We start from the raw sequence: 124,224 nt of genomic DNA, 5'->3' as shown, positions 1-124,224 counted from the left end.
ACACGGTTCCCTCCCAAAGGTGGTCGACCATTCTACGCGGCTGCGGAAACTATATGGATCTGTTTCATTGGGTACAGACATCTGTTCGGAGGAGTTCAACGTTGTGTTCTGCGCTCAATGCGGGGACCGTTGCTTCATTTGAAACATTGTTTCCCATAGCAATATTTTGGGTGCTGCTCTTTATCTCCCATAAACCATGTGACATTTGAACTACGGCTGCTGATTGCGTACATGAAATATCATGTCTTCCAGTTCTCTCTTTACCAGGAAGTGTGGCTAATCCGAGCTCAGACATTAACGGTAAGGTTCTATGCTGCTTAAATGCGCTGTTGAAAGGTGTTGAAAGATGGCTAAAGTCGTAAACGGCTAGGCAAGCATCCAGGCTCATACGGTCGGTATCCCAGTCTAGATGTCGAAGATAAGCTGGAGCTTCTCATTCACCTGACCACCGAGCAGCAGCTCGCAGCGCAGAAGCAGAAGCAATTAATCGCCTTTCCTCGTTCATCCTTGTGGATCCCAAGCATAATCTTACAGCACCCTATCTCTCTTCCGACGAACGAACACTAAACGTATGCGATCGTAAGCTACCCTTCCGCAGCAGAATGCACTTGTCGGAATGGAACCCTGCGCGGGCTTGTGACCACACGAAGAGAAGATCGTTATCTCACATCACCTAACTGGGGCGTACCGAGAATTTTTTACCTGTTTCAAAATTAGACCTAATTGCTACAAGTTGTACCAAACTGGACTAATTGAAACATGATCTATCCTTCTATGCTCAATGAGGCTCAAAACATGTGCTTGTTATAGTTCCTAATTTGAAGAACCGGTGGACCGGTGGGATATTTCCACCTCAACCTCGGCACAGAGTGACAAGCATTTGGGAGTTTTACATCACTTTTACTAGCACCAGATGCTGCTGATATAACCCTGATATAAAATGGGGCTTCTGCATTGGATGCATACATAAAATGCACCAAAAGGAAACAGTTAACGAGGATAATAATGAGATGTGAACAATAGTGATGAATTCGTGGTGGTCTTTATGTTCTAGATCTGTGCATTTCTAGAACCAAAAAGAGCATCCACCTGTCAAGGGAATTATTTTCCCGCTTTTTTTCTTGAAGCTGAATTAATCCCATTAAAATCAGGAAGTTTACAAAGAAAGGTGAAAACTTTATGGGTCATAAAATTAAGGGAAATGTTTACTGTTCTAGTACATTGCATTTTCTGAGGATTGACAGAAATAAAGATCTTGAGAGGAAGATTCCTCATCATAAGGTTACATTCATCATAAGGTAGCTAACGGTTTTGTGCGCTATGGGAAAACGACATTTTGTTATAATTCCTGGATGAGAGAATGGAAGTGTCTGGAGTAAAAACATTGATTTGTTCGAATTTTTACGCATATACGTCTCGACCGTGCTTACGAGAAAGAAAATAATAGTGTGGACCCTCACATAACGCATTTATTCTATTCCAGTGACACATTTGATATACGAAAAACTTGTTTTGCGGGATGATCTTTTCCATATAATTTGAATGTATGAAATGTTAATTAATTGTTTGCAGGACCGCATAAGAGTGGATGTCTTCTTCTTATATTTGGCGTAACGTACTACTCCGACAAGCCGGCCTATACAGGCTCTCGAGACTTTATTAATTACCACACAGCCGGATAGTCAATCCTTGCTACAGGGAGACGGTTCATTCTAGGTTTGAATCCGTGACGGGCATGTTATTGAGTCGTACGAGTTGACGACTGTACCACGGGAAGTGGGAAAAGTGAAAGGGAAAAATACGAATATAATAATAATCATCAAATTTAAACAAAGTTAGTTTATTTTTTAAATGTTCAGATTTTTTGTTTTGAACAAAAATTCAAACAAAAATTTCATTTATTTTGCGATAAATAAGCGAAAAAGTATATTGGCATATGACAGGGTCTCCACATCGGGCTCGTGTAGCGTAACGTACTGTTAAACTCCCCGTACAAAATGGAACAGTACGGTACGCTAGTTCATGACGTGTAGAGGTCCACTAATGGGCCCCGAAAACGATGGACTAATTCACCACTGCATACAGTCTTACAGCGTACAGTTACGCGGTTATCGACTTACGCGGATTCGGAGCTTCGTGATTTTTTTAATGTAACAGATCAAATGTCAAACCAGTACAATTTGCTTCAATAAATGACCAATGCAATATAAATTGCATTTTGGCTAATAAGTTTAAACCGCTTAAAAGCCAGAAATATCAGATTTTTTTTCTTTAAATCATTTCAAATAAATTATGAAGTGTTTAAAGGTACCAACATCAATCAAAAATACCCAATAATATATTTTAGCTGAAAAACATAAAATTCGACTTACCGACGACCGCGTATCTCGAGAACAGACTGTACAAGTCATTTATTCGTAGATTCACGGCCTATTCTTAATGACGCTTAGGGATATATTCGTAAAATAATGTAAAAATTGTAAAAAAGGGTTTTCATCTGATTATGTTCGGGAAGAATTTATTCTATATGTGTTACATATGTCCTAGCATACCTGCTCAATGTAAACCGATTGTGACCTTAACAAACAAGTGTTTGATGCTGATCATGATAATGTTCTCGATATACGAGATTCAACGCGTTAATACGCGTTGACAGCCACGCTCTTGCGCAGACCGATAATTTCTCGTGCTATTATACGATAAGCGGCGTAGTTCATGTTCTTTCTCGTTGTTGTATTCCTAGTTCATTCGATCTAAAGAGAATTATTGAGTATCAAAGATTCAAAGCAGGAGAGAAAAAAATTCGTCACCCTAATACGGGTGACGTGGCAGTCAACATGTTAAGAGAGGTTTTTGTTGACCATTTAGATTTGCTCGTTATGCGAAAAATTCAATATAAAGGGTGTTGATTATGAGGAGTTCCACTGTACAAGATTCCTTGCTCAAACAAAGATTGAGCTTTGTTATTGCTTATTTGTCTCAATATATTTTATACAATTGTTTACTTATTTGATATATCAATGATTAAAAATACCTCAGCTTCGATCCAGTGATGGTCGGTCAGATCCTATAACTCGTATGTCTGCGGAGTTTAATGCTAGCTCTGATGCATTTGACTTTGAGATATCTTCATAGTAGTTTAAAGCTAGAATCCGGCTCCTGCCATGGCTAATTGAATGCTAGGTACATTACTATTACTATCATTACTGTAACAGTTGCTGCTGTAATGGAAAACATTATTACTGTAACTTGACCTGTACTGTAAATCCTCTTAGGCCTCTTAACAGGCACATACCTGTTGAAGTAAATAAATCACAATTATAATTATCGATACATTAATTGCATATTTACTGCAATTCGTTGAACTTTACTATACATACTATGAATTTTACATTAATGCCGTTTATAGTTTTTCACGTTAAATAATTATGACTATAATTATTCAGTACCAGTTCATAAACACTTACAAGACATTATTCTTAGTGCATTCTTGACCCTGTCGAATCAAGGCATAAGTAGTCATAATCAGATAAAAGTAAAGTGAAGTTAGTATAAAAACAAGCATAACTAATGCGAATTGGATACAGTAATCAGTGTCACAATTAAATATCTTATTTCAATTCCCCTCTGATTGCATTGTGGGCTTCTGATTAATCTTTCTTTACAACTGATAATAGTTACCTGTTACGATTCCCGTTGACTGTATTGATTTTTCTAAAGATTTTGCGCACGTCCAATCAACAGCATCGCATTGATAACGTTCCCCATGCTGCCTTCACTGGCGGCCACACCGTTATGCTAAATTATAACCTTTACATGCGGTTTTGCTGTTATTCTTTCCTGGCAAAGAGAAAAGTAAAGCTTCATTCACAATACGCCAGATACGATAATTCCGCAACCAATCCAATCCACCCTTCCTTCCAGCCCACCGCCATCGTTGCGTAAAAAGCGGCACATGTAATTTTCACCGCTGCAGCAGCACGCGCAAAACGAAACTCCGCAACCTGCCAAGTGACATGTTCGTGTATGTGTGTGTTTTTTTTTTTGCATTTATATGCATTTTCATTAACGATTTCCCGTCACCGAAGCGAACGATTAAGCCATTCGGCGAGTGCGTGGTGCTGCGCTACTCTTGGCGAGGGCTGCGCATTTCGCGCACAATACGCCGCAGGCGAGCGTTTGCCGCGTAAGGACACTGGCCGGGGAACGCGCAACGTACCATCGGCAAACCAGGCTTCTATAGGATCGAGGGAGCAAAAGACGAAGAAATCGAACCTATAGATTAGAGGTGACCCACGTTATGTCGACTTCTTGGACGCAAATGTTCATTTTTCATCGTTTCCTTCTCTGTCGCTGTCATCGATAAACGTTCGCGTCGTCACTGCCGCCCCATTCAATGGGGCGTATTGAATCCTACACACATAAACAGATACACACGCGAACACACACACACAATTGGCAAGAGTCGGATAGCATGCCAATAGACTTGTACTTCCAATTCTCATTTGCTGTGTGTGGCGTTAATGGCAAGTGATGATATAAATTATTGTAATTGATCCCGAAAGCAATTACCGATCGCTCGTAATTATCGTTTCATTCACAGGTTCCCTTTTTCTTTGCGCAACGGCCCGTGTGCCATCTTTCACGCACACTTTCCTTTACACATGGGGCAACACACCACCACATCGCCGCCCCCCCCCCCCCCCCCGCATAATTCCTGCACCCATCCCGATCGGACTAGTTTTCTTTTCTCCTAGAACAAGTTACCTTTTAGCTTCCCGATTTGAATATGCTTTGCTGGTTGTTGTTCGTTGTTGCGAGTTGCTAATGATGATGGTACCGCGTCAGCGCTGGAAAACCGGACGCGCAGCAGCCATGCCATGCACCATGCTATGGCGAAGGAGCCCGACGGCAGCACGCCAAGCAGCATGACGATTGCCGTTCATCATTGTTGCACCTCGTGTCCAGCCCGGTGGCGTACATCGATCGGGGTGTACTTCATTAGTAGCGCCGACGCTACGTGCACAAGAAAGATGGATGGTGCAAAGGAGGATGGGATGGGAGCGGTTCGATCGGTCCTCCGCCAGACATCATAATCCGGGGCGGAGATTCGCCAATTGATACGACCCGGTCTACCTCGTTCCTCGGAACATCACACTACCCCCCCCCCCTCCTTCCTCCCTCCTCCATCACTGGGCTTCGGGTGCTGATTTATGGAACGATCGGTAATCAATCATTTGCTACCGCGAACGAACACCGGCCACTACACCACGGTGATGATTTGTGTGTCACCATCGGCGGCACCAGATCGCTGCACTCTCATCTCTTGCTGCCGCGTGTACGCGTGTGCGTGCGTTTGTGAGTAAACAAATAATTTAACCTACAACCGTATTAATAGTGAGCCCAGGTGAGCTCATTAACATTTCTGTCGTTAATTTAATTACACCCTAATGGTAGTATCCTGTACCGATGGTCACCGTTTTCGCCACCTTCCCCATTCGCTTCCCAAGCGTCCGCTTCCCATCTATATCACACCGTTGGACCCTACCCCGCCCCAGGTGCCTACGAGCCCAAGACAAAGTTTCTCGCGTCAACGCGCCCGGTGTTCCGTTGGGTTGATTGACAAAGTACAGTTGCGCGTCTGCGTAGACGTAGCAATTTGCATAGATTCTGTGGCGACAAATGTGTAGTTGTTTCTTGCTCCTGTAGCCGTTCCCCATACGACATCGTTTCTGCAATCACTCTGCGTCCTCCCAAGACCAAGGCGAGCAGATCGAGGCCGATGGAATATGACAAATGTGGTTGCATTCGCAGTGCATCACTTCGAAGCTGACCTGTTGGAAAGGGTGCAACATAGTACAGACGGATACAGCATAAGAGGTAAAAACCTGTGAAAGCGGGAAGGATTGCGATACATGTTGAATCAACATTTAAGCGTAGTTTCTTTATGTTTTTTTGGGGAATCCATGTGTGTGTGTGTGTGGCATTTTGGTTCCAAGGGGTGAAATCGACGATGAAAACATTTTGCCTCATAATTAAGTACATGATGCATGAGCCTGTTGACAAATTGTGGCGCCTCGTGGAATCTGTAATGTGATCTTTTGTTGACCGTTGGGTAACGGCGCGAACCAAACATGGACCAAAAAGCGAATGGCGAAGACGTGAAGGATTTTGAATGGAATTTCTTTATTTATTTTCTATTTGGAGTTATTAGATTTGGTAAAAGTGAATTACAATGAAGTAACTTTTTTGTATTACCGATTATGTTAAATATTTAACTGGCTTTCCTTAGATATGAGCTTTTATTTATTGTTTGTTATATTAAAACATTCTACTAATCATAAGACACATCTATCTCCTACAATGTAAAACAAGGAATCTCCTAAATATTCGTAACATAAGCTGCGTAGGTTTGGAATTGTTCAAATTTTCATAATAATCAATCATAATCTAATTTCAGAAGCATATGATAAGAAAATCATCTACAAAAGACAGATACCTACAGCTGTCTATTATTGAAAACTAAGTTCCGCTGTACTGAGGTGATTTTTTTAAAATTGTAGTATGAAAATATATGTTATTATTTGCCACTCAAAGGTGTCTTTGCGAGCCGCGTTTAGTTTAATGAGAAATCCCGACTCATGATATTTGTGAAACAGCTCTTTCCACACAATTTGATGCTTTTGTATAAAATTCTGTTCTGATTTTTTATTAGCATTTTCCTTACAACTTCAAACAAATTTGAATAGTCACAGCAAGCCCGAATTTGGCGATCACCGGCGATCAGGCGATCAGAATAAGGATTTAAATCTTTTTTTTTAATTATTGGACGAATCGATCAGGGGATTTAAACAATCTGATGGCTTTAATTAATGATTTATAATAGCTTCGAAGTTAGACATATCTCACCCTAAATGTCCTTTTTGTCGCAGCACTCACTTACAATGAATTACACAATAATTCCTGAAAAGTCTACACATTTCCCATAGCATTTTCAAGGCTGCCGTCCATAATTTAGGCTAACGGGGTAGTAAAAGTAAGGTGACGTTTTTATTCGAGATACCACCATCCAGCAGTATCCTCAACCTTCATAAGTGCTAGTTTTTGTTTATAGTTATAAGAATTCTTCAAAGATGCAGTACATACTTTCCTCGTTGATCGAAATGTGTTAACGGGATCAGCAGTGTTGCCTTGTTTTACTACTTACATGATTTTATTATATACTCAAGCTAACATTTCATATCAGAATTTTTAAATAAATGTTACTAAAAATCTGATAAATACGAAAAAATACATCAATATAACCTAGATATTTATATAAATATCTATGGAATATTTGAGGGTTTCTATGAGACAATTGCAAAACGAAAACAATCGTATAAAAGACGATTTTAAAAAATATATGAAACATTTTTTTCAATAATTTCAATGTTTCCAATTCAGCCCGATAGCTGAACGTTCACCCTTAATCTACCGCAGTGAACTGTTAAATGCTAATTACCTATAGGTCTATTAGTTCCTCAAAATGATTAGACAAAATTTATGCGGCTTTCAAATACAATGTTTGTTTTTCAAACCACAGCAAACTTTACATTTACCGTCTTATCGGCCCATGCACCTCCAGCGGACTGCCGTTTGATGCAAATAGTGTTCATAAATTCACTGCTAAGCGGACCCATTCCTCCGTCCAAAGCTCCATTCCAGGTGATGCCCTGACGCGCATCAACTGACGCTAACGGCAGCTACCCCGTCGCGCTGAAATTAAATGTTTTATCGAACCGCCGGCACTTCAAAATCCGATTCTTTCTACACTGACACACACACACACACACACAAACGAACACCCGGCAGCCTGTGGAACGATTAGCTGACCACCGGGCCCGTTTCGCTTTCCCGTCGGTCTGAAGCTGACGGAAAGGTGACAAAAATCGACTTGGGTGTCAGCAGATTTTGACATCCGATACCACCAACCACGAATTTTTCTGAACCACACACACACACACACAATTATGTATAAACGGACGCTAATCGTGTTGTTGCCTTCCTGTCATAATCATAATAGTCCAAAGTGGCCCGAAAACTCGGAACCATGCCTTGTGCGGCGAGGAAGCGCAACCCATCACGTAAGGCATCATCCCGAGAATCCAATAAAATAAACATATCTACAATGTTCGACCAAAGGTTTCGCCCCGGTACGACCCACTGCTCGATCCCGCCCAGAAGCCCGCTGTGCTTACGGTAGTATCATATTCATAATTTAATGTGTTTGATCGTTACCGATGATGTTTCGAGCCATGTCAAACATTTGCTCCAGCAGCCCACCTAGCTGGCCGTCGGGACAGCAGTGGATCTTCTCTAAGCGGAACTACAGACCAGACTGTCGACAGACGATCATGCAGGCGATCGGCTCACGGGTGGAGACGGTCTACTGTCCGGCAGACACACATGCAATGCACACACGCTCCAAAAATGCGATTAAGAGGGAAGGTAGCAGCTTGCTAATTGATTGAAACAGTGTTCTAGGGAGGCCTATGTGGTCCCATGCTGTTCTCATAAAATACGCATAATTATCGAGCTGCTTTCACGGCACATCCTTATCCAGTTGCGTGCGGTTAACGCATGAGCGTGGACTTCATAGCATAAAACAAGAACCAACCGCACCACACCTGGAGTGACAACGGTGACGCTGGAAATCATTGATTCCTCTCGGGCAATCGAGAGCGCAGCATGCCGTATGACAGTTGAGATCGCACATTTAAGCAGCCGTTTGACACCAACGCATGGCCGTTGCCGTGTACGGACCGCTTGGTTCCTTCGCTGATCCACATTTGCATAATCCGTTGCGATGGTGGCACGCACCTTGTTCAGCACCCGCGCTAAGAGCGAAACGGTGTTACAACACCTTTGGGAAGCTTCCCCACAATGTGTGTATGAGTCAAATTGACCAAATCGTCCAAAAATCGCCCCGTGCCCACGGATGCTGTGATAGAATAAGATGTCTTATGTGTCTGTTCGACATTTAACGGTGTAGCTTCAAAACCACGATCATTAAATACATCATCCGTGTGTGAATGTGTTTGTGCTCATTTGCTCGTAACTCGAAAGCTTCTTCAATTCGCACAACTTACGAAACAGTTCCCCGTCGTTGAAACAAAGCAACATTCCTGATGGTTTGTTGTTTGTTGACATAAATGTTTTGTTTTGTGCTGGAAGATTTTATGCATCTTAATTTTGCCACAGTTCGCACTTCGATGACCATGGATTCATACTATTTCGGGGAGAGAACGGATTTCCCAGCTACAATACGATCAATTGTTACAAACGAAGCAAACCGTAACGCAGCTTGCTAACTAGTTGAAGTAACGCTGGACCCGCCAGCGTGTCGTCCCAAAATCGCCCCCTAAATCAGTGATCCATCCTTTCCGACCATCCTCTAATTTAGTCGTCATTTTGACAGCAATTTTTAGACGCGACGCCCGAAAGTGAAAGCCATCCTGTGCCACCCAGCCACACAGCCCTGTCGATTGTTTCCCCTGGCACGACGAATGCTCACTGTCACAGTCAGCGGCGTTATGGAATTCACTGTCCATGAATAGGTCAGGGCAAAAGGGGCAATACGGTCCAAAGAAAGGTGACAAAAATTATTTCATTAACATCGCGCCTCTACCCTCTTCCACCCGAAGGCTCCCCCAACAACTCTCACACACTCACTGAACATACGCATGTTCCTCTATGCAAACTCTCCAGCACGAGTTTGAGCTCTTAGCACAATGGGGTTGTTTTATCGCTGCCGGTTCGGTATGTGGGTTTCGTTTTCGCGCTCTTTCGACTGTGAAATTCGATACCGGCAGTCGCTCATTCGCGTTAAAATGGCTCGGCATCGATCACGCTCTTCACCTTTGCCACATACCCGTGTCAATGATGCTGGCATCCCTGTCAAGGAGACCAGTGGCAAGAGAGCTAGCGTGTTTCGAGCTCAACTCCAGTAGGTCGGCAAATTGTAATTTTAAGCAACCCGGTTTTGCTTTTCCAATCACAGGAAAACTGATCCTAGAGAGCCGCCAACCACCGGTCGGGGGTCGGGAGAGATGATTAGAAATTCCAAACGTTTGGACATTCGATAACACGACCAACGCATTGACTGTGTATCACTTCAGGCTGCGAAAAAAGCTACCAATACGTTGTCAATAAATTGTGTTCAGCTACTAGATATACAAATTAGCCGTTTTCAACCTCTCACCCCCCTGTTCACGCTACACAGGTAACGGCTTCACATTCAAACAAGAGTCCGGGTTTGGGCATTGTTGGGCGGGTATCGGGTGACTATGTTTCAACCCCTTTTCACGATCGGGTCCTGCTGACTTGATCGAGTAAGGTGTCAAAACATGGTTTATGTGACAAACTGATACATAATTATTCGCTGCGAGGGATTAAAATGTATATTTTCTGTTAAATTAAATTAGTAAAAATATACAGGGCTTTTCTGGGGTTCTCATAATTTGGGGACACTGGGAAGAAAACTCAAGCTTACTGCAGGTGAGCTTTGTGTGATGCGAAGTGGACTCTACGGCACTCTTTTCGAACAGTGATCATTTGGAATCTAATAGGATTTTCTAATTTACATGTCCAAAAGGGAGTGCTAGGTTTACATTAAATTTGCTTCCAATAACAAAGAGTTAAGAAAGTATCTAATACTTAATGAGAACCCCTTGTAAGAAACAAATGAACAAAATTGGCCCAAAGTCTCTATAAAAACAAATGATTTAAAAAAAACCCCTGAAGAAGTACGAAACAATTTTCAATAATATAAAGTCTCAAAACATCTTAAATTCACATTGATTTTGTTATTTTTTGGGACTACCTTGCGTAAGACAAGATTAGTCGACAATCTATGCTCTCGGAACATCTGTTTTAAGTGCCTTGGTAGGATGTTGTTGCTCCACCCGGCCCTGGCAAATCGGTGGCTTATCACTTGTTTATTACGGTCGTTATATTTTATTTCCGTAATCTTCGGACGCTATCGTATAACCAGTTGCACAGTTATCATTTCATTAACTAGGCAAAGGCAAATTGAAACGACGCTTCCCTGCGGTGCTGCGGAAGACGAAGACGCGTGAAAAAGTCACTTGGAAAATGGATTTTTAAATAGGAACTTAATATGATCATAATTTAAAGGACTCATTTTTTACGCGTATGCAAATTCACCGCGATGAGCAAACAAACAATCGTTCTAAAGTCATACGGCTGACTGTGCTCACTGTGGCGCACGTTGTGCATTCCTTCTAAACACTCAGAGATGCTGAGCTTCCGTCAATTGGATGGTACTATGGATGGATTTGGTTTATCGATTATGTTGATAAGCTTTCACTAATGATTTCCATTTCCATTGTAAGCTACACACCGCAAATAATCCGCTATGAAAACGTGTGACATTAGCTTTAACGTTACCGAATGATTGTGGTTGGGTGGTCGCTTTTTGTTTAGTTTTCGATGCGTCATTCAAAAACGCACACTTCAAATCTAAATGCCACCCGAAGAAAGTAGCTCCAATCGAGCTCGATACATTCTGTTCGATAGGTAACAACGACAACAACAACAACGGCAAACTTTGCACACAAAAAAGTCAATTTTTTGTTCCTTGTATTAAAATTATAGCGTCAAAATGAGATCATAGATCAATGGAAATATGCAAAGCGCGCCCGCCAGACCACAGCACATATGTCCACAATTTGTGGGATACTCCCAAGTGCCATAAAACCCACGTACCCCAGTGGTCCGGCCCCGATGGATAACGCTTCAATGTAAGGCAGTAAAAAATTCCCCAGAGAGGTTGGGAGGAAAATTGACAGATTAATAAAAAAAAACGACGACATCAACCGATCACGAGCACGGAGTGCGGTTGTGCGACCGATACCGGCCAAAAGCTCAATCTCGTTCGCGAATGGGGCAGGCACACGCCGCTAAACAAGCGCTTCGTTCCGGGGACGCGTAAAGATCACCCGTCATTATCATCGCCGTGGCTGCGATCATCCAATCATGTTTTGACGATTTCGAGAGTGTGGTGCTTTCCGTTCGAATAAATTCATATCGATACGGCTCGTTCCGATCCTCCACCAATTCCCGTTTCCACCCTGCACACACCGCCAAACGCGATCGATCCATCGGCAAGAGAAAAGCCATCATCGCACAAGAATGTCACATCGATTTCTTGACAACACACCACAACCAACGGCTCACCCCGAATGGGCGATTCGAATCCTACGCAAACCATGTTCGAGCGCTCGAGCCAAGGTAGAACACATCGCCGATCGCTCTCACCTGTGCCTGTGGTCTTTTGTCGCGGCTCGCTATCAGCTGCATGGCGATACAAACGCGATCACACACATGACAAAACATGCGTCGTTACCGAGCGGTGCCGTGAATCGAGCGTCAACCGTGGCCGGCCAGTGTCCTCCAATCGCCGAACATCGACGCGGTGGCGGTTCGCTCTCTGTCCGGTCCATTATTTTATTTTTTCACTTACACGCCTCTATCCTCTCTCTTTCTACACGCGACACGCGGTTCGGTACGCATCGTACAGAAAAAGGAAGGTGAGAAAATGACAAACGAAATCGTAGTCACAGAGAACCCGAGCGAATATCGGTCACATCCTCCTAGAGAGCTACATAGAGTGCTGTTGTTGATTTTTAGGCATCTAAAACCATCCTATTAGGCTGAGAATCCTTTACTACGCATTCACTAAACCGTGATATTAGTGAACAGGATGCTTTAAGTACCTTAACAGGATTCTTTAAGTACCATAGTATGCTTAGAACATAACAAAAGCATACGAGGGTAAACTGATGGTACTAGATGCACGAAATGACAAACAAATGTGATCCGAATTTAATTGGTAATATTGATAAAGTTGTGTTTCTGTTTTGTAAATTAAAAATAAAATAAAAACTTAAACAAAAGATTAATTAATTTGTTTTAGTTGGTTTTCACATTATAATTAAAGATACTTACATACTTTCTAGCACATTGCGTTATATCGCTGAGATCAAAAATCGTATAATTACAATACTGCTTCTTGCAACCCCCATCAGCACAGTAGGTGTGGGATACCGAGTTTCATTCATTGCCTTAGCGCCGATCTTCTCGCCGTAGGATCTTCTCTCGTGACACTTTTCTTCGCCTCTTACTATCAACCACGGTAGATCAGTGCGTCTTCCGTCGAACGGAAGCAGCATCACCGCTGCCAACCACGGCCGTGACAGAGACAGACATGCATGAATGGGAGAGAACATGGATGATGTGCGATAATAACGAAAGATGCCAAGACCATCTCGATCCGCTCTCGCCCAACTGCGTACGCCAGACAGAGCACACAGCATCGCTCACTCGTGACTACACAGTGACCACACAGTCCAGAGATATGGAGAAAAACCCACCGCAGCCTAACAGATGATTCGGATGGGCTTAATCAAACAGTTTATCTAGGTAAACTGACGTTAATGGTTGGACACACGCGCGTATCGCTCCGTGGTGCTTATTTTGTGTCCAGCCTGCTACCGGGATTGCGTACCACTGTTTGAAACTGTTGGGTGTGCGTGTGTGATCATTCTGTACTGTGACGAGCTTGCTCAAGGATATAGTTTGAGCTACAGTGCGCGAAACCGCCAAGTGTATTGCTCGAATCGAGTTTGTCGCTTACTACTTTGTGCCCAAGTCTTTCGTTTCACAACGCTTGCGCCTTGGAAACAATACGTTTTACGGCTACTAGACGAGCTGATAACATGATCATAAACGCAGTGTTAGCGCTCTGATGCGCATGCCGATTGTGTGTATATGTGAATGTGTGTATCTGTGTGTTTTCGTGCCTTTTTATCCTCGCAGCATGGGATTTAGTGACAATTGTAGCAAAATGAGTGATCTGAACCTGCTGCCCAAGAAGCACACCAACTTCAGCATCGAGCGTATCCTGCTCAAACAAACTGCCACCTCACCTTCCGACGGTAGTGGCGCGCCAACCACAATGTCCCACTCACCCCAGCCACAGTTCGAGTTGCTCGAGCAAAAAGTGGACCTGACGGTTAAAACGTGCCTGAAAATAGTTCAATCGGCCACCGACCACCGTACGGCCGCAGGCTCCACTTCCGCCTGCACGGTGACCTCGAAGAATGTTATCCCGCTGGCCACCGCCGGAGACACCGGAACTTCGATCGTGGCCCCTTCCTCCCAAACGCTTCTACTCGCCGGTCCGCACCGGCCACTGAACCGCGTTCTGGACAACCCGTGGTGCTCCCGGGGACCTCTCATGTTCGATCCCAAGCTCATCAGTGGCCCCGGTCCCGCCGCCAGCTTCGGTGGCGGTACTCCCCACAAACCTGCCCATTCATCCCGGGGTGCCGTCGGCGATGCTGCTCTCGGACTGCTCGGACCTGTCACACCGCCGTCACCCTCGTCGGCAGCATCACCGTCGTTGGCGTCGTCGTCGTCGCCGTCGTCGTCACTCATCAAAGCGGAAGTCGAGAGAAAAGTGGTGCTAAGCGCGTATGCTAATAATAGTGTAATTGAACGAAACAGATTATCTATCAATTATCCTTATCCGGTCGGACTGTTCAACGCGTACGCCTCGGCAGCGGCGGTCGCGGCAGCAGCAGCCGCCACCGTATCATCGGTTCACCAGTACCAGCATCATAATCAGCAGCAGCGCATGACCCCGTCATCCCCGCCCGATTCGTTGCTTGCCGCAGGTACAGCTTCGGCATCGATCGGCATCTCGATGCAACAGCAGCAGCAGCAGCAGCAGCAACATAATCAGCTGCATCCCCGTGCGGCAAGTTTGTCCGCGGCTGCCATATTGGCCGGCTCGGGCACGGCTCCACTACACGCTGCCAGTGCTGCACTATTTAACAGTTTCTATCAGCTGCAGAAAAGTGATGAAAACCAGAATAGCATCTTCGATCAGGTTAGTGGAGAGGACGAAGGTGCCTCGGATGGAGGCACAACGGTCACCTCGGGCGATGGCGGCAAGGACTCGAAAACGGATCTGTTCCACGCACATCATCTACACCATCATCATCATCATCTGCATCACCATCATGAGCCGGGCAGTGCGGGTGCCGCCGCCGCCACTGGTACGCTCTGTACGCTCATGTTTCCCGAGTGCTCTTATCAGTGTGCGATTTGTGATAAGATTTTCGGAAACCAAGACACGCTTATGGTAAGTAAAGATCGCTGAATACAACTTTCTATGATTTAATGAGCATAAACGTAGGAGATGTTGTTCAGTTATGCGCCTGTATCACGGGACCGCCTCATGACTCCGTAAATGTATGTAAAGTCTTTTTTTATATATCGAAACGCAGGGATTAAAAGCGCGTCTGAAAGAAATGTTTTAGACGCTTAGCATATTTTTTGTTTTTAATTGGTCTCATGAACTATTGGACGCTACTTAGTATTTGTATTGATTTTCAATGGGAGGATTCCAATGAACCGAGGAAACTAGCCAGAAATATATGGGGAATCGGTGAATAAATCGTAAGATGTAAACCCAAAAATTACGGGAAACAGTCAAAAATCATGGAACATTCTGTATAATAAACTATTGCAATGTTAGTATATAGCAGTTTTTTTTTAAATAATTTCTGTTAAATATCTTTCACCTGATTCTAAGATCGTGAATGATAACGCTAAATACATTTTCGCAGTATTTTTTTTCTAATAAACTGTTATCTATTTTATGTGATCGTAGACACTAGGTTTACAAAAGTGACTGTAGTTTTGAGTTTCAGTATAATCTGAATTTTCATTAATGCTAATCTTACAAACAAAATAATAAAAAAATAACTAAATACTTATTGTGATAAGCTTCTTCTTCTTTTTGGCACAACAACCGCTGCCGGTCAAGAGGCCTGTCTGTACCCACTAATGAAGTGAGCTAGGCTTTCAGTGACTTTTTTTTTATCGTAGCAGGATAGTCAGTCCTACGTATGGATTGTGATAAGCATGATCCTTAATACAAATTTGATCATACATGCCTAGATATTCTGGTACATGTAGCATATACTATTTTGTATACTATACTTATACATACTACATATATTTAAATATTTAAAATAATATCTAAAAGATAAGAAAATAACAAAAGATAAATATTGACCAGTACCTTTCGCTCAAAGCGTTTCAATTTACACATATTTTGAATAAACTGTATGTATTCGTAGCGTAATCGGTACCATCAAAGCCTTTGACAAATTTCTTTAGAATTCTAAATGAAACGTCTTTACAAGCATGCATTCTCATAATTGAAGGTATTTTTTTAAATTATTTGGCAATTATCTTCCAATTTCGATTGTATGTATAATGCAAGAAACAAAACAAACAGTAGAAAATGAAGCGCAGTCCGCTTATAGGAAAATCAGTCTCTGGTTATGGTCCTTTTCCGAAAGCGCACGTTCGGTAAGGTCGCACTTTGCATAAGAACTGATTTCCATCAAACAAACAGTGACGTATCAAACAATGCTATTTATTGATAATCTAATAAAAAGACGTATACCTGCCTATCTTACGCAAAGAGTAGTGAAAGGAGTAGACATTCGCCATTATCCTACACGGGGAGCAAATGCTTCAAGAGTGCCAAACTATATGACTCCAGGAGCAAGAAATTATTTGTTTTCCAGAGGTATCCAGCATTACAATAGTAATGTTGGGTTCAACGAATATAGTTTAAATGTATTGTCAACTCCGGGTGATGATGTTATTTTTCCTTCTTGTCTTTTGTACTTTCAAATGTCATATTTTAAATGTCTCATTTTATATATTTAAAAATGGAATATTTTTAAAATTAACCTACATTCTAAATTCATCAAATTATAAAAATTATATACATATGTTAGTATTTATGACATTTTTTTTTAATAAATAGAATGAGACTAAATTGAATTGAGACACATGTGCGTACAGTAGACTCGGGGTTCGGAGCTTGGTAGATTGATGTTGATAGGGCTAATAACTCGTCATCTTTATGCTCAAACATCTACTCGTATGAATATTTGTAGCTTTATCAAATTATCACAAGATACCTCGAGCATTTCAATCCTTTCTAGGAGTCAGAGGTGGGTCATCATCATCTAAGATTGATAACTAATATGTAATTCTAACCTTCTTATTTCGTGCAACAACAGTCTAGTCGGTATAGTCCTGTCTGTCTGTCTGTAGCATCACTGTCACGACTTGGCTATAATTAGTGACTCATTGGGTAATCTATAGTAGCATACTCAGTCCTACGTATGGGGGGGGGGGGGCACTCGGTTCATACGGGACTTGAACTCATGCCGAGCATGATCAAAAGTCGTGGGTGTTAACGACTGTAACATGGGACCGGCCGTATACTAACATTGTTATCAGATGTGAGATCGTTTAATAATGTGTGCTATAATGTCACACCTCTAAAGTCTGTAAACAGCAAGCTAATCTACTAAAACTACAAACTTTTTCTGGAAATAAATAGAGTGTGCTACAGTCTTTCCACGAGTTACGCGAATAATGCGTTCCGGAGAACTTCGCGTAACTCTGATTTTCACGTAAGTCGAATATCACGTTTTACAGCCAAAATATACTTGATTAATAATGATTTTGATTGAATTTAGTTCATTTATGTTATTTATTACTTATTTGATGCAATTGGTACAGAAAAATCGGTTATTTCTGACTTTTTAGTGATCAAAACTATTGAAAAAATTGCAAATTATTGTCTATTTGGCATGGAGAAATGTAGAAAATTGTACTGTTTTGACATCTGAACTGTCAAAAATAAAAATTTGCGTAACTCAAATTTGCGTAACTCGAGTGTCGCGTAACTCGGTGAAAGACTGTAGTTGAAATAGTAAACTGAAGAATAGTGAAAAATATATTCATAAATTTCATATGAATCATAAAATCAACCGATAATCGTTCAATTGTATGCTCTTAAGACGTACCGAAATGTACAAAACATGATGGGGATACATTTCCTTCCAAAATCGTTCTCGAAGACTATCCGGTACTGTCGGTAATCACCAATTGAACTTTTATTGCCTAGATTAACGCTTAAATATATTTGATGACACATTTTCCAACACCAAAACATGATTTGTCAAGTTTTATTTACCAAGAGTTGACATTTTTCGCATGCGTGCTTATTAATTTGACTGTTAGCGAACCATCAAACATATAACTAAGAAGTACGCTAACTATTTCTCGTATGGCTGTATAGCCCGGCATGTTAAAATTGAGTTTCCTGGACCCAAATAATTTTTCGATGGTTTAAACCAGATGATTTAAAAGATTTATTTGATTTTGAAAGATGGGAGGAACCTATTCGTATACATATGTCTTTTAGTATAACATTTCATACCGTTAAACTCTTTTAACTTAGATTATCGTAATATGGATTGACGGACGAATCATTATGGTTAAATTTCCAGTATGTATCACTAACGTTGTACAGTACACGACAATGAGATGCATTTTAAAACAAAAACGAATTAAAAAAAAAACAAAAACTTCAAACTAGTGTGTTGTTTTTACGACTACGACGATAATACACTGTTTACAACGATTTTGAATAGCATTTTCATAAGGAATCAGTTATCAATTTATCTGACTTGACATTATTTGATAGTAACATACTGATACGTTTGTCTCAATAATGTTTCAGCCATTAAGGCTACAAAAGCTAAACATTTTTGAAACATGGTAAGGGTGAGGATCATAAAGCAGTGATATTGCTCTTGCTTTGTAGTTTTAACTGATCAAATTTTTGCGCACTCTGTTGCAGATCCGCATTCGACAAATATTTGCAATTAGTTTTAATAATAGGAACTATCAATTTTAAGCATTGCTTGGATGATATATTTTATCATCTTCTTTGGCACAACAACCGTTGTCGGTCACTAGTGGATTTGGCCACTTGTGGGGTTGGCTTTCAGTGACTTTTGGATTACCCCCCTTAAGTAGGATAGTCAGTCCTACGTATGTCGGCACAGTCCATTCGAGGCTTGAACCCATGACGGACATGTTGTTGAGCCGTACTGCGAGATCACCCCGGAAGGAAATGACAATCAAAAGAAATGGAAATTTGGGAACACAAACACCAATGAGGACAAGTATCAACACACTTTTTGGAGGCAGCAGCTCAATTAATTGCTTTTCATATTTAATATCATTGGCACAATGCAATATAACAATAAGAACAGTTTTACTAAACATCAAATTTCACTTTGTCTTATTTTTAGAATAAAAAAGATGAGATTTTGTTTAAAAAAAAATGACAATACAGACCTTGTACTAAATTAGATGTTATTCTAGTTCTTCTACTGATAAGAGGCAGTAAACTGAATAACTATTACATTCAGGGCACTGGTTAGTGTGACGTTCTTGTTCACCTTTTTTATGCCTTTTTCCTTTAGTGTCATGAATTTGACAACCGATTTTTCCCCAAACTCTCCTAATTTTCCATTAAACCTCCAAGGACTATGCAAGCTTATAAGCCAATAAAATCAATCAGTAAGAAGCCTTCGATTGCATATTAAAATTAACTACCAAAAGGTAAATTTTATCTTGTCTCTATGCTGTGCTGTCTTTTATACAACAAAAAACCAAACCAAAGTTTACTTTACATAATTAAGACCAAAAAACTTTTAGTATACACAAATTTGTAGTTTAACCCTTTGAAAGTTCCAAAATTTTCAGAAAATGCACAAACCCAATGTGAAATAAAGGCAAGAAGCTAATAAAAGGAAAAAAAATTCGCCACATTTTTGTTTTCTTTTTTTATGACACCTTTTTTGTGAATAACTTCTTTCTTTCATTTTTACTTTGGAGAATACGTTTAAAGCTTGAGTTTCTACATATAGTATGGAGTGTAAACCAGGGCAAGTCTGGCCTGCAAGGTAAATCTATTTGGTCGCGAGATCATTGCATCCCTTCATATTCTAAGATCGAAGGGAATAGAATTTTAAAAGAGTAGTTACATTGTATACATTTTAAACATATATTTTTTCTTAAGGTTTTGATCAATGAGTAGTTGCATTATTTCTTCATCTGACCAATGTACTTAGTGCGTGCTTTATTTGCTTACTTGCTTCAGATACAATATAACTGTTTCGGAGGAAACTGGGATAACGTTTGCATAAAAAGAGCCCTTTTTTCGGCGGACTGTTGGAAAAAAACCTAAGCGAGACAATTTCTTTCCACAAACCTCCTTTGAAAGGTAATTATTTAAGCTTACTTGCAAAAATCAATCTACGACCTTGCAAGCTGCCTGTCGTCAGTTATCCGGAATTTTCATCATGTCGAACAAAATCATGCGTGTGTTATGGTCTACCTTCGATTTTTATAAATTTCGCAAAAAAAATGTTGGAATAGAGCGTTTGCATCACATTTGTCCAGAAAAAAATGATGGGACAAATTGAGGAGGGATATTGGACCAGTTTGTGGACTAGGGTGTCATTGAAATTCCTCCCAAATTCACCTAAAATGGTCGCACTGAGTTTTGGCGTCATTGTTTGCCGCTACTTCCTGACATATTTTTTCATGTTTCCCAGGAAATATTTCACTGTTTGGCCGGTTACATCGACCTCCCGGCCAAGCGAACGCAGCAATGTAGCGACTTGTCCCTTGGATTCCATTTTCAGCAACCGGAACAGGCTTATACGACGTCCACAAACTGCCGCATGGAGTCCGTTTTAGAAGCTAAGGGGTGCCATTCTTTGATTGCACACGCTTCTAAACGAAGTTGCTTCACGTTTTTGGCGATCGCGGTTAGAGTTCGACTGATAGAGATGTCAAATTTTGTCTGCTGACCCATGGGGTACTGTTATTAAAAGTGCAATAAACGTTTCGTTAGTGTGGGTAAAGATAAACCCATGAGAAATCGACACTTTTGGTCCATTTTTTAAATGCAAACGTTTAGCTAGATCGGGCTACTGAGCTACTAAGCTACTAAGTTTCTACTGTAATTGCTGTCCCTGGAACTAGGTGCGGCTTAAAACTCAATCTAGTTCATTTCTTTTTTTATGATTTTTTTAAAAATTATGAAGCTGGTTAATATTGGTTTATTGTGTAACTGGATCGAATTCCTTAAGAAATATTATATTCAAAAATTGTTGACCAAATCAGTTTGGCGCGTTGCCAACAACGGTGATAAATTTGATGAACTTTTGTGGGGAAAAAATCAAACCAAATTACATAATAGTTTTGCAAAATCTTGAATTTATGGCGACCTCATTATCTCATTCGTACCTCGTTCCTAAATGATGTAAGCTTGACATAATCCACTGACACAACACTGTTTGCATACGACGACTGCAGCGACTGAAGAAAAAAGGCAATGAATCTGAAGTATTTTATTCTGAAGTAAACTACGTACTGTAGTCTGAAAACAGTACAAGAGCAAATTTAATGTTTCAATTCGGCCCCCATTGATTGAAAAATTTGTCGACTTCTACTCTACACGGTTCTTAGTAGTGATGGGAAAAATTTAGTTTTCGTTGGAATCGATTCCTACTAGCTCCGAAGTTTTCTTGAAATTTTCCAAAATTTTCGAATAGTAGATCCGGAATCAGTTTCCAGAATTGATTCCAAAATCGGTTCCGGAATCCAAATCGGCTCCGGAAACGGAATCGGCTCCGGAATCGTAAGCGGCTCCGGAATTGGAATCGGCTTCGTAATTGGTTCCGGAATCGGAATTGGCTCTGGAATTGGTTCCGGAATAGGTTCCGGAATCGGAATTGGCTCCGAGATCAGAATCAGCTTCGAAACGAAGTCTGTTTCGGCATCTTCATAAGATTAGGCGTTTGGGTCCAATGATGCTATGTATTGATAGCCGCAAAAAGCGGAACAGGCGGATCTAACGGTAAGCGTACTAGGCGGTCGCCTTAGGCCCCGTCGATTTAGGGGCCTCGTCGAAATCGATAGTCAATAGTATACAGTATGTATAAAAGTTGACAGAGTTGAATAGCTGCTAGGGCCCCGTGACTGGCGAATCATTTGAATGGAGTCGACTCTGAATAAGATTCGATGTCGTGAAACTGCAAGCTCATCGTGTTGTGTTCTAACACTTGTATTTATTTATCACACTAATGAGACGTACAATAATAAATAAATATAAATGACACAATACACTTTAAAATTATACAGTACGGTGGCCGCGCACCAGCCGCACCGAGCGCCCCTGCCGAGAGCTCCTGCTCGATCGGCTCGCTAACACACGGCTGCCCACAACACATCGGAAATTCGTTGCTTAGCCCTGTTATCGGGCCAAATTAAGTGCTAACAAATAACAGAACATGTTTAATTATTTGAATTATCAAAACTATATTAAATAATATGCACGAAATGGTGCTCAACGAATACCGTAATCCACGTTTTCGCTTATTTAGTTTTAGTTAGAGAATAATTCCAGTGTTTTTTTTGGGGCGCATATTCACTGATTACTGTTGAGAATGTTCGATCATGATTTTTTTTTTCTAAATTGACATTAACATTCACCGTACTAATGCAAATATTTCCCGCTTTCCACCCCACTAGACGCACGAAAAGAGCCACAAAACACCCCGCTTCGAGTGTGAAGAGTGTGGTAAAGGATTTTCCCAGCTGCGCAACTACAAGTACCACGTGTCGGTGCACCGCGGAACGAAGGAGTTTGCCGCCAAGTGTCCGGAGTGTGGCAAAATGTTCAACGACAAGGGCTACCTTAGCAGCCATCTGAAGATCCATCGCAATAAAAAGGAATACTCGTGTCCCCACTGTCCCAAGTCGTTCAACCAGCGGGTGGCGTTTAATATGCATGTCCGAATACATACTGGTAAGTTGTGGACGGTTGTGTTACATTTCGAAGGATCGTTTGCAACTCTCGTTTTGTTTCATCCCCTACAGGTGTTAAACCGCACAAGTGCAATGAGTGTGGAAAGCGCTTTTCGCGCAAAATGCTTCTCAAGCAGCACCTGCGCACCCACTCGGGAGAGAAACCTTACCAGGTACGTACTTTTAAAGTCTAACTATAAAATATACCCTATTTATATTAATGTGACGCTCTCCCTCCCTCCCCGATAGTGTTCCGTGTGTGGTAAAAGCTTTGCCGATCGTAGCAATATGACACTGCATCATCGATTGCACTCCGGCATCAAACCGTTCGCGTGCCCCATCTGCCCAAAGGCGTTCACCAAAAAGCATCATCTCAAAACGCACCTCAACTATCACACCGGCTACAAACCGTACAAGTGTCCGCATCCAAACTGCGGCCAAAGCTTTACACAGTCAAGCAACATGAGGACGCACGCCAAGAAATGCCAGTTTAAGCCGCCAGATTCCGAGTTTGTCTGATCGAGATCCTTGCTGCTGCCGCCGCTGCTAGTGCTGGGAGGCAAATCTGTTGATGTGATATTCTCTTTTAACGCAACTATCTTAGTATGAGGATGTAGCCAATTATACATAATTTATTTACCCGTAATAAATATTTTACTGTCGAAACTAAAACTGTTCGTTGGCTGGGAGAACGAAGCGGACTAGTAAATACAAGTAAAAAGCGTTTCGTCGCCGAACGGTATTTATTTCAATTCCAACCCAATCATGGTCAAACCGGTTGTTTTGGTAAACAGAAGTTATGTAAAGCAGCGTAATTTGTTCATAATTAAATCCAGTATTTTCATTCAATGCAGAGCAATTCTTCAGTAGCAAAAATAAATGAGAAAATCATTAGGATGTTCGAAACCGAATTCATTTCAGATTTGACCTATTCCCATACTAATCACGGACTCTTTTAAGCGACACTAAGTACCTCCTCCTTTACCGTTACTTCATCGTCAGAAGAGCCCACCACACATGCGGTCGGAACGGCTTTGGATGTGCTTTGCTTCTTACCCGGCCCCGCCACAGACCAGGCGAACTCGAACGGGTATTGCAACGGTTTAAACTGTTCCGGCATATCGTCATCCACCGTGGTCGCAATGTGGGCTGGTTCGCCCTTCATGTGTATCCGCTCCAAAATGGCAGCATTGTGCGATATCGGATCCAATCCAGTAATGTCAAAGAACAGCTCTTCCTTGCTCTGCACGTCACCGACGCCGCGTTTCGAGAAGAACTAAAATAAACGAAAAGTAAAACGTTCAAACCACTGCTGGCTGCTTCACTGTGGAAAGAAAGGACAAAAACACTTACGGTGCAAATGTTATCGCAATCCCGCATCAGGAATTCTAACGCCCCCGGGTGGCCCGGTTCGACGGATTGCGCCACATCGATGATCCAGCAGTGATTGTCGTGCATGAGAATGTTGTACTCGGACAGATCCGCGTGCACCAGGTGTGCCTCCTTGTACAGCTTATGCATTATCTCTACCACCTCTAGATAGGCCCGGCTCAGCTGCGAATCTGACAGTATCGCTTCCTTCAGCTTCGGCGCCGGTATCATGTTCTCCCCTATAAACTCCATCACCAGCACATTCTTCTTGAGCGCCACCACCTTCGGACACTGGATGCCAACGCGCTGGATCCGGTTCAAGTTCCGCAGCTCCTTCTCGGCCCACATGTTAATGACGGTGCGTGCGTTCTGTTTGGAAAATCGACCCGCAAACCGGAAATCATCCTTAATGTATCGATCGCGCTGCTTAAACTCGTTCAGCGTCGTGCTGAACACCTTGATCGCTACTTCCTTCGGTGGGCTGGGTTCGTCCTCCTTGAGGTTCGGATTGTACGGGTCCGTTTCGGCGTGCAAGATGATCGCTTCCTTGCCGGTCGATATTACACCATCGATCGATTCCAGCAGCTGATTGTTGATCCACTTGTACAGTATCAAGCGGGTCGGCTCGTCCAGACCCATCTCGGCGGTGGCCACGTTTTCCTTCCTGTCCTGTGCCTTGTGCTTCATTTTCGTTGCCTTCTTCGAGTGTGTCTTTAGCTGGTTGAACACCTTGTTCGATAGCTTCATGTCGAAACCGGCCGCATCGCCGGTCGAAAACTCTGGCGGAAAGGACATTACCTTGCACGCGTTGCTCCGGCCACTAATATCGAGGTTATGCTTCGTCAGCATTTCTCCCTGCTCGTTCAGCCGGAATCCAGCACGCGGCAAAAGCTTTTGCTCCTTCTCGTTCGTCTCAAACCGATCCCAGTCCGCCTTCTGGTCGACCGGTATCTCGACCGGTTCCTCGTACAGCAGCTCCTCCGGAATCACGCGATAGTTTTTGTACGACACCTTCACCTTGGAGTCCTTGTTCCGGTGATTTTCCTCGCGCTTGATTTGCTCATCGTACTCGGCATCGAACTGTGCCTGCAGCATTTGCGCTATGATCGCATCGGAATCGTGCTCCTGTTGGTCCGCTTCCTCAATCGCCCGCAGCACATCTTCCGGAATGTCTACCGACTGTTTCCCTGGATCGAGCGCACGCGAACAACCGGCCACCGGTTCTTCAAACGTGTCCACCACAGGGACGGGCACTTTCTTCGACGACGACGACGATGACGACGATGAGGACGAAGATGACGGACCTGGTTCCGACTGCGTTACAGCTGGCGGTGGTTTCGGTGTTTTCACTTCATTTGTCGGGGGACTTTCCTTGGCTAGTAGCTCACGGGCAAACTCCTCTGACATGATCTCCTGCAGATCTACCTCCGCTACGGGTTGAATTTTGGCCCACGGTGAAGACATTCTGTTTGTGTCGGCTTAACTTGCTACACTTTTGTTGAACACGATTCCTAAAGATAGTTCGCACGCGTGAAAAAGCGTGATTCAGCTACGCTTTCGCTAGGTGTAAAAATATGACGAAATAGCCAGACAGAAATGTGGGACCGAGAGGAAAGAAAAACATGCTTGACAATATAAACAAAGCACTGAAGGCACAAAATCTGGCAACACTGTTTTTGCTTAAGCAACGATTACACGGCGCTGTTCGCGGAATGGACAAATATTTATACGTTTTACATTTTGTGATCAGTTATTCATTGATTTTTTTATAAATCTTTGATTCATCACATTCAAGCACGAATTTACTGGAATTTACTGGTGTTATAGATGTATGGGAACTGGGTTATTTCACGGTAAAAAATTGATTTTAAACTGATGGATAAATTGCAATTAAAACGCTGAATCTGTTTCATCCCATCATCGTACGTGGGGACATTTATTAATACCACATTTTTATTAAAAAATCACTCTATCCATCTACATTCATCTCTGACTCAACATCTTGCGTCCATTTAAATCATCTACATTATATTCTATCGGCCTATACACGTTTTTCCAGCCCCAGGAACAAACGTCGCGTTATAATATTACTGACTGTACAATTAAATAAAAGCTATGTTAAAACTTGGAAAAAGAATGTATGAAAATAGTGATTCAAAGGTAAAAATAGTCGTGCGCAGCGTCGGCTCGAAAGCTTCGAAACCTTTGCAGCACGTTTTCCAAATGTATGTTGTTGTATGTCGTGTGGTGGTGGTGGTGGGTGCGCTTATTTCTTCTTTCGATCTTGCGAACATTTCGGACAGAACCACTTCCCTTTCGGTTTCGTCGTCAGACCGACGCACGCAAAGTGGAACCATTCGATGGGACACTGGAAATGGGAGAGAACAAATTGGCCGTGAAAAAGAGGACGTCATTTGTCATTGTTTCATATGTCGCATCATTTGTAATACGTACGTCCGGATTGTCGCATCCAATCATCTCTCCGTATGACACCTGATGGCACAGGCAGTAGGTCGGTTCGTTGGGATCGACTGGCATATCGAGCACGTCGCTTGGATGTGGCGTGGAGTGTCCACCGTCCTGCGCTGCGTCATCGTTCTCCGCACCCTTCTGTAAAGTGCAGTGTACGGGATTAGAAAGAATGTTTGCAGGCCGAACACCATGCGCCAGCATTAACAATCGGAACCAAATGCATGCAAGATGAGATGAACTATTATGACAAACCAGCTTGCGCTCGAGGTGCGCTTTTATGTCAATGATAAAACATAAAATCCATTATAGTCTGCCTTAGGTTGGCACAAACTACTTCACCGACAATGCTACTTAAGAAAGGCACTATGTCTATGCAGGAACTAGGAAAAAAATTAAACCAGTATGTACACACCGAGAGAATTTAAAAGAATAAACAACAATTACAGCAATTGCAACCGAGTCTGAAGCAGATACATTGGAACGTAAATTGTAAGTATTACATAGAATAGAATAATTAAGAAAGTAAAACCAGCAAAGCAAAGAAGAAGAAAAAAACAAATGATCACACACACAAAGTAAAAAAACGTGTGATGCTTTGCATAGGATGCGGGATGAAAGAATGATTTTACCTTATTTTGCCCTTTGCGACCTTCTTTTTCTTGATTTACCTTCTGCTTCTTTGTGTTTTTGCCCTTTCCGTTCGAATTGGCCGCACCGCTGCTGGTTCCACTGTTTGCCACACCCCCGTTGCCAGCCGGTTTGGCCTCATCTTCGGAGGAGTGCGTGCGCTTCTTTTTCACCGTACTCTTGCTATCCTTCACTTTTTTACGGCCCTCTGCAAAAAAAAAGAAGAAATAGAATGAAAGTTTCGACCACCGCACCCACACACCGCGCCCACGGACAAAGGCGCAACTTACTTTTGGTAACGTTTTCCTCCGACTTTTCACGCGCATTCACAGTTTTGTCTTGGATTTCACCCTCAAACCGGGCCAAATCCGAGTCCAAACGACGTATATGCTTGTCCACCAGTTCGTACGTTTGTATCGCCAGCTGTACCTTGTCGTCGCCATACTCCTTCGCTTTGTTGAACAGCTCCTGGATGCCCTGCAACTTTTCCTTCTTCACCTCGTTCGAGATGTTTTCCTTGGAGTTGACTAGCGATTTCAAGTACTCGTCCGCCTTTTCGTCGATCGATTTCATCAGCACCTGGGCCCGCGAGTCCAGATCGCGCATCAGCGTAAAGTTTCGCTTCAGTTCGTTGGGTAGATGTTCTAAACCTGCAAAAGATGGGTAAACGTTGTTACACACCCGAACTGTGTTCCGCACCGATGGTGCTCGCGGTAGGGGATGCAAAGGCTAATGCCGTGTCTGTCGTACCATCTAAATAATGCTCCAAATACAAGGCCGACGTCATTTTTTCACTCTTCACTGGTTCAAACACGCTGCGAAAAGTTGTTTCGATCCACCGCAACGGAGAATATTAACAAAAATCACTTCGAGATACGTCTGTTTTGTGTGTGTTTTCCAAGCTTTTGAGAAGTGTGTGTGATTCTTTTTCTTTGCTTTCGTTCCCAAGTAGCATATTTCGCACTGGCATTGTTTTTTGACATTTCGCACGGATGTTTTTTTGTTCGAGCAGCAGTCGCTTTGCTTTTCGAGCAGTCTGCATTAGGCGGCACTCTGGCACCAATCGAACACGGCATCCGACTCGAACAAACCCACGTAATCATATGGAGGTGCAAGGTGTATTTATTGAGGAGGTGAATTATTAGTGCGTTTGCCGGACGCCATTATTGAGTATTGTTATGTCAAATCGCATACAATTTTCTATATCCCCCTCCAGCCCTTCCCGATTTTAATAACGGAACCCCCAGTATTGTTATGTCAAGTCGTGAAATGTCAATTTGCTCTGAAGCACTTCACCGCATAATATCCATACATCAGAAGAAGAAGAATATCCATACACCTTGATGGAGGTGCACAGTCAGATACAATCTAACAAGCAAGACAAATATCGAGTCGAACATGTCAGTTGATTCTGTCTGTGATATTCGATACCCACCTGTGCTGTGAGTACCTTGACTGTCAAACGCTTCATAGCTACAGTAGCTAGAACTCAATTCGGGACATTTTCAAGTTTGTGTACGTAGTGTAACTCTTTTCTTCATAAAATTGCGTGCAAAACATTTAAAATAGCCATCAATAATGACTGGAATGCTTCACTGTCAATTGTAACACGAAATATACAGATTTGAAACGTATAAAACTATTAAGTATACATAATGCGTGTGTATGCACTGTATATGTTTTGGCATGGACGTTTGTTTACACTTTTCAATATAAAATTTGAATAATTTTTATATTATTATTGATGTGAATTACTAATAAATTATTTATAGAAGCTTCCCCCTCTAGATGCATATTCATTTCATTTTCATTCAGTTCATTTAAACTATGAAAATAATTAATTTTCAAAATGAAAACTTGACCGTATTGCAGTTCATCATGACAGGTCTATAAGATATCGAACAGGACAAAGCACCTTTCAAACAAAGTCGTGTTTGTTTGTCTTGTTCGATTGCTGCTAGAGCGCCACCTTATTCGAAGGTGTGCAGTTTTTGAAATTGAAATTGATTTTACAGTTTAATTATTTTTTCATCTTTTATTTATTAAATAGTTGTTCATCTTTTTTTTTACAACCTGCAAATAAAAAAGCTAAAAAATAAAAACAACGTAAAAATAAACAGAGGAATTGCATCGCACTGCCATCAACAGAAACCCAGACAACGCCTACTTGATTGTTAAAATTGTCTTTACTTTTATTAAAAAAGAAACCAGCTCGGCACATAAAAAGGATTTTTTCCTGCTCCTTTTTTCCTGAATTACTCAGTTTTGGCTAGTTGCTCGTTGCGTGCAGCTTCACGGCTCGTGAATCCGTCGAGCTTGCGGATTATGTACTGGAAGAAAGCTAGAATGGAAAAGGACATCCCGAGTGGAAGGTACGCTGCCTTGATCCAGGCCCACAAACTGTTGTGAAACGAAACCAAACCAACCGAAAAAAATAATAAAAGCGTTTTGATAAGCGAGACCATAATGAAAGCAAGTAGTCTTCATCTTACTCGTATGGGTCGTCCGAAACGGTAAACGGCCCAAGGATAGGAAGATCTCCACAATCCTCAATGATGACCGGTTTCACTGGATAATCGTCCGTATCCGTTCGCACCTGTTCCACCTTGTGGACCACAGCCTGTCCATCAAGAACCTTCCCGAAGATGGTATGCTTACCGTCCAGCCACGGTGCCGGCAGGGTGGTAATATAGAACTGGCACCCATTCGTATTTGGGCCACGGTTCGCCATCGCTATGAAGCCTGAGCACGTGTGGTTGATCTTAAGATTTTCGTCGTCGAAATACTTCCCGTACATGCTGATCGCACCATGGCCATCACCGGACACAACATCACCGCCTGGAAGGTATGTTATTCATTACTTTAGTGTGGATTGGTTTTGCTTTTAGCTACACACACCGCATCATCATCATCAACTCACCTTGTATCATAAACTTCTGGATAACGCGATGGAACCGACTACCCTTGTAGCTGAATCCGTCCACATCCTTCGTACAGAGTTGACGAAAGTTGGCCACCGTTTTTGGGGCTTCCTCACCAAACATTCCGATCGTTATGCGCCCTATTTTCTCGCCATCAATCGATACGTCCATGTACACCTGCGATGTAACGGTAAACGTGGCTGCTTCGATCTACGAAAAATGTATCAACGTTGAATCCACTCAAACCGTTTCGGAATCAACTTTTCTCGCCACATCCGACTTACATCTCCTGGAAGGGATGCATATATTGCAAGCAGTATCCAACAACCGATGCAATGCCGCATTTTGTCCACAATTCACCGGTGTTGTCTGCTGATTGCAAGCTAACTTCCCTAACACGTCGTATCACACAAGCGTCTGGCACATAAATAGGAGCCGCTCAAACAAACGCCATCCTTCGGGACGTTCGCTTTTGACTCGACTTGGTCGGGAGGATACCGTACAAGTGTTCTGGTCGATATTGATTTTATTAGATGTTTGCTGCACTTTTCAAAGCATACCGTAAAACGTAGTACAACCAAGCCAAGCGTGTGGTGCCGATGGTGCACGCACACGTCGCCCATCCAAAAGACAAAAACTTCCCCAAAACGCAACACAAACAACGAATTACATCACCATTGCGTGCGGTGGCTATCACGATCACAAGTTATATCAGCAGCACGTCGCCATTTGATTGGGTGACCGCCGTGGGTTCTTGCAGGTACACCGATACACAGGATCACATTAAATCCGATTGATAGATTATTTTACATTCTCATAAGCTTCGTCGCTCCTAAACTGCAACTCGTGTCATCGTTGTTTTGGATACTTGCCTCTCCACACTACAAAAACCGAGAATCATTTAAATGTATTATTTTTATTTTCCTCAATTATGTTGTAGTCTATATAATTAATTCTTAACCGAATAGAGTTTTTGTTTTACAGCTTTTCTCTTTCTTTGAGTTCGTGTTGCCTTCCTGAATACGGAACCATAACGTTTTACAACGTATTCTCCTTCACTCTCGTGCTCTTAATAAAAGCCTTTTATATACATATATTTACAAAATGTACAGAAAAAGGTACATTCTTCATTTGAATTCATGATGATCACAATAAGTTAAGTAATAATAACAGCATTCATTATTTATTCCTACCTTCTCTTTCGATCGACGTTTTCTGATTTTACTGGGCCGCTTTTCGTTCATTTTTTTCATGTCGTTTTGTAGAAGAACATAAAAAATCAGTTGTAATTGTGTATTCTTCTTTTGTTGTATTTGCTTGTGGTTTTATAGAGTTATTTTTGCGTTATGTTTATTTCGTTTGCTTCCCACTTTACCGTTTATCTAGCGACATCCATTTTCCAAGAAACCAACGTTGCCAACCAATGCAACAAAATACCACGAAAGCGCCGTGGCACACACACATGCGAACTTTTGTAACGTTTGTTTTTGTAATTTCACTATCTAAAGCACCCCCAATTTCGGACCCATATAAACCCAGCTGGCAACAACGGAGGGAATCAATAGTTGAAAGAGAAATAAATGTACACCAAAATTACATGCAATGCACAAAATACCGCAAAGACGTGTCTGTCGTGTTGGGCACATATCCACTGAACCCTAATTAGGAATGTCTTCTTTTAAAAATGTCACTGAAATATTGCAAGTGCCAAAAGTACTTGTTTGTTTGCTTTGATTTCTTCATTGTCGGCGGTTGATCGTATTTTTAACTCTAAAGTTTATGTTTAATTATCTTTTGATTATAATTTTTTTACACATGTCTTCTTTTATGTTTTTTTTTTCTTTATTTTAGCGTATTGTTCATTTTGATACCGACATTATGAGTGATGGATCTACTGTGTGCTGCGCCAGAGGGTTCCCATTATCCAGCAGGTTAGTAATCATGTTCTTAAGACCAAACAAAATGATTGCCCAGCAGTGGGAAAGTGAAACGCTTGATGCGTTGCGCCACCAGCTAAAGATAAAGTTTCTGCTTTTCTTTCAGTTTTCAACAACTCCTCCATCACCTCATGTTTGCTTACAACACATAGTGAATGTGCGCCAGCCCCTCCCTTCATTCACAGTCGCGACATTATTACTTCATTTCAGGTTTTATTTTTGTGGGTTCGAATTTTATTTATCTCGTTTTCGAATAGAGTTTATATGTACAACGAGTGGGGTTCTTTTTCATTATCATACGAATGTACTTACACGTATCGCAAAACAAAAAATTGGGGAAAAATAATTATAACGAGAGTACAAAAGGATACATAGTGATCTTGCGTGAAAGAGTAAAACAATCACACTACACAACAGCGAGACACCTTGTTGCGGCGTGGTGTGAGCAGCAATGACCAACAGGCCACACCGAACGGTTCAGTTGCTCTCCACTGAATCGTGTAACTCTCTTTCTACAAGCTTTAGTCTTCTAAATATTACATATTATCTGAATATTATTAACGCTACGATCAAATCGGTCTTCCCCTGTCGATGCCCGTTACGTGCATTAGTTAGTTAGTGTATGTATGTTTGCTTGTTTGTTTGTTTGTTTTTACATTCTTTTTCGTGCACAGCAACTCACAACACCTCACATTAGAGCATCTCATATCTTTTGCAACGATAACCCCATACTAACACGTATGCGCTAGTCATGCATCACCTATACCTAACCACGAATCATTTGCAATGTATATATTATGTTATTATGTTGCTCTGTACGTGTTTCTTTTTCTTGTTTGTGTGTTTCTGTTCTGTGTGACTTTGTTTTTTTGTGTGTTTGTTTTGTTTTTCGTTTGTTTGTTTTTGTTAACTGCATCTGATCGTACCGCGCGTTTCTATTGTGTTCAAGTTTATACAACACAGCTATCTTAAACCCATACACACATTTTGTGTGAACACTCACGATCGTGTGAAAGATGCAGTAGAACAGAGATGAACACACTAACTACACACGTACCTAGCTCTTCGGCTTACACCCTTTTTACCCTTCCCGCTCTGTCCTATACTATTCAACATACATCCTTCTCTCTTTTCCATCTGTATCTCTCCCACCATTCTAACGATACACAACATCATTATATCCGAACCGTAGACACTAGATTATTTACCAATGCATTTGTTTTCTTTTTTACGTGTTACCTTTTGCCCTACTATACTTTATACAATGCGCATTAAAGTTTATTTGTTTTGCCTTAAATACTACGCTACGCTTACGTCTTCGGATTTCAACCTCAACTAGGTGTGTATGTGTGTATGTTGGGTGTGAGCGTATTTTCTTTTGTCTTAAATTAATTAACATCTTCTTTTCTCTTCTTCTTCTTCATCATCATCGTCATCGTCGTCATCATCATTTTCATGTTTTTCTTCGAATGCTTTTCGCATTAGAAAATTGGGGTTGTCCTCTTCTGTGTTTCGTCGACTTTTTTCCCTGTTCGTCAAGTACATTATTCATGTTATAGTGAATCAAAACTAGTAATCACTCGCTTCCCATTACTAGTGGGTGTGTGTGTAGTTTAAAAAATGATAGACGCATGTCTTGCACATGTTGCAGAATGGTGGAAACAACAATCACCAATTTCACCATATTATGCAATGTCCATTACTGCCATTTCTCAGTGCTTCTTCAGTATTTTCAATGCGGCTGGCAGCACTAACCATAAAGCAAACAGATAACTATCGCTGACAATGGATTTGAAACATGTATGCTGACACTCTTCCTATCTTTCGCACCCTTTAAAACCAAAATTTGCATGAAACAGCCAATCGTTCTACAATCGCATTCTATGCGACTGCGCTCCAATAGAAACAGTTTACTACTCGTTGTAAGTGTTGTTGTATTATGTGTTGTTTTGCTCGAATGATTATGCAGCAAAATGGGACCATGTTCGGATTATCTCCATCGTGCTGCTGCTGCTTTTGCTATGCTTGGATGATATAATTTTACAAAATGCATAGCCCCTCCCCCATGCATTACTCTTTTGAACAGAGGCAATGCACCCAAAGATGAACGTGAACAATGCGCGTTGTGCGGAGAGAGGGTGGTTGCGTTGATTTGTTACTTTGCGTAGAAAAGATTCGCTTTGCTGAACATTGTATTTTTGTTTACTTTTCCATAGTGGTGTCTTGTGGGTGGTTGCATTTACAACGATAGTTTTCACAAATTTGGCGCACTAGGCCGTATGGTGGGAGGTGGTTATATCGGAAGTAATACTTAAGAGATACTATGGATAAATCATCACACATTTCGCACCGAGGGGTTTATCCTTTGGACTGTTTTCTTTTTTTTTTGCAGTTTGTTTAATCTACGTCAATTTTTCCTTTCAACACGACCTACAAATCCTTCATTAAAACCAGTTTAAATGTATTCTTTGTACCAACGGGAGATGGGGGTACATGTGATGTTTTGTAAATATTTCATTTCATGTTGTTCTCACAAACCTATTGTGTTTTTTTTTTGTTTTGTTTCTTTTTTACATTTGGTTATCTTGCTATGTGACAACAATTCAACTTTTCGTCTTACATTCCCTATCATTTTCAGTGTTTTATGATTATACTATTTGCTTGTGTGTTTGTGTTTTTTGTAGTTTTGTAGTTTTTTTTTCTATGTAACATCATCATGCTCAGCTTGTTTTTACACAGTTGCAATCACGATTAGCAGGTACTGGATGTTTGCCACACGGTGCATTAGGTCCGGTGCGATACGAGCCAGATTTTCGTTGGCAAACTCGCAAGATGGGAATATATGCACCACGTATGCCGCCTGCGCACTTCCTGGTGCCGCTATGTTGACGATACCAGCTGCCTGTTTCTGCTGCAGGTAAGTGATGAAGCCAGTTTGCAGATTGTTCTGCTGCTGCAATACGTCCATCCGATCACGGCCACACGGCAATGCTAACAGCATACAGTGTTCGTTGACCATCTGTAAAACAATATTTACAAAAAAGTGTTTTGTTAAATTTTGTTCTCAACGGCTGTCATAAAAAGTATTTTCTTAAAAAAAAGATAAAATAGTGCATACCTGCATCTTCCTAGCTACTCCATCTATCTGCGCCGGTTCCAGCCGCATTCTCTGAGCAATGCGCAACGGAGGCGTCGACCCATCGCTGTTGCTTGGCAACGAGCTACCTGCTACGTTCGGATTGCCATACACGAAGTGCATCTGTACTGCTGCGTGATCATTTTTGAGTGCCAGCAGTCCTTGCCACATCACCGGGTATCGCTGGAGCAGCGCATCAAGCGAATCCTTTTGCACAGGCGGAGGCGTTGGAACAACCGATACCACTGGTGCACTACTGCCGCTGACACTTCCGCCACCCATAGGGGTGACCGGAGGCGTTGCCACTTGTATGTTACGACTTCCTATGGCAACGGTTTGTGGTGTACCCATGGACGGTATCATTCCTCCGGTGTGCGCTGGGAGTGGAGCGGATGCAGCAACCGATGACGATCCATGGCCAAGCGCAACAGGATGTAGCTGATCGGACAACTCATGTTCGACCTCGCTGCGGTAGTAATATCCGCTACCCGGTGGAACAGACGTTACGCGTTCTCCAACCAAACGTTGGCCGGAAGCGGATTGCACTAGAGCCGCAGCGGCGGCTGCCACTTGCTGCTGCTGCTGCTGCTGCTGCTGATCTCTTTCCCGCTGAATGTGCAGCATGGTTGCGGGAGAGGCTGAAGGTGGCGGTGTTGGACTTGGCGTGACTGAGAACGGTGCCCCACTGTAAGCCGACGTGGATAGATTGTGAGGACGGTGAGCTGGCGGTGGTTCCGTGCTCAGTGCTCTCGGTCCTGCACTTCCTCCGTTCGGGCCACCAATGGTTGGTTCGTAGTAGCGCGCGTTCAGTGTCTCTGGGTAGGGGTGCGGTATCCGTGCACTTCCCATGTATATCTGAGCGCCTTGTGGTGAATCTGAAAGTGTGGTTCGAATCATTATACTTCTGCCACGATGTGTGCTGTGAAACCTTCCACTTACCCGTCACACGATCGCCAGGACTTTGCAGACTAAGCGGAACGGCGGTTGGGCGAGGTCCGCTAGCAGGTCGGCGAAGTTCCAACGGTGGACTAGCAGCAACCGTTTCTTCCATCTCGGGCATTTCCCGCATGGGTGACCTGCTGAGAGATAAAACAGAAAGATCGATAGTATCACCATCGTTGATGCTGCAGCGCCACATGCTGAGTTCATTCCCCTGTCTTTGGTTCGAGGCATACCTTGGAATAGGAATGTTGCTACGGTACACGTACTTCACGTAGTCCCTCGGCATACCACCACGGAATCCGCCATCCGGTCCCTGTTGAGTTTTGCACAAGCAGAAGAATGAATTAGTATCAATACCCGAAGGAGCAGATCAAATTAAGCACACATATGAAAAGAAAAGAACGAAAAAAACACATCGTATATTGAGTAAATTATATGATTGAATAACAAAGATCAACAAAACTGATCAACAGAGACAAATGAACCTTCTATTGAAATTTAATTTTAAACAATATTCGGAACGATTGTATCGTACGTGAACCGGTGTTATTGGAGATGTTTGTTGGTGAGCAGGCGGAGGACTCTGTCCTCGGTTGATGAAGCCACTCAAATCACCACGCTGTATACCAAGTATGATACACGCACAGGATGAACAATTACGATTGTCAAAGAAAATACATTGGCAAACAAATTTGTAGCAGCGTCCACAAGGGTGAAATATAGAAATTACGTTATTGACTGAGTGATCGCGATCGTGCGTTTTGGAGGTAAAAAAATAACAAACAGAAAGCCCATTTTTTGCTTCCTGTACAGCACGTGTAGTGTGATGTACTAGAACACTTACCAAGTTTGCAGGATCGTAGATCGTGCCTGGAATAGTTATGTGCCGTTGTATAGTTGCTTGCTGCAGTTGCGGATGAGCTGACTGTCCCTGTGGACTCATAGTAGGCAACGCCACACGTGTACTGCTGGCTCCTGCAATGAAAGAAGGTATACGTTCCATTAGTGAAATGTTTCCATCGTGATTTGATTCACAATCAGAACCAGAACCAGAACAACACGTACCAGTGACAATTGGTTGTTGACCTTGAAGGTGCGATTGCTTCAATGGTGGACTTGCAACTGCGCCCGTCATTATCTGAGGAGCCTGATGTAGCAGCGGAGACAACCCTTTTGAAGGCGGCTGCTGTGTCTGTGGCTGCAACTGCTGAGCTGGCGGTGACGGCGTCGACACATGATGGTTCGACAACTTCGTTAGACCCACTGGCTGCAATGTACCCACTGGACCTGATGGGTTAACTGTTTGCTGCTGCTGCGGTGGCAATCCGGTAGCTGATTGAATTTGCACGATCTTGCCTCCCGCCGTGGGCACCTGATGGATGATGGGACCTTTGCCTGCGATTGTATGCAAACCAACCGCGGATCCTTCGCTTGGTTTGTGATGCTGCAATTGATGTTGTGGTGGTGGTTGTTGCTGTTGGATGCCGGAACTAGTTTGTTGCACAATCTTATGCTGCACGGTCGTGATTGCTCCCTTATGTACGATCGTCGGCTGGCCCGGCTGCTGCACTGCTTGGTAATGTACCGGTAGCCCGGGAGCGCCACCAGCCGCTATCTGTATTGTTTGACCCGTCGTTGGATGCTTGCTGAGTATGTGTTGTTGCACTTGTGATACAATTGGGCCAGCACTGCCCACGTTTGGTCCTTGTTGGCCAGGACCGGCCGCACCAGGTGATTGGATAATTTTACTACCGCTTTGTAGGACAGTGGTGTAACCTACAGGTATTTGCTGCTGGTGCAAAGATGCGGTAGATTCCGTAGCCGTGCCAGCCTTTCCACGATGGATTATTATTTGCTGTGGTACTGCCGGACCTGGTCCACCGGCAGCTTGCACTACATGCTGCATAGGTTTGTGTTGTGTCGGATTTTGAGACGATTGTCCTTGCAGCTGCTTGGCATTAGCAATCACTACTTGTTGTTGTTGATGTTGTTGGTGCTGTTGCTGTTGTTGCTGTTGTTGCTGCTGTTGCTGTTGTTGCTGCTGCTGTTGATGTTGTTGTTGCTGTTGCTGTTGTTGTTGCAAACGAGGCGACATTTGTACAGCTGTAGCCGGATGCATATTAGATGGTATGTTGATTAACAGATTGCCAGTGCCAGTGTGTTGATGCAACTGTATGCTATTACCAACAGCTCCAGGGCCTTGTTGTTGCAGCGTAGCGCCTGTAGCTGGTGGTTTTCCGCTGATGATGTTGGTTTGCTTGGCCATCGCATGAGACTGTGGTTGTCCTGCGATGGCATTATGTATTATGATCTGTTGCTGCTGACCTAATGCTGATGTAGTTATGGGTTGAGTTGTTAGTTTCAATGAGGATGATGTCGTCGTTGGATGCATCGTTTTTCCTCCAATCATTTGACCGGACGGTACAAATGATGAACCCATTTGGTGCTGGGTCGCTAATCCTCCAGATGGTGGCGGTTGTTGATGGCCTGGTTTCGTTACAACCTGTTGATGTTGATGCTGCTGCAGCACTTGTTGTGATCCAAGCACGTGTGATTTTAACGTATGTGGTTTAGAAGCCGTTAGTGGTTGTTGCTGTTGTTGATTCGATGACACAGTTGTGGTTGTCTTGTTGGTTGTTAACAACATGCCTGTAGAAGACGTGACTAATGAAACGGACCCAGGAGTTGATGTTCGACTGAGCGCGATGGGCGATCCACTATTGCTTAGCATTTCCGGTGGTGAAGGAGAAGCTGCATTCGATACGGGACCTGCTGATTTCAGCTGTTCGGCAGCAGCAGCCGCACTCTGGACGGCAGCTGCCGCTATCACCTTCTTCAGTGGCTGCGGAGCATTCGGCATCGGTACGTACTGACCTTCCTTGCTGTGACGCATAACTGCCATCTCTCCCGTAACGGGATCTATCAGAGTCAGCGAATTCGGCTGCGCCAGGTTTCCTATCTCGGCAGGAGCCTTCGCTTCGTCCGTCGGCTTCGATTTCTCCGACTTAGACTTATCGGCCACAGATGCTGTCTCATTAGGACGAGCTACTTGTATGCTGGGTGTTACTGGAGTTGTGGCGGACAGTGTACCGGCCACCTGCTGATCGTCCAATGCTTTTGGCTCACCCTGCACTTTCATGGTAATTGCGTTACCGGCTACGGATGGTGGTACCGTTTGCTGAGGTTTTTCGTCACTGCTATCCGTAGATGTTTCCGATATCTTGCGATCTTTACCTTTACGTGTGCTACGAGGTGATTTGCGCATATCTCCTACTGCGGAAGTGGCTGAAAGTGAAACAAAAAACAGATCAACGTTTACACATTTGAGCATTTTTATCGGAACATTTGAAATCATATAATGAATAGATTCTACACTTACCAGTCAGAGCTGTTGTATTCTGTCGAGTGGTGCGACGTGTCGTGTGACCACCTTGCTGCTGCTGTTGTTGTTCACCAACAGCTACTGCTGATGCAATGATCTGTTGTTGCTGCATAACCACCTGCGGCTGTGTCTGTATCAAGCCTTGGTTGACTGTTCCAATAGCCGATTGTTGCTGCTGTTGCTGACCAATCGGAGTCACTGGTGACTGCTGCTGTGCATTCGGAGCCATACCAACACCTGGTGGTGGTTGCTGCAATTGCTGTTGCATCACACCACCGCCGGCTACCTTTGGCGAGGGACCGTTTCGAATCACATCTTCAATAATGTCATCGATAGTGCTTCGTCCATCTTTCTCCAGAAGTCGCCGAGATTTCCTGGTGTTGGCTGCTGCAGCAACCGCCGCTGCCGAAAGCATGCCGGTTGTATTTGTTGTCAACACATGTTCCTCCTTACCGACGTCCATTGGAATCGGCATAGCATATGCTTCATCGGAAGCTTGCTGCGGTTGTGTAGGCTGCGATTGTTGCTGCTGCTGCTGCTGTACTGGCAGTTGCGGCTGCTGCTGGTGTGACTGCGGCATCAACACATTTGTGGGCATAGTCGACTGGTGTTGGTGGACCAAGGTGGTAGTGGTGGTAGTTGTTGCTATTGATGTTTCGAGGCTTGTCACACTGGCATTGACTGTTGTCGCTCCTGATGGAGACGCTGTAGTGTTAATGGGGCTAGTAGTTGCCGCGCTCGTTGTAGCTATTACTGTTGCTGGAGCACTGCTAGTAACAGCAGTAGGAGTAGCCGTCGTAACTGCGGCTTGATTCTTTATTGTCAGGATTAGCCGTGGGCGCGCACCATCAGCACCGGATAACGATTTATCCGAATTGGACACTTCTTCTCCAGAGTCATCGTGGAACTCGTAGATATCGGAGGAACCACCGCCCATATGCATTCCCACTTTTGAACCACCAACTGATCTGGGCATTCCAGGGACAGGTGGCGGAACTGATGATGCCAATGGTGTCGCTGCAGTTGCTGAGTTTGGCGTGTTTACCAATGCAGCTACTCCACCTCCACGCGCACCACCACGACCACCACGGCCACGTTTAGCTCCAGCAGCTTTTCCACCCCTGGTTCGTGTTTGAATGCCCGCTTCAAGCGATGGTTGGTCTGCATTCGCTTTGTCTCCTGCAGCCAGCGTTGTATGGCTACTTTCCGATGTTTTACGGCCTCCACGACGACCTCCACGCTTGCCCCCTCGTGTGACGTTGTGTTCCTTTTCGACCGGCTCGGTGCTCGCGGTATCATCTGCTTCTTCTTCATCGATGATCGGAGCTGCGGTAGAACTGGCAATGGTGGTGGTGGTGGTGGTGGTATGCAACTCATCAGCTGTTACCGACATCGCCGATACTGTCTCGGATACCACCACCTTACTTGTGTCTGCTCTAACCGCTCCATCAGCACCACGGTCTCTTAGCTCTTCCTTCAGCGCTGCTTTTGATTTTATGCTTTCCTGAGTGCAACCCTTGGCCACCATCTCAATAGTAGAAGCTGCTTTATCGATAGCACTAGCACTGCTAGCAATTGTTTGCGATGACGAGGAATCGTCTTCCGAGCATAATGCATCGACTTTTTTAATCACCGAATCTATGTTGATCTCCTTTGCAGACCAACAATCACTGTCCTCCTTCGAATCTGTTTCCTGGTCATCTACATTCACACTGGCATGTGACGCTGGCGTTGGTTTCTGTTCATCCACTGCTGGGGACTGTTTCGAGATGTTTTCGCTAGATCTCTTCTCTACCAAACCTCTACCCTTTTCAGTGTCAAATTTGTAGCCTGCCATGCTCTTACTTGTAGACTCAGCGGTTGAATCGAGAGGAGTTGCCAACTTTTTGGAAATGCTTTCCGATGTGGCTGGAGCCGCTGGGGTGGTGACTGTTGGTGCGGACTGATGATTTGGATTGGATGTAATTGTGGATATTGCATTATTTCCAGCACCGAACAACGGACCTGCTGTTTTAGCGTCCGACTGTCTCGCCTTGGCAACTATTACATTGGAAGAGCTTTGTTCTCCAAACGAGGTTTGATACGAAGCAATCGACGTAGTTGCAGGCTGTGGCACTTTAGCCGCTGTGACAATCATTGGTAATTGTTGTGGTTTCGACAGCTGAGCATGCGTCACTGATGTTATAGAGATAGGCTGATTCGCCACAATTGTAGCTGCCTTCATCGGTGTCGCTCCCGAATCAGATGGTGCTACGACAACGGTTGGTGGTGTTGTTTTGGGCGACGACGACTCGGTTGGTTTGGTGGTTACATATGTACTTGTGTTGGCGGTACTAGTGCTGGTCGCATTCACTACAATGGTTGATTTATTATGTGTAGATTCCAACCCGGCACTGCTCATCGCTGATGGAGATCCTGGTGCGGCACTGGCAGCAATGATTCTTGTCACGGCTACTGGACTTCCTCCACTGTTGAACTGTGTTTTGATCGGATGTTGTTCGATGGGTTTTGTGGATGATGCACTTAGCGACACTGGTTTCAACTGTGATCCAACCGCAGACATTCGTGATACCGGCGACGTGTGATGATGAGTCAGCTGTTGTGGTTGGTACTGCTGGTGTCCAGCTCCTGGCGCTGTCACCGGTGTTACGGGTTTTTGAGGTAGGAAGCCTCCTTGCCCTCCGCCTGGCGATCCCGAGGATTGGGAGGCACTGGGAGCATGTACCACAATATGACCACCATGGTGAATGATCATCGCTTGAGGGCTGCCACCGGTCTGAATGATGGGACTTAGTTGCGGAGACTGCCTACTAGCGGTATTCACGGATGGTCTTAGTGTGGTAGGCGAGGACGTTCGTGAGAATGGAGAGTGTGGCGCGATGTGAAGTTTTGGCGATTGTACACCACCAGCACTGCCACTGCTATTCAATGCCGCTGTTGTTGCTGACGCAATGCCTCGAGATGGTGTATCAGCTGTTCCTACCGGATGATAGACGATTGCATTTTGTTCTGGTATAGAGATCGAAGGTGGTGTTTGCACGACATATTGATGACGCGTGACAGCTGCTGGTGAAAGCTTTTGCTGATCAGCACCAGTTATAACTGGGGGAAGGTGTTGTTGAGACGGCTGCCCAGTACTGCTTGATCTTGGGCTTTGGCATGTGTTGGTAGTGGATTGCGATGACTTTGCTGCAGGATGACTCGTTGCTGTAGATGGTGATCCTACAGTTGCTGTTGACGATTTGCTTGATGTAGTAGTAGATGTTGTTGTTGTTGTTATTGTTGGAACTACCGTTGTCGCTGATCTGTGATCGCTGCTTACGGCCTTTGATTTCTCATCAGTTACATTAGAAGCAGAGGCTACCTTTGTGCGATGGTCCCGGTGGTCCTTGGCGATCATAGTGGTTGTATGTGTTGTACCGATTTTTGGATTCTGTAGATTTATCGCATTCACCGAAACGCCCACAACAGGAGAGATCTTGGAACTAATTTCGCTCTGTTTGGACGACTCTACCACTGTTACCGACACCGTAGCTGAGCCCACACTGTGTTTGGCTGGATGTTGTGCTGGATTCACATCAGATGTTACTCGCGCCGGCGAATCACTAGCCATAGCTACATTCTTACCAGGCGTATCCGGCATTTCCAATTTACTGCTTGAATCGTCCTTTTTCGCTGCATTTCCATCCGTGTTGCTGATGCTTTCTGTTGCAATCGCCGTTGGGCTTTGGCCTGCTTTGGTAAGCTGCGACCCTTCGATCAACGGTTTGCCGAGCTGGCTCAGATCAACATCGGGTGTTTTGGGTGGATTGTCGAAGCGCAGCAGACTGGACTGTTGATCGTCCTCTAGGTTTGCATCCTCTGTATCCGTGTCAATTTGAAGATCGTGCTCTGACTGCGGCGTATCTGCTTCCTTAATATCCAGCTCTTCCGCGTTAAGGCTCATGATTGCCTTTTTCATCTCTTCGTCGTCTTCCTCCGGTATCTGCGGTGGCTCTTCGACTGCCAACTGCGAGGAAAGCTGCTCCTCCTCTACCGGATCGTTATACATATCGGAGAAATCGGGCGTATTGGATGTGCCGAAGCTTTCGCCCAACAGCGCTGCTACTGCATCTTCGGTTTCTTCCTGCGAGATCACAACGCGAGATTTTTCTTCTACAAGCAGCAGCTTTTCGTCGACTTTCTGCTTGTCTGCGTGCTTTAGTTCGATCTCCTTGCCTTCGATAGCTGGTTCTTTATCAGGTTTGCTAGACTTCTCAGTAAACTCGCCCGATATCGACATCACAGCTTTCTCGTGCAGCTGTTCTTCCAGGCCGTATCCAAACGATGGTGTTGAAAATGGCTGAGTCTTTTCCAACTGCTCTGCCGTCTTCTGTTTGGTGCCACGTAGTGCTGAGTCGTGTTGTGATTTTTGCACACTTGATGCCTCTTCTATTTCATAGGTTGGCGTAGAACAAGCCATCGCTACCTTTTCCCCGGCACGACCTGGCAACGGAATGGACGATTGTACACCTTCCTCTGTGCCCTCTTTACCGGTGGGCTCGCAAGTATTCATTTGTGCTGTTAGCTGCTGCTTGTTGGAAGGCGGCGGACTTTCGTCAAGCAGGCAAGGCAAGCTTGGCGATGGTTTGCTAAGGTTATGCTTCAAATCTTCTTGCTGAGCAGAAATGATATCCAGAGATAGCTTATTGATCGACGGCGTAACAGGTGTTGTCGTTGGTGGTTGCGGTTGCGGATGACTGTTTACATGCTTGCTGTTATTGGCATTGCCCCCATAAGCATCCTGGGCGACACTGCCGCTTGCATCCGTAGATGGCATTACAACAGTGCCGCTGGATGGATTACTGTTGACCGACGAAACATTGGAAGCAGCAGCATTACTTGTAGTAGTAGTAGTAGCAGTTGTTCCCACTGAGCTGTGATGATGTTTGTGTTTCTCTTCCTTCCCACGTTTCTTTTTCTTTTTCTTCTCTTTGCGGCTGTGATCGGTGGCAGAAGCCGATGGCGCTTCCTTCTTCTCTCCATACGACATTTCCATGCTATCGTCTCCATCCGTGTAGCGAAACACGTCCAGCACCTCGACCGACGACCGCTTGCCACTGAGTGAGGCACTGGCAATGGTAGAAGCAGGAGATACATCTTCCACCTTTTGATCGTTGTCGCTCATCAACTGGGCTTCAAGGGCTCTACCAGCTTCGTCCAGATCGACGCTGTTTTCATCTTCCTTCAGCAACACCATAGAAGCGCGCAGTTTCTCGCGATCGCGCCGCTTCTTCTCCTTGCTACGCTTACGCGATTCCCTGTCGTTCAATGGATCGTAAGACGCGGTGCTTAGCGATACCGGTGCGGTAGCATTCTCTTGCTTGCTACTAATGTTTTGCTGATTTTCTCCATTGCCGCCAGTAAAGTCTGTTGGCAGTCTGTCGCCACTTGCTGCACCAGTTTTCTCCTTCTGTTCTGAAAGCTGGGGTTGCATGTCCTCTTCTTTTGATTCGTCCGGCTCCACGGAACCTTGCTTGCCGTGGGACGCCTCCGTCTCCACAGAGGAGTGCTGCGACTCTTCATCCGATATAGGCCCAAAGAGTTCCATATCAAGGAACTTGCTGTTAGCGCTGCCGGAACCATTACCACTTCCACTGTTCGGGACGCCGCTACCACTAGCCGCACTGCCTTCTTTATGACGATTTTTCGACTTTTTAGAACGACTGGAAGAGGACGATGTTGATTTGTCGTGGTCTTCTTTGGATCGATCACGCCGTTTGTCCTTCTTTCCGCCGCTATGCTTTTTCTTGTTGTATGATAACGAATGATGATCTTCGGATGACTGTTTTTTCGATTCTTCATTCAATGACGAAGGGACAGATGTAGCATTGGATGGTTGTTGTACACTGCTACACGACTGAGTACCCGGCGCTACATTACCGCTATTAGCATTATCAGCTCCAACCGCCAGCGTTGCTGAAGCAAGAGCAGCACTTTCATCCGGCTCAGTATCGACACTATGAGGTTCAACGGGTCTCGGTGTAGTAGGTACATCCTTCTCCAACTGGTCGTACGTGCTACTTCCTTCGAGAGTTTTATTGCGCTTTTGTTTTTTCTTATGTTTCTTCTTTGACTCAGTTTGGCTCGTTTCCGATTTGGACGACTTTTCTGGTAGTAGGTCAGCACCATCCGATCCGGAAAGATTGCACAGATGTTGCTGCTGGCGCTCTTTGATGTTGCTGAGAGAAGACTTGTACGAACTCAGATTGTCGGTCGGTTCACGCTTAATCGATGTTATCACCGGCGCCGTTGACATCAACGGTTTGCTGCCGGCAATCGAATTGTGCTGTGGATATTCCGACTTAACCACCGTTTTCACCAAATCATCATCCGAAATATCACTGGCGATAAGGGCAAAGGTCGATGGCTTATGCTCCACGCCGAGCGGAACTGTGGACACTGAATCATTAGGTTTTGCAGAAGAAGACAGCGGTAGGACGGTGGCTGATTTTTTGTCTCCGTCTAATGTACACTCATCCTCACTTTTGACTTCCTGTTTGATCTTTACATCCTCTTGTCTGTCCACCATTCGGCTTTGCTGCTCATTAGTGTCTGTGCTGCCAAACATGCGGCCTATGTTATCGTTGATATGATTATACTCTACGTCGGATATCGTATTGTTTTCTAAGCGACACATGCCAGATCCCTTCGGCTTTGAGCGTTCACGCATCATCGAATCTTCGTCCGTTTCCGTGTCGGACTGTATGCGAGTCGAGCGGGAATTCTTTCGCGATGACTTCTTATCTTCACCCGAGCTGCGACGAAGCTTCTTTTCGTGATAGTCCTTCTGCTGCCGCTGCGCCTCGCGATTTGGCTTATCACGACCCTCACCACCACCAGTACTGCTGAGCATCAAATGTCCTCCACCCTCGCTACTCTCATCGTCGCACAGATCGTTCAGCCGATCGCGATTAAACATCGCCGTGCGGTGCTGATGCGGATGGCGGTGACCTTCGTCGGAATCGGACGCCAACGACGAATCCTTGAAGTTGCGTCGAGATCGCGGAGTCGTGGGTGCATGATCTTCGTCATCCGTCGTTGTCACCATGCCACTCTTATTGTGGTCCTTGTGATTGTACTTGCTGTTGATCGTCGTATCCGAGTGCATTGCATCAGAATCGGAATCGTCGCCCTCTTCCCAGCTCTTAGAACGGTTCTTACCCTCCCGCTTGGCTCTGCACTGTTTCAGCTGCGAAAACTTGGCCTTGATTTTTTTCTCTTCCTCCTGTTTTTGCATGTTTTTGCAGGATCGCGCTTTCACCTTGTCATACATCGATATATTCGGCCCATCGTCGGGAATGTCGAAAATCGAATGCTTCTTCGGCTCGTCCGAATCATCCGTATCGGAGCTGTTCGCTTTGCGGCTGCTATTTGATCGACACTTTTTCTTTTCACGTCCCTCCTCGGCAGAAGATTCCGCCCTGCTGACCGGCTGGGACGATTTGCGATCATCGCGAGCAACTCCGCTGCTTCCGCAGTTTAGCTTGCTGACAGCTAACTTGTAGTCTACTCCATGCAGACCAATTCCAGCACTCCCACCGCTGGAGCTGTGATGACGCTGTTTCGCATACTCCTGCAGCTCCTTGCGTTCCTTTTTGTAGCGAATACGATTCTGTTCTTCTTCGTCACTTGTAGACCGATTCTCACCATAGCTATCTGCAGGAAAGTTTGTACTGAGCGCGTTTTCCTTGTCACGAGAAGGATCACGATTTTTCTTCGACTTGTGCTTATCGTGGTAACGTTCCTTGCGCTTATGGTGATGAGATACGCCGCCACTGCCAGCCATGTTCGATGCACCGGAGCTATTAATAGGTCCACCCACACCTCCTGGTCCGCTGTGAAGATGATCTTCACTCGACAGCATGATCTCTTTACGGCGTTCTTCGAGGAAGTAAGCCTGTTGCTTTTCGATCACGTGATTGTCTACGTGCTTGCCCGAAGAGCTCTTTTCCGCAGAACTTACAGTGCTCTGAGTTGACGAAGTGACGGTAACGCTGCTGCTAGTTCCACCAGATTTCGATGAAACTTTCTCGGAACGATGATTATGACTGCTGCCACTAGCACTTCCATCCGAACGGTTGCTACTCTTGTGGTGATGATATTTGCTACCCTCCCTGCGGCTTCCTTCCTTGCTAGAGTCTCTTCTTTCACTACTTTTCGACCCATTCCCACCACTCGATGACATGTCGGCGTTGGTGCTGCCTTCTTGTGCGCTGGAGCGTATCTTTTTCAGAGATGTCGCTTCCTCCAACGACGATTCTATGCTGTCTTGTGAACTAAGACGCCGCTTCGATGAGCTTCTTACCGGTGATCCACTGCCCGCCGAATTAACACGATCCCGACGATCCTTATCCGATGACCGCTCTCGATGGTGCTGATGATGGAGAGAGGAGTCATCCTGATGATACAGATGTTGATGTTGTTTCTGACTCGAAGATTCTTTTGTTTGCTCAGAATCATTCGAAATCCCACCACTTCCTTTCGTGCTACGACGATCTTTCTCGTGTTCTTTAGCTGAATCTTCACTGCGTTTGTTGTGCTCTTTCCGATCTTTCTCTATGCCGGTTCGATCGCTATCCTTTTCTCGATGATCTAAGTTAGAGCTTCCACCATCTTCTTTCGCCTTTCGCGATTCCTCATCGTTATTGGAGCGTTCTTCACGCTCTTTGTCTCGTCGCTTCAACGATGCACCAGAGGAATGACGGTCCACATTACCGCTACCAGCAGCGGCAGAGGCAGCCTCCTGCTTTAGTCGGTCGAACTCATCGCGATAGCTGCTGTTCAAGGCAGCAGACCCACCTCCGGCAGCAGCTTGTGAGTGCTCACTACCACCAGCCGAAGATGCGACGTGATTTCGCTCATGGTCTTTGTAAGAGTTTTTCCCGTTAGTGCTGATGTTGCCACTGCTGCTGCTACTGTTACTGCTGATACTGTCACTGTGATGGCGATGGTTATGATGGCTACCGCTATTCCGATGTCCGTGCTCACCATGATGATGGTGGTGAGAGTGCGAATTTGACTTGCTCGATTTGCTCGAGTGCTTTGACGAAGCCGTTACTGTTGGCGTCGTCGGTGCATCATCAGGCTCATCCACTATATTCGACCCACTGCCAGACCCGGCAGTGGCAATGTTCGGCGACGATGCCACACTTGATGAGGATGCTGACGAGGTAGACGATGCGGTTGACAGTTTTCGGCGATCCTTGTGATGCTTGCTGCCACTGCTGCTGTTTCCGATGTTATGGTTAGTTTTGCTGCAACCGCTAGAAGACTCCTCCTTTTGTGACTGGCTATTACTACTGGAATGCATATGCGGCACTTCATCACCATTTCCAGCCGTGCTCGATTTAACCGTGCCAACATTTGTACTCCCCGGCACGCTGTTGTTCACACCAGCGTTATTACTGCTAGTGTTACTCTTCACAACCACATTATAGTTATTAGTACTGGACAACTCTGCCGCTGACGATGACGATGACGAAGAAAAAGAAAATGTTGACGATCCTGACGACACAGAAGAGGACGATTTATGTGTCTGTATGTGTGTGCCACTCGCCGCTGCCGATGACGATACCGCATCGGCCACCGAAGACGTAAGGTTAACACTAGTACCAATACCAGTGCTAGTGCTACTGCCACCACTGCTGCTACCGCTATTTAGATTATCACTATTGTGTATTAAATTATTATTGTTGTTACCGCTAGCGTTTGTACTTGTTTTTTCCGTTAAACTAATACTTTTATTTAAAACATTGGTCTTTGGTTTACTGGTTGACGACGACAACGAAGATGATGACGACAACGACGATAGTGAGGTGGCGGCGGCGGCGGCAGCATTCGCAGCTGTTGTGACAACTGTTGTATCGTTGGTAGTAGCAATGGTCGATTGTATTGTCGATGGTGCAGTTGTAACGCTGCTACCTTTACTATTATTACTATTAACGGACGGCGATGATGTTACGGTTGCTGGGTCGCTGCTGTTGTTGTTGTTGTTGGAGCCATTGCCAGTAGTATTGCCACCCTTGCTACCCATCGAGGATGAAGATGATGTTACAGTTTTCGTCTCTGTCGTCAATGACTGTGCAGCGTCCGAGGATGACGGTATGGTCGTAATTCCAGTGCCAGCACCAGTACCACTACTGCCGCTACTGATGGTAGTAGTCGTTGTTGTGACAGCACTCGTTCCTGAAGTCGACGTTGGGCTTTGTTGTGCGACAGGAGGGTGACTCGGAAAAGGATATTGAAGGCAGGATTTTACCGACGGGTTAGGACTGTTGTATGGTTGAGGGCTATTCATTGGCGACACTGAAGCACTGCCACTGACTCGTTGGATGTTAATCGGCGCTGTTGCTGTGGTTTGTGAAACGGCCATCGTAGTAGTGGTAGTAGCAGTAGTAGTGGTAGCAGTAGTAGTATTAGTAGTTGTAGCGGCAGCTGTTGCTGCTGTACTTGCTGCAGATTGAACCGGTGCTTCAGGAGGTTGCTGTTGTTGCTGGGAAACTACCGGTACAGCTGTTCCCGTCTTTGTCGAACTCATGTGTACCGGAGATGCGCTCGCTGAAGATGCTACGCTGTTGATTATGCCAGGCGAAGACGATCCTATCGCCACTCCTGGTACTATCGGTGTGGCGCCAATAGCCGATGCTATGCTGTTGCCTAGTACAGTGGCAATCGTGGCGGCCGAAGCCAAAGTGGCACTGTTTTTCGAATAGTTGGAAAAATCACGAGGCTCGTATTTGTCATCAATATTTTCTAGCCGTTTGAGATCTTCGTCAAAGATCGATTTCTTCGAAAGGACGGACTTGACGATGTCCGATGGGGGAAGTTCGTGTACGTCGAGATCAAGAAACTTGTGCCGGTACGAAGACGAGCCCGTGGTCGCATGGGAGGAGGAGGAGGTAGAGGCGGATCCTGCTGACAGTGGCGACTGCATAGGATGTGCTGCCGGTTGGTGATGCTGGTGGTGGTGATGGTTTATCAAACTGCCGCTTCCCACAATGTGATTGTGAAAGGATGGTTGTTGCTGGTGATGGTGGTGATGAGTAGAGGAGGAATGATGATTCGAATAGCTCTTACTGCTTGACGAATGCGGAAAATGGTGGCGTTCATTCAGAAAATGAAGGTCACTGGAATTGCTGCCACTTCCCACGATTGCGCTATTACTCACACCACTGCCAACAGGGATACTGTTACTAACGGCAGCATTGCTCCCTACTGTTAGCCGCCCCACGGATGCCGCCTGCGTGCTGCCGGACCATTTTTCGAACTTCTCATCAAGCGTCTTGATACGTTCGTCAAGCGACAGTCCAAGATCGCTCGAGTCGCTTGAGGTGGAGCTCACGGAGGATGCGCGCGGTGGTGGGCTGGCCGGCACCATTTCATTTGTCGTCTCCAATAGCAATGTACTGCTGCTGCCTCCCGCCATGCCAAAGCTGGTGCTTCCTGATGTTGTTGTCGATGTCTGTGTAGCGCCAACTTGCAAAGGTTTTTGCAATTTGGACAACGCGATACCGGCGGGCGGTGGGCTCGATAGTGCGTTATTATTACTTTGCAGACTAGAATTGGACGCAAAAGAGGGCAGCGGCACTGCACCACTGTTGTTGCTGCTGCTGGGTAGTGTCCCGGTGGAGGACGATCCTATCGTGGGTGTAACGGAGCCAGCAGCGCCAACTGCTGCCGGCAGTCGATCAACGGAGGATGTAGATGAGGACGACGAAGATGACGATGAAGACGACGAACCCGACATCCCAGCGCTAGCAGCCGCGCCCGCCGACGAACTTGTTTGCAGTTGTTGCTGTAGCGCATTGAGTCGATTCTGTTGAAACACTTGCACCGCAAACCGGGGCAATGGTAGAACGAGCGGTTCCTGATTTTGCGATCGTCCCGTCGGTATACGGCGTGGCTCGCTAGGCAAAAGATTCTCCGGCCGCTCATCGCACAGTGGAGTACCTGGCCGGGAGCCGTCCGCACTCTCTCCTCCGCTAGCCTCATGAGAATGTATGGAGTGGAGCTGATGGCCACGACCCCGTGACGAATGGTGGTGCTCGTTCGACGTCGACAAACTATTCGCGCCTGCCGACAATCCTGTTACGCCACTACCTCCACTATTGCTGTTTCCGGCAGTGTTGCTGCTGCTGCTCGTAGAACCGTTCCCCGTTGATTGCGCCCCACTAGCACCTCCGCTGCCACCATCCGCAATCATTTTTCGCCGTTTACTCGAATGATGCGGATAGAGCGTATGATTGCTGCCACTGCCACTTTCCAGATGTGTTTGTTGCGAAATGGAAGCGCTGATACTGCTGCCGCTACTACTGCTACCGTGACGCTGGTGTAGTGACGTACTTTCGGTGGACGGTCTCCTACTATGGCTACCTCCTCCTCCTCCTCCTCCACCACCAATTCCTCCAGCTGCTACCGAGGAGGACGATAAGGACGATTGCTTCGATGTTTGCAGATTGCACTCGGAAAGCCGACGCACTTCCATCGACTTTCGGTGTGTCAGTGCGGATGATGACTGAATGCCACTGATGGAGGATGATCCGCTGATACCACCTACAACACCTCCTATACCGGGGCTATCACTATTGTTAGCATGATGGTGATGATGATGATGGTGGTGACTGTTGTAATAACTGCTACTACTGCTACCAGTGCCGCTGTTACTATTGACCACGGCTGTACCACCGAGGCTGCCTCCACCACTGCCTCCCGCAGCGGTTGTTCCGGGCGACGGATCACGTAGATCGCGGTGATCACGGTGATCGCGATCTCGATCCGAGTCACTACCATGATGATGATGGTGGTGATGGTGGTGATGATGGTGTCCATCGGAATTGTATTTCATACGCTTCTTGGGGCTCACCAGCTCATCGCCACTGGACGGGCATTCTTCTAGCTGTTCTAATATATGTACACGCTCTTTTTGCAGATAGCGCATGTTACTACTATCGCCACCTATGAATGAAAATGGAAAACAAAACACACCCCAAACATTAGTGCATGTTACAAATGATGAAAATATGCTATACTCTATATGTAGTCTATTGAATGCTTACCAGTGCCTTTCTCGCTACGTTTCCGTATACTACTACTGCTCGAGGAAGGGGATAGATCGACATCTCCGCTCAGGCGGGATTGTATCGAGGATGCCATGCCGCCACTTCCTGCTACACCTCCCATGATGCTGCTTGCAGGTAGCATTGTAGACGTAGCCGGCGGAGAGTCGGACGATGGCGGGGTATGGTGGTGGTGGTGATGATGAGATCCCGACAATCGGTCGATGAGGCTGTTACTGCGACCGTAACCGCCCGTCGACAACGTTCCAGCATGGCCACTTCCGCTGCCAGCATTATTATTGCCACTGCTGCCGTTGTTATGCTCATGCTGATCGTACCGCTCATCCTCGTGCGTTGAGCTGGCCGATCCTTGGCTGTATTCGTCGTAGCTCCGAAATCTCCGATCACCACCACCTTCAGAATAGTAGTCTTCGCTCGAGTACCGCATATTCCTCGATCGCGATGAGGCTAAGGAGCCGACGCCACCACCACCTCCTATAGACCCACTGTTACCGCCCCGTGAACTAACATTACCGGCGCCACCGCCGACCGCTGCACTGGATGCGGACACCGACGATGGCGAGGCTAATGATAGCGGGTCAACGCGGGGCGATGCGCCGCCACAGACGACGCCAGCAGCCGCAGCGGACCCGATATCGGCTCCTCTGCCGCTGAGCGGATTGCCCGGTCGACTGAACGACGACCCGGATCTGTTGCGGGACAGATTATTGCTGTTGCTGCTCCCACTGTTACTGCTGCCGACACTATTAGCACTGTTTGCCACTCCGGTGCTGATACTATTACTAACATTTCCACTAATACTATTGTTATTACTACTAGCGCTTCCTGCGATTCCTGTAACGCCGCCGAAACGGGGCGATCCGAATGACGACGCTATACTACCGCCGGACTGCTGCTTATCTAACTTATCGAAAAACGCCTCCTGACACTCCCGAGACGCAAAGTCCACTTGCAGCTTGCGACCGCGCAACATCACGCCACGCATCTCTTTCACTGCCGCCTGAGCTTGCTGCACTTGCTCGTAGTAAATCAGCGCCAGCTTGCGTTCCCGGTCAACGCTCACTTGCGACACCGTGCCGAAATGATTAAACTGTGCCGCCAGATAGTTCTCGCTCGCACTGTCGGAGACTCCATCCAGCCACACGCAGTTAGTTGGCATCGATTTGCCGAACCCGAGCTTGATGCGATTGTTGCCAAGATGCTCACCGTCCATCTTCCGTATCGCTTTCACTACACTCACTATGTCCGAATATTGACAGAACGCGTACGCGCTCACACCCTGCTTCTTGATGTCTATCTCAATGATTTCACCAAAACACTCGAACTGTTTACGCAACTCACTCCCGGTAATGTCCTTCTCGAGATTGCCGACGAACAGGGTCCGCGTCGACTTTGGATGGTACTCGTCTAGCTCCGCCTCGTACGGCCGGAACTCGTTGTCGTCCACGTCGTAGTACCCGGCATAGGGGGCCACCTCTATCTTGCAGCCGAAGAACAGCTTATCGTGGGACACTTCCAGTGCCTTGTCAACATCTTCCGGCTTCTTGAAGCAGACGAGCGCGTACCGATCGGTGTTCTGGCCGACCACCTTCACCCACGTCACTTTGCCGTGTTTCTTATACTCGTGGAACAAGCCATCCTTGAGTGAGGTGTCGGACGAGCGGGAAGGTAAGTTACGCACGCAGATCGCCAGCGGTCGGTTATCTTCCGAATGGCAGTTGATCAGACTCGTGCCGCTACCAGCAGTGCTGCCGTTGCTAAGCACTGCACCTCCGCTTCCGCCCCCTTTCCCACCTCCTGTGCTGCTTGTTTCAGCCGCACTTCCTCCGCCTCCACCGCCGCTACTGACTGGAGCTGCTGCTGCAGGTGCTGACGCTGCTGCTGCTGCTCCAACAGTGGCCGACAACGTCGTTGTGACGCTAGTGCTTGCTCCCCCTCCTGCACCACCACCAACAGATGCACCGGTAGAATTGTATCTGAAACTGGTGCTACTGGAACTGGAACTGTTGCTGCTGCTACTGCTGCTACCTTGATTGCCTGAGCCGTTAGCTGCATTATTAGCGTTACCGCCGTCCGAACCGTCGCCACAGCCGCTGTGGCTGCTGCTATCTATGAGCACTGCTGGCGATGCTGTTGCTGCAGCTGCGTTAGTGGCTGCTGCTGCTGATGCTGATGCTGCTGCTGCCGCCGCTGCTGCTACTGCAACTGCTGTGGATATCGCGGATTGCAACAGAGTCCTTCCGCCGCTTACTGTGGTAGTTGCTGATGGGGACGAGCAGTTGGCAGCAACATCGTTGCGACAGTAGGGCGACGGCAACGAGGGCAGCAGTTCAACCGACGATGCGCCTGCGGTTCCACTACTACTACTGCTGCCGCTGCCACTGCTGCGTCCCGATAGGTTCGTCGTCGTGCCAGCTTCCCCGGAATGGTTCGGTGCCCCGCCGCCACTGCTGTGCGTCGACGAGGAACAGGAGGACGATCTGCTGCTTGGTGAACGCGATCGGGAACGTGACGCCGATCGGTGGTGATGCAGGTGCTGCTGGCCCTGATGGTTCGTCCTTTCACTTCGCTCGCTTCCTGCTACACCCGTTACACCACCAAAACTATTCACCGGATGGTGATGATGAGGATGATGATGATGATAATGCTGGTGAGGGGGCGGCTGCTGGTAATGGCTGTGGGACGAGGAATTGGACAGCCCGGGGGATGCGTTCCGCGACGATGCGTGATGATGATGCCTCTGCGGATTGTGGTGGTGATTGTGACTGTTGTAATTGTTGTGGTGTTGTTGGTGGTGGGGATGATGATGAACGTGCAAGTCGTTTAGCGAGTCGGACTCAGAATCGGATCGATGAGACTTCGGGAGTGATTGTTGCGATTTCTTCTTCACAGCGTATCCATCGTAACTATTGTTATTATTGTTGTTGATGTTGTTTACACTGCCGGCACTGTTATTGTGACCTTGGTTGACTCCTATTCCAACGTCCGGCAGCTGCGAGGGAACTATCGAACTGGAGGGATGTTGATGGGAGGCCTGTGAGATCGAAGATGGGCTCTTATCGTTGTTGGTTTCGCTGCTGTACCAACTGCTATTTCCACCTCCACTTAAGCGTGAATGATTGACTGTCGATCTGTAAGATCAGAATTTATGAAGAAAAAAAAGATGAGTACGCTAGAAAGGTCCCTCAAATGAGTTGTTTTAAGCTGCTGGTAATTCGCAACAGTTATGTATACAAAAATAATAGAAATATTTAATTATTCTTCGATATTGTCCCATTGAATTAATTAACGAGTATCGTATTTCACATTCACAAAAACTATCAGCAAGATACATAACAAATAATAGAGGAAAATTGCGTAGCGATCCCCCGTTCGATCTGATTCACTTATGGTTTGATCGTCAAACATCATCAGCATTCTGATTATTCTCTAATAAACACGGTATTCTACAGAGAACTGTAATGTGCTTTAGGCTTGAAACACCAAAACTAAACTTTGGTATGACTTCATTAAACTTTGGTACAATGAAACGTTTCTCATATAAGATACTTCATTCGTAGTATTGTGTCACTGCTGTCGCATGATTAGACCCAACTAAATCCTGCCAATATTATGCAAGATATACACATATGTCAGGGATTCCGAATGACGGATCAGAGCATTTTGATCACTTCGGTTGATTGATGGTCACACTTTTTGACATTATTCATTCCATACTGTTTTGCGAAATATATACATGGCGTATAGTGTATACGTCTTCAAAAAGCTGCACATAATGAAACAATAGCACTACTTCCACTTTTGTTCTGGATTCACATAAACCGCAGTTAACATTCGGGAAAATCTGTTTCTTCGTGTTCTATTTTTAGCCACAGTGTAAGATTTTCACCATTGATTAGTTGATAGTTTAATATCAATTAGGATCCTTTTCACAAAACACACACGTCCTTTACGATGGCAAAGGAGGCGCTAAAGACGGCGGTGTTTAAGACGACGGCAACGAAGGCGTGGTTGACGAAACGGAGTGAAGGATTTGATCGTAGAATGTCAGGATAGCGACTATTCAATTACTCTGGGAATCTGCCGTATCTGTTGGTTAAAAGAAAACGAGAGAAAAAAAAGAAAAAAAATATAAATTCTACAATTCATAAAACGAGAATACTATCGCGAAGTAACTTACAAAACAAATAATAATAAAAAAAAATAAAACAATTAAATAAAATAATGACCGATTTTTGTAGTAATCGATTGCTATAGCAAAGTTAGTTTACAGTGATAAAAGATACAGATAAAAATGATACAACAAATAACCCTGAATGAAATTAAAATTGAATATCAAATTATCGTAGAAGAGAAAAACAGTTGGCAGAGCGCGATATGAAGACACAGGCATGAAAAGGTAATAAAAATCACAATTAAATTGCAAAATAGTCTCTAAAAAATTTTTATACAGTACGCCACCTCTCAAGTATTTGTCCAAAGTATATACAAAGGCTTTACACTGAATTGAATAACATATTCCGCACAGCTGCGTTGAACCTTGAACCATTTTCATGAGGCAAGGGCAAGGTAGTGTTATTTTCATTGTGGGAAGTTTGTAAATATATAAAACAAATTACACGATCTATCATTTGCAGATATAATACAATTGGATATTAATTGTCTTCTAACTACATGCAGGCTGCGTATTGGTGTTAAAATGTGTTTGTTAACCCAATTATATTCTGTAAAAAACTATAAAACCATTGATAGTAGACCAATAACTTGGTCAGCGCATGATTGTTGTTCTATACAGGACAGAATAGTTTGTGTTGTTGTTGAAGGTTCAATTTGTGTGAGAATTTGAGCCTTAATTTTACGATAGGGTACCAACCATACGACACGCATGAAACATTATCAAACTCTCTGTAATAAAACATGATTTTTTGTCATCAAAGAAATCGACAATAAATGCGAATTTGCCATGCATCATCAATGTAAAATTTATCATTAATGTTGGTTAAGTTAAGTTTACGGTTAAGTTTACTCTTCACAGTCAGATTTGAATTTGTAAAAATCGATCTGAGCGTTGCAGTATGGCACTCCAATGAGATTTTTCGTACATTTTATCATATAAGCGCATATTTGAAACCCCCAAATGATACATTTTATCGATAGATTCTGCTGGATACAGCCCAAACGACGTAAACCGTACACAAATAAGGAGCATTTCCTTGTCAAAGCAGTTTATCGAACCTTTCGAGGGAACCGAAATCATACCAAAAAACACAACACTGCGCATGCGCGACTGTGTCACAGCCCACAATCCCTGTGCCGTCTTCGCCCTCGACGAAAGCGCTATACTCCACCATCAAAGTAAAGCCCTATAGCCCCTATAGCTCGTCTCATAGATGGGCCCCCCTATGAAAGGAACACTAAAGCCTACTTCGTACATATTTAGAACAGGGTTCTCATAATCCGTCCATGTCTGCATGCCAAATACAGTAACAACCGTGTGTCTTAGTCTTAATGTCGCACATTTGGGGGCGATGCTCACAACACTAGCATAGCCGTATGGCGAGTGAGCGAAAAGCTTCCTCCTCACCGTTGTCGTTTTGGCAACGGTGCACTGGGCACAGCTGATAAGAGATAATTGTTACTCAGAGCACGCGCCCTTTTCCTAAACGCTGGAGTCTGTATATCGCTCACTGCGCGCTGCTGTCAGTGTATGGGTGATAAAAGTACGGCTCGGAAGCTCGGGGTCAGTAGTCTTGCGCAGTTGAACGCATCATCCTCTCCCACTCTCTCCAGCAAAACCGGGACGAGTAGTAGCCGGGCGATGTTCTTCCACTCCCTCGCTAGTTACAGCAGTAATGAGCAGCATCCTATCTACTGCAACCACCACCTTTGCCCACCCAAACCCATCTGCCTGTAGTGGACAATTTCCAAAGAGCTTTACAAAGAATAAAAAATGAATAAAATAGTCTGTATGAATCAGGAATCCAACGAAATGTGATTAAATGACGTCAGACAACCCCGGGAGTAAACTTTGCTTCACATCATTTGGCTAAGTGCAGGTTCATAGTATTTACGTAAATTTATAGAAAAAATACTCCCTAGCATACTGCACAAAAGAAGGTTTAAAATTGTATTAATTAGCCAAGGACTTTAATGGCCAGGATTTAGTTTTCATATATGATATCAGTTCTTGCTATGCACTAAATTTATAACCAACATTCCATGGCTAAACACAGTTTTATCAAAACCAAACATTCAAAGCTCACTTACTTCACTTACTTATTTTATTAAGTATCACTTACTTGTTTTATTACATCAAATATGTTATCTGTTTGAACTGTTGAGCTGTTCGAATTGTAACAAAATGCTCCAAAAACGTATCCTGTACGTGCGCAGTTACATTTACAAATGATACATAGAAATGGAACAAAAACGAATCAAATGTCCTCAAATTGATCCTGTGGCACAGCCAAAGGCTAAGGGATTACGGAAGCAATCATAGGAAACACCCCGGGGGAATGCTCGTTAAGAACCTTAAGGGAGCTTTGCCCGCATCCATTAAATCCTGTTTTACGAGGCGGACCATAGGCAATGGCATCAGAACAAAATCACCCGGGTGCGTCAAAGACACTACCCGCGCGCGTATTGCTTTCACTTATATGCTTCTAATTCAGCTAACAACCATTTTATAGAACGTTGCACGTACTTATTCAGCACATATTAACCTTATATTCTTTTAAAAAAATCATATTAATTCAGTTCTGCTTAGTAAAACACGTGAATGCAGCATTCTACATTGATTGAACAATAATATAAAGTTGATGAAAATGTTTATTTGTTAGTATTCACCTCATGCTCTGCATGTTCTGAGTGATGTTCTATTGGCTGCGGTTGCTTTTTAATGTGCATCGAGAGCAAGAAAATTCTATTAACCTTTTTTGTCAATTAACACATTTTTCAAATTCTAAAACAACCCGAGAATTTAGAATTGATGGCAAAACGACAACATTGCCCAACCCTGTAAGAGAAAAAGCATTAGTATAAGATCATCAGTCAGTACATAATAGCACACATACCACCAACAAGCGACATAGAATGGACCCAAAACATTCTCCACATACCCAACAATGTGTTATATACACGAAGAATGAGAGAGTATCCTTCGTTACATTGCATAACAAACAAAATGCTCTATCCCTAATGTAACTCTCCGGAAGAGCCGCGCACTATTTCGGGTATTTTGAGGGTAATGCATCCAAAACATAGCACACATACTACGTTACTACTAGCACGCTCCACTTTTGCAGCATCCCTTTTCCGCCACAGGAATAACAGGCTCGCACACAGCAACATGATATAGCAACGTACAGTCAAGAGAGAGCATAAGTGAGCTTTTGAGAGAAATTATACACTGGTACACACACACACACACCTCATGAAAAAGGTTTTCCCGGGTCGTAAATATTACGTTTTTGCATTCCTGGTTTTTTTCCAATATGAAAAAAGAATTTGAAGTAATGCCAGCATGCTACATAGTAATCAGAAAAGGCTGCATGTATTGAGCAACATTTTCTTCAATGTTTTTCTTTTCGTGTACCGTAAAATATTCTTTGCTTCCTTTGTGCAGAATAGTCTGGAGAAAGAGAAAATTAGGAAAACGCAGAATAAAAAGGTTATTTTTATACGGCTATTATTACCTGATGTTTGCATGATTAGTGTTGTGCATACAATCAATGCTTTAGTAGCTTTAGATGGTCAAAAGAAAAAATTATAACATAAATGAAACTAAAGTTTTCGCTTGAGCTATGTTTTGAACTCTATAACAGAATGTTGATTGCAATGAGATATTTACACCTATAATTTAAACTTCAGTACTTGTGCCGTGTCCTTCAAGAACCTAACAAAACAACATTGAAGGTTTTTTCTCAATTAGTCGCTCAAGGCTACCACATACACTATTGCTTGAGCTATTTGAGAAGAAGAATTGTATATCAAATGCAATGTACACACCATGTTCGTCGCCAAATACTGTAAAAAGCCCATTCTCCGTTCAGTGCCAAGGTAAGCCACATCAACGACGATATGGTATTTGTTGCCCTATAGAAAACAGGATTAAAACAATCCAAAGATACCATATAGCCATATAAATTTAACTATAAGTAGGATAACTAACAAATTAAGCTATTCCAAAAACTTCCCAAACAACGACAAATTGCACTATTTTTCTTGTTATTTTCAACTATCGCCTACACTATACGCCTTCTTCTCACATGTATTGTGTGAGTGGTCTGTTTTTGTTACCATTTGTCCTACATCAAGCCTGCTAACCTAAGGTGACACACCACAGTAAGCAATAGACGGTCGTACGTAAAGAATACAACACATGTTGCAACCATTTTGGAGCCCCGGCGCAGGTTTGTGATCGATGATAGCCAGTGAGGCGTGTTGCATACTGGAGAGTGCCTCGGCATAGCCTCCATCTATTCACACGAGGTTCAATGCACTGAAAAGTTGTCCAAGGCCCTCGTCGCTGTGTTTACTAGCCACAAATCGCGTGCTCTTATAGCTACACCTACTTGCCCGTCTATTCAAGACCTCCACACACACACACACTAAACAGTTTACCGTCTGGTCGCTAAACGAGGTGCATTGTATGAGTGGCAGCCTCGAGGCTGCATCATAAGCTGCAGTGGAATAGGATGGTGAGATGGGCCCTCGTAACGGCAAAAGCGCTAGATAGGGAGGCTTTGACTTTGACGATATTGTTATGACGGTGAGTGGTGACGGTACCGTTTTGTTGTGACGGTTATGATGAGAGCCAAAGGACAGGAGAATGGCAGTCCCAGAATGAACCAGTAAAACAAGCCCAGAATGAGTGAAGTAAATAAGCAATGAGCTGCATGATCGGTTCAAAATAGTTGCACACAAATTATCTTCAACATCTAACAACATGATAGACATACTAGGAACGAACTCGGCGTGGCATCACACATATGAAAGATACAGTAACCCATACCTGACTACATTTTTCTAATTGTTTTTTTATGTTGTCGATGTAAGGACTCGGTTGAAGTATGTTTATTAATTTTGCATTATATGACTAGTCAATAGATATAACCTCCGATACTATCATTACGGTTAGCAACACCAGCATTATAACCTTAAAAACACACAAGTTTTCAAAAAACTCTAATAAGCCACCCGTACGTACATTTGCTATGTACCATGGTTCTAAGCCACCACCTCAAAAAGGAGAGGTTAAAAAAGCAGCATAAACTCTATCGAAACCGAGGACGCACGGCCCCACGATGCTGTTTTGCAGCACACAAACCTCCCCTCCCCTATTGCACATTCCACGCGCTGCAGAGTTTCTTCGACCACACTGAGAGCAAGAAAGAGAGAAAGATCCTCGCCACGGCTATAAACAACCAACGCACACTCATACGGACGTGCATATGCACCACACATAGCTGGGCACAATACCTAACGGTGCAGCAAAAATGCAATCGTACGTAGAGAGGAAAGGGGCAGATGGCGGAGGCACGACGCGAAACTCAGTCTCGTGTTAAATCACGCGTCCTTCCCGTGACGCGCCATCATCTTGAGAGAATTGGACAACGCACGCGAATTCGCAGGCTCACATAGTTCACAAACAAACAGAGAACATCGTCTTGCTAAAGAAAACAAAGCTGCCTTGAGAATCGTCATTACCGTTGCACCGCTGCTCTGGTCTTTCTTTCACAGAACGAGCACATACAGTTAATTGATGCGAAACATTTCTCGACACCGTTAAACAGAAAGCGATCGAACGTTGATTGACTAATAGAGAATCGCAAAAATGTTCTTGGGTAACGTGTACAATTATTTCTAAGCAAATTCCTAGGGAATACAAAAATATCTAAAAGCGAGTGAGCGAGTGAGTTGAGTTGATTTAGATGTATAAAGCTGTACTGATCTTTACGAAAATCTAAATCTACATTATGCAACGTGAACTAACAATTGAAAAGTATAATTATTCTTACAGAACACATCCTAACTGAGCATGCAAAATAAGCACTCCAGACGATAAGGTGAGTCCAATTACACCTTTTCTTTTATCATTAATTCAAGTTAGTAGGCAGTTAATAAACAAATTGAAAAATATAAAAGAAAACACCGTTCCGGTGGTGCCGTGGCACAAACGCATGTCCGTCATGGGTCAAATTTCGTATGGATCGTGTATTCATTCGCAGGATTAACTAGATCCTGCTGTTGACCATCCAAATCAGTCATTGAGAATCAAATCCAACTGTGGTTTAGACATACCTGAGCCGAATACCGATTTTTACGCTAAATAAGAAGAAAAAACTTCCTATACAGGTTTCAGTTTAAATGCGTAACATAAATGTAACTTAGTATACACACACACACAAAATCAATATTTATACAGGTAAAAACGTCACCTTACCCTACCTTACACCATGCATCAAATAAAATATATTTAAATTATAGTTCTGTATAACGACGCGATGAATAATGTATCAGCTGACCGTCATGTTTGCATGATGCTGCCATGCTATCCCTTCCTTTTCAGCCCATCGCCAATATTTCAAGCAGCTTGCTGCATGTGCATTCTCAGCGTGCTCAATTCATCCGTTCCAACATTGAATGGTAAGCCGATGTGTGATTTTTAAACGACCTCACCAGACAGACGATAAAAGGCGAAAAATAGAATAACCATACCATTTGGTTTACGATCTTTCGTGGCTGCCAGATGATCCTCCCGTCGCACGGAGTGCGGCCCGAGGCAGCATGTCGGCGTCAGTTTTATGACCCATTAATGCACATACACACACACTGAGAGCCAGCAACAAGCACAAAACAACCGCTTAATAGTCGCCTGGTTAACTCCATGAACTGTTCGGTTCTTATTTTCCAGTTACCATCTGGATACGGACGCAGCAGAATGGGTGGGTTGGTGGTAGTGGGTGTTCAAGAAGAAGCAATCGTTCTCGCAGTTCAAAACGACCATTAAAATAACATATCCAACAAGCATACAATTGCTGGATGTGAGTAATAAAACTAAAAAAATAAACGCAGGACCGGGTAGGAATGTCTAGGTGGGGTATTCAATACATTAAGACATTACAGTCAATGAGTGTGTGTGTGTGTGTGTGTGTGTGTGTTTCGCACAATGCATTAATTTGCAATCTTGTTTCGGCATTTATGTTCATTGATAGTTTTGTATTCTGGTGACAATTTTATCACCTTGAGATAATGTTTTCATTTCTGCTTTATTTAAAAAACGAACTATATTTTAATAAATATCATTCGATTGAAAAAACATCTCGAGTTAATAGATACTCCTTTTTGAGTACGTATGATCATCTAAACTTGTTTATCGCATAATAACAATATACTAATATGCTAATAACAGTTGGGAGTAAAGATAGAATAATAAATTGTGTTCGGTATCAAAACGATGTTGTAATTTCCAGAATTTTCAAGATTTCAGTAACGCACATTCTAGCTCTAATTTTAGTATAAAACTTCTGTAGTTGAGTTCATTGCTCCATGACACATGTTACATATATAGGATATAACTTCTAAAATAAGATTCGAATCCAGAATTTATAACAAGACTGATCTAATGAAAGAAATAAAATTGAAAACTGGAAAGATTATTTATTGAGCTATTGTTTACAACAAATACAGGTTTAGGGACATTTTTGTCAAGACAATGTTCACATAATCGCTTGTTGTAGGCATCGTTTTTCAGGATTTTTTTTTGGAGTGGTTTCAATTATTCATGCTTCAGATTTTATTAAAATCTCTCATTGTATTTACGAATACTATCAGCATTAACACTTACTCCAAAACAGTAACTTACTGTCTGATCCTTATGCTTTCTCCTTTCTTCTTTCCTCAACTTTCGAAAAAAAAAATTCAAAATGTTTTATTGACAAAATATTAGGTTTTGCCAGTGATGGACTATCCGACCTAAAGTGAATTCTGCTTATTATTCTTCTTTGGCACAACAACCGTTATCGGTAAAAGCGTGCCTTGTACCACTAGTGCAGGGCTACTGCGGCCCACATCAGTTGAGGGCATAAATTTCGTAAACTTAGTTTAAAAGTTGTTATAGAAATCTTATTCTAGACATGGTTGTTGGAAATTTAATCCTGATCGTGGGAAATAATTGCACGATATGTTTAGTATGAAGCTATTCTTTTTTAATAAAATAAATACTTCCACGGATCATGTCTGTTAACGACATCTGTTAACGTATCGGAGCACGGTCCATTCGGGGCTAGAACCCATGACGGGCATGTTGCGGTGCGTCATTTCATTATATCATTAGTTGACGCTACAACTGTGGTAGATTCTATAGAGCTACTAATAGCTATCTATGAATAATTTGATCACTGAAAATCATAATAATCCTTCCTTCGTATGAAGTTCAAGAACATGAAAACAAACCACACAAGATTTGAACCCAATTACATTATTCATTTATAATTCTCTCTGCTACCATTTCAAACCCAAGCTACGATTTCCTTAAAGCAGGTTTTGTGCATCACTGCCATTTGGAATTGTTCATCAGGCAATATATTGCAGAACGGTTTAACAACATAGTTGTGAAGCCATATTCGATCCCAACCGAGACTGAACTAAACCAGTGACCTTTACCATTTCTTTATGCAGCACGCCCAAACGAAGTAAGTAACTGCAAACCTCACGGTACAACGGCAATCAAACGTCAGTACTTGATCAACATTTGAGACGTTTTAAGCATCACCACGAGCAGCGTGCAGCACGAACATGCCACACCTCGATGACATTTGATCTTCTCATTGTTACTCACTGTTGAATAGCAGATGTTTCATCCATACACACTTTAGTAATATTACACACGACCGATACACGTGAAAACCCGTATAAACAAACGATCGTCACCACGGCAACTCAACCTTTCTCTCATATTATGTAGTTCTACTGTATTGATGCAGTTACAATAGATGGATGAAATGTCAAGAGTAACCAGTAACCAATTATTGTTTTGAGTGATTCTTATTCTTAAGCAGAAAATGTTCCCATCGGAAGCAGTATTAATAGAAGGAGTACATTAAAAGTTTTACAGAATCATGTTTGATGCATTAGAAACACCAAAACTACGATTAATGGTTGAAGTTCGTGACCAAAGTGTGCGGCACATTCTATTAAAAGGTCATCAAACCTGTACGTGACCAAGAACATGCTTGTATGACGATACCGATAATATAGTAAGTGAAATCTTGCGAAAACAATATAAAAAAAAGATTTCATAAATGATTTAGCCACAGAAATGCTTTTTGACTGACATTGTTCATAAACAATCTATGTAACTTATGAACCATTAAAACTGACACGTCCATTGCAGTTACAATCCAATCCAATAATATGACAAAATCCTATTCACTCTTGCAACGTGGAGCACAAAGAATTTGCGTGTTTAATACATTCAAAAGATATGGGTTAGAAGAATTAACTTTTAGATGTACCTTTTCCAGTTGTTTAACACATAGCAGTAAAAAAACATCGCTTTACCTATAAATAAAAGAAAAAAATGCATACATTAGTAAACATACTAACTATGTTCATTATTGAAAAGTATTGATTGATAAAACAGTCTTTACAATTAAAACCCATAAAATATACAATTAAAATCGGAGTTTCCTTCTGCTGATGTTAATGAGTGAAAAATAACAAAAGTTTGAACATTACAATCTATAAATCCGGCTTTAAGCGTAATTTGATGAACTCTTTGAAGAATTAAAAAAAATAGTTTTAATTATGGCAACATTCTTGTGTCCAATGTAAATTCTGTGATAAATTTGACATGTAAATGTTTTATAGAAAAGTTTAGCTAGTTTATGATTAAGTTTTGCTGATGACTAGCATTGAACCGTTAACATAAGATGTAATAATTATTACAATATAAAAAAATTTCTAAGAGGTTTCTAAACGAAGAACGAAGAACATTATGCCGGTCTGGTGGTACAATCGTCAACTCGTACGACTTAACAACATGCCCGTCATGGGTTCAAGCTCCGAATAGACCGTGCCCCCATACGTAGGACTGACTATCCTGCTAAAGCCAAGCTCACTTCACCAATGGGTACTGGCAGCCCTTGACCGACAACGGTTGTTGTGACAAAGAAGAAGAAGAAGAAGAAGAAACGAAGAACAACTTGATTTTGAGATACACAATTGTTTGTATACGGTTGTCAAAATGAATTTAACATGAACATTGACACAACTGCTAAATGCACCAATAATGTATGGGTTAAACGGAACAACCAAGTTTCTCCCGTTATACAAAACTATCAATGGTGTTTGTGCTAATGATTTAAATGTTATTTTCACTATCTAAAGCAGCGATTTTCAACCGGTAGGTAATTCCCCCACAGAGGAGAATTTTGATTTTTGGAGTGGATTTTTTGATTTATTCAAAAAAAAAATATAATCCACAGTAGTTATGATGTAATAATGTGTTCTACTTTCTTTTTATCGTAACGTCGATCTTGCCGGTACTCCGAAGCCCAGGGGTCGCAAACTTTTGGGCCAAAAGAGCCCAACTATGCAAAAATGTTCGTAGAGTGCTACATCAAGAATTAGACGAATTAGATAATGCAATAGTTTCTTTTAATTTCTATGAAATATACGAACGACAAAGAACCGCCATCTACAAAGCAAAGAACCGCAATTTGCCGATCGCTGCCGTAGCCGAATAGTCGAACACACCTTCTTATCGTATTCAAATGTGTTCACCAGACACGCAATATTTACACCGAAGAAACTAGAGACCTCGCTATAACAATATTGCAGGAACTGAATAATTCGTTACGTCGTGGGTAGCAGCAATCAGCACCAACAGGGAGAGCACGTGTTTGTGATGTCGCGATTGCAGCAAAGAAATGATAAACACTATGAGTGTATTTGCACGTTTTGCTTAGGTTCACTGATTGCGCGGAATCGCGCTGTTGTTAACTTCTGTGGCCACGCACACACATACCATTCCCTTCTATCACATCCCAAACGATGGTGTGTTATCAGGGTCGCCTCTACGAATCGCATGATTGAGGAAACAAGGCACATATCATGTTTGAGAGGTCATCTCGGGAGAACGGTGCTTGACGACAACGTGATTCTTGAATACTCGTTCTCCATCTCACTGTTGATTGTCAATGGTAAGATGCTTAATGGTATATTCAGTTCTAAAACAGGAGACAAACCATATGCATTTTGCACATGTTTACATTCACCACCATTAGAATAAATGTAAACCTATTTCAAACGTTCTGTAAATAGCAGAGGAAAACACAAATGCCATTTGAGCTTCTTCTTCTATTTGGTGTAAATAGAATCCGTCTTGCGCGGACATGGCGGCCTATAAGCGCTTTCGAGACTTTATTCAGTACCACGCAGCGGGATAGTCTGTCCTTGCTACGGGGTTACGGGCTATTCTAGGCTTGAACTCACGCCGGGCATGTTAATTCGTGCGAGGTGATAACTATACCACGGGTCCCGCCCAATGGCACTTAGCAATGACTATTAAATGGCGCACTGAATCGGCATGGTAATAGGTCCACGAAAAGTATTTTAACAGTATTAGTAATAGGAATCAATAATCATAGGAAAAGCAACAGAAACATAATTGTATAGTATTTATGAGTGAACTATTAATTAGATGTTTTCGTTTTTTAATGTGGTGCAATTTGTACATCACTGTAATGCAACAAACAAAAATTCTAAAAATTTCATACCAACATATAACTTTCTTATGCAATCATGGGTAAAATAAGTTTATAAAATAAGCATCGTGAATGTTAAGCGGCTCGTTTTGCTTTTCAATTTTGAAGCACTGTTCATTTTTAATGTTAATCATAATCATTAAGAATGCTTATTTAAATATTTCATAAAATAAGCAAATGAACTAGGTAATCTAGAACGTCATTTGGGTTTTACAAATTCAATACAAAAAAAACGAATTGATCGTAAAATCTAAAAGAATAACGCAGCAAGAGAAAGTAGGTCGATGTCTTCCTGCCGGCGATATATGGTCAAGAAAGAGACAGACTAATACAACAACATCCAATTCCAACGAACAATCCATCAAGAGAATTTTTCAGCATATTTATCAACGAAACATAATTGGACAATCTGAATATTGTCAAAAACATTTAAATTTAATCATTACTAACATGAATACGAAGGGCAAAATAAAACAATTAGTCTGACTACAAATTTCCAAGTAACACTCATTTCACGTTAGTACAAAACCTGTTCGAGCAAAACCTTCTCTAAAGGGCCGCTAACATGGCGACGGCAACAAACCGAATTAGCGTTTTATATCCTCGGGTAGATCAACATGATCTGTCAATCTGTTTATAAAACTGTGATAATTTATTCGCACTGCTACAAGCTTTGACGTTCAATTCAATATTAAGTTGTTTCAATGTTGACAAAACCTGTATGTCAACCCAAACATAAAATTGGTTTGTTGTTTTTCACAAGTAGTTAGAAAATATCGATGGTATAACATGTCATGAAGGTCTACTATAATAGTAATTTAAAAACCAATACAATAAAACATGGTTTGTGGACGTAAATAATACATAGCTCCTAACGACGTTTCTAATTGATGTTGAAACATGGCCTTTATAGGCAATGGCGAATATTTTTGATACCTTTATTTCATACATGATTCAATGTAATTAAAACCCGAAAAATCACTCAATTTCAAGACAGGACATAGGAATTTTACACTCATGAAACATCCACCACCTTGACACTTTTGCTTGGTGATAATATTCGATTCCATCACAAAGCTACTAACCGGATGAGTCCAACCCATGAATGTCGTTTCATTCCAAGTCTAGAAACAAAAACATTGTACAGCCAAGTGGCAATAGCACCGACACCAAACAAACGACCCCCGCGCAATAACCTTGCCGTGGAGATTTCCCTCCAATTTCTGTTTGACCACCAACAGACCATGATGGACTCAATGAGGTGAATGGACGCGACGACGGTACTCACATGATTACCGTAAACAAATAGTTTCCAACAAATATCTTTCCCTTAAAATATCCACCTCCACCTGTTTGTTTACATGTACTGAGTTGAAGAACACTCAAACTTGTATATTTTCATTGCGATTATTATTGTGGTGGAAGTATATCTGATACGCTAAATTTATATGACTTTCGTCAGTATATAGATTTCCCCAATTTTGACTTTGAAAAAATCGAAGGTTGTTATACACGTAACGTAGTGTATGTTAGTGGAAAATCTTTGGTGTAGAAAAGATTTTGAGATTTTGTTTAGCAGCCTAATCAATTTAATATTTCTTTTGAATGCACATATCATAGTGTGTGTCAAAAATACATGAATGAAAAAATCTTCTGTAAAAACAAATCAAAAGAAAAGACAGTCAACTAAATTTAGTTCTATAGCGGAAGGATTATATGCAGTCAAAAGCAACTAAACCAGTGACAACATAATCGTCATATTCATCAAAACTAAATTTAAGAAGTCAATTGCCAAGGATCCAGGAACCAAAATTTGCCAAAACATGTATTGCTGTCTCTACGAAATACAATTACAGGTATTCCCCGATATACGCTATTAATGCGGACCGGAGGCAATAGCGTATTTCGAATATTAGCGTATGTCGAATTTTAATTTTCATTAAAATTATAGCTCATTTTAGTATTATTTTTGCTTGAAGTGATAGGTTTTAGCCACTAAATTAGTTATTTGACCTGATTTTAACTGAAAGATCACAATGTTGTACCATTTAAAATGGTTTTTAAAATCCGACCAAAAGGTAATTTATTTTGCATTTGAAAATTGATGTCTATTCTGTACAATTTGCTTGCAGAACTGTCAAATTTTAAAAATCGCGTATAGCGAAATCACTATTATCAAGTATGGTGTATATCGGGAAATACCTGTAATATTGTTTTCATTCCAAATGTAACACCTTTCCTGTTTACCTTATGCCACGTTATACATAGCACTCGACGATCCAAAGTGAAACTTTCAAACCCCTTGTGAAACTAGTAAAACACAGCAAACTGTTTTCGTAAGTTAAAGCATAACAAATAGCATAGCCTTTCGTTCATATTTAACATACTATATGTCGCATTCGATACGTCGCCGGCAGACATGATCGTAGGCAGTATTATGTTATTTTGCGTGGAGTGCGAGAAAAGGTACAGTTGCATATGTTGATTTGTTGTAACACAAACATCCTACGCACTATGGCGACACATCATGATTCAACCTGACATCGTTGGACAGGCCAGTTTATTCACACTAAATTGCAACTTGGCAGTGACTTAATATGCAACCAGTAATTCGTGATATTTTGCATACTGATTTCTAATTGCATGAAACAGCCGTGCGGTATGTCGCGTATGCTACATTTACATCTTTTATATGTTCTATTTGGAATTGAATAAACAATAAAACAGAGACAAAGAGTAATGATTGTTTGGTATGGATGGAAGCAAAACAAACTATATCAGTCACAAGAAATGTTCATGTAAAACATGTTCCCAACACAATATACACAATTCCATTTAACCATTTAATGCAATAACAACAAAAAAGCAAGTTATTCAACATTGTCTGTGAAAATGATAACATGTGATGCACATTAAAAATTTAAACTGTTGAAATGTCATCATCTGTGATAATAATATGGCAGAATGCAATCTATGAATGATGTACTGTAACCGTGTAATAAATAGATATTCAGCAAAATTGGTCATGTGCGAAATTTCTTGCTGGTTTTTGAAGAAATATGATGAGTTTTTGATGAATTACGATGAACGAATTCACATCGCGTGGATTGAAGTAGATCAAATCAACCTAATATCTAAAGCTCTGCTTGCAACATTGAACTAATTTTGGAAATTTCTCACGAGACAAATTCGCTCTACGTCTATTTGCATGATAAGACCAGTCAAAAAAGCCCTTTCTATACATGCATTTTTAAGTAGATCCGAGAAAAGGCGATCTTCAACTTACATAAATGTTCCAATAAATATTAAGTTGCAGACTTTTTGCTCTTCAAAGTCTCATGTGTATTGGCAAGTCCCTTTTTACATCAAATATTTTCCATAAAATATCAATATATTTATAGTGCTGCGAAAAAACATAAATATAACCATACAACAAATAAGCACTACTGCCCGCTGCTATCAAACCTGTCACTGGTGAACGTAGAGGATGCAGTGCAACGACAAATACAGAAGCTTTAACCCGCTGGTCCCACAGGACCTCTTCTATTGAAGAAAGATCCCCGCAAACACACTAACCCCCTTTGTGCTTTTTACAGCGTTGGTTGATCCGCGGGCAAACATGTTTATCTGTGTGTTTGTTTGCGCGCGATTGACGATCGACGAATGAATTAGGGACCTGCTTTCGAAGAGATAGTGGGTATACACACCTTGTACTAAAATGGGGCCACTAGAAAAATAACACAACGAAAAATATGAAACCCACACAGACCCGCAGACAATTACACATACACTTACACCTACAGTCAACCACACACAGCCAACCAGATCGTTTTGATTATAACACCTCACACGCAATGTACGGTATTCAAAGGAAAGGTAGGGGTGGGATGAGGGAGAAAGGCATCAAAGCGCACGGGAGAGGGAAAACGGCTTAGACGAAAGAAGAAGAAAAACACATTAATGCGAAAAATATAAACTGAAAGAAAGTAGGCGAAACACATACAACCGCGGGGCGAACAAGGAAAGAAAGCTTCGAAAAAGCACGATGGCGAGACAAAGCAAGAGCAACACTAACGCACTCACACACTCAGGTGCAACGAGACTGATCAGGAAAAACGAACGGAAGTGGGAAAGGAGGGTAGTGGGAGGGGACTCTCCCAAAGATGGAGGGCAGCCCGACGGAAGAAGACAGAGAAAAAAATAAAACAAGTTCGTGTAAGGTTCAGTGACCGGACGGTACGTCTCACATATGACGATGATGTGGAGAAGGCAAACTGTATTTAATTATGCTAATATGCTAATACGAACAACAACAACTACAACGAATAGCAACACGAATCGGTTGATGATATTTGTTCGAAAAACAATCTCTACAACATAAAAAAATATACCATTTGTCAACAAATGTTCGACCGATGGGTGAAGTTTTCCCAATCATATAATCGAATATTTGCAGCGGTCAATTATTTACAAACCATGCGATGTTATTCGAAGGATTCATGTCACGATTGCACCTACACTGGATTCAAAAAGTAAATCACATATGATTACTTATTTGAATTGAAGTACATTTACTTCATGACTGTAAAATACGCGTTATAATACAACTTTACAAACCGTTGTAAAAAACATGGTTAAAATCAAACGAATATAAATGATCATGGTCGCAAATATACGAAATACTGTTGGGAACAAATTAATAGTTTCTCTATGTGTATTTTTCCTACATTAACAGTGCACATGGCTACCGAAGTTGATCAACTATAATCATAATACCCTACCCCATCGCAAATGACAACGAATGAATGAGGATTTTTTACTGCGTGACCAAACCAAAACCGATCGACAGACACATCTATCAGTTACCGAAGAAGAACATACAACCAAGCAAAACAGAAAACCAGCTTCTCCATCCACCACCACATCACATTGCGTAATTCACAAAATGCATGGGAGCACCTCGAGGAAGGAAGCAAATCCCACACGCACACCACGATCTTTTCGGTTTGACCAACATTTATTTACATGCTGGTGCTGCTCTACTGTTACTCACGAATGTGTCTCGTATTAGCTGCCTATTTTCGGAACCACCGAAATGCATCGACTGGCGTGTTGAAGCCAATCGATGTTCGTCCTCCGCCGAAGCTATCGATTGCTCCGTGGAAAATAGTTCGAATTGAGAACAGATTTTGGAATACAGGTACCAAACATCAACTTTGCTATAAGATTTCTTCACAGAAACTAGGGGAAGTCAGGGTTGGTTCGACACTGCGGATAAGATCGACACCTTGCCGATTTAGTTATTATAGAACTTTTTGAACAAAAACAATGAGTACATATTATTTATATTAACTGTTTCGCATATTTGAGTCACATACATTTCATTGATCAGAAACCTGTAAATTATCAAAAATAAAAACACACACATTGTGGTTCAGATTGACAGCCGATGTAATTTTTTAATTCTGGGACTTGTGTGACTTGTCTGTGTGGGACAAAAAGCGTAATTTTTATATTACACTATATAATAAAAAAAAACACTAAAACTTAGTGTGGCCAATGTGGGTAAAATCGACACCACACCTGGTAGTAGTGTTATGCTTATTTGTAGCATGTTAACTTAATTTATATCGTAATTTGAAAGGACCTATATTATATACAAATGTCCCGTAACTATGTACGACAAACGTATTAATCAAGCTGAGCAAACACTCAAATAAAATACCTTCGAAGCTTTAAAACTCGCGATGTCAACAAACCAAGGAGCTTATAATTAAGGAATTTTAGCTATCAATTCCTTAATGTACTTAATATAAGATTTAGGCTTATTGAAATTAATATTGTTATCGTATTTTAGGCTTACTTTAGGCCGGTTAAGGCTTAACTAAAGAAAAAAAATAGTCGCTGATATGGAATCACATTGACCGATTATCCACTTTTGGCTTTCGGGTTTAGCCAGAGAAAAATAAAATTGAACACCCTTAGATTTTATGAAAAAAAAGAAGTAGATTGCTGGAAAATTATTTTTTTTTTAATAATCTTAACCATTCATTCCGTAAACCAGATGCTTTCTCCGCAGCTTCTTCTATGTGGAGTCTGTTCTCATGCTATTTGTAACGAAATTTTTGTTCTTGCTTGTAACATCATTTCTTTTGCATATTTCAATGTGTTGATTTTTCTTAAAATTGGTACTAAATACTTTGTTAAACTTCAATGAAAAACAACCGGCCATCAGAGTTTGTTATTTTAAAAATTGTAACCAATGTGTCGAAATCACCCCACAAGGTGTCAATTTTACCCCATCATGGTGTCGATCTTACCCGCACTGCAGTCCTAATGCAACAAAAAACACACTTTTTTATTTTTATCAAAATGTTATCAAAATCAATCCAGGATCCGTAATTTCTCGAAAAATGGTGCGTATTGAATCAAAAAAGCATTTCGATGTCTACTAGTAAGTTTATATTGGCAAAAGTATTGCAATTCGGGGAAAACCTTAAGGTGTCGAAACTACCCCCAGTCTCCTATCTAGCAAAAGTTATATGAAACCGAAAAAAGCTGTTGACTTATTGCAAGAATGTATTCATCCACGATAACTAAACTAATAAACCACCAGGCAAGAACAACAGCAGCTAAGAATTCATTAAATGAAACATTTGTACCGAATAATGAAAGACCACAAGCTTATATGTATATGCATAATATTAATTTGGTTTCTGTTTACTGTAAACTAGAGTAGGAAACTCGAAATGATCGAAATGTTCAAAATGGAATAGGCTCGCGCCTTAAGCTGAGAGTTCCGAATCTAAAAGAAGATCGAAGTGAAAGGTGGTCGTCAAGACTGGAATAGCAATAGTAAAGTGAATGAAAAAAGAGAGCAATAGCAGAAGGTGTCTATCGCTAGAAAAAAGGTCAGTGATCTCTACGAAACAGCTGGTGCAAATGAGAAGTACAATAGTGGCGAGATCCAGCCATGTACGTAACACAATCTCACAACATAAAAGAAAAAAGAAAAAAAACAATAGTTCAACTGTTGCTAGTGAGAGAGGTACGTTTAAAATGGAGCAATACAGCAATTCGTGGCCGGTTTAAACTAGTTTTACTGACTGCTATAGACCAGCGGCCGGCAATTTTTTTACGTAAAGGGCCAAATTTTGTAAATGATCGAGAGCCGTGTGTCAGCAATATGCATTTTTTTTAAATTTTTGCACCTTTTTACATTACAACCATATAAAATTAAAGAAGCAAAATAATTGGTTAATGATATCAATCAATGCGTGATATTGCTGTTTTCTGTTATTTTATACAAGGAAGGTTAAACAATTGGTTAATTCTATTATTAAAACTAATTGCTAATATTCACACGTTAAAGATCACCAACAGAGAGCGAGAAAAAGTGTCATAAATCGAAACAACAAAGTAAGAGCAATATCGCTCCTTGATGACTTCCATCCCGAAAAATTTATTAGGGATATTTGTTGTAGGGTATAAAATCCTCCACGGCCGAAAAATTACGAAAAAAGGACATTTGCTTACTATAAAAATGGTTAACGATGTCAAATAATTAAGTAAGATGTCAGAAAAATTGATAATTTTGATTCCTCATGAAAAAGTTCTTTCACTATCGCTGTTCTTGTAAAAAGCAACAGATAACATTATCGTACTCGAAAAATAATAATTAGAGTTTTTTTTATAGTTTGTTTGTGTTTTAAAATGGAACAAAAATAGTATTCAAATAGATAAAAACGAAACGAATCGATTTGCGTGAAATAAGAAGAGCTTATAGGAATAAATAAATAAAACAAAAATATTTTATCTCGAGAAAAATGTGAGGAGCTGTTTTTCAATTTATTGTTTTTCAATTTAAGACTTTCTATTGCAAATATGTGTGTATATCGAGTATCGCAAAACGTAGCCAGACAGTAAACTGCGTGTTAAAATGTCGCATTCATAACTTTTAACAAACTACTGAATCAAGACAATAGTTTATTTTTCTTTATAAAATATTGCGAATGCGATGTTCATCATTGCCTCTCAAGGTCTCATATAACGATAATAAAAAGTTGGAAGAGTACGACGGTATGAAATGTCATGCTTAAAGATGTTCTGTATTATGCAAATATGAATTTCGCGAAAATTTCGCACGTCACCTACGATATCTATACATTGCTACATTTTCTTTATGAATAGTAAGGCATCTTACATTTGTTAACACAAAGAAAATCATAATACGAAAAGCATAACAAGGAATCCCCATATTACAAACATGTTTCATAAAGCAAAATTAGACAATCTTTTCACTTACATACATCGAAAGAAGTAAAAATACAGCTTTAAATCGCACGATACACACCTAAAAGTAAAAAATAAAATAAAAAAAGAATTAAAAAAAGAATTAATGAAATGCATAATAATTACGTATGCATAATAATTACGTATGCAAATTGGATACACGAATATACAAATATACGCTATTTGTTGAACCAAAAAAGATACCTCAAGCTGCAATCATGGAAGATAGATGTTACGATTAGATTCATAAGTAACCTTAAACAGTTACGTTTATTACTCGTCAATCTAATTACTTCGTTTCTGACAATCAAGTTATTGAGAAATTTGTTGCAATTTTCATAAGGCAAATTAACTAAAACACAAAATAAATTAATGCCATTTTGTACTCCACACGATGTGAAACAAACACCACAAACAGAAAATAACTATATGTGATATTTTTACCATTACTTATCATAGTTACATAGAGGCTATAAGGAATATATGGATAAGTAAAATGTCAAGCAATGCATAACAAAGGTTCAAAATATTTAATATACATTCCCATCAATAAGTCAGGAAAACAATACGATATCTAAACGCATAATTTAATTTATCAAAAAAAAACCTCATTACATTATCCTTGCACAGGCAGAAAAATACCTAATACAACCAAACCCTTTTCAAAATTAATCACATACGTATATTTTGCTCTCAGACAAATTTACCGTTTAAAATCACACCCCAAAACTCGCGTTTCAGTCTCTTATGCATGTCATTTGCTATATCCGTTGCCAAATTAAAAATAAAACTCAGAATACCATAGTATTTTCATCTTTTTGAATGTGTCTGCGGTAAACGAAGCCTTGAAATGCTTACAAATCATATTTTCCCGACGCGGCGAGGGCATCATCTTTTCATCATCATCACACGACTAAAAATATGCAGGGAAACTGTGTTTGCACCTATCATTTGCGCCATCAAAGGAAAATTGTAGTATTCTAAAAAAAATGCAAAAAAAAGTTAATGGCGTAGTGGGAATGGTTGTTTTACAAAATTTGGGGTTAAGCTGATCTTCAATTCAATGCTTGTTGTATAATAAGCCATGATGAAATCCAGCCACCTCTTTAAAGCAACACTAATTTGAAATGCCGAATTATTTTCTTTTCGGTCGAAAAGCGTACAGATCGATATACTAACTGGACCATTATGTCTAACTCCCATAGTATCACATCTAAAACATTATGTGTAAAGTATCACATAATGCATCAGAATACAGCCAATGTCAGTTGTGGTGCGTCATTTTTAGGTGCCAAGTTTTTAAAGAAAGTATATAGATCTATTTCGCCAGCTCACACCCCATCACAAATATCAACAAACGGGTGATATGAACTCGAAACAAACAATATGTGAAACACATGTGGCAGAAATAGAATACGCAACAGACCACAAACAGAACACGTGACACAAAACGCGCCATTACTACTGCGATCTAGACTGTTTTAGACGGCCTTATGGCAAAGAGATTTGCAATGCGTGTCACAAATAAGTACACAAAAATGTATCTAATGAAAACAGAACACAGACTTGGACTATCGTAATAATAAACACCAACATGCGTAAAAATCACAATTTTACGAGACAACTGTATAGTACCAGAGTATAGTTTAGTGTCTATACAATCTCTCTATAGTACCTATGGAAAATTCTTTGATAGGTCGAATGCATGGAATAACGAAACAAATAGAAACTGATTCGTTCAGAAGAGCATAATTTCAAAACCATCCTCTGATTTATAATTGTAGCATTCAATTACTGTATTGCGAATCAACGATACTGTATTGTCGACTTCATTCAAATTGGGCAAAGTTGTCGACTTTATTCAACTAAAATATGGAATTTATTATAAACATAAAAGACATATAAGCATAAAAGAAAGTAATATCATACATAAACGAACGACCCATCGAATGAAACGGGTCAACATGAAAGCCGTTTAAAAATGTGCCGCAGTCTTATAACAAACATTTTTGCCATTTTTAGTTCAAATCCATCTGCCTTCATAAAGGTTTCAAGAATTATTATCAAATTCTATGGATTCTATACACCTAATGTTTATTTTTCTTCTCTCTCACAAAGATCATTTTGACAACTGAAGGCTTTTTACTTGAAACAAAGCACGTTACATGTACGAACAAAGTACCGTGTGAAAAAAACAGCTGGTAGAAAAACATTATAAAAATTAGGGTTCGTCATAAACAATCATCAACAATGGTTGTAACCCTATACGAGAAAGATGAATCGATCTTCCCAGACAGTAAAACAGAAGATTACTGTGATTTTATCTCTACACTCTCAGTTTGTCAGTAAGTCAATGACGCACACTCGCTGAAATTCTATGTTAGGAAGTTCAAACGAGAAAAAAATTGAACACACATGCGATTGTTGATCTACTCTTCAACACGCAACTCAGATGAGACACCGTCATCAGATTGGAATGGTGTGTTGGGGCAGTATTTTACGAGAATTTTACTTGTATATTGCTTTAATATCGTTTTTAGTACAATTTCAGAATTACGTTAGTACTGAAATATATTCAAGCATAGCTCATATCATATGCATACAAATGAAGAGCAATTAACTAAATTAATTACAAACTTAATTATAATTACCCTAACTTCAAGTTTCTAAATTATATCAATGTTGTTACTAAACTATTTTTAAAATGTAATGTAAAATTTACTGCATTGAAAAAGCCCAGATGCTACATTCGCCGTCACGAAAAAAGTAAACGCCCCACAAATGTTGTAATATTGTCATTGTTTTACCCATTCAACTTCAATATGAAGACTTTAGAACATACATTTTCTATTTGAATAAAATTTTTAAATTTAATATTTTTTGATACTCCATTTCATATAATACAACATCGTATATAGAACTGAAATATTCTAACCATGGATCTTATGTTTCTTCCATTCGAACAATACTAAAACCCGTTGTTACGAAGCCCAGGCACATAGTCCGTATATACAATAGAACGATGAAAGGTATGAACCACCAAAATACGTAAGAAAAAAACAACGTGCCGTGTAACGCAAAAAAAAACAGAATGAACGAGATTTCCTCGCATAAATATAATTGGCTCATTAGATCCGACAATAATCATCCCCTTCTCTCTCGCTCATACTGGTTTATTTCTCTTTTTCTCCTTCGATCTTTCTTACAACAAAACAACGCGGCGTCATCATCATCATCATCATCATCATCATCATCATAATCCTCATTGTTCGGGTCTACTTCTCTCCTTTCGCCGGGCTCAGATCATCAGTGCACCTCTCGCGCACAGAGTTTCAATGTCGGGGATTTTATTCTTCTATTTATTTGCTATTTTATCCACTGTACCGTTTGCCGATCGCTTTCTGTACCCCTTTCCTTTCATTCATCTTACACTCATCATACCACCGTGCCCTTCTGGAGCAAATCATCTTGATGTTGCCTTCATTCTTTCGCTCCCGTCCATCATATAAAACGCTATTATCATCCCGGTAGAACGACGCTGTATGCAGGCAAGGAGAGCGACGATACGTAGCTGATCGTCATCAACACGAAAACTGGCTATAAAGGGAGAGAAGTGGGGGTGGAATAAACATCCCCACCCCTCTCCGAACAAAAACTTTGCTGAATGAAGAAGAAGAAGAAGCGACGCGTATACGTAATGATCGTACACCGTTCTTTTTCGCCTGTGAGTGTGTGTTTCTGTAAAGTGTAGTTTTTTTTCCCTTCCCAGTGCCAGCCATGGCTTTTCACACTGGTGTTGTGTTTATACTGTCGATCAACTACAAAAAAAAACTAACAGAAACAATATGCAAAATCCCAGTTGCTTCTCTCACACATCCACACACCAGATGCTGAGGGCTAAGTAGAAAAACACCTCTCCACACACAACACACACACATACTCAATCGCCCACTGGCAAAACAAACAGTAGACGATCGCGCGCGCTACTTCAACGCTAGAGTACTCCTGCCTGCGGCGGTCAATCGTAGGAGCGAATGAGACAGCGCCTAGTCTCCGTTGCAGTCACGCTGTACGCCACGAAGAGCAACAGCAACAGCAACCGCAGCGGCGGCAAAAACTCCCTACCCACAAAAACATCCAACCGACACACAACACGGCCGGCCAACACACAACACAGCAGCGGCAGCGCCACAAACTTGGCAACAGGGCGCTCGCACACACGGTACACACCACACACCACTGCAGCGCGCACCGCACGTATCGCCGCCGCCTGACCGCCTGCTCGCCTGAGCTTGTGAAACGCGTGTGCTGTGTCTCTTTCCTGTTTGCGAAATACACATTGTACTGAAGCGAAGCATACACACACGATGCTACACGGCCACACACACACGGGAGCTTCTCCATTGCCGCTCATACGCACTCGTTAAATGAGCAGAGAAGCACCGAAGAAGACAAGAAAACGACGACTGGTGGTGCGCCGTGGGTAGGGGAGCACATTTCCGCCCCAAACAAGGCGGGCTGACACACACAAGGCAAGGTAAGGCAATCGCATGGTTTGCTGTTTGCTGCTGTTGCTGTTGTTGCTTCACCAACGCAAAACGTGGCAACCGTGCGCGCGCGCACTGTCTCGACCAACACACACCACACACAGCTGGCTCGCCGTCCGTAGTCGTCGTCTTCGTCATCGTGGTGGAGCGCGCTCGCTACCAACCACGAGGGAATTTTCTTATTTGTTCCCGTTTCGTTTCCAATCCCTCCGCGTCAATCCATTGGGCTGAAAGGGTAGAGGGAATAGCCAACACATCACCCCGTAGTAGCTGATCGAAGCAGCCGGAACTTGATGTTCTTTCTCTTTCTCTCTATCTCTGGCTCTCCGGTTGCTGCGCATCCAACAACTTCTTTTATTTTGCTAACGCAAGGTTCTCCAATCTAGTGCCACACACACACACACACACACACACACACACACACTCAGAAGTATGCTTTAGAAGGGCGCAAAAAATATATGCTGTGGAAAAGTGATTCGTAAGTGCATTTTTGTTCTAATGACAACATCAATCCACATTTTATTTGATTGTAAATCCTAGCAAATGAAAATGCCATTTTATAAGTTGTTTATACATTTAAAACGTTCGGGTTTATTTCCGTTTAAAAGAACATTCTTCAGATAGTAAATGCGAGATTCTATCTGGCATTATTCGACGAGTTCTTCATCTTACAAACGTAGCCCATCATTTCACAACGCCACATTTCCCCGATACACGTGTTTCTCGCAACGTGTGCCTCTATTACCAGCGCTGTATCTGTCTGTGGCCGTTTTCTTTTTTATCAACCGCTACTAAAAATCTTGTGACACGTTACACCCCTATTCTTCTACTACCACACGTAAAATCGTGCCTCTATCAACCGAACCGAGCTCTAACTGTATGTCATGTTTCACTGTGTGGATGAAATCTAATCCAACATACACAACTTTGTGTACGCATCAAGAGCACAGCCAATACGGCGTAATCACTCACATTGCGTCTAAGCAAACACTTGCCAGCACCCAAAAATTAGGATGAAAAGTTGTAGAGTTTGTATATTTTTATTCTATAAGGTAAATGTACCTATACTGTTGTCAGTATCAATGTGGGTTATAATGTAGGGGAAAGCGGGGCAAAATGGGCATGTTAAGCAGTTTACTGGATATTCCTTTGAATATGCCACAAAACACAATTTTTCTTTCATTATTGCATGCCTCCACCATTTATCTATGGATTTAAATTGCCACATAGAATGAAAACAACTTAAAAACATGAAAATAATGTAAAATAAAAGTTGATGTTTTTCGAGAAGCATTTTTGACACGCGGGGTAAAATGGGCATAGCCCTGGGGCAAAATGGGCATATGTAAACAAACTATGAAACGTCAAAACACTGGGGCAATATGGGCCACAACAACTGCGCTTAGGTAATGGTCTATGCTTTTGCGCACGTTTCGTGAAATGTATTTTCGTTCTATCTTTTGTTTTGCTGGACAGAAAAGCCCTTAAAATTCTTCCAAAAATATGTTATCAAAATTAAAACAGTTTTTACACGTTTAAATCTACAAAATCGAATGTTTTTAATCTGTGCCTGATATCATTATTGAGGCGACAAATACAACACCATAGCCTCACCAAGCGCCGTATGTCAAAAGCATCTACCCATTTTGCCCCAAGCGTAACTACCCATTTTGCCCCACGTGAAGCATTTTTGTATTTTTTGTTATATTAGTAAAAATACGCATTCAATCGCCTTGCTTTCTTCAGACAAATTATATAGAAAAATCATATCTTTAAGAATATATCATGTACAACTTCAACGCATCCCTGTGACACTGGTTTAAGCTTATGTTCGAAGTGGCAAAAATTACATCAATATGCTACTAAACCTTATTTTGCATTTTTCTTGGTTATTTGTTATGTAAGGGTTATGAAACTTACATGGTGTTCAAAGAACACTCTAATGAATACATTTTGAGCATTGGAAAGTATCTTTGTAGTCAAATAATGCTTAAATAGAGGGTGCCCATTTTGCCCCACATGCCCATTTTGCCCCGCTTTCCCCTACTATCATTGCTGTAAGAGTCTTCGGAGCCAATTGGATCCAATAAAAGCTTTGATCTTACTGAGGAATGTGCCTAGTTCCTTTGCTTACATGGACATGGCTACAATTGTTACCTCCGGAAGACATTCCGGTAACAACGAATAGCAGTGCTCTCAAAGTAAGAAATGATGGTCCGAAAACGCTTAGACTATTCGGCTCGTCTACGTATCGTCCACGATTCACAATGACCGGTTTTTAATCCATCATTTCAAAAGGTGTTGTTATATTTTTTTATTTAGATGCACAACACACAGCGAGAGAGCGGGAGAGAGAGAGAGAGAGAGAGAGAGAGAGAGAGAGAGAGAGAGAAAGTAACGAGATTGTTTTCGTAAAAACGGCCTATTCATCAGAATTATAAACATTCTAATGCAACTTCCTTCACATATGGCATTAGTGCTAGCTTGATGCCAACTCTATACTGCTCTGTGTACTGGTGCAGTTAAATAGTTACTTATCATCTCTAAACGTTGATCATCGCATTTTCATTATGATAAGTGTTTGTTTCTGTGTTTATGTGTGTTTCAGCAACACAAATAGCCAGGGTGAGTTCTCATATTCACCACTCGCTACTAAATTAAAACGAACGTAGCATTACATTTCCGTGCGCAAGAGCTTACTCAACAGTCACCATGCTATCAAGTGGATATCACAAACATTATCATCAGAACTGTTCACCACCAAACTGCGAACTCAACTATACAGCGATCAAAGATAATCATGATTACGACGATGCTTTAAGCTGCTTGGTAGCAGGTATTCTATTTTAGTTCTATTTCTAACGGATGGAAATAACAATAGTTTGGTGTGGAAAATTTATTTGTTTTCAATTCCGCATTTCCCGTGCCAATTAATAGAATGAATTGCTTTTTTCATGATAGATACAGAACAAAGATACACTTGATTTCAACGAAACAATAACAAAGGAGAGCAAGTATCATTGTTCTGCTAACAGCTACACTCTTAAATTTGTTTATGCAACGTGAATAAAAAAAAAAGTGTTTTAACACTTTTTGACACATACGTAAACAAATTATCATTTTAAATTTGGACGTATATTTAGGATTGAATTATTTACAGAAAAATTTGTTCTCAGATTTGTTTTATGACAAAGCTCTGTTGGAAGTACCTCATGAAATAAATTGCTTCACAATTGATGCTTAATTTTCTGAACTGTAGGTGATGCCATTTTCAACAAAGGAAGACTATACCGCCACACACCACACGTCACCCTTATCACTCTTATCAAGCTTTCTTTGCCTCATTTGAAAAAATTACGTGAAAGGGAGATAGGAAGAAAGGATGGAAATCAGAGTCGACCGACGCTCCGCTTGGCACGAGAAGCAAGGGTACACACACAACACCTTGCATTATCCCGAATTCAAGCCGGTACATCTCTGTGGTGGACCGCACAAACATGATTTCGCAATTTGCAACTTTGTCGTCACTACGTCCCTCCTCCGCAATTACGTTCTCATGCTCCTCTTACTACTTTTCTTCCGCGTCTCTTCCTGCATTGAGAGAACGCTGTACTCGAACTGTTGTTCCCGTTGCTGTTGCGATGCTGCTACTTTAACAAATGCTTTTGTTCTGCCCCGGTTTACCCTCCGTGTTTTCTATTCCACGCCCATGTCCGCCAACCTGTGTAATGGTTTGCTATCCGAGCGAATGATGTATACAATACAAGAGTTAAGTTTCAAGTGAGTTATTTCTCACTGCGGCTGAGTTGAAGTAGGATAGCTGGAAGGTATTAAAGCGGACGGATTATTTTGTTAATTAAACCATACGGTTTTTAGTAAGCTGAAAATATTCCTGTTTCAATAACATTCTTTTTTCACTTGTTAAATAACTTTCCAAGATCCTGGATTAAATTCAACCAAACAATCCATTTCACATCGAACCTATCATGCCGATCTAAATTCCTCAACTTCGAGATAAAGGAAATAAAGCTTCAGTGAAGTTTCTAGCACCTTCACTGACCATAGTTAAACTAAAAGATTTATTGTTCAGTAATGTAGACATGTTGACAAACACGAGATTTTATACATTTTTATTGCTCTAAAGTAGAAGCAGATAAGTGAAATGAGATTCCCTAAGATAGATGCCAACCTCTATATTCACTTCACCTCTAGATCACTTCATCTTAAGGAGACTCACAGTATGTAGAAATAATATTCGGCCATCATAATGTGTGCTTTGCGAAATGTAATTGAAGAATACAAGATCAATTTACAAGCCAATTGAATTCCGATGGATAGTAGTGGAATTTATTGTGGATATGATATATAGTTGTGTACAAAATTAAGATTTCTTATTGATATTGGGTTCGCTTTGGTGCTTTTCTCAATAATTAGAAATATATAAATAGCATAGTTGTGTTAGAATGTGTCATTACTTGATTTTAACTTTATGTATATGGGAAAAAGTGCTCAAAAAGCCATGTGATTTTAACTTTAAAGAATTCCGATAGACTATTGATGCATTTTAGGATACAATGAAAGTATAAAAACATTGTTGTAAAACATTATGTCAAGCAACATGTTGAGGTGCTTCTAAGACATAGAATAGTGCTAAAGGATTGCTGTATAAAAAATACAGATCACTGTTGATGTCTATAACTCTAGCGCTAGCTAATAATAAGTAATAGCTGGCGAAACATTTACCAAACCAGGCAGGATGCAAGCTTGTTAGGTGTCTGTCTAGTGCTTCGTGATAATTAGTTTCAACAGTGACAAGTGTACATGCAATGCAGCCCACTCTTCAGCTCATTTAACCTTATGTTGAATCCCGATAAGAAAAATTAAATAGTAATCATTCTACATATGGTTTTGTAGACATATGGTTTTGTGAATATATCCAATTGGATGTGTAATATGATTATGATGCCATATCATTTCTGAATTGGATGATACCTCAGGAACCTCAGGAACCTCAAGTTCTTTTGCATATAAAAAAACTTGTACATGGTGAATAATATGTAGCCTGTGGCATTGTATAAAAGACTATACTCTCCTCTCAAGAAGATATCATATTCCTTGCGTTGTGGAAACATAAAATTGATATAATAAAAAGCCAGTCAGCGATGCTTTTTTTGATAGGCTTCGGTGGGCAAGTTTCATCAGTTATTGGGGGCCTTCACGATTCTAGTTAGTTTTTTGTATGGAGTTTGAGTTGGAGGCTGAAATCATGTAAAAACTCCATACAAAACCACACAAAAAACTAGCCTGCAATTTTCAGTCTAGATTATTCTAGCCACAAAGCTAGAATTAGATTCGAGTACCTTTTCGAAAACACGGTGTTGTTTACATTTATCCCAAGATGCATCAAAGAGATCAGATGGTGGAATCTGGAATCAAAATGCATGTAGTAATGCAACCAAATTTGAATATCACTTTTTGACAGAATGAGTGAAAACTTTTGCTCCAATGAGCTTTCTAGGTGCTTGACGAATACTCAAAACACTCTTACAATCTTCATTCAGAAGCAGAAGCGATAAAAATCAGCCTTCTAAATTCATACACCTTGGAATAAGCCCACCTGTATATTATATTCACTTAGATAGCTGCTCAAAAACTGCTATGCAATGCAAACAGCTGACAGGCTGAAATTTCAGCCTACGAACTTCAAACGGAAAGGGCCCCATTGTTAGATTATCATTAGGCCTCAAGTTACAAATAAGCTGTCTAAAGCCTCTCATCAATACAGTAGCCCCAATTTTATAGGAAGAAGAAAGCGCAAAACACACAAACTGTACATCAAATTAGCTCGTGCAAGAGTTGAACAAATTCAGTAAGAATTAGTGCATACTTACAGCAGTTGTCAACTGCTCAGTAAATCGTTTCAACAAAAGAAAAACCAAGCTTAAATCAACATCATAAAACGATTCCACAGAAAGAATCAATGAAAAATGGTTCCAAGCAAGCATGCATGATCATGATCTGTTGGGTGCTGTCGACAGTAAAACCTGTTACTTTAGCTCGTCAAAAGGTTTGCAGGCCAGCAATAAAAATCATCTCGTGTTTCTGACTTCCTTCACCAGAACTAAGTTGTAACGTAAGTTGAACCATAAACCAAAGAAAGGAGCAGAAAATCAATCTTGGACATCATAAAACTATCGTTCAACCTGACGATCGTGCAAAGTAGCGTTTATCAACACCCGGGAGTGGGTTGAGCATTTAACTCACATAATTTTTAGTGAAGAAGTTTCCATTGTCCTTACCTGCAACGTGAAGAGAACAGAAAAAACGTAGCATGAATAAAACCGATTAAAGATTACTGTTTCTAGATAAAGGTTAACAACAACTGCTTGTGTGAGAAAAAAAAAAATGCGAGCGTGCGAAATGTGGAAAAGACACATCGGAAACACCATACACATCCCGGGATAACAACACGTGTATCTTAATAGCGGCATCACACAGTCGCAATGTAAACAACGAAGCAAAGGTGCTACGAGCATATGAACCATCCTAGACAACGACAACGGCAACTGGCATTACTGAGAGGAACGTCATTTAGAAAAGAGATCAGGGCAGGGCCCACCGTGCCTGCCAGTCACGACTGAAACATATTTCACTCGGTACAGATAGATGCAGCGCGAAGATATATCCCCGATGGCGTCCATTTCCTTCGTTCCATCAGCCCTACTTACTGCTGCGTTTGTGGCCTTAGAAAAGCCGTCTTTCCTAGTGACTACTGCTAGTGCTTCTGCACATGGGTAACGAGCGTTGTCACGTTTCTGTGTCGTGCATCGTTCCCTTTTTTTCCCACAAAGGTGTTCCTCCGTCTTACTACTCATCGGATTCTAACATATAACTAATGCTACTTAAATGTCATCCCTCCCAGGCACTAGTGGTGGAGGGAAAAACAGGACGTTTATTTTTGTTACCAAATAGCAAGCGTTCTAACAAATTGGTGTACCTAATGTAACTAATGCATGCATAGTATTCAAACGTTGAATTACAAGGTTTTCAAATAAACGCTTAATTTAAAGTACGTTGTAAGTTTGATAATGACCTAATAATTAAGTTAATTTTGAAAAAAAAAAAACTATCATTATACTCGTTTTTCATTTTAAAATTTTCTGTTGCACTTAACTCATTAGTTTAAAGTGTAATATGAAGTACGTCTTGGTGAGATAAATAAATCATTATTTACTTTGAAATAAGTGATTGTGAAATAACTAGTGATAAACCATCATAAACCATTCCCTTCATCAAGATATTTTTTCTCAAGGAAATCATTTATTCCCATTCAACTGATGTTCAAATTTGTTTTCCCATCCAACTTCTTCATAGATCTTGATTTCGTAAACAAAGCATCGTCAAACTACTAGCAAATTAAAGAAATAACAGTATTTTTTTCCAATTTCAGCTTCTGACTTAATCATTACTTCGGTCAAATCAATGATCAATCGGCATAAATAGTGTCCTGGGATACTTATTTAGAAGCATAGAAACATAAAAAAGCATTTTCCACGAATACCGCATGTCACCTTGATACAATTTTTTCAACATTTGTTACAGTAAAATCTCTCTAAGGTGAATCTTCAAGGGATCGTCAACTTAGAGATATGTTGATGTTGAAGAAAACTAATGAAGGTATCGCTATGTAGTATCCAAGAAATCACGGGATAAACATGGCATCCTTTGACCAATATTTTTGTGAACTGTTACCCAAAAATTCATCATAGAGAATTTCGGCTGCCAAATTGCATATGCAGCTCGAAGGATAATGCTCAGCCTCTTAGGGAGACATTCATCTTCAAGAGACTACAGATGTGTGGAATATGAAGGCACCATCACAATGTTCATCTTAAAGAAACAATTCATTTTGAAGATACCGCATTTTAGAGGGATTTCACTGTATTTGTTATTTGGTTTCTTCGAGATGGCTATGTTGGCTATGTTTATAATGAATCAATTTTTTTTTCTTGCTCACTTGATTCTTTCCCTTTCAAAATGTTTATCTACGTCGTCAAACTTTCCTTGCTTATATTCCAAACTACTGAAGTCCAAAGGCTCAAACCTGGAAAAACTGCAGGCCATTCAGATGAACTGATGAAATAAAATAAATTATCCTTACATCATTCCTGATTTCTCATTCACTATTCCAGCGTGAAGCCTTATGGACTGGTTCGTTGCTGAATCGTGTGGAAAGCAAAAACTATCATTTACAAAAAAATATTTTAGCTTGAAATGATATTAGATAACGTATTGTAAATAGAAATACTTTTTTCGTTTTACGTCTCTGGCAATTGATAACAATGGCAATTTCCCTTTTTCGTTCGTAAAAAGTAATCTGATACAAAAACAATAAAAATTTGTTTACACAGAATTAAAAGTATAATGGCGGCAAAATGGCGTGGAGGCGCGTCCGCCATTAAGGGGATAACGGACTGGCAGACGAAGGCACGAGACCGCGAGCGGTTTCGGACACTCCTGAGGCAGGCCAAGACCGCAAAGCGGTTTTAGCGCCGGATAAGTAAGTAAGTAAGCAGAAGTATAATAATTTTGGATCTTCCTCAATTTAATGACATCTATTCTAGATAAAATAGAACACGCAACAGGTGACTATCAGATTTTTTGAACGAGCTACTACCCAAGTGACATTTGCTCGAATTTGTTTTCCCATATCTGCTCGATTAGTACTCGATATGCCTGAAATTGTGGATTTGTGTGTGATCAAGTGTGTTGAAAGCGCTAAAATTTGGTGAGTTCGTAAATTAGACTTTCTTCTATCGATTGACGATGCCATCGAGCTCATTTTACATTCGTAGTTTTATTTTTTTATGAAAAACAAAAACGAATTTTGTGTGACGTTATTTTATAAAAAAAATTATATTATTTAAGTATAAAATGGCTACATGACCAACACTAACGATAGGAAACATCATTTCGGAGCGAATCTAGAAGAAAACAACGAACAAGTCGCATCACAGTTGATTTTAAAGGCCTTTTTCTGAATTTAAGGCTCCAGTTTAAGGGAATTTTTTGCTCGAATTCCCGATTATTCGTACTCGAAAATGTCAATTGGGTATGCTATTGGATACAATCAACAGAAATATGGTAGAATTTCAGGTAAAAAACGAAATTCTTTCTAACAATAAAAAAAAGCAGAGATGCGGATTAGATACTCCATCTAAACAAGATTTTAACAGAGATTGGGATTACTGCTCGATAATGACATGGTTTGAAATCAAACGAATCTGGAAAAAATATCATTTCGGCTCCGATTCTAATCTTTTCCAGTAAACTGACTGTTGCACTCGTATGAATCTACACCTGTATGTATGTCTGCATAGACCAGTGGTTTTCAATCTTTTTGCAGTTTTTTCCTCCATGTAGGGTGCAGAAGTTCATGAGCGGGAGGTGAGCGTGACAACACATGGTATTTAGCAAAATTTTGTTTAAAAAAAATCCCCTCAAAAATTCAAAATTCCCCTTTTGAGTAGAATTGAACCGATTGAATACCGCTGGACTTATTATAGAATAATTACGAATGAATCGTGTGTTAGAAGAAATCACAAAATTAAAGAATACCTCAGTTTTATAACTAATCATCAATAAGAAAGCTTCTTCGTCCAAGCGAACAGAATATCGCACAGAAAGAGCTCTTGTCCCAACGTACAACACAGTCTGTACATACGGCCGAGCATGCTGGCTAAATGAACATACAGAAGGCAATGAAAAAGGGTTCCAATCAAATCAATCGGTCGCGTCCAAACACACACTTTCACAAGTCACACACGCGCACCGTTTGCACTGTTGTGCTGTTCCTATGCGTTTGACCATTTCAAGGACTTTCCAACGACCACACACAACCAGGCCAATGCAAACAACGCAAGCGCAAGTAAAAACGCACTATGCAAACAACAGACACAGAGTCTTAAGTCTCGACAGCAAGGGTTGGGTCTGAAACGAATGGTCGTTCCGTGTGCCGGTAGTAAGCAGGAAATGCAATACATTCTCACAGCGACAGCTCCCCTCCGGCTACCCGATTGTGTGTCACATACATTTGGCTTTCCATTCTCAAGCAGCCCCCAAACCACCACACCAAACCAAAGTGTCACTCATTCGAGCATGAAATTTAAATGCGTCACACTGCGACGAAGCCTACAAATAGCGCACAAAACATGACTTTCACTCACCTGCTTTTTGTGCATATGCTGGTTTCATATGATTGTTAGTATAGTTTTAGGTTTTAATTGTCATACTAATATTAATAAAACCAAAACTATAGCATACAATTTGTTTTCTTTAACATAGAAATTAGCAAATGAATAAAACTGACGGGGATTTTATTTTAGTCGCAGGGTACAGTCATTCGACGGGTTTCCGAGGCAAAAACAAACCATGGTAATAGTGTAGGCGGACTGGAATGGACAAGTGGCGCCTTTTTTGACGCGTCGAGGAAGTAAAAACGCACGGTTCGCAGCCCAAGAAACCAGTTGGTGATCAAACTAGTTACTGGTTTGACCTAATAAAGCAATAAAGTAGGTAAACGTAGCACGATCGGCGTGACGTATATTATTGATCCACCACTACAGTAAACTATCAAGGCTTAGTATATGAAGAAAACAAATCAAACCAATCTCTTTCTAACTGTTATGGTAGTATTCATTTTTTTAGTCTTTAAACGAAAAATACCTTACTTGTGGATATGATGTTTCATGATCAATAAAAATGAACTTTTTTTATCTTTACATTCTATGTTTCTTCATCTTACACTCGTATTATCAGAATGGATATGATTTGCTGGGACTTAAACTGTACATTTTTTACAGAACGAAGATGACTAAAACAATGAAATACGCAAATGTGTTTGTGACATAATTACCCTTAATGTAAAATAACGATAACTAGTAGTTACTTATGTATGATCTAACACCAGCAAAGTGAGGCACACCAGTCGCATGCGGCTGCCTAAATATTTCATAGAACTTTTCCGCCTATTAATGCATGGTTGCTTATCAATCAATTTGACTGTTACAGGGGTTTCCAAGTCAGTTTCGAATGTAAACATTGTTATTCACCGCGTCCAAGATGTTAATCCACATCAATCCGAGATTTCATTTCCATCAAAATAATTTTCAATTTCTCCAACATGATTTTCAACACGACTCAAGCTAGATTGAGTTTGACAGTTCTTTGTTATGTGTTGAAAATCATGTTATGGAACTGAAATTTCTATTTGAAGCAAATAAACCATTTGACAGCTGTTGAAAAACATCTTGGATGCGGTGAATAGCAATGTTTACATTCGAAATTGACTTGGAAAACCCTGTAACGTGTAAACCTATAAACATTTTAAAAAAAAAATTGGTTATTTCGACCGCACCGTTTGCAGACCCAATGATCAAACATAAAAATAAATACCAATATTACAGGTAAAATAATATGAATGAAAATACTTTGCATACAATAAATCAGGCAGTCTTGAAACTAGAAATTGCTCTTTCACTATTGCCTCGGTGATGGTACATATGATATTAAGGTACGCTAGGTACATATGATATTTAGCCATTTTTCATGTTCATGTTGCCAACGATATAACAAATAACGTCCAAAATCAGTCAGAAATAAATACCGTACGCATATTTTACAGTTTTATAATGTGTGTTGGATAGTGTTGTTAATCCTAGGTAGCTAAATTATCCAAACAGCTTTACATCATACACATGTGACATCAATTTCAATGTCAAACCAATGCCATAGTTATTCCTCTCCTTCGATCCGGGTACATCTACATCTATGCAGAAAACTACAACATCAATATCGTTTTTAATTAAATAATGCGGACCTTAGACTAGTTGACAACAACGTTCTGTATTTGGCAACAACGTACGTTATTGATCCTGAAGATCGAGCAATGAATATAATTATAAAAACAACGAGAATATTCTCCTAATCATATTTGTAAGTTTCGATGACGATGTCTTCAATAAAACATAACCAGCTGCTTATGCATACTGCCATGTGGAAGACGCAATTAAATCGAATGTCTGTACGTAATTTTAAGACGTAAATACGTACTGAACCCTGTATTCCTCATACAAACGTTGTACCAGGCTAGAAGAGCGCAGCAACTACCAACATTTACATTTTTGCTTGCAGACGTCAGTGATCCACACCCAAAGCAGCATATATATGTAACCACAACTCGTGTAGCGAATCTTCAATCCCAGGGTGTAAGTGCTGGTGGTGCAGTTTTCTTGTTCTCCCCCTTGATACTAGCCACACAGTCGATTCTTAAATTACAACAAATGGAAGACCAACCATCGACGAATTGGATCGGATGGTACGATATGGAAAATTACGACACATCGCACATACGCGCCTCTTCCAACACATACACACACACACTTCTCTTATTCCCCTCTACCTAAGATTACTTAGCCCAGGCCCATTTGGACTAGGGGGGTAGGTAGTGTGTATTCGTAGTTCCGTGCGGTATTTCGTATCGATTGGTCTCGGTTAAAGAAGTCGAAAAAAAACTACTTCCTTACGAAATACATGGCAACAACAGAGCGTTGGACAGAGCAGGGAAGAATGAAACGCTTGACGCTCTCTTCTAGCATACGGCTTCTCCTGTACTAGATGCGGTGTTGTGTGCTGCGCATTGTGCGTGTCTCATCATCGACGATGACGGTTGAAGGGCGTTCATAAGACAAACGTGAAAGGAAGGGAAGAAGGACCGTGCAAAGGGATACAAATACAAGAGAGACCTTCCGTCCCAATCTAAAAACAGAGGAATAATAAAAAGAAAAGGAAAACAACGCTCTTAAAAAGATGAAACGTCTTTCCTCCGCGGCCTCTATTGCTCTCTTCGTTCCTACACCGTCTCATCTAGCCTTTTTATCACGTATACACACACACACAAACACACACAAGCGGCCAAGCAGTGGCTGCGCTGTGCTCTTCAGGTCGGTGCGTCGACATCGATTGCCTCAAATGTGTGTTGCCTCATACAATGAAGTAAGCAAGAATATGTGCGCTAGTGGTTGTAGGTTAAAAACACCAAACACACACATCTACATAAACACATCCATATATACACACACACACACACACACACACACACACACACACACAGGGTGTGCTGGTTGGTGATGTTGGCAAAAGAAGCCAACGGACGAAGAGCACCATGATTCGGCATTTCATTCGCTCGCCCGGTGTTTTTTCTTCCATCTCCCTTTTGCTTTAGCGACTGTGGTCGATCCAAAGCAAAGCAAACGGAGGGTGAACACACCGATAAAATCCCAGGGATGACGTGACGGCGTTGCGCCGACTGTCTCTCCGGCGTGCGAGTCACGGTACGCAAGAGAGGACACGCAGCAGCAGCAGCAGCACCACAGCACACTGCTGCTACTGCTGCACGGTTTGCCCTGGAGGCAGCCGTGGACCAAAACCATATCAACTCAGCGCACACACACCGTGTGTATATCGTTCCATCCATCGACTGTATACAACACAGTTATACATCTCGGTCAAATCCTTTCGGTCGCTCTCACGCGCTTACAGGCCGTCGCTGCGCAAGCGCTACACACGAAACATCGTCTTCCATCCCGCTCGCTCTGCCAGTTTTGACAAGCGTCCAATTAAAATCAATATACTAACCCTACGGAAAACATCGGTCCACGTACAGCGTTTTTTCCCATTCCATCCTACCCCATTTTGCCGATCGTGCGCTACTCTCTTGCCGCTATCTCGCTCTCGGTCTCGCTCTTGGCAAAGGGAAACGGGCCAAAAACACAAGGCACACACTTTGCACAAGCCAAACTCCTTTCCTCTCCCGTCTTCTCCTGTCTCTTTCTCTCTCTCTCTCTCTTGTGAAACCAAACCCAAACCGACTGCGTGCCTCACTGCACGTCAAAAAGAAACCGACCGATGTTTGGCCTACTCGCTCTCTCCTTCATTTCCCCCTCTCAAATGCACATTGTTTTGACGCTTCAGCACACTGCATAGCGCGAAAAAGTAGCGCCACAGGAAGGAAAGAGCCGACCGAGCACATAGTTCGTTCTCACTCGCTCCCGTTTGCTTCTCGATCAACATCGCCATCATCCTTCCATCAGCCGGCAACACCGTCGTCGTCCACGACCCAGCAAGAGTGCTTTGCCTCACATTATGACGCAGATAGAGTTGGCTGCCGTTGGCTTCTCCGACGGCCGGGACTTACACCGTGGGTTGAATTTGGTCCTTCGAAACGGAATGGGTTTTCTCGCTCCGATGATTGGGGGGGCTTTGGAGCTCTAATGCATTACAACTTCGAGCGCACATACATACACACACACATATACTGTGCGCGAGGTAAATCGTCTTTTCTAGGCAAGAGAAAAATCCCCGCAACAGAGCTACGATGGTAGCGAGAAAGGGACGGATGGCACAACGACATTATACGCCGTATGTGTGTGGTGCTGTGTCGACAGACGGAGTGATGTGGTGCGAGCACTCTAGCAGGCAAAACGCATGACGAAGCGCATCCGGGAAGGTATACGTACAAACGCACATACACACACACACACAATCTGTTGGTGCGGTAGCGGTGAAGATTACGTTTTCTCTCTTCCATTCTATTTACTTTGGCTGACACAAATCATCAGTCCATCGCATTTACTCTACCGCAAACAGAAAAAAAATCCGCCATATTCGGCGCTCTGCTGGGGAAGAGACTTGTACAAAAACAACATACCCCTGGCAGTACGTACCACACTGAACCGAAGGAAGGGGTTGGTGTTCTGTGTTCATCATCTTCTTCCTTTTTCAACCTTCCTCAGGTCTGTTGAACCATATCGCTACAACCGGATTTCTACCCATAGCCAGCATCCAACCAAACAGCGTAAAACACAAAAACAACTCAATCGAGGACAAAATTAAGAAAAAAAACAATGCTCTACAATACGTTTTTCAGTCTTCATCTTCACACATACACATACACACCAATGTACAAAGTTTCCGTTGCCATTGTGAGAAGCAAAAATAAGAAACAATCTCCAGCAGGAGGTGGTATGTAAAGAAATCAAGTATTCGACTTTTGTATGGAAACCAATCGACAAGCTCCACGAGTGTGTCCGCTTTCACGGGCAGTACACGTTGGTGGTGGTGCTGAGGTTTGCGTTCGAAGGGTCGTTTCTTTGCTTTTTGGAACTGCGACTTCATAAACAACAAACGAGTATGCGTGTCATATCTCATTACCTCCTGGTACAGTGGTGGTGGTGGTGATGACGATCGATCCTTTCCCAAGCACAGGAGATATTTGATATATTCCCAAAGTACTCTCTGCCCGGTCATACTAACCGCTCAATGGAACGTCCAATCAAGCCCAAATAAAACAAAGCAGCCGGAGAGGACACACTGCATTGAACGCCCTTGTCTTAGCTCAACGTCGCACTATAAGAAATTTCTGAGAATATGCCGATCATGAATAAAGCAAAAACGTTGTCTTCTTTCCTGAAAATATACTCCAAATTCTATTTAAGTATTATAACCATATCATAGGGAAAATAAACTTTCGAAAGCAGTCCACAGGCCCACAAATGTAATTGACATGCGGACGTCATACATTTATGTTACTAGCTCTTATTGTTCTTGACTGGTTTCTTCTCCTCACGTGTTTTATTCCCATGCCCTTATGCATGCGCATATTCTACAGCTTGGAAGTCTTCTTTATTGAATGTTTCACAACTGTAATGTTTGCATTTTTAGTAACTATTACTGGTTTCACAGGTTCTCTCAGTACCAGTCTATTTTTTTAAACAAAGAGCCCATATTATCTTTTAAATAGTCTCATCAGTATCATAAAACATGTTAAAACAGTATTCAGAAATAGTAGAGCACTTGAATCAACTTATGTCGTGTAATTTGTGAAATATTAACTACAACCAAAACTAGCCTCATGATCATACACAAAAAAGTTACCTTTTCCCATATTTTTTTTCCTCTAAAACAACAATATTTCGTTACTAGTTTGTAAACTTCTAAGCATTAGCTTCCCATTTTCAGCGTACATTCAATCATGTGCAGACACCGAGGCTCTATCCATGACAAGACGGCTGTTTTCTCGGTGTGACTCTTCCAAATTATTGCTCCATCGGGGCAAAGAAGGGAGCGGCCAGTCTCGTTCGGTTCGGTCCCTACCAAAACGGGAAGCCAAAACGAGCCATACTCGCATTAACAGGTGCACAGCGTGAGTGAGAATGAGATAGTATGACGACAACGCGCCCGTTTGCTAGAATGAGTAGCTGCTAGAAGGAACCAGGGGATTACGTTTTCAGCCGGGTAAGAAGAGAAGTTCAGCGAGACGCGCGTTTATGCCCGCAGCACTACCCTAGGGGACGTGGTGCGCGTGTATATGTGTGTTTGTGTATCTGCATGGGGACGTAAACCAAAACCCAGCATAAGAAATGCGAAAACTACCGGACCGGATGGATAATAACGGCAGGAAGGAAAAGAAGCTCCTTACAAAAAGACAGAAAGCATGAAAGAGAGAGGGAGAGAGAAAGGGCGTATCGTCATAATAATGTAGAAGAAACCCTTCAGAATGCGAGAATATATCGCGCAAAATGTTCTCAACCCTGAGTAAGAGTAAGAGAGAGAGGGGAGCTTTTTACGTAGCTTATTCCGTCCCGCTTTAACAATCGAGCACACAGCGTTTCCTGCTGTGCCAATGCTGGTGCCTTTTGGGAACGACACAACAGGGCTTTGGTACGCGTAGCAAAGGAGCATTTTGTGTGACTTTTGAGTGGAATTACTATTCATTAAACTCAGTAAAAAGAACATACGAAATTTAGCTCTAGCGATTACAGAACAGATCAAGTATTTATAAATAAAAAATAATGATCTTAAGCTTAAAAAAGACATGACTGTTCGTTGTTGGTTTGCTACTTTTTTTTAATCCTCCATAAAACATTCGGATAGTATACGTTCCCAGCCCAAGGAACAATGAACAGGCGAAATGGTTAATTCTTCTTCACACAACAACAAACTGCTCTCGCTGCAAACAATCCCATCGACCTGGTCGGTCGGCGGTCGTATTGTGGAACCAGTGCACGGTTTTGATTTCCCTCCCGTTTGATAGAAAGAGTCGCAACGAAACCCTAAATCCACCTGAAAGAAGGAAACGAACATCTCAAAACCCCACACGAATTGGAAAAATTCTGCAATGGCGCTTTCCCATTGTAAATACTCGCTACTCTCGCACAAGCAACATCGTCGCTTGCGCTGCTCATACAGAGTGTACGCGACACGAAACAGTTCCGCGCAAAGCGCTGCTCTAGGCATTCCGGGGACTCTTTTTGTTCCCATTATTTCCCCCCGTTTCCCGTGCCGTGCTGGCCCAGCTATTCGATTATTTCATGTCACAAAAGCCCTCGCGTCGACGTTCCCTGTTTTTATTCCAGGCTTTTCGTTTCATTCCTGATTCTCCAGCCACAGCCACTGCTTTTGAGGCGATTCCCATCGTTTACTGCTGCTGCTGCTGGCTGGCCTTTTGCTTCTTCTGCTGCTTGCTATCTTATCGGGGCGCTCTCGCTCTGCCTAAGCGAACGTGTAAGCCCTCTCTCACACACACACAACCGTACATCAGGACAGGGGGTAGAGCATCTGTGGAAAAACACTCGAAGCCCTACATGAACGGAATAGCGCGGCGAAGAATACAACCAGTGACGCAGAATGAAGACGAACAAAAAAACAGGCTTTGACGGTGTCGTCCGTACGCCTCGCTCTGTGTGAACCCATCTGTAATAATACAGCTGTGAGCAAGTGTGCGTGTGTGTGCAGCAGAGTGGTCTCATCTATCTTGCTTTCATTCTGGCACACAGCCAAAGAGACCCCATCTCGCTTCGGCGCGTGCATTTCGAAAAGGTTTTCAAAACGCTGCTTTCACGCATACACCAACACCCAGCAGAGCTCGATACGGCCGGTGGTGTGGTGTGTGCAGCGCGCTGTGTGCCAAACGATCCAAAGCGAGGCGATGACTTGGCTCTGCCGCGTGAGATTGTGCGCGCGCGCGTGAAAGAGAGAGATGTAGAAAGAGCGTGCGGGAAAGCAGGAGAGCAGTCACCCCGAACGGACGAGAGTCGAGAGATAGTGAGATACAAATAAAATGTACTAACCCTACGGAAAACATCGGTCCATGGCTATTACGTGTGTGCTTTTTTTCCTCTTCTCCCTTCATTCAATTATTTATCGATTTTCAGCTCCAAAATTAGTAAAATTGTATAATTTCAATATTCTTTCGCACAATGCTTTGGCAAGAACGCACACCCTATATCACACGGTCAGGAGCTACAAAACCAAAACAGAAGGATTGTTAGAGTACTACAAAAGTCGGCAGCTATTCCCCGGCTCTAGAGCCAGGAGGGATGCGTTTGTGCTGTTTGGAGAAGTTTCTTTGAAAGAAATATTGACAAGTTACTACGTGTTTGAGAACTGACCACCGGTTGGGAGGAGTTCGAATGGCTTAATGAAATCAATTTCATTCGTAGCACAATAATTGTGTTTCTGGATACTTCAATAATTGTATTAAAATAATGAATTTAGCATAATTCCACACACTTTACACATTTCAATCATAGTATGAGAATCAAGCATAATTCGCCACTTTAATGCTCTCTTTTTCATGGTATGCATCATACGCTACCACCATTCGTATGCCATTGGTCGAGGAAAGAATCTCCCTGGAGAAGATTTCATTTCCACACATTGTGAAATTGTGAAAAGCCTCTTGAATCGCAAAAAACGGTACGATAAACGAAACATGTAACGATAAACATAAATGGCGTGCTCTAATCGATGTGTCATACTTGGCAGGTTTGGTTTTTTAAATGTGGTTTTGTTTAGCCCAGAGCGAAAACACAGTGGACACACTTTATTCACGCAAATTACTTTTATCAAACAAAATTATACCATGAATAGTGAGCGATAAACGTCGTCCAAGAATAGAACACGATTGGGGATGATAAATGATGCAATAAATCGAATATTTTATTGATCATCGGAACAGATACGGCTTCTACTGTTCCGTCCGTGTTAGTGTGACGGGAGGAGAGGAAATGTGCAAACCTACGAGCGTATTATCCAGTGCAATTTTCTCCAACGAGAAGAATGCTTCCATCCTTAGCAATCAGCCACAGCAGCAGCAGCAGCACAGTCAAGGGCAATAATATGGCGGGAACAAATGCATTGGGGATTTTATGTTTATTGATGTATGCTCGACGTTCTTCTTTATTGGGGTGGATTTTACAGATGAATTGCATCCTTAAGAAACTGGCATATCTCTCCTCTCTCATTATGTGCTCGCTGCCTATGCCCGGCATATCATTTGCTCTCAGTCGGGGAGTGCATTTATTGGCATCATTCGTTTTACACGACATTATTGTGTGCCTGTGTGTGCCCTTTTACTGCAATCCCAACCATGGTGGGGACATATAGAATGCCAGTAAAATGCGATGAATTGGTACTGACGATACACAAACAATTCTTAATACGAGCAGCAAATAATGTGCTAAGATGTAATAAAATACGGAGAGGCTACCATGAGTTCGACGGTGTATGTTTTAATATGTTGTTTCATTTACAATGTTACATTATTTAACGCGATTCTGGCCTTTGAACCAATATACCAGTGTGTCACTGTACACGTTGAACCATCAATCTCGTAAGTGCTCTTGTTGTTTCTCTTCGCTTACTTCACCCTTTCTGGTACTTTGTGTGTGCTTCTTGAATTGCTCAAATTCACAAGGGCAACCCTAGCCCACAATTTGACTATTCTTCAATATGTTTCTATACTCAGAGGACTATCGGTGGGTAGGATGATACCGGGTGAGATAAGTACATCCCATACATCCTTCGTGTGACTAGAACATGTCTGGCAGGACGGTCGGCAGCTGCGCAATTCCCTTTTCGTAAACCCATACACAACTTTACTTTGAACTCCTGCCTAGGTACCTAGGCAAATAGGAAGGAAGTTAATTCCTACATAAGCTAAGCTAGCGGAGCTAGGAGAAATGACACATTTATTGCAGGGCAATGATAAATAACCTTAACATTAAGTATTGGGTATTGTGAACAAAATGCTTACCTTTTAAAATGATCCCTTAGCTTGTCCTCTCGTACCGTTTCGGGCAAATTTCCAACCCAAAGATGTCGAGTCTCGCGTACCATTTTCTAGCCTCTGATGCTTCATGGAGGCGGATCTTGGCTTCTATGGGTAAGATCAACGCGGAAGGGAGCAGACAGGGACACACGCACACACATACAAACGAGCGCGCACACACACACTTATGGCTCCTCTTTCTCTTTGTGCGAGCGTGCCCTTTCCGTGATCGTTATCGCGTTACACTGAACAAATCTGAACGCACTCACAAAGGAAGATTATGTTTCCTTCTCCAAGCGCAAACCACCGCCAAATGTGTGGGGGGTATGGGGAGAGATGAATGGGAGGATTTTTAAGATCTTAGCTTAGATCGAGAGATGTTACTATGGCGATATCACGAGGAGTGAAATTATTGCTTGGTTGTGTGTTTAGGATCATAAGCTGCTTGCGGTAGCTTCATATGGGGGGTACGGAGATTGGAGGTATCTGGGAGAAGGAATTTCGCGTTCTTGGTTGCGCGCGGTTTTAGATATCTCAATTCAATAAAAACCACTCTTCAGCCATGTAACACACACACACCTACTACACACCAAACAAACCACACGCACAAAGCTCGTGTCGTCGTCGTCGCGCACTTAGCAATAGAACGGAATGTGAGCTTAATCCTTTACTCGTGCTCTTCTCTTCTGCAACAGACTGAAGTTTTTCAACAATTAGAAATATAGTGGTGGCCTTTGAAAGACGGTGTTGCGTATGCGTGCTGCAATAAGCATACACCACCTACAACAGTGCACTCGCGCCGTCGACGTCTCTTAGCCGACGATCTGGACGGTGCCCGGCGATGGTACACGACGACGCTGTCGATGATCCTTTTGCTTTTGTTCAAGGCTTTCCGGCGCACATGGTACGCGGCGGGGCGCATTCTGCCTTCATCGTTGTCCCCACTGCATCCTTTCTCCTGCGAGGCAGAGGACGTATTCGCTGGCGTTGCAACTGCTGGTAAAACTCATCCCCAGTGAGTCGCCGCTGGCGTCACTACACATCCAAGCACAACACGTGGGACACACCATTCTTTTCGCAGCTCACTCGCTGCATTAGGACGCGCAGACCACTCACACGTACACACAAGCAAGCACATTACCACGCATGGTAACAAGTAGAACACGCGCGCACGCACATAGGATCAACTTACTACGCGCAAAGCACGCGTTGGTAGGAGGAAATGCGCACTAAAACTTCACGATTTCCACACACTCGCTCTGCTCCTGGTTGCCAGCCTTTCTTTAGCCTTTTTCTGCTTTACGCTCCTCTTTCACAACATACTTGCAACGCTTTTGCAGTGGACGAGCAGAAAATGCATACGGTGCATTTCGAGCATTGCATACGCACCAGCACCAGCACTACCTTTTCCCTTTCCCTTGTTGGATACACACCACCGCTCTCTACTATACTCACTTTGCACTCCCTCAAAAACCTTTTAGTGAAAAAATTACAGAAAAAACAAAGTGAAAACATGAAAAATGCAGCTCAATCGATTTCGCGCACTTAGTATGCCACACAGCAGGCGCGCCCTATGCCCTCACTGGAAACACACACACACTCACACGAACACATGCACACACAAATTAAACACAGAGCTGCATACACAGTGACGCACACTCCTTTAACGCAGGCGGCGGCAGCATCGACGGTTGGTGGGTTGTGTTACCATGCCGATACACAATTTCACCGGCGACTTTACCGTGGTGGAGGACGAGTCAGAGAGAAGCAACCTTATATTCCGCGCGACACGCCGCGCGGTTCGTGCAGAAGGGTGTTTCACGCGACCCGACAAACGACAACGCGGACGACAGCCTGGACACTTTCTTTATTGCGACCGAACGCGATTTTCATGGTGCTTTCGACGGGCACATCATCGTTATACCGAGCCTCCTGCTAAGGCCACTGCCCTTCAGTAGCGCGGATGGAAAATCGCATTTTCCCTCAAATCAAACGACACCGAAAGAGCGAACGCGCGACCGATCACAACGCCGCGACACCAAAACTCAGGCCCCGTCCGCCCTCTCGCTTGCTCCGTTCCTCCTTCCTCGTCCTCCACACGTAGCGCACACCAATCCCCGCGGTGTATGCGGCCGCCAGGTGATGTGAGGGACACCGAGCTAATAAGCTGCCCCGTCCCTTACGCCAAGGATAAGCAACACGCCCTTTTTGCACGGCACTTCCTTCCGCGAAAAAAAGGCTTCCTCCTATCCTTTTTTATCGACTTTTCTTTCTCAAGAAACGCACACCACCAACAGGATAGGAACAATCAGGAAACGAAACACCACTTTTGTACAGAGACAAACCCTAAAAAACAAACCCTTCGTTTGCCCGCCGATGACACACACGCTTCATTTGCGCACTTTTCATTACCTTTTCTTTACTTCTCGCTCGAACTCGCTTCGAAGATCCTGGCTGGCTGGCTGGCTGCCTGCCTGCGGGTGGTGATGGCTTTGCAATTTCACTTCTATGCTCTTCACCACAGGGTTAAAAAACGACACTTTTTACTCTCGCTGGTTCGAGGTATTTTTCGGCCACAAGTATAGCAGCGAAGAGAAGCTCTCTTGCTTCCTCTCTGCCCCTTGCCACTAATGCGTAGCCGTAGTAGAGTGTAGCCAGAAGAAACAATCACACATTCACACACTACTGCTTAGGATGATTCTTCAATGCACAGTGAACACACTACATCTGCTGAAACCACAAACACACATATACACAGAAAAACTAACATTAGTAATGAGATTCGAAGGAAATGGATTGCAAATGGCTGGCTAACAGCAGAACGCATAGAAATGCAGGAACAATAGCATCCGAGTAGTCTGTTTCAAACATTTTGTAACATATACTTTGTATATACAGGTCCTTAGCTACCACATTTGCTATCCAGTTTCTAAGCAACCGTTGTCATCGAGTCATCCTGGGAAGAGAAAACCGAATTTAAAGTTAGTTTTCGAAACAAATGACGCACACATACACACTCACAACACAAGCACACAGAATAGTGCAAATAAGAATGGATTGATTGTAACAATAACGCTTCAGAAAGCGGAAATGAACTTCCGAGCAAGAGTAGAGCATTCAATACTGGAAAATGTCAATGCAACATTACTGCAATGGGGGTGAAAATCATGAAAATATTGTTACAATAGCAATTGCAGTACGGTAAACGGCAGACTTTTATTATATAAGTTTTCTTTTATTCATGTATGACTTTTACGGCCACGCCATAGCTTGCACTGCTGGTAATACTAAGCCGCATTATCAGTCGCTGTAGATTGTTTGACAAAAAATGCATTAATGGAATCGAGAAAAAAAAACACTTACCAACGCTTCAAATATATTGCACGGAGAAACCACTTCTATAAAGCACTTTTTTATACATTGGTTCTACCCATTATTACAAGCTCCTATTGCTTCCTTTTTTTCTAGAACGCACATACACACATACACACACGTGCACACAAGAACGTATATGCTTCTCTTTCTTACCCATGTACTTTTGCTCGAAAAATTTACAATGTATGAGTGGCTTCATTTCTTCTATACTTCTTCACATATTCTTGTTCTCTTTTCTTCCCTACTGGACGGCATTCATCATTACAGCTTTGCGAAGCATCAGTGAAGCACAAAAATTGTATTTTTTTCAGGAAACCATTATCTTGAGATTGACATGGTTGTTTGCTTAATGCTTCTAGTGGTTGCTGGAGAAAACAACGTTGCTGATGGTACCGTAAAACATGCAGCAGCACACACCTTCATTGCGTTGCCCTGAAATTGTTGCCTCTGTTTCTCTTTCTTTTTCCACCACACACAGACGCGCGGTTCCGCTGGCCCTGGATTGTTCCGAGCGATATGCCAGCACCACACACAAAAAAAGAAAACTGTACCACAATTTAAGCTCTCACACACACACACGCCACGTACAATCATAATCTAGAAAAAATAAAGTTTCCTACGCTTTTGTTGCCTAATGGGGTACGGAAATTTTACCACTTTTCACCTTCAATGAATGCACTGGAACACACTAGTTGGAAAGTTTTCTCTTTTTGCTGTACTTTAGTTCAAACTTCACGCGAGCGAACGACACAGCGCCTCCCTGCTGCCATGTGAACGCAAGAATAACAGTGAAATCTCGCTTATCCGTCGTCGCTCGGTGCAAACACGAATAATGGGGAACGGGTGTTCGCCAAGCGTTAGAATGGCAGGTGCTACAATGTCAAACTTGTGACGTTGAATCATTTGACAGAAAGGCACAAAGGCCTGTTCATCGAAATAATAGGCTTTTTTGAAGTTCAATTTTTTAAACTTCTTGAGACATTTTACGTTTCTCTTTTAACGAACAATCAATCAGTATATAAACAAATTTGTGAATTAGATGTATATTTACATTTATATACAGTGGCCGGCAATATAAAGTGGCCACTACTTACAATTTTACACTTTTTACATTTTTTCCGTGAAAAATGAAGTTATTGTACAGGCGGTCCCCGAGATACACGGTACCTCTTATACGCGGATTCGGAGATACGCGGTTTTCTAAATTTGACAGTTCTTTGAGCAAATTGTACTGATTTGACATATCAATTGTCAAATGCCAAATAATGTCCGTTTCGATCCAATGTTAAAAACTTTTTCAAAAGGTTTAAAAGTGTTATATTCAGTCAAAATCATATCAAATAATTCATAAAGTGACTAAAACCACCCCCTACTTGCAAAATTACATGAAAATTTGTGATATTTTAGCTGGAAATCACGAGATTCGACTTACGCGGAAATTCGAGATACGCGGTATTTTGCGGCCGTTTTTGGTCCCCATTAACCGTGTATCTCGGGGACCGCCTGTACTGCTTTATTTTTTGAAACATTGTTCGTGATATTCTTAAGAATGCACAGTACCATAGCATGACAAAAATAAGAAGTTTGCTTCAAGGAAAAATATTTTTTTCCAAAATTGATCAAAATCACTGTGCCAAAATAAAGTGCCCACTTTATTCATTCTATTAAAAATATTTTTCTGAAGAAATATAACATCTAACTTATAATTTATATGCGTTTCTCTTGCATTCTTTGCATGTTCGAGGATCTTTGACATAATTTATTTTGTTTTATTTGCACATATTTGGCATTTGTTCTTCTTAGGAGTATTTCAGAGCTTTAACATATTTTGTTTTTCCTAATCACGTCATTCTCACCACATTTGCATCAAAATTTGCACACGAAATCTCGATAGGATTAAAGTTAAGTCTAAGTGGGAGCCATTAAAGAAGTTTTATTCGATTTGATTGAAAAAAAATAATTAAAAAATTCTTCGTGTATAACTTGAGTCGCTTCCGGTTGTAACATCAATTTATTTACTAACTCCGTATTTTTCACAGAAAAAAGATAAATTCACACAGGATGCTTATATAAGTATTAGCTTTCATTATGCCATCGATTCAAACCATGCTCCCCACTTCTCGTATGGAAATCCCTTCCCTGGTCATCACATTGCACTCTTCATACATATTGGTTTGTTGGATCGCGTCTAGATATTTTTGAACATCAGTTCTAATTTGGACTCATCTGTCCAAATATCAGTTTTTCGACAATCTTACGATATATCTGCATGTTCTTGATCATATTGAAGCTAATTGGCTTTGTTAGTCTTGCTGTAGCTCGGGCGAGGAACTTGACGGACGCCACTTCTAACGAGCAGTAAATTACGAAAATTGGAATGTGATAGCTAGGGGGTTTTTATCTTTAGGAGTAGCGGGAAAACTGGTGTGAATCGAAAGTACAACTATGGTTTATACCTTTTTTAGCATTCTTCATCAATACTTTTGGATATTTCTTTAAAAAAAATGGGGTTTGAAAACTAAAAACATGTTCCTACAGGCTAACATCTCAACACACACAATCAATACAAAAAACATTTCTCAACTAGTATCGTATAAAACACCTTGCATGTCCTCCATGAAGTCTAAATCTTGGTTCCATCGAAAATTTGTGGCAGATTCTATGTGCGAAGGTGGATAAAACTGGTGTCACAAACAAATAAACTTAAATTTTAAGCTCTTGATAACGCTTGAGAAGAACCAGATGCAAAAACTAGATGCAGAACTAGATAAACCTTTAAAAATTAGAAAAAAAATACGCTAAAGAACCTCGAACATGTAAAGAATGCGAGAGGAACGCATAAAAAATTATAAGTTTGGTGTTATATTTGTTCAGAAAAATATTTTCTGTACAATGAATAAAGTGGGCACTTTATTTTGGCACAGTGATTTTGATCAATTTTGGAAAAAATATTTTTTCTTAAAGCAAACTTCTCATTTTTGTCATGCTATCGTACTGCGCATTCTTAAGCATATCACGAGCAATGTTTCAAAAAATAAAGCAGTACAATAACTTCATTTTTCACGGAAAAAATGTAAAAAATGTAAAATTGTAAGTAGTGGCCACTTTATATTGCCGGCCACTGTAAGAGGCGAATGAGCAAGACCTCAAAGTCTCTATAAAAATAAGTAAAACTAAAAGTAAAACTTACATTTATATAATATTTTCGATGAGGAAATAAAAAAAGCACGTAACAATAGAAAGGTCCGTATGTGACACGACAATAATATTTTGCAGCAGTTAACCCTTTTAGTGACACAGCTCTTTTGGTGGTGGTACAGTAGGAATTCGTCCGAGTTGAAACTGATCGGCCTTAAAGGCGGCCAAATGCTCCGCTGTAACGTTATCCATACTGCTGTACATAGTAGCTGATTGTGGGACTGTCGTAGCCTGTGCTGGCGCACCGAAAGCATTCCCACCCAAAGAAGCGCCGAACGGATTCGCCGCTGGTGTGGACAAGAACAAATTTTGTGATGAGGGTGCATTTGCTGAAGGTGCAGCCTGCATCGATGAACCAAATGATCCAAAAGACGCAGTCGTCGGGACACTGCTGCCGAAAGGCACGGTATTAAACAGACCACTGCTTTGCTGTGGCTGGGCTGCGGCCATCGTTCCAAACCCTCCAAGAGCGGGAGTAGAGGATGCTGCATTGTTGCCAAACATACTAGCTCCACCAAATCCGGAACCAGCACCCGAAGGCTGCCCAAATGCACTGGTAGCGGCACTGGCAAAGAGGTTGCCGCCAGCGGCTGGATTCGTGGCCGTTGTCACACCGCCAAACAGTGATGCCCCATTTTGGGCAGGTGGTTGTTGTGGTTGCTGTACGCTTCCAAACAGTCCTCCGCCCATCACGGCAGGACCACCAAAGACGGGGTTCGGTTGTTGTGGCATGCCGAAGATATTTCCAGCGGCAGGTTGCTGTGCAGGTTTGGCAAATATGTTGCTGGTGGTGGAGGCAGCTGAGCCAAAGATGTTGCCAGCTGATTGTGACGCTTGGCCGGTGATGGAACCGCTGCCGAATATACTGCCGGCAGTGCCAGCGTTACTACCACCGATGGCAGCGCTGGATCCGAATCCAGATCCGAACGCATTGCTACTAGTGCCACTGCCAAATATGCCGGACGCCGGAGCATTACTTCCACCCGATCCAATCGATGCAAACGTGTTCAATGGAGCGTTGGTCGGTTTGGCGCTGCTTTCCTGCTGGTTGTAAATTTCCACCAACGTGTTCAGAATGTCTCTGTTCATTGTAGTGAGACATTGCATCTTTGCTTTGGCGTCATTGATCATCTGCGCCAGCTGCATCTGGTGCGCTGGGATGTTGTTTTGCATTTTGGCCTCCAGATACATCATCCGGATCTCTTCAAAGCTGAGATCTTCTATAAAACTTGGTATGCAGTTTCGCTCCTTGAACGGTCCGAAACACGACAGCGGCCATTGGTTGCCTTTCAGCGACACGTCCACTTCAGTTTTTACAATCGACCTGCAAGAGAAACGTTTGCTACAATCTGGAATGCTGTAGGATCGATGCTCAATATCCTTACCCAATGTCGATGTGCTCGTTGTTGCATCGGGAGCCAAATCGGCAACTGTTATTCAGAAAGTACATACAAAGAACCATTTTCGAGTGTTTTGCGGTTGCTGCTTTGGATTATACGATTGCCAGAGGCTGTGCGATTTGTTGCTTTTCTTCACGGCCCCCAGATTGACAGTTTATTTTCGTCCGATTTTCGCCGGGCACGAAGTTGAACAATTTTCCCCGATCAGCCGAAGTTTGACAGCTGTCATACGGCATATGGTCAAAATATTGCATTGTTTTGTTCTGCAGCACCAGTGAAAAGCCAGCCGGAAAATGTCGAATTTGATAATAAATGGTAATTTCTTATGATGGAGTGCAGTAAAAATGTTCCCAAACAATGTCCAAAAATGTGTTAATTCCCTTTTACAGGTCTATTACAATCGCGCAACCCGCTGCTTACGTTTCGCCGGTTCCGGGGAAAGATCAACATCCAGCGACCGCGGCCACCGCATTACGAAAGAGCTCGTGTGCTCGAGGTGATAAAACCGTACTACAAAAAGCCAGAGTTTAACGCACCATGCATTGACGCCGAACGAGCGAAGGAAATGAAAAGTAAGCTGGACAATCCGTACGAAACCATAATTGCGCGAGAGGCCCGGAACTGGTTCGAACACAGCAACCTCGTCGCATTCGTCCATGTGAACTCGATCAAGCAGGAGGATATGTTCAAGGCTCAGGTGGCGCTCCATCGGCACAACGTCTCGGTGAAGGTGTACGGTAAATCGATAATGCGAAAAGCCGTTGCAGACACCCGGTTTGAAGCGATATTGCCACTGTTCGAAGCGAAAACCGCCATCATCTTCAGCCCGGAAGTGCAAAAGATTAAACAGGTGCTGAGCGTGCTCAAGAAGACGCCCCAACTAGTACTGATGGGCGGTATTGTGGAAGGAAGGCTGCTGAGCAAAAATGAGTTCATGGCTTACGCTACCATGCCCGACATTACGACGGTTCGTGCGCAGTTTGCCGCCGTGCTGGACAGTGTCGGTGGCAAGATCGTGGGAGATCTGCAATGTCACCAAAGCCAGTTGGTAAACCTGTTGGATGCGTACGCAAAGAACAATTCAAAACCCAGTGAAGCAAGTCCAGCTGATGAAAAGGTGGACAGTTGAACGGTGAGGCATTTAGATTGAATAAGTAACTAGTTGAACGAGATGAAGTAAACCTCTTTATGAGTTAATTCAAACACGCAATCATCAATGTACAAGGGAAAGAAAGGTACAAACGCCATCATTTACACAATATTGACCATTACAGTCCTGTAGCATCGTGTTTCATGACACCTCATCGTTTACACATATTGTAAAGTAATGTTGAATCACGAGGCCACAACGCTCCTACTACAACTAATAGTATACTACTAATAAGAGTAGGGAGTCAGTCTATTTCGTTGGCCGCTCGCAAGCAGTATCACTTCTTTATTGTTTTGTAACACGGTACCATATTTTCTACAGCTGCTGGCATAACTTAAGGAATGCGCTGACCAGAATCATACTTTCCACCATACTGAGCGTACCTCAGTTAGGCGGAAAATTTCGTTCGAAAATTGTTCGCAAGCTTCGTCAGTGCCTCCGCCGCATCGAGCTCATCCTTCTGGTGCTCAAGACTGCCAATGCTTGGCTGTATCGATTCCCCGTATAGTGGTGCAGCATATTTGCAACCACCATCACTACCACTGTCCGTAATGGCGTAATAGTTTCCGCCAGAGTCTAACCGCCTCTTCGTTGTCGATTGTTTCCTGTAACGAGGCATGAGGTACAGATTGTTACTCTTAGCCGTACTTTAGGGAATGGCTTACAAACGTAAACAACCTACCCAGAGCATTCCCAATCGATGTAGTTGTGCTTGGACGGTGTAAACTTGGCGGCACTTTCTAGCCACTTCGTTAGTGACGGCGGCCCGCGTAACACGGCGGTATCGTAACTGATCGCTGCTGGAGCCTGTAGCTGCAGTCCGTGGCCGTGGGCATGAACACAGTGTTTCTGCTGAAACGGTATGGTAGCCATCAGTACCGGCATCATGGTGGTCGGTTCATCCACCGGTTCATCGGACGCTTCCAGTTCGCCTAGATCGCGCAGGTACTTCTCCATGATGCTGCTCTTGTACTTGCTCGATCGAGATCTTCCACTGGTGATTGTGGGAGCACCAGCAGCAGGAGAGAGGGTGGTGGACGGTGTCAGATAGAGCGTGCCCCCATTGGGAGCATCTTTCGCCGTGAACGAACGGCCATAGTGAGCAGGTGTGGCAGTGAGAATGATGGGTTCAAGCCTTGTTCCACTCTCTGGATCGTAAGATCCGTCGAACTGTGTGACCTGTAGGGAGAATGAGCGTGAATTAGCTTCAGCGGATTGATTCAAACCGTTTTTTTTTTCGTAAGATACCTTGTAGCATCGCGTGTCCTCGGGCAGCCCGAAGACGGTGTCGTAGTTACGTGGAGTATAGCAGTGATCTATTCGAAACGCGGTCGGAGGATAGCTATCCCGTAAGCCTTCGTTGCTCGAACATTCCTCAATACGACCATACTCCGGAACTCGCATGTACTCGGCAAATGGTCTGCAGTCTAGGTTATTGTTCCGACACGAGGCACTATTGTTATTATCGCCAGCACAGTCACCTGCCTCGGCATACACGTGGTAGGGCAACGGGTTACCAGGGTTGTCGTTGCTCTCATACTTTTGACCCTGCCGCTGATGACCAAGATGATAGCGGTGATGGTGATGATGCTTGTGACGATTGGTGTAAGGATGTTCGCCCGAGCTGGACGTTCGCGAATCTTGCGACTCTTCCCCGTTCTCGCCCCAAATGCTATCGTTCGAGCAGATGCTAAACTGCTCCACGTTGCCTCGTGCGTTGGTGTTGTAGTTCTTGATCAGATTGCCCCACGTCTTGCGGATCGGATCGTTGCCAGAGTTCTTGAGCTTTCGGCGCCAGTTCGCAAACCAGTTGCAGATCTGGGTGTACGTTAAGCCCGTCTCAACGGCGAGCAGCTTTTTTTCCTCCCGGTTGGGGTACGGGTTTTCCCGGCGCCTCACCAGCCAGTCCTTGAGCATTCGCTTGATTTCCGGTGTAAATAGCCGTTTTACCGGACGGTGGCTATCGCCCGGTGGCCATGCTTTTCTGCAAACGTTAAGAATGGGAATCCTTTTTGTGTGACAAATTTTAAAACGAGCATAGAGCTTTGTTTTTACATTTAGAACTAATGAGCATTAGCATTCGGTTAGTATCGCAGAGGGAGTTCGGTAAACGCAAACGCATGCAAGCTTCTCTACCCTTATTACGCAAATGGTTGTTTTCTTCAGTCACGTGCTCGAAAGAGAGGATCGTACGCAAATCATTTAAAAGCAAACGAAACTGCGAGTAACCGTTGCAGGGGTCAAGCTACTTCTGGCGTTTGATGGTGACGTATCAAGGCAAGATAGTTAGTAGGTATGGGTATTGTTTTAAAGAAAAAAGGAGGTATTAGTGAAGATGAAAATAACGAAGCTTTCCTTCGCTCGACGTATGAGGTTTGTAACATTTTTCTCACTCTCACGGCCTATTATCACACACACACACATACACATGGTCACACATGCAAGGAATTCGCCACGAACCTACTACGCTTACGATTTCGCACCGGTCGCGACGGTTTATCCATGTTTAGTTCTGTTTTCGTGTGTTTTCTTTTCGCTCTAGCTGTGGGTTGGTTGGTTGGTTGTTGCTGTTTCTTCTACTTAGTACGCGCGCTGCTTGGTGATCGCGAGTGATCGTGTTCGAGCGTTTTTCGAGGCGGAGTCTGCCTCCTCTTCTGTACTGTCTAATCGTTTTGCAGTGAAACCTTTTGGAGAATAGAAAAGGAAGAAACACACACACACAAACACACAGAGATGCGTAAAAAAATTGTAATTATTGATACAACTGGTCAAAACAACACGATTGGTTGGGAGTGTAAAACGATCGCGATCGCAAATGAATTGTAATCAAATAATCATAATTTCGCCCCTTTCAACACGCTGTTTGTCCTGTTTAGTTTTATAGGTCATTCTGCTGTGCTGTGAGCCATGGCCTTCCGTTGTTAATTCACTGCCAAATGGTATTTTTAGAGGAAGAGAATATAGTTGCTTCGCTCGTTGTGGATCGTGACATATTTTTATCCGTTTTGTTTTCTTTGTAGTTCCCTCAATTTAACTCGTGCAAACCCGACACTCGATCGTTTTGAAAACATTTCGCATGCTTATTACCGCTTATGTAAGACTAAATTAACTTATTACCGATTCGATCTAGGTTCGGCGGAGAAAGGCTCTAAATTGCTAAACTTTATTAGCTTCAAAGTTTTGATGACTAAAAAAAAGGGATAAAAACACATACAATTAGAATTACGTAGGCCCTTACAGTGCGACACGAACGACAGAAAACATGAAAACATCGGCTCAAACACACCACAACTGCTTGCTCTGGTGTACCGTTGCTGGTGGCTATATTTTCTTGCGGGATAAAGATAGATCTCACCACCACTGGCGTTTTCTTAAAAAAACTGAAAACAAACCAAAAAAAAAAAAACTCCACACACATAATCCACGGACACTACACCCAAAACAGAACGTCCTTCTCCGCAAAAGTGACCTATAGATTAGAACGATCCTCTCCCTGCTTTCGCTCATGCTCATGATCGTTCGGAGAGAGCGTTTCTGGCGTACAGTGCCGTTAAACGATGCATTTATCACTGTGCTTATCGTGGAACGACGTTTGGCATAGATTTTCTTCCACTGTATTTGGATTTCCCGCGTTATGACCACTAAAAGACCGTTAGTTGGATGGAGGCGCCCAACGTGCAGGGCGTTGTCGGTGGTGGGTGGATTATTTGGATGCGGAATTATTATTTTTAGCACATCGTGTGGCGCACACCATGTAACATAGCTTTTTCTTCACCCTCAACGTTTACCTCCCCCCCCCCTCCCCCCTACATATAACAAAGCGTACAGGGCAAGAGCAACAACAACAGCAAAAAACATGATCTTGTAAAGGCCACCGTTTTCTTGGGTGGAAGAAGGATGCGCTGTTGTTTTGTGTATTTCGTTTGTTTGTTGGCTCTCGCCAATAAAATTCGATTCACTTACCCACACAAACACTAGCACAGTGCGAGACTCACACATACCCGCACACGACAGCTCACTCGGCAGCTAATCTTCGTAGTACAAAACTTTAGTTTTGAAGAAAACCACCCGCCCCCGTTTTAGGTCTACTTGATATGGTGAGATAAGACAAAAAAATGTTGTACCTTTGAATTTACTTTCAATGTAAAATAGCACCTTTTCTGCCCCGTCAGGCTCAGTGTCACAGTGCCGCCGCATTGGAGGTGTCGCAAATGGACATGTTTTTGGGTGGTGTGTTGACTACACGTACACTAACACCTGTCCAAATGTGGCGTGTGCTGCTGCTGCTGAGCGGGCGAACTGACAAGGGCGACGAAGATCGAGATAAAAATAGTCCTTTTCTTCGGCAACCGACCGAATTACCAAACAAACCTGCACTGGAAGGGGAATAATATTACGTATAGTTTTTTGCTCCCTTAGCACTTTGCACTTAACTGTATTGCCTTATTGATAAACTTTACCACTTTACCAAAATAAAAAAAAAAACGAGTTCGATTGGGGCTAGGAAAAATGCTGCTTTGTTTGAAACGTACCACTTTGCGGATCAATTATGTTTCCACCGGAGCCAACCCGATGGCTTTAAACAGTTAAGCTTTAGGCAAACTGTAGGGATGATCTTGACTAGCACACGATCTGTTTCGAGATCGGTTAAACATCTGACTGCAAGACACTAAACTGCGCGTTGAGCAGATATCGCGTAACGATCTCATCTCACACGACAATTGAGATTTATCTCTGTCCTTACAGAAATCTCTTCTTGTCGAGAGTACGAGTTCAAATAGGAGAGAGCGAAGAGAGAGAGAGAGAGAGAGAGAGAGAGAGAGGAAGAAAGAGAAGATGAGTGAGTGTCAGTGTGATACTGTGGAACACCATCATAATCGCCTTTTTCACACACGACAGTACCGATGGCATGAACATGTGAATTAAATATCTTCTTATCGTATCTCGCGTACCCTTACGGCATATTAGAACGCCACGATGTTGGGAACGATGAGCGAGAAGCTGCTAATGGATCATATGTTCTACACTTGTTTGATCATCAACACACATCCACAACCGTAACATGACGGTGGGCCCCGTTGCTCAAGGTTCCGTTTTGGCGGACAATTGCTGCTCATCCCTTTTCCGATGTCTTTAACCAGCTGGTGAGAGCTTCGGCTTCGATCGACCAGCAGGGGGGGGGGGTTCTTTTTGCTCCTGCAATACGAACAAGCTATTTATCTTACGGCATGAGTTTGAACTGTGCTCGATTGGGGGGAAAATTCGTTGAGAGAGTGTAAAATATTTATAAACAAAAATACACCACACCATCTGGGTGAAAGTGAGAGTGGCTAAAACAAGACGACTTTAGCCGAATGGGGAACGAGACTTCTTTGATGATAATCACATGTGGTGGCGAGCAGGCAAACACTCGAGCAGCAGCAATTGCACATGTGTTGTGATTAGGAAACGGTCGCACGATCGTACAGCGATCGATAGCGCAGCGGGTGAGGGGGTAACTTGTATGTAACTAAAAGTACACATGCGCGTACTAGAGAGGTGCTCAGAATGAATGGAAACAAGGAAAAATAGTGTTAGGTTTTCTTTACGGGAAATTTTTACAATTCTAGAAGTGTACAATCAAAGGCCACTTGTTGGATTCACCACTAAGATCACCGACAATTTCTTTTACTTCAATATTTGTTTTTCCTTGCTTTTGAGCTCTCGTTTGTCAATAAGATCACTTAAGACTTGTTTTGAAGTTGCGTTCCTTTATCTATAAGATATTTGTTTGACAAATATTTGACTTAATAAAATATTTGTTAGAAAAAATAACTATCTTTTTTCATATATATAGAACATACACTCCAATCCGATAATGTTGTTTCAAAGTAGATAGCACATTTGTCGATATTTGCACCAATCGAAGATTTTTTCTACTTCTGCCATACGTTTATTAGCCTGGTCACGGTTAAACACGTCGTGCAGATATGGCTATAGGCCGTGAACCATTCCTGGTTGGTCCTCCAGCGTGGGAATGTCTGGGGAGAAGCTGAGGTAATGTATGGAGATCCTATAAAGTCCTTACACACTCTATACTATTGGTCTAGAAACCCACCAAATTGAAAATTTGTTTGTATCAATTTTCAATACTTAGTATTTTTTAGTATTTTTTCTCATACGAATATGCTTCCTACAAATCATTAGAGTCATCTTAGATATTCACTAGAATGACAATTTTGAATGTTTATGATTCATTTGCAAAATATTCTATATTCTAAGTCTATTCTTTTCTACTTTTTGTGTTTACTGTATTTACTTTAATGTTAAAAAATAAATGAAATTAACCAAATGTGAAAATTGCCAAAGGTAACAATTCGAAATTAATTCGTCTTTAATGAATTTCATAAATATCCTGAAAACTAACGTTTGTCAGGCATTAATTACCAGGTCAAAATAATTGAACAAATAGATCATGTATTGTTACTTCTTAGACAATATGTTAATACTGTTATAAAACTACAAGTACTGGATGAAAAACTACAAAAAGGTAGTAAAGGAAATGTTGTAAGGATCAAGTATTAGGCATTTAATTTATCATTAAATCAGCAGAAACAATATTTCACGTTATTATTCATTATTTACCATTCATGAGATTCATTTAGCGGATTACCCAGGATTTGTTTTTTTTTTGTAATTATGTTTAGATTATCTCAAAAAATATATATTATAGATGTTTAGATTATTATTAGGCTATGTTTGGATTTATAATAATGAATTCATTACAGTGAAATAAACTGTTGGAATAAATTGGTTATGCTCCTCTCAATTCATAATCTTAGATATCTATGTACATGAAATAACTAATCACTACAGCAATAACATGGCGTCTACGGCGTATTAAAGCCGGCTAATTGATTAAGTGCATAGTGCAGTGCTTAAATAATACTCACGCGAACTACTCAGATGCTCAAGGAAAGGCAGTTTTTTTTTACTTTTTTTCCTATCGGAACGTGAAGGTGATAAAATCAAGAGCTAGTAAACAAAAATTATTTGAAAACAATCATAAGCAAACGATTTCATAACTCTTAATTAGGCGCGCTTCAAAACTGTGTATGCGTTGCCCATTACCTTTACGCCACATTTATCAGCAGTACAAAAAATACAAAGACTTCCACATTTATAGAATTCTACAATCTACATAATACATAATTCTACAGCTACAAACGAATTGATAATAAACTTGTTAATATGTATTTTTTAAACTCAATGCACCTTTGTGATATTGTATGGTGCGACTTTAAATTAGCAGATCACTATAATAAGCTGCACCCCCACAACACGTACATTTTTGTTGAATCATCCCAGTGCCCGCGCTCCGAGGTGAAATAATCTTTAAAATTCCTCACTAGTTATGTTAGTCTTTAGTTGGCACCTCAACTCAATTGTTGGGTCGTATGCCGTAGCAACCAGGTATTATTATTGACCAGGTAAGTATTGAAATAATCTTTTTTCTATTGTCTACGATTCTCCGTACAAAAAAAAGAAGGATTTATCTATAATTATATAGAACCTCACTAATCCTAACGATAGTTAGGAGGTACAGAGTCTCTAAACTGAAATAAACCCAACTAGTGGTATAATTATGTAGTTTAATTCAAGTTATTTTAACAAAAACCTTAACAAAGACTGCTTTTTATTATCTTTACTGCCAAAGTTAATTATTGTATGAGCAACATAAAAGCAAGCTAGTAAGAAATCTTCAAGCTTATGTGTTCCAGGATAAGTTAGTACGGCAGTACGGCATTTTCCTGCCTGGATGGCGGCTCTTTTCCATTAATATATTTCATAGAGCTTTGATACATTGTTATGTTTTGTTTCAAAATTTGGCTTTACTCGTGAAACTCTACGAACAGTTTTATAGGATTTGGCTATTTCAGCCGTAACGCTTGCCGACCACTGAGTTAGTGCGCAATCGTATCCCAACCAGTGAAGTTCGACTATAATTCGTTCATTTTAACGAATGCAGTCGTTAGGTAAGTGAAGCAGTTAATGGTAAAAACCCAATACCGCGCTGTAAACAAACCAGTGACAGTTCGAACATGCGACCTGGGAACTGTGGGTCGCTCCACACTCTTTGTGTCAGTTTCAATTGGTGTTGTTTTCATTTATGGCGGTTTGTTTACATTTCGTTGCGGTTATCATCAGTTCCCGTGGTTCGATATTCGGTCGAGCTTTCTTTTCGTCAACCTCATCGTGACGATCGTGGTGCTCGGTGGACTGTTGGCAACGATCGAAAAGCATCTGCCCACTGCCATCCGGCAGACGTTTGCTGCCCTCTGGTCGGTGGCCGGATTTGCCGTCATGATGTAGCCAGCGCGGGACTACGTAATCGCCTTCCTCGATACGTTGGCAACCAACAAGCGTATGGTGCGCACCACGCCTACCGAGACGATGGCATGACGGCATGCCATGACGCTGATCACGCTGCAGTGTTTGCGCCGGTTCCACAAGACCTGGTTCGTGCAGGTGTTCTCGAGCAAGCTGAAAATCACCCACCAGTTGTACGTGGAACACTTTCACAACTATCCGAAGCAAGCTCGTCAGGAAAACACTCGTCCCGTTCGTTCTGTGAGATCGACGGTGAGGGTGCGGATAGTATCGTTCCGGTTGTTGGGCTTTTTTTAGGATCGAAAAAATGGTATGGTTGGTGTCCGGCTTTTTTTAGGTTGCTGGTTCCCGGCTGATGGGATTCAGCTGGTTTTCCTGGATCTTCTGTGAATGCCTTGTTCCACGGACCGGTCGTCGATGCACTCGAGGTGCACCGCATTGACGAGCGGCAGTAGCAGGATGCAATCGGCGCGGCCGAGCTGGCAGCGAAGCCGGTTCTCGGTGAGCCATTCACGCCGAATGAGGGCGGTCAAGAGCCGGCTGCATACGTTCGATATATTCGCTACGCGCACGATCAAACTGTGTAACGATGCCGAGTGTGTCCGGCCATCGCGACTAGAAGCATAGCGGAAGTTAAGTTGCGTCGTCTATTGTGGTGCGATGCACTGTATGTTCCGGGTGTGCGATTGAGCTTCATGTTTGTTTCTTTTTTGTTCACAGACACCGTTTCATCAACAACTGGCATGACTATCGGCGCACGGTCGGTGGCTCTAGCGAAGGGGAGGGTGCGTTCCAATCGGCTGGCAGGACACAGATCGGATCGGTTAGGACAACGATCGGCATAGTACGGCTCGCGACCCGCATGTGGCTATTTGTTGACTAGGTGGAGGCTCTTTATCGTTCACACATTTTCAATAATTTTCATACATGTTCTCTTTTGGTTAATCTAGTTGCCTCTTCAAGTGCAAATCTACGAACATGTTTAGAAGATTTGGCTCTTTCGGTCGCAACGTTTGCCGAGTCGCTGGGGATATTGGATTGTAAGGAATGAATATACTGTCCGCAGGAACCAGATGATGACATCACCAAGGAGCTAATGCGCTAAAGCTTATCAGGAGGAGGCGAGAATGGTTTGATGTTTTTGGCACAGCTCCCACGTATCATCCATACCACACCAAATCATTATGGCGCAGCCGTGAATATGTACAACGTCATCCTGCTCGGGTAGGATGGTGACGGTCTCCCGTTCGGTATATCTTGACGGCAGTATAACGCAAGGCAAGTATACATATAGTTTCTGTACGTTTAATAAGTGTAAAGAATGCTAATATCTTTGTTTCTTTTTCAAATTTTCAGAATCAAATGAACAATATACAAGGTGCACTAAACATACACTGGACTCTGTTTGGAACGGGTCTAGTAAAAGTATTTGTTAGTGGTGCGTGCATATTATTATGTGCACCTATTTTATTTTTCCTATGTTGTTACCGATCGAACCGACCGAACCCAGTAGAATAAAAAATATGATTACATTACATATTCCAAATGTGGCTACTACACCCTATTGCCAAACGAAAGAAAAACAAATAGGCTATCAATTGGTGAGTAATGCGATATATTTATACAATTTCAGTTAAAAAATGAGTAGTATATTTGATGCAATAATTATATTTGTGTTTGTATAATGAATAATTTTAACATGTAAATAACGTTATAGTGCAATAAACACTTGCGATAGTGTCACGATTGTGTGCATGATTGTGTACACAGTTCCAAATCAGCTTCATTATCTGTTCCATTAGATAATTTGTTAACTGATTCAAATTTCAATTACAGTTTCCTTATGCTTGTTGCGTGGTTTTAACTATAACGGAACCATGGCCCTTAATAATACTCCTAGATGTTGTTAATATATAGTTACGTGCACCATAGTGACACGCAAGGCTCACCTCACCGCTTGAATTAACCATTGATCCGCTGAACAAGCGGAGAACATCGGACGATCGCGACCAAGAAGAAATACTGTTCTATGGATTACGCACCTGCGGCAAGTGCTAGGATCGATTGTCTATAACCAATTGTCTTGTCCGCATTTTGTTCGACCCGAGAACCGCAGCCAACACAACGAGCGTAACAAACAACGGCCTCACATACGCTCTAACACAACGTTTGGTTTTATGATTAGCAAATCTGATGTTAATTATTTCTCAAAGTGCGTGCTTCCTCACGAGTACACGTATTTTTTTTTTTTTTTACCCAAATGGTGTTGCTCAACAAACACATAATTATATGTTTCAATAGTCCATGCGTATATTAGCACAATAAAATCTTATATCTAATTAAACCAAACTAATACTAATACTAATCCTATGCTAACATAAAACAAAAGAAAAAAATAAGGCACTGGTCACATTATAAGGCAAAAAGGGAGGTACATGATGCATAAAATAAACTCATCCATTCTATTCCATTTGGTGAGTGTTTTGCTCAGCAATCTCATTCACCAGATGTTTCATGATGTGTGCGTTGAAGGACGTGCGTGAGTTACTGAGCACTTGCCTGTCACGGGTTAGCATGATACAACATTAATGTTTCGTCTATATGCTTGGCTATCGTAGGATGTTGCGCAGTGACTGTTTCTTACAGTTAGATGAAGGAAAACAAATACCTTAGAAAATGAAAAAGAATGTAAAACAAACAAAATAACGTTTAAAAAAAACATAAGAGATACAGTAAAAAGTAAATGAGCATGTGGTTACTTACCGATAGTGTGTTGTGGCATGTGTACTGAAAAACGATTCTCTATCATTTCGCGTGTAATTCCAACATGTAGCACGAACTCATGCGGTAGGGAACATGCAAAAAAAAAGAAACATTTAAGTTTACAAATTTTGTTACCGTCTTGTACTGGTGATGTGAAATAACTTACCGCAGGGGAAACCCCACGATAAGAGACGTTTCCTTTCTTATCGTGAACACTGTCGGATGGTTGGCGTTGTAGATTCCTTTTCCCGCTGCCACTTAAATCCGGATCGACGCGTAGGTCGGCGAGCTCGTGCGGCAAGAGGCATGCAAATAGTAAGAAAAATAAAAAAATATATTAATAAACTGCCTACATTGTCTCTTGCAAACCGATCGCTATGATGTATCAATACTTACCGCAGGGGAAACCCCCTCGACTAGTGAGGTGTGCTACCGATTGGGGAAATCGGTCGGATGGTATGCGGTGTACTAGATCTATCCCTTATCCCGCTTGCCACTTAAAACCGGATCGACGCGTAGGTCGGCGAGCTCGTGCGGCAGGAGGCATGCAAATAGAAAGTGTTAGGAAACGAAGGAAATTGGGTTATCATCTCGTGCAAGCCGATCGCTATGATCTAGAATTACTTACCGCAGGGGAAAACCCCCGATAAAAAAATCGATGTTTTCAACTGCGCTGCCTTAAAATCTTAGAAAGGGATTTGTTTTAAAATTTAATTTCTTTTTTTTTTACAAGGAGGGGAAATGTAGAATACACCTTAGCAAGGTGCCATCAAAACCTCCTCCTTGGGTCCGTTTCGCAGCTAAGCTTCTCTGGACCAAATGAGAATCTGCTTTGAGTGTACCTGCTTAAAAAAAAAGAAAACTAATTATTAAAAATGTTCGATTTGGTTCCCCAAGGCATCTATCAAGGCGACAAACACATCATCATTGCATTTCCGGAAGATATGCTCAGCAAAATATTTGTCCATGTTGCTTTTAATATTAGTGCCTTGTTTTCTCAAAAATGCCTTCAACCATCTCCAAACATTCTCAATCCGTTGTGTGTTGATATTGTTATCATCTGGATTGAGGAAATTTCTGGAGTGGTTGACACATTCGTGGGGATATCCAAGCTCCTCCAGCCCATTATAACCTTTCCAGAGATCGGTCATAATTTTCGTTCCGGGTTCAACATGCCGAACCACCAGATCGCTCAAAACGGCAAGCGAGCGTTTCGGGACACGCTCCAGGAAAATGGCCTTATTTTCCCGGCATATCCCACCCACAAGCCACTGAGGACCGGAACTACCGACCCGGCCGACGTTGTACTTTCGACGAGTGATGACAGTTTCGTCGATTTCCACCGTCATGCCAGGGCCCCCTATCTTCTCTCGTGTACGATCGAATGTTTCCCAAAGAAAACTTCGGATCGTATCGTACCACGAGAGAACCGTGTTGTGGGAGAGGCCAGTCTCCAACGCACAACGAGTTGAGTTGGCCCCATTGGCCCACTCGTAACAACAACGTACAAGGCTCCTAAGCGAAGCCTTGTGGTTGGCAAATATGGACCTGGCCCGGATGCTGCTGGTCCCGCCGCATTTGTAGTCGGGACATACATACCTGTAGCCGTCGATGCTTTTGTAGGGAGTTAGCTTCATTTCCTTTGGACATCTCGGGCACAATTGAACCGGCTGCAGAAGAGCCCGCTTTTGCATCCACTCGATCGCTTGTTCACGGTCCTGAAAAATATCAGAAAGCATATCAGTATTGTAAGCCATTTTCAATTGCCTCTTTGCGCTTTGCAAAATATGCACAAGTGGCGCCAAATATTGTGTATGTGTGCGGTATATCGATGGGGATACAAACCAGGGTTAAGATATGGGTGAACAACGGTAGCACTGCTTAAATTTGCAAATGTAGGAGCTGGTTTAAAATATAATATTTATTGCGGATACACATTGAAAGGGATTCATAATTAATGCAGAACATAAATGTATTTACTCAAATATACTTTCGTTATATTTTTATTTATGAGTTTTCAAATATTTTCATTTCATGAACACTGTCCGTCCCACAGTTACCTTTGCAATTACCGTTATTTTTAAAAATTCACATACGCACGCAGACAATCAATGATATCGTAGTGTACGTGGTTAGCTCTCATACTGAAAAGGTAAACAAACCATTTCAGTTTGTTTACCACTAGCAAACAGGTGTTTTGTGGGATTTGTGCTTTATTTTATTACAATAATCGTTTGGTTTTTTACTATCTCTCGGTATTTTATTACTTGAATCTACTATGACAGTGTGCCCTGTGTGGAATTGAAACGCGTCGACAGTTGTTTGACCTTCTTCCGTTTTGTTTTCCTTGCGTTATCGGAAGAATTAGATTATTACCTTCCGTGTACCATTAATATAACATTGGTTTCGTTAAGCTTGCTGAAAATTGAACTACTAGCAGACCAATTCGC

General features: G+C 42.3%; 8 protein-coding genes across 22 annotated transcripts; 2 read left to right on the top strand and 6 right to left on the bottom strand.

Annotated features, from left to right (window-relative positions):
• Positions 1-13,087: 13,087 nt before the first annotated feature.
• On the top strand, positions 13,088-23,466 carry LOC120957392 (zinc finger and SCAN domain-containing protein 21-like). The gene is made up of 4 exons (XM_040379589.2): positions 13,088-15,208; positions 22,558-22,834; positions 22,906-23,006; positions 23,083-23,466. Exons 1-4 carry the CDS (start codon positions 13,808-13,810, stop codon positions 23,350-23,352), a joined length of 2,049 nt encoding a protein of 682 aa, XP_040235523.2. The 5' UTR covers positions 13,088-13,807; the 3' UTR covers positions 23,353-23,466.
• Positions 23,467-23,557: 91 nt separating this feature from the next.
• On the bottom strand, positions 23,558-25,830 carry LOC120957393 (serine/threonine-protein kinase RIO3). Its single transcript, XM_040379590.2, has 2 exons — positions 24,187-25,830; positions 23,558-24,109 (listed from the first exon to the last, which is right to left on the bottom strand). Exons 1-2 carry the CDS (start codon positions 25,666-25,668, stop codon positions 23,789-23,791), a joined length of 1,803 nt encoding a protein of 600 aa, XP_040235524.2. The 5' UTR covers positions 25,669-25,830; the 3' UTR covers positions 23,558-23,788.
• Positions 25,831-26,107: 277 nt separating this feature from the next.
• Positions 26,108-28,247, bottom strand: LOC120958640 (inhibitor of growth protein 5). 2 transcript variants are annotated; one of them, XM_040381580.2, is made up of 5 exons: positions 28,054-28,247; positions 27,594-27,953; positions 27,306-27,511; positions 26,659-26,814; positions 26,108-26,572 (listed from the first exon to the last, which is right to left on the bottom strand). In XM_040381580.2, exons 1-5 carry the CDS (start codon positions 28,088-28,090, stop codon positions 26,471-26,473), a joined length of 861 nt encoding a protein of 286 aa, XP_040237514.2. In that variant the 5' UTR covers positions 28,091-28,247; the 3' UTR covers positions 26,108-26,470. The 2 variants fall into 2 exon arrangements, with proteins under 2 accessions (XP_040237514.2, XP_040237515.2); XM_040381581.2 differs by having other exon boundaries at positions 27,345-27,511; positions 28,054-28,245.
• A 1,154-nt stretch (positions 28,248-29,401) lies between these two features.
• LOC120954683 (peptidyl-prolyl cis-trans isomerase, rhodopsin-specific isozyme) lies at positions 29,402-30,893 on the bottom strand. The gene is made up of 4 exons (XM_040374828.2): positions 30,509-30,893; positions 30,224-30,434; positions 29,796-30,141; positions 29,402-29,703 (listed from the first exon to the last, which is right to left on the bottom strand). Exons 1-4 carry the CDS (start codon positions 30,566-30,568, stop codon positions 29,559-29,561), a joined length of 762 nt encoding a protein of 253 aa, XP_040230762.2. The 5' UTR covers positions 30,569-30,893; the 3' UTR covers positions 29,402-29,558.
• A 1,479-nt stretch (positions 30,894-32,372) lies between these two features.
• Positions 32,373-105,691, bottom strand: LOC120954681 (protein split ends-like). 9 transcript variants are annotated; one of them, XM_040374824.2, is made up of 12 exons: positions 105,514-105,691; positions 103,931-104,248; positions 101,504-102,992; positions 52,719-55,870; positions 39,619-52,617; positions 37,305-39,524; positions 37,084-37,214; positions 36,775-36,858; positions 36,473-36,552; positions 36,237-36,376; positions 35,280-36,172; positions 32,373-35,180 (listed from the first exon to the last, which is right to left on the bottom strand). In XM_040374824.2, exons 3-12 carry the CDS (start codon positions 101,584-101,586, stop codon positions 34,893-34,895), a joined length of 20,070 nt encoding a protein of 6,689 aa, XP_040230758.2. In that variant the 5' UTR covers positions 101,587-102,992; positions 103,931-104,248; positions 105,514-105,691; the 3' UTR covers positions 32,373-34,892. The 9 variants fall into 9 exon arrangements, with proteins under 9 accessions (XP_040230758.2, XP_040230757.2, XP_040230753.2 ...); XM_040374823.2 differs by having other exon boundaries at positions 103,931-104,245; XM_040374819.2 differs by having other exon boundaries at positions 105,548-105,691.
• A 1,181-nt stretch (positions 105,692-106,872) lies between these two features.
• On the bottom strand, positions 106,873-109,649 carry LOC120958794 (uncharacterized). Its single transcript, XM_040381798.2, has 2 exons — positions 109,477-109,649; positions 106,873-109,415 (listed from the first exon to the last, which is right to left on the bottom strand). Exons 1-2 carry the CDS (start codon positions 109,551-109,553, stop codon positions 108,182-108,184), a joined length of 1,311 nt encoding a protein of 436 aa, XP_040237732.2. The 5' UTR covers positions 109,554-109,649; the 3' UTR covers positions 106,873-108,181.
• A 50-nt stretch (positions 109,650-109,699) lies between these two features.
• LOC120956032 (39S ribosomal protein L10, mitochondrial) lies at positions 109,700-110,688 on the top strand. Its single transcript, XM_040377401.2, has 2 exons — positions 109,700-109,806; positions 109,881-110,688. Exons 1-2 carry the CDS (start codon positions 109,785-109,787, stop codon positions 110,618-110,620), a joined length of 762 nt encoding a protein of 253 aa, XP_040233335.2. The 5' UTR covers positions 109,700-109,784; the 3' UTR covers positions 110,621-110,688.
• Positions 110,689-110,893: 205 nt separating this feature from the next.
• Positions 110,894-116,340, bottom strand: LOC120956029 (uncharacterized). 6 transcript variants are annotated; one of them, XM_049608408.1, is made up of 6 exons: positions 115,174-116,340; positions 114,605-115,017; positions 113,102-113,325; positions 111,890-112,625; positions 111,324-111,820; positions 110,894-111,246 (listed from the first exon to the last, which is right to left on the bottom strand). In XM_049608408.1, the coding sequence occupies exons 3-6, from the start codon at positions 113,143-113,145 to the stop codon at positions 111,030-111,032; spliced, it is 1,494 nt and encodes a 497-aa protein (XP_049464365.1). In that variant the 5' UTR covers positions 113,146-113,325; positions 114,605-115,017; positions 115,174-116,340; the 3' UTR covers positions 110,894-111,029. The 6 variants fall into 6 exon arrangements, with proteins under 6 accessions (XP_049464365.1, XP_040233323.2, XP_040233332.2 ...); XM_040377389.2 differs by lacking the exon at positions 114,605-115,017; XM_040377398.2 differs by lacking the exon at positions 114,605-115,017 and having other exon boundaries at positions 113,115-113,325.
• Between the last annotated feature and the right edge of the window lie 7,884 nt (positions 116,341-124,224).

Source organism: Anopheles coluzzii, chromosome 3 (genome assembly GCF_943734685.1).
Source record: "Anopheles coluzzii chromosome 3, AcolN3, whole genome shotgun sequence".
Classification (NCBI taxonomy): Eukaryota; Metazoa; Arthropoda; class Insecta; order Diptera; family Culicidae; genus Anopheles; species Anopheles coluzzii.
Note: the sequence above shows the minus strand (reverse complement) of the source record. Positions and strands in the feature narration are given on the sequence as shown.

Excerpts from the sequence above, each read along its gene's own strand:
- LOC120954683 (XM_040374828.2), bottom strand. The coding sequence starts at position 30,568 with ATGCGGCATTGCATCGGTTGTTGGATACTGCTTGCAATATATGCATCC. Across the intron at positions 30,142-30,223 it reads CCAGAAGTTTATGATACAAG|GCGGTGATGTTGTGTCCGGT; the intron begins GTGAGTTGATGA and ends CATACCTTCCAG. Across the intron at positions 29,704-29,795 it reads GTTTCGGACGACCCATACGA|TTTGTGGGCCTGGATCAAGG; the intron begins GTAAGATGAAGA and ends GTTTCACAACAG.
- LOC120957392 (XM_040379589.2), top strand. The coding sequence starts at position 13,808 with ATGCGCATGCCGATTGTGTGTATATGTGAATGTGTGTATCTGTGTGTT. Across the intron at positions 22,835-22,905 it reads GCATGTCCGAATACATACTG|GTGTTAAACCGCACAAGTGC; the intron begins GTAAGTTGTGGA and ends CATCCCCTACAG. Across the intron at positions 23,007-23,082 it reads CGGGAGAGAAACCTTACCAG|TGTTCCGTGTGTGGTAAAAG; the intron begins GTACGTACTTTT and ends CCTCCCCGATAG.
- LOC120958794 (XM_040381798.2), bottom strand. The coding sequence starts at position 109,553 with ATGGTTCTTTGTATGTACTTTCTGAATAACAGTTGCCGATTTGGCTCC. Across the intron at positions 109,416-109,476 it reads AACGAGCACATCGACATTGG|GTCGATTGTAAAAACTGAAG; the intron begins GTAAGGATATTG and ends TTTCTCTTGCAG.
- LOC120957393 (XM_040379590.2), bottom strand. The coding sequence starts at position 25,668 with ATGTCTTCACCGTGGGCCAAAATTCAACCCGTAGCGGAGGTAGATCTG. Across the intron at positions 24,110-24,186 it reads ATTGCGATAACATTTGCACC|TTCTTCTCGAAACGCGGCGT; the intron begins GTAAGTGTTTTT and ends CGTTTATTTTAG.
- LOC120958640 (XM_040381580.2), bottom strand. The coding sequence starts at position 28,090 with ATGACGTCGGCCTTGTATTTGGAGCATTATTTAGATG. Across the intron at positions 27,512-27,593 it reads GGAGGAAAACGTTACCAAAA|AGGGCCGTAAAAAAGTGAAG; the intron begins GTAAGTTGCGCC and ends TTTTTTTTGCAG. Across the intron at positions 26,573-26,658 it reads TTGGATGCGACAATCCGGAC|TGTCCCATCGAATGGTTCCA; the intron begins GTACGTATTACA and ends TCCCATTTCCAG.
- LOC120956029 (XM_049608408.1), bottom strand. The coding sequence starts at position 113,145 with ATGGATAAACCGTCGCGACCGGTGCGAAATCGTAAGCGTAGTAG. Across the intron at positions 112,626-113,101 it reads CGAAATCGTAAGCGTAGTAG|AAAAGCATGGCCACCGGGCG; the intron begins GTTCGTGGCGAA and ends TAACGTTTGCAG. Across the intron at positions 111,247-111,323 it reads ATCGATTGGGAATGCTCTGG|GAAACAATCGACAACGAAGA; the intron begins GTAGGTTGTTTA and ends GCCTCGTTACAG.
- LOC120954681 (XM_040374824.2), bottom strand. The coding sequence starts at position 101,586 with ATGGTACGCGAGACTCGACATCTTTGGGTTGGAAATTTGCCCGAAACG. Across the intron at positions 37,215-37,304 it reads TCAACAACCAATTGTCACTG|GAGCCAGCAGTACACGTGTG; the intron begins GTACGTGTTGTT and ends CTTTCATTGCAG. Across the intron at positions 36,173-36,236 it reads TCCTGGCGATCGTGTGACGG|ATTCACCACAAGGCGCTCAG; the intron begins GTAAGTGGAAGG and ends CCACACTTTCAG.
- LOC120956032 (XM_040377401.2), top strand. The coding sequence starts at position 109,785 with ATGTCGAATTTGATAATAAATG. Across the intron at positions 109,807-109,880 it reads GTCGAATTTGATAATAAATG|GTCTATTACAATCGCGCAAC; the intron begins GTAATTTCTTAT and ends TCCCTTTTACAG.